This window comes from Anas platyrhynchos, chromosome 21 (assembly GCF_047663525.1).
Source record: "Anas platyrhynchos isolate ZD024472 breed Pekin duck chromosome 21, IASCAAS_PekinDuck_T2T, whole genome shotgun sequence".
In the NCBI taxonomy this organism is placed as follows: domain Eukaryota; kingdom Metazoa; phylum Chordata; class Aves; order Anseriformes; family Anatidae; genus Anas; species Anas platyrhynchos.
In genome coordinates, this window is record NC_092607.1 from 1,099,177 (window position 1) to 1,208,463 (window position 109,287).

At 38.3% G+C, this 109,287-nt stretch overlaps 4 long non-coding RNA genes and 1 pseudogene across 7 annotated transcripts in view; 2 read left to right on the top strand and 3 right to left on the bottom strand.

Annotated features, from left to right (window-relative positions):
• Window positions 1-6,125, bottom strand: part of LOC139999226 (uncharacterized) — a 7,935-nt gene extending 1,810 nt beyond the window's left edge. The window contains exons 1-3 of one of the 2 annotated variants that reach the window (XR_011804504.1): window positions 4,887-6,125; window positions 3,538-3,753; window positions 2,568-2,637 (exon numbers count right to left, since the gene is read on the bottom strand). This is a non-coding gene — a long non-coding RNA (uncharacterized lncRNA). Of the gene's footprint in view, window positions 1-2,126; window positions 2,638-3,537; window positions 3,754-4,886 lie in introns of those variants that run through there. The other variant, XR_011804503.1, reaches the window with a different exon arrangement.
• A 23,855-nt stretch (window positions 6,126-29,980) lies between these two features.
• LOC139999210 (uncharacterized) lies at window positions 29,981-77,780 on the bottom strand. Of its 2 annotated transcripts, XR_011804459.1 has the most exons (7): window positions 77,087-77,780; window positions 67,409-68,182; window positions 60,765-60,814; window positions 58,800-60,195; window positions 37,948-38,009; window positions 31,213-31,271; window positions 29,981-30,625 (listed from the first exon to the last, which is right to left on the bottom strand). It is a non-coding gene; the product is annotated as an uncharacterized lncRNA (long non-coding RNA). The 2 variants fall into 2 exon arrangements; XR_011804460.1 differs by lacking the exons at window positions 29,981-30,625; window positions 31,213-31,271; window positions 37,948-38,009; window positions 67,409-68,182 and having other exon boundaries at window positions 58,782-60,195; window positions 77,087-77,772.
• Window positions 36,550-42,106, top strand: LOC139999211 (uncharacterized). The gene is made up of 4 exons (XR_011804461.1): window positions 36,550-36,687; window positions 37,232-37,313; window positions 40,261-40,333; window positions 41,871-42,106. It is a non-coding gene; the product is annotated as an uncharacterized lncRNA (long non-coding RNA).
• Window positions 77,781-80,902: 3,122 nt separating the features above from the next.
• LOC139999224 (uncharacterized) lies at window positions 80,903-86,389 on the bottom strand. Of its 2 annotated transcripts, XR_011804500.1 has the most exons (5): window positions 86,184-86,389; window positions 85,776-85,864; window positions 82,376-82,438; window positions 81,714-81,831; window positions 80,903-81,532 (listed from the first exon to the last, which is right to left on the bottom strand). It is a non-coding gene; the product is annotated as an uncharacterized lncRNA (long non-coding RNA). The 2 variants fall into 2 exon arrangements; XR_011804499.1 differs by having other exon boundaries at window positions 85,776-86,383.
• Window positions 86,390-86,786: 397 nt separating this feature from the next.
• On the top strand, window positions 86,787-99,377 carry LOC139999206 (serine/threonine-protein kinase RIO2-like; annotated as a pseudogene).
• Window positions 99,378-109,287: the final 9,910 nt, after the last annotated feature.

Consider the following 109,287-nt stretch of genomic DNA (forward strand, 5'->3'; position numbering starts at 1 on the left):
GGCTGGACGCAAAGAAAGAAACTGCTAGCGGTGCTTTTAGCTATTTAAATGGGGAGAAAAACAGCCACTGTTTCTTTCTTTGTCCAGGGCAGCCACGAATGCTTGCGTGACGTGGGCTCCTCTCCCACGTCCTTAATTGCCAAGCCGATAGCGGCTCTGGTGACGTGTCCCATGGGTGTCTGTGCAGTGACGGGGCTGCCTCACCCCTGTGTACCCCAGGACAGACATTTGGGGGGCTCTTTGCTGCTACCACAGGGCGCAACCTGCGGGTCCTGGGGCAGGCAGGATGAGTGCTGCTGGGCCCGGAGGGTAGGCCTGGCCTGAGAGGAGACAGTAAAGGAGGCAGGTTTGGGGCTTAAAGCAGGCTTGTCCTGCCCCAGCCTTCTCCAGAACCTGTGTGCCTGGCTCTGGAAAGCTGTGACAAGACATAAAATGACTCGCAGCTTGCCAAGAGAGCTGCGGTGGTGGAGGAATGGCTGCCTCAAGGGGCTGAGGCCAGGCACCATCACGGGCAGGACTCGAGAGACGAGGCACGATCTTGGCACAGACAGAGAAGGGAAGGGGAAGCACTGCTCTGCTGGCCCTGAGCGGTGCAGCCCCAGGAGAAAAGAAAAATCTGTGTTTCCTTCCGCTGATCTCCACGCTGAAGGTGCAGAAGGGTTCCGTGCTGTTGCTTGGGTCAGCCTTGTTGCCAGGTTGGGAATGTTTAGCCTCCCGGTGCTTCGGTGCTGTTGGGCTGCACTCAGAGTGTGAGCTCTGGGCATTATTTCTCAACTACTGCATTATTGGAGCGTACAGACCCAAGATATTCTGCGGATAGGTGATTTAAGCCACGTCAGAAACACCGCTGTGGCATGTGCCAGCGTCGGACGCCCGTTCGACTGATCGGGCGGAGCAGGTGAATTGAATTTGGTGCTGGATGGCAAGGTGGTGTTGGGAGAAGAGCTAGGCTAAGGAGAGCTTCCTCTTGCTCTACCCCTTCCCATCTCAAATGGCCACTTCCTGGGGAGATGGGTTCGTTGGGAGGTTAACTACAACGTTACAGTGAGGATGAGGAATCCTCTTTAGTCCCGTAGGTATTTGCTGCCAGGCGGCAGCGTTGATTTCAGAAATTGTATTTCAAAAGGGAAAAAGAAAGGAAATCTGTATTCTTTGACATACTCTCTTTTCTCGGAGAGTAGATGTAGGAGCTTCAGCAGTGCCCTTCCTCCAGAAACGATTCCCAGTGTCTGCTCAGACACTGAGGAGGAAAATGGAGGAGAGCCACCCGTTATAAATAAAGGAAAGAAGGGGTCATGGATTAAGGGAGAACCACTACTTCAAAAATTGGTGCTCTCTACAAACTGGTTAAGGGTTTGGGACCTGCAGGTGCTGCCTACACCTGTGTGCGTTGCAGTCGTGCCTGTTGCCACTGAGCAAAACGGGGAGAGCTGCTTTGTCGAACGCGGCGTGTTAAAGCACGTGACACTGCCTGGAAGAAAAGCACGGACTTCTTCCCTCGTGTGGGACTTCTTCCCTAGCGATCTGTGGTTTACCTGATGGTTTCCCATAAGCTGTGAATGTTTAAAAGAAAAAAAAAAACCAAAACCAAAACCCAACCCCAGCGTTGAGAGTGGTGAGGCAGATCCTCACCTGGGGACTCAGAATCAGCGGTGACATCACCATGCGAAGCATTGTGTGCGCTTCGGGTCGGGGCTGCTGTGAGCCTCGCAGCGGGGAGGGAGAGCGGATCCGGGGTGCCTCTGTGTCAGGCCTGTGCCCTGGTGGCTTTGTGAGCACTGAGAGTTTGACTCCTGTGTTCCCAGCTCTCGCTTCCGCACCTGCGGTGTGGCAGAGCCAGCGAGCTGCTTCCTCAGCTGGAGGAGGAAGAGGAGGGACCTCAACATTGCCGAGGTAAAGCACAATTATTGAAAAGATTTGGCAAAGATGTGGGTTGTAGCAGCGCGGCTGCTGCAGCTGCAGCAGATCCTGGAGTATTGGAGAAGATAGAGAGGGGTTTCTTGGTGAAAAGAATGCTGTTAAAAGTGTTTTCATGCCAGAAATTAGGATAAACGCCTCTGTTGTTTGACATCCTCTATTGACCTGGCACATTGGCATTACAGTGTACCTGGCACGCTGTTTGTATGAAAAAAAAAGGTCTTTTAGTCAGGGCAGGCCAGAAACCTGCCTTGGCACTTCCACATCGCAGCAATGCTTACAGACCCTGCATCCTGGCTGCCAGGCCACGATCTAAATCCGATGGTGCTGTTGGTAAACTGAAGCTCAGGAAGCGCTTCTGGGTTTTTCTGTACTTCCATGTGAATTTTTACCCTCTGAAGATGGTGTATTAAGCTATTTTTGTAACAACAACTAGGTTTAAAAGCAGTTTCAGTTTAACATCTACATGCTTGGGTGTTATTAACAGAGCTTTGTATACTGAGCTGGTGCTTGGTAGGAGAAAAACCATAAATCTTCCCTGGGAAAGTTGGACCCCCTCAGCTACATACTGCTATGAGGAAACTCAGATGTAAGAACACACTTAAATAACACATCAGCAGAGCTGTTGTGCTCCTGACCACCAAAGGCACCTTTTTTACAACACCGTCGTACTGGAAGTTGATGCAGCTGGTTCCATCCTTAACGTGGGACTGTACAGTGCTGTAAAAGAAATATTTTTTCACAGCTTTGGAGAAAGTGAAGCAGAGAAAACCCCACCTAACCACTGATACCTGGACCCCAAACTGCCACAGACTGACAGCGATGCCCACTGGATATCTCCTGCTGCCTTCTGCCTGCTCCAGCAGAAGTCCCGTTTGAATTAGCCAGCAGGTCCCTCTGAGTGGCTTTGCTGAAACTCCTGCCGTAGGAAGTATCCTACGGGAGCCAAGTTGCTAAACTGATGTGTGGTTTTCCCTTAACCCCCACAGCCCTGACTTTGCAGCTCCTGACGACACTGCCAACGTGTGCAGTGTCACCGTGTACCAACTAGGTGCCAGCTGCCATGGTTTATAGATTGTAAAATGAGTGATTTGGGACTCGTGAGCACTGAGAACAGGTTAGCAATTGCTTAAGAGCTTTACTTGTGTCGCTCTGGGGCAGGGAGATGGGTGAAACATAGACCAAGAAGAACCAGCAAAAGTCGGGTGAAAAATGGAATGAAAAATGTTAAGGCCAGGCAGCTTGCTCACTGCAAGTGCTAATCTGAAAGCAGATGGAGTGCATCTTCATACACTCCATCCTGAGACACTCCACTCAACAGGCCAGACCAGCTGATGAAGTGCATTGCTGTCCTGAAGTTTCATGTGATGGGCTACTTTTAAGTCTCTTGTTTATGCTGTAGTACTTGAGGTCTATGGCAGGACCACAGCACACTCTTATTTGTCTACCCTTCTTTCTTGATCGTGTGTGGGAAAGAGAGAACGTGCAGAGGCCCTCAGCCACATGTTGCACCTGTCACTCTGTGCAGCTATATCCCTGAGCCAAAGTACCAAACTTCATGCTTGTGAAAGGACTTTACACAAACTACAGAAATCTAAAATGAAGCATCCAAACACTTACAGAAGGGTGGGCCCTCTCGATGCACCTCAACGTGGGATCCACAAGTCCTCACGTGGTTTCATCCAGCACACTTCTCTGTCCCTCCTCGCTAAACTTGCTCAGAGGCAGCTGTTACCAAGGTGTCACAGTGACATCATTCAATTCTGTTTCTGAAGTCATCACCGTAGGCCCCTGGCAGCGGCAACACAACACTCTCTCTTGCTAATGCGAATGTCTCTGAAACAAGTAGAGAAGTCCCACTCTCCCCAAGCTGACTTTAATTGGAGTAGTTCCAAAATTATTCTCTGCCCCCCTACATCTGGGGAAGGTGTGTGAGAAATCTTTTCCTTAAGAAAGGATTACAAGCCAAAAAAAGCTTGCTTCTGATACGTTCCCCTTCCTTTTAGAGCTGTTCACCTTTGATTTCCAAGGAAGAAAAAAGAAGGTGAAATCAACAATTCTCCTCCTCCGAGTTGGGAATATGAAATAAGCCCAATTATTTAGGAAGCGTGAAAAAGGAAACTATACATTTCCTTGTTAAACACCTTGTTGCTTCTGAAAACTTTTCCAGTACTTTGCAGCTGCAGTGCTTTTCGGTGGGTGGGCAGCCGAGCTCCATCACGGCCACTCTCTCCCTCCCCCTCCTCAAAGAGAAAGGGAGAGAAAATACGATGCAAAGGGCTCAAGGGTTGAGACAAGGACAGGGAGATCGCTCAACAAGGATCGTGATGGGCAAAGCAGATGCAGCATAGGGAGACAGTAAGATTTCCTGCCTAACTACTACTACTACCAGGCTAGACAAGTGAGAACCAAAGGAAAGAAACCAAAAACACCTTCCTTCCCCCCATCTGAGCTCTTCCAGCTCCTCCCCCCGTGCAGCGCAGGGGAACAGGGGGACTGGACTGGGGGTTGTGCTCAGTCTGTAGCACTTCATCTCCACCACTCCTTCTCGGTCCCTCTCTGCCCCTGCTCCACGTGGGCTCCTCTCCACGGGCTGCAGCTCCGGCCCGGGGCCTGCTCCTGCGGGGGCTCTCCACAGGCCGCAGCCTCCTCCAGGCCACAGCCACCTGCTCCACCGGGGGCTCCTCCACCCATGGGGGGGCTGCAGCGTGGAGATCTGCTCCATGTGGGACCCATGGGTGCAGGGGGACAGCCTGCTCCACCAGGGGCCTCTCCCTGCACAGCCCGCAGGGGAACTGCTGCTGCCTGCCTGCAGCACCTCCTGCCCTCCTGCGGTGCTCACCTGGGGGGCTGCAGGGCTGCTTCTCTCACGCTTTCACAATCCTCTCTCCCAGCTGCTGTTGCACAGCAGTATTTTCCCCCCTTCCTTAAATCTGCTCCCCTGAAGCCCACCCAGCAGCACTCCCTACCTTGGCTCTGGCCAGCAGCAGGTCCTTTTTGGAGCCATCTTCAGCTGGCTCTGCTGTGACATGGGCCAGCTGCTGGCCTCTGGTCACAGAAACCACCCCTGCAGCCTCTCCATTATCAAATCTTTTTCATGTGAACCCAATTAACCGACTTTCCACAGAACACTGAGAAGAGCTTAATATCAAAAAGTCCTTTACAGCCAAACGTTTACCACAAGCAGTTCAACCATGATCAAATATCTTTCAAGGATATTTCATTGCATGTTAGTTTCCAAGTCTCAAAAGAGTTTCAGAAACTGACAAATCAGTTTGCTATGGATAACAGGGGCAAAGAGAAGTAATGTGTCTTTATTGAACACTGAAAAAATATATATATGTTGGTACCTTTTTATAAGCAGCAGTGCACTTTTCTATTCCGTTACCTAGCATACAAAATGGATGTAGAAAATGAATGCCAGGACACAAATGAGGGTTGCCATGATGAGACTCACGCTAAGTCAGTTTCTCTCCACCTTTAAAGACACATCACAAAGCATTGCATTGCATTATCTCACTCTCTTTCTTTAAAGTGCATAAAAACTATCCCTCCTACTAGATTCAGAATATTCCATGCCATATTTTTTTCTGAATCTTTTTCTCTGAGCTGAGAGAATGACAACTTCAGCCAGTACTGCAGAGTTATAGAGATAGTCATTTACCTCTGCTGGAAATCTTCTACAAGACTTTTTATTGATGACTTTGGGCTCTTGCTACAGTTGGAGCAAGTTTGATCTGGGATTTCTGGACATTTTGTCTGAGCAGCATGGTCCATTACTTACTTACATGGTCTGTTACTTTCTTATGGGTACCAGAGAAGGAATGTTTTGATTTTGTTTTCCTTATATCTAGACTTTTGTTGCCCTCCACTGGACTCTTTCCAGGAGATCCCTGTCTTTTCTGTAGTGGGGAACCCAGACCTGGAGACTACTCCAGGTGAGGCCTGACCAGGGAAGAGTAGAGGGGGAGGATCACCTCCTTTGACCTGATGGCCACAGTCCTTGTAATGCAGACATTAAAAACTTCCTATAGTCAGCAGGTTAAAGATATTCAGAGAGTAAACACAGATCACATTGACGCATGGAAAGATCAATATCATCCAATTTTTGTAGTGGTGAAGAGTCTTAGAAAGATACTGATATTATGCAAAATGCTACCAAAGTGAGAGAAATACATGAGACATGGTTTTGAAAGCTCTAATAAAAAAGTGAAATATTGTTTATTTGTAAATGGCACACTGTCCTAGTTATCAGTGAAGCATCTCAGGCCTAGTTATCAGTGAAGCATCTCAGATCCATGCTTTAAAATGAGATTCTGCATGCTGAGTCATTAATATTTTTATTCTTCATACCTTTAATTTTTCTCATGAAGTACACATTGCATTTTGACTGTACTTTCTTCTGGATCACTAACATCAGAAATGCAGTGTACCGATAACAAAACTAAAGGGAATTTTGGGTAACACCGACAAATTCAAATTAAAAGTAGAAAGAGGAAAAAATAACAGCTTTTTATATACTAATCACCTACATATAATAGTTAAAAATATTGCAAAATCTCACAAACATTTCCCTCTGTTACTCCTTTCAGTGCAATATCAGAGAAACGGGACACTAATAATGAAGTTGACAGAGCATCATAAATTAAACTCTAATATGTTTTTTTTTGTTGTTTTTGTTTTTGTGGTGTAGTAAATTTTCATAATGAAATGGGACACCCATTCATAAGTTGTATTTCCTTCTCAAAAAGTACTTAAAGCAGCTTTTAAATATATGGTTAAAATAACTCAAATTCATAAACAAAGATCAGAAAATGAGTTTTAAAAATGAGGTATTCATACTATAAAAGCCTGGCAGCTTTCTAAGACAAAGAATGTCACCTCCCTGAATGTGGATAATGGCTGAAAGAAAATAATTTTACCTCTAATGGCTTTGATTTTGTTAGCAATATCTCATAACAGGGTGCCTGAAAAACAGCTTCCAGACACAGCCTCCATAGTAAAGCAGGAATGAATGTGATAAAGGGAGCACTCTGTCAATACCACTTTACAATAAAAGGCCAAAGCAAATTACTCTCAACAATGAATGCAGACAAAATGAAGATTCAAACAGGATTTTTTTTAAGTAGGGGACATGGAGTGAATTTCTATATAAGCAACCCATAAATTTTGCACCCTCATTTTAAATTCCAAGAGATGGGGAGAAAAAGAACATGATAGGCCTTCAATCCACAGGACAGAAAAATGCAGGGATTTCTTGTTTTCTTTCTCTTCTTTATATCCCATGTAGACAATCTAAAAGAAGCTTGGTGTTTAAACTCTAAAATAATTTTTGGCTGATTGTTTTGCCATGGCGTATATTGCTTTGTGCTTTCTCTGGGTCATTTTTTCCTTCCTGAATGTTGTGCAAATCTAATTTGCCATTCTGCTCTATTATCACTAAATGAGCTTGATCTAACAGTGTAGACGTACAGAGTTGCAAATCTAACTATAATGTAAATCTAACGAGAAAGGAAAGGAAACAAGAATACAGAATTAAATACAACCTTCACCATGTTACTTTCATGAAATAGAGTGAGATACCAGATGTATAAGTACCTTTTGCTATGCTTGCTATACTGAGAGCTGCAGTGAGTGCAATTGGTCCTCTCTGGACTTTTTCACATATTGGTCCTCTTACCTTTTGTATGCCTTATGTAGAATAAACTACAGAAGAAGTTATAGAGAATTTCAGAATTTTCAGCCAGGGTACAGAGTAATGTAAACACTAACAACCCCTCTCTCTCTTCCCTTCATGATCCAAATAATTCCCTACATTTGTAAATTTAATTGGAATCAAAGCTGGCTATAAAATTTGAAGAGTGGTAAGGGAGTATGAATGGAAGGAAAGCAAGAGAAAAGATATAAAAAACTGCATGCAGAAAAGCATGATAAAAAGTGAACTTTGTGTCACATGAGTTCTGTGTATCAATTCTCCTCTTGTTTGTAAAAATGTTCACAAAGATCAAGGGATAGTTACACAGAAATGTTTGTGTTATTCAGAGTCCTGTCTTTGCAGATGACATGAGAAAAAAATCTTAATTACTTACTTAATTAAAAGCTGTTAAGAAGAAGCTACTTAGATTTCTATGCCAAGCACAAAAAGTAGGAATAGTTAAACATATGTTTCAGTGAAGCTAATCATACCTTGTTGGTGCATACACATCATAGTACAGATTTTATGAATTAAACAGCTTGCAAGATCATTTAGTTATTTTTGCGAAGGTCTGCTGGGCAGTTTTATAGAGATACGCTCAGCCCATCTGCTGATCTTTGTAATTTGTGGGTCTGTGTGGTGATTTATTACTGAAACACTGTGAAGACGTACGAGGAACAGCTGAGGGTGCTGGGCCTGTTCAGCCTGGAGAAGAGGAGGCTGAGGGGAGACCTCATCACAGTCTACAACTTCCTCGTAAGGGGGTGTCGAGAGGCAGGAGACCTTTTCTCCATTAACACCAGTGACAGGACCCGCGGGAACGGGGTTAAGCTGAGGCAGGGGAAGTTTAGGCTTGACATCAGGAGGGGGTTCTTCACAGAGAGGGTGGTTGCACACTGGAACAGGCTCCCCAGGGAAGTGGTCACTGCACCGAGCCTGTCTGAATTTAAGAAGAGATTGGACTGTGCACTTAGTCACATGGTCTGAACTTTTGGGTAGACCTGTGCGGTGTCAAGAGTTGGACTTGATGATCCTTAAGGGTCCCTTCCAACTCAGGATATTCTATGATTCTATGATTCTAAATACAAGACAGCATGTAAGACATAGGGGATCTCTTAAAGAAATGTCCTAAACCCTGTTGGATACCAAGAAAAAATTCCTCATGATCCAGAGTCACTAGAATTAGGTATATGAACTAAGACTTCCTAACACAACAGAAAAAATACATAAGATACAGTCACACAAATTTCTTCTCAGATCTCTACAAGTTTCATTGCCTAGACATTATCAAAAAATTATCAACAAAAAACCATTAAAAAAAAACAAACAACACATTAAAAATAAAATATTAAATAACGTGTAGGTACTAATACAGCAAGAATAATTCAAATACTTTAAAATCAACAATTAAATTGTGCAAAACTTCCACCATGTGCATATAAACACATACAAACTATCAGGAATAAGCAGACTGATAGCCTGTTAATTAAGCAATTATTGCAAGCATTATAAAATGCAAAGAAGTACCTAATGTGTCTCAGCAAATGTATTAGATTTCAAATAGATTCAATCTTTTAGCTCAGCAAGTTCTCTTGGAGTTTGCATCTCTTCTATTCTTGATTATAGCCCTCCTGTAGGTAATTTTTTTTTTGTTATCTTGGGTAAAAAATGGTCTTGCATATGAAAACTCACAGGTGTCAGGCTGTATTTATAGCTTACGTACTAGCCCTTACAATGGCAATGCATATATTTAATGTGACAAATAAATTTTCCAGTTCCTTTCTCAATTTGCTTCTTTTTAATTGAGTAAGCAATCATTTTGTCTGTGTCCTGATTACATTTGGGATAATTTTCTTTCTAGTAGCTCATATGGTAGCTGTGCTTTGGATTTAGGTTGAAAATACTGGTCATAACATACCAATGATTTAGTTACTGCAGAGCAGTGCTTACACAGAGCCAAGGACTTTTCAGCTTCTGGTGCTGCCCTGCCAGTGAGGAGTGCACCAGGAGCTGAGAGGGAACAGAACCAGGACAGCCGGACAAGACTGGCGAAAGGGATGTTCCATACCCTGTGGTGTCATGTTGAACAATAAAAATAGGGGAGTTGTCTCAAGTGCAGTGGAGGGCTGTTGTTTGGGGTCTGGCTGAGCATGACCAGCAAGTAGTGAGCACTTGCATTGTGCATCACTTGCTTTTCTTATATTCTGTTGTTGTTGTTATTGTTTCCCTTCCTTTTCTGTCTTATTAAACCGACTTTATCTCAACCCACAAGTTTTTTTACTTTTTTTTTTTTTTTTTTTTTTTCATTTATTTATTCCTTCTCCCATCCCAATGGGGTCAGAGGCAAGGGGGTAGTGAACAAGCAGCTGTGTGGTGCACTCAGCTGCTTGCCAGGTTAAACCGCAGCAATCTCAAATACAGTTAAGTGAAGTTAAGACAACCAATGAAGTTATACTGGTAGAACAAGTGGAAATTCCTTGAAGTTATGCTATACATTGGACACAAGCAACTATACAAAGTCACAAGAAGTTTCAGGCATTTGGGCAAACTAACTTTTTCAACACAAGGTCCCTAACACCATATTCAGAACCTGGGAATTTCACATGTATGAATAAGAAGTTCATAGTGCTAACTACTCTGAAAATCATACCCCTTTTAACATGGATAAGTTTGGCTGTCAAGATTTAACTTGAGGGAAAGACATAGTGATATGTGAATGTCCTGTTGTGTACTATTCAACTACACAGTCCTGATATCTATAATGTATTTAACTACCAAAAGTATCAGGTGAACACTAAAAATTCATGGTACTTCTCTAAGCTAAACCTGGAAATTTATTAAGAATTGCTTTTCACTGGTAGAAAAGTCAAAATGTTAACTGTATTAAATTTAACAGTTAAATTTCAAAGCTTTTGCCATTAAAAAAGACACCAAATGCTACTCTACAATTTCTGTGAATAACAAGGTATATTTTTTCACCAATTGTCCATTTGCAATTATTTTAAGGAAAATGGCAAAAGTTGCGAAGAGAGTTTAAGGCATCACATAGCTCTGATAGAAGATTTAGTACAAGATATTAATTGGATAGTAAGCAAAATAATGAGAATATTGAAAGACAAAATAATGAGAATACTGAGAGACAAAAAAAAAAATAAAACAGCCCCAACCCCCCCCCCCCAAAAAAAAAAAAAAAAAAAAAAAATCTAAGCATTTAGAGCTCTCAGAGAAAAATGGGATGAAAAACAGCACTAACATTGCAAATCTATGCTATCTGGGAGGCATGATTTTTCGTCGGGAGCTAGGACTAATAGAAATGCTCTAAGGTATGAAATGAAATCATTAAATATTTAGACACAATATAAAGACTTTAAGTTCAGATTAATTAGCACTTATGTTATTTATTAGTTGGATTTGTTTTTACAACAGGAAGGATCTGTCAGGGCTTTGAGGGCACCAAAAGGTTTTTATGTCCCTGACCAGCCTCTCCTCAGGACCATACCCACACTTCCATAGACTTAAGTTCAGGCCTGGGCTTTCTGTCCTTGTCTGAATTATATTGTAGGTGTGCCTGTCTACAGTTCTGTCTCAACCTGGACAGTCTTTGGACCCATGCTTCAGGCAGCTTTTCTTCTTGGATGGTACACTTTGATGTATTCTATAGATTGCCTGTAGTCTCACCTTTGGCTCTGTCTCCTTTCACTCTTGACTGGATTCCTTGTGTACCACTGGATCTGGCTTATTGCTTGCTGTGTCTGAGGGTATTGATGTTACTGACGCAGTTACCAGCACCTATCTCCTGACTTACCTGGCTTTAGGGAGCAGCTAGCTTTCACTGCTTTCTGACAGGATTCTTTCTTTTATGAGATGAGCTCACTCAAAATAGAGACAGATAAGGCCTAAGAAGGAGTCCTTGCTTGGCTGCAACACTTAACAACACAAGAATGCAGATGTTATACATCTACATGTAGATAACTGATATATGAAGGCATTCAGAGGGACATTTGTTGTTGTTGTTCCCTGGCCCTAGTCTTTTAATGTTGATTTGGGGAGAAGTTTTCAATATCTTTCAGAATTTTTGTTGTTGTGGTAGTCATTATAATTTTTTTTATTATTTTTTTTTTTAATGATGAACTTTATCTTTCACCTCCCTTGCCAGGTAATTCCTTACTTGAGGTACCACTGAAGTAGGGTTGGTATATGTTCAGATAGCTAGACAGTTCAGCAATGTCAGTGTGTGGATGCCACACAGGTGTATATGGAGGCCACACACAGTTTTCAGCTAGTAGCCGTATTAGTCAATAGCCAACAGCTTCCTAAATTTACTCATTGTTAACTGTTTATAGTTTAAATGAAAATTGAAACCATGAGTTGAAGCCCCACAACAAGACACCCTGTGGGGCTTAAACAAGTAGACCTCAGGTATCTACTCACAATTCTGTCCAGTGCCTTACATACATGCTGCCAAAGTGGTGAAACATGAGATCACTGGTGAGCTTCAAATATTTGGCACTCATAGGATGTTAAGGTAGAAACTAAGGTAGAAACTCTGGAAAGTGTGAAGATTCTAACAAGCTTCCTTTTTTTTTTCTATGTGAACTCTAAAGATGTTACATATAGGGATCATAAATTTATTTCATTTTATATCTGCTGAGACAAGACATTTTATATCTGCAAGACAGCTTGTATTAATCTCATAGTCTATTATTATTATTATTATTTGTGTGTGACTATAAACTGGTGTTGATTTGCTCTCCTCACCTCCCTCATATATTTAAGAGAAAGCTTTGCAAAACAAGGGTTATTTGTGTTAATGTGTCAAGCTCATAAACACTTACCAGCTTATGAGTTCAGCCTAAATAAGAGTATTTATGTGTGGGGGGTGAACCATGAACCTAAGGCTTATTTCCTAAGAAAGAAAAATAAAAAATGTGCTAATTCATTACATCACATAACCTCCTCTAATTCTGAGCTCTTAAAAAAAAAAAAAAAAAAAAAAAAAAAGTGAACTTACTCAATACAAAATTTCCCAGAGTTTACTGTTGGATTCACACTTGCAAACTTTATGAAGCAGGCATTATTCATAGAAGCAGTAGACAATATTAAAAGTAAATACTAATTTTGAAAAATAATTATCCCATTTGGTATCTACTAATGCAAGAACTCTTTTCAGATGATACAGTCTTTATGCTTTTCCATACAGACAACCTTCTTCAGAACAAAGTCACACGGCTACCACAGCACAGATGTGAGAGGGTAGAAAAACTAGCCACCTGTGTAGATTAGAAAACATTTTGCTTTACACTTTAGATCACATGGTGTTTGAACAGTCTTTGTTGAGCTTATTAGCAGGCCATAAAATAACAAAGACTGAAAATTAAATTGATTGTACAGAAACAAATTGCAGTTGCATTGTGATACAAGCACCATCTTGTGATACAAGTTCACCATCTAGATGCCCTCCAGCAGAAGCAATATGGAGCACTACAACATACATATTTCTAGATATCAAAGAATCACAGAATTGAAGGAGTTGGAAGGGACCTCTAAAGATCATTGAGTCCAACCCCCCTGCCAAAGCAGGTTCCTCAGAGCAGGCTGCCCAGGTAGGCGTCCAGATGGGCCTTGAATATCTCCAGAGAAGGAGACTCCACAATCTCCCTGGGCAGCCTGTTCCAGTGCTCTGTCACCCTCACCGTGAAGAAGTTCTTTTGCGTGTTGGTGCAGAACTTCCTGCGCTTCATCTTGTGGCCATTACCCCTTGTCCTGTCCCCACAAACCACTGAAAAGAGGTTGGCCAAATCCCTCTGTCTCCCACACGTCAGGTATTTATTTACGTTGATGAGATCCCCTCTCAGCCATCTTTTCTCCAGGCCAAGCAAACCCAGGTCTGTCAGCCTTTCTTCATAGGGAAGATGCTCCAGGCCCCGTACTATCTTTGTGGCCCTCCACTGGACTCTTTCCAGGAGATCCCCGTCTTTTTTGTACCGGGGAACCCAGAACTGGACACAGTACTCCAGGTGAGGTCTGACCAGGGCAGAGAAGAGGGGGAGGATCACCTCCCTTGACCTGCTGGCCACGCTCCTTTTAATGCACGCCAGGATCCTACTGGCCCTCTTGGCCACAAGGGCACACTGCTGGCTCATGGTCAACCTGTCATCCACCAGGACCCCCAGGTCCTTCTCCTCAGAGCTCCTCTCCAGCAGGTCATCCCCCAGCCTGTACCGATATATGCAGTTGTTCCTTCTCAGGTGCAGGACTCTACACTTGTTCTTATTAAACCTCATTTGGTTTCTTTCTGCCCATCTCTCCAGCTGGTCCAGGTCTCACTGAATGGCAGCACAGCCTTCTGGCATGTCAGCCATTCCTCCCAGCTTTGTGTCAGCAGCATACTTTCTGAGGGCAGACACTATTCCCTCATCAAGGTCATCGATAAAGATGTTGAACAAGACCGGACCCAGCACTGACCCCTGGGGAACACTGCTAGTCACAGGTCTCCAGCCAGACTCTGTGCCACTGATCACCACCCTCTGAGCTCGGCCAGTCAGCCAGTTCTCAGCCCACCTTACTGTCCACTCATCTATCCCACACTTTCTCAGCTTTGCTATCAGGATGTCATGGGAGACAGTATCAAAAGCCTTGCTAAAGTCAATGTAGATGACATCCACTGCTCTCCCCCCATCTACCCAGCTGGTGATGCCATCATAGAAGGCAATGAGGTTGGTCGAGCACAAATTCCCTGTGGTCTTCAAAGGAAGAGCCTTCTGCCTTTAAATATTTCCCCTTTGTTGATGGTACTTCCTCTGAACAGTTTTCTGATAGTTTAAGGCCACTCCGCAGACCAGAAAACCCAGTCAATAATTTTCTTGCATAACCTACTTACTGACTATTCATGATTATAAATTAATATGGTAGGATATGGAATGTTTCAGGTGAGTAAACACTGTATAAAATAAAATGAATTTGAAGAAATCCAGGACTTGTAAGCAGATGAGTCAGATTCATTCCATCATGAAACAAATGTGTCTTATTGGCGGAATCACTAAGAAGACCTGCGGAGCTAAATATTGCCTTATAATGTTCTATCGGTCCTGACCTGTTGAGTTTGAAGGTAGAGAATATGGCACAGATAACCACCACTTGCGGTATTTGCCATAGTTGATTCCTTTGATAGGAAACTACTAGTCAAGTAAGATCAGAGAGAGCTTTCCTGGACATCCTGAATTTGGAACAGGCCATTGTCACCTGGAACAGTGATAGTAAGCTACTGTGCCCTCCATTTTGTAGACTAAGGATTTTAATGTTAGTGAGGGTGCCATAGCTGGCCCCTCTCTCGCATGAACATCTTTGTGGACTAGTAGGTGTACTGTAGTTTCTTTGATTTGGAAATTCTTCAGACACAAAGCAATCCTTTGTGTGTGAAAAAGATAGTAAAAGTCTGATAAATTTTTATTTATATTGCCCCTTTCTTCTTGCTAAGATCTACCTTAAATTATTGATTCTTGCTGTTCTTAATCAAACTTACACCAAGAGTCTAGATCTCCTCCTGTAAGGGAAGAATATTGATCTCTTCAGTTTCTGTGTTGACCCTGTAATCTTGACCTTCTTCCCCACCCTCTTTCCATTCTCGTGAGAACAACACTAATGTTCACTTTGATTGCAGTTGCTTTAAACTGTACATCTGGAATATAATCTTGAGTTACCATAGTCCCAACCCTTCTTAATACCAGATGTTGCTCGTCTGCCAAATGCTCAAGCAGCAATTGTTCAGACCATTTGCAGTTCTGTGCTTCAGCCCACATCTGAAGTCAGTCTATGCACTGCAGAAAATCAATATTTCAGGAAGGTTTGCCTGTATTAAAGTCCTCAGACCTTCTCTGTTAGCAGCTCCATGAAGCTTCTGGCCTTTCTCTGAGATGTCATTAACAGCTGTCCCGTGCCTTATGCACACATCCAGAATAAGATCAATTCCATAAAGAGATTTTAATAAGGCTACTAGAAAGCAACCAATACTTAGCCCCTTAGCTATACCGTAAAACTGCCTGCCCTGCCTTTGCTCAGACCCCCCATAGGCAGTTGCAGCTAACAGTATGGTTCACCCTGCTCTCATCTTACAGGAGAGATATGTGGCACAGATGCACCTGCCTCTGGCCTCTAGCATGGAACTTGTTTAGGGGTCTTTCTGCTCTTTTTGAACGCCATCACTATTCATGGTATCTAAGTTGGAGATAAGTTATTCCATTCTTGATTAAAAAGAATACTGACTTGCACATTAGAGCATCTTTCTTCACAATTTATTGTCTTCCACTGAATCCTCTACTTAGTCAAAATTGTACAATATGGATCAATTCAGATGGCATCAGTTCTGTATCTTAAAACTGAGGCTTACAAAGATTTTTCTCTCTCTTTGAATGTCCCATGACCTTGTCTGCCATTTTTAATGCAGCTAAACATTGTCCAGATGGTTTTAGTGCTAATGATCTTCCCAATGATACCACATAATGACCTGCTCTTTGCAATATGTGAGAAACATGCTGGCTATCTCATCTGATCAAATTACTAATTTGCTAAATTATTAGCTTCCTAAGCATCACATTTTCCTATACCTAAATAACCTTCATAAGTGTAGTCATGAAATAAATTAACTTTGAGGCCAAAATTATACAATAAATTCAGAGAAAGGGGAATAAAAAATCATTTTCTTGGCAAATTTCAAATTTCAAAATATGTACATGCAAAAAATGCCAAAAAAAAAAAAAAAAAAAAAGGAGTCAATGAATAATTTCAAAAATATTTAACATTTAACATTATACACATTTTTTACATGACTGCATTCTTTTCTTCTGAACATGAACATGCAAATAAAACTAACTCTTTACCCCCAGAGAAGTTTTGCAGAACCATAGTTACAGTTCAGACTGAATTATAACAACTAAATGGTTTTAAATGATACCCCATGTTCCAAACTAACAATAATCTCGGTGATGGCAAATTAGAGTTTCTATTGCTCAAAGCACTATTTAATTAAAGTAACTGCTCAAACTAAATCACCATAATTCAAATAGATAAATAAATAGATAAATTGGTTAGACTTTCTGGTGATTAAAAATTGGAACCACAAGTTGGAATTTTATTTTTTGCCTAAAATAATTCTATTTATCTTTTTCCAAAGCACAGGAAATTAGGAATTGGTTTAAAGCTTTACTGCTAAAATAGGACATGGTTGTGGACATTAGGAAAAAATAATAGAAAAAAAAAAAAAAAAAGAAAAAAAGAAAAATCTAGAGAAAGTATCTTGGAAAGCAAGGAACAAACACCTTATTAAATCTATCTCTCTATATATACATATAAACTGTTTGCACTTTCTCTCTTTCTCCCACCCCCACCTCCCAATATATTTTCTTAGAAATACCAGCATCGATTAATTTTTTGCTGTTATTGCATACTAGCATTATATTCAATCTTCTTATTCACATTAAGTTTTTCTCTACTTATGGGCATCTGCTTAATTCTATTATGGGGCGATTGCCTATGGCTAAGGCATCTGGATGCTGATGAGCATTTATTTCACAAGAAAGCATCAAGCAGCCCTTGCCACTCAAGATAACACTCAAAAACATATTTTCAGGATTATTAGGGTGAAATAATAAGGTGGAGCTATCAGAGGACATGTGAGGAAAAAAAAAAGTCAACAGAAGTAGCAGGTAAAACAGCAACAACAGCAAACAACAATAACAACAACAACAAAACACATTCTTTCTGTTTTGGTATATCCAAGTATAATAAAATCTAAAGTTTAAGATAAACAAACTTGCTGCAGAGAGGCGGTTCTACTTTCAAAGTTTAAGTAAGGGACCTTTAGCAAACAAAACATGATTTGAAGGTTTTCCTTTTATATATCTCCCATGTAGTTATAAGATGCTTCTTTAAGTATGCTTGTCTGTGCTCTTGAATAACCATGGAGATACTGAACCACCACTGTTGCATCTGTTATCAACATAAGCATATGAAAATTAAGTCTGTTTAAGTTAACACTTCCCACCTCCCCCCCAAATCATGTTGGGTTTTAAAGAAAATACTTTTAATATTCAACAAGTACACGATAAAGTCCTAGTTCAAGGATAGACTTACAGCATAGGGAATTTCCTTTTTTTAAAAAACAAACAAACAAACAAACAAACTATTGTGTTGTCAGCTATGAGTTGAATACACATACACACAAAAGCTACAGTTTGTTGGGTGTTTCTAAAGCAAGTAAAAATGTTAAAAAGCTCAGTTTTTGTGGAACTAGAATGACTTTCTATCTGGGAAATTTCTGAAGTCATTTATATATATATGGTATTGATGCAGAGGTACTGCTCATCTGGTATTCTGTTCTTCTACCTTGGCAGTTACAAATTGGCACCTTTTCCCCGAGTCACCCCAAGCTCTCCAAATATAATAGTGAATAAATAAAAAGTGAATAAATGTACAATGTTCTTTATTTGCAGACAAAAGGTCTCGCACATGTTACATGTATATCTATCAGATCACCTATCACATGAGAAAACATGCTTCCCTTCTGAAAACACATGTGTGGGAAAAGACTGGCTTCTGTTCCTACACAATCTTCTATGAACACCAGAGGAGCACTTCTGGACTAAGAATAAAATCCGCTCTCCCATATGGTCTTGCAAAGTAGGTGGCAGATGAGGAAGAGACAGAAAGAGCCATGTTCTCTCATGTTTAATTACCACCAAAAAGCTGGTGCCCAAATGCCCTCAGCTTCAATTCAAATGTTTTCTTTACTTCTTTTTATTGGAACAGTGACCCAGAAGCTGGGATTTGACTAAGACAAAGGGTAGAAAGCCAGAGAATGAAGAAGGTTATAGAAAAACCCTTGTTTTCTATAACCCTGTTATAGAAAAAAACTTTTACCAATCGTAGACTCTGCCAAATGTAAAATCAATAAAATTATTCTATCTGCATTCCTACAGAACTTTATTCCTAATCAAAGGTCACCACTGTGAGAGTGGTGAACAGACAATAAACTATTATAAACTAAATAAGTTTCAGGGGAACCAAAATAATGACATGTCAAAAGGGTATTGACTACACTACCCTTCTGCTGATTCTGTCTTTAATGATAGGAAGCAACAGCTAATTATGCTTTTAGCATATTGCTTTTTACTATGTAAGGTTTTCAAGGAATTTATGCATAGAAAAGGTCAAAGCATTTTCTCTAAAGACAGGACTGAAGAAGGTCACAGTCCAGTAAAGAAATCTTGCTGCAGTGAATGATGCTTCCAGGATGAAAGCAAAGCCAAGTTTTCTTTCCAATATATTAAAAACACACTTCCAAAGGAAACATCTTCCTTTTTGTCTACGTATGGGTGAATTCCTACTAATAGTGTTGTAGTGTGTTCATTCTGCAAACTGTATTAAGAGCTAGAGACAATGACAAGTGTTCATAAACACGGGAACGCGATTTAACAATCCATGCTTTTGTATTATGCTTTTGTGCATGGAAAGGTAAATGGATTTGTAGGCTCCTATTGAATCTGACCCCCTCCTCCCCCCCCCCCCCTTTTTTTTGTACCTGCAAAAAACAATGATTATGCAATAAAGGCAGTAGAAAGGCATTCTGTAAACTGAGTCACGCTCTCGCAAAAGGTCATCTTAGAAATTCCCACACTTACCAGGAACCTTCTACAAAAACAAATGTACTTGCCTAACAGCCACTGAATCCCCAAAACATCACATTATTTCTCATATCCATATTTTCCAGTGTTATGTATGCACATTCAATGAGCTTTGTTTGGGTTTTAAAACAGCCTACTGCAAATATCCCAGGGTTTCTGAGCAGTTGAATTCACTTGAAAGCGAATTCACAGATGCTTATATTCTTATTCAAAACTAAGTACATACTGATGATGCAGTATGGCCAGACAGCCACGCAGAGGTACAGAATCTTCTGGTCTGATAGAGATTTTCATATGTAATTTGTTCATGCTGGGTTTCAACATTGAAGGGCCGTGTAAAGTTGTGATGCCTTACCCCTCCTTTCCATCTCTCCCTCTTTCCCCCAGCCTCCCCTCCACTAGTACCAGGAACAGAAAGCCAGGCATTAACAAAAGTCTTTGAAAATGAAGTAGAAGATCCGGGATCGATAAGCAATTAATTGAAGGTGTAAACGGAAAGTGTTAGCTACAGGTTTAACACAAAGAACTGATGGGAGAGTTGTGATACTGTAGGATATTGGACAGTAATTGGAGAATATAAGAAAGCATGCTGGGGAGCTGAAATATTATAACAGGTTTTAAGTAGAAAATGGATAGGGCCTAATTTGTATACCATTGTTAGAAAGGCCTAAAAGTAAACCTCAGACAGGAATCAAACCCCAAACAGGAACAATAGGGAAGGGAAATGTTCCTGGGAAACAGGGGCAAATTGATTTTTTCAAACTCTCAAGAAAAGGAGGCTTTAGATGCCTATTGGTGCTAACAGACACCTTTTCCAGATGGCCAGGAGCATTCCCACATAGAACTAACAAAGCCAGAGAAGTGTCCAAAGTATTGTTGAATGAAATTATACTGAGATTTGGTGTACCCTCAGTAAGGTCTACTGACAGGGGACCACATTTCACTGCAGAACTGACCCAACAAGTCAGCAAAGTGCTGGGGATTGACTGGCAACAACACACTCCATATAGGCCGCAGGCAAGTGGCCACGGGAAAAAACATGAACCTTTTGATAAAACAACAGATTGGTAAAATCTGTCAAGAGACCAATATGTATTGGTAAAGATAAGTCTCTGTTGAGATATTGTATGGAAGGCCTTACCAAATGCCATACGAAGGAGAAGATCTAATGCAAGGAGGAAACCAATCTTTGCAACAACATCTTATAGTTTGGGGCAAGCAACTAGAACAAATCAAAAAGAATGTTTAAGCACTAGACCTTTTAGTTGCCTTCCAAGGGGAAGTATGCACTTTAATAAAGCTGAGTTGCTGTATGTATGCAAATGAGACAGGACGAATTGAGACTGATCTCTCTCTATATATATGTATTTGGAAAAGACCAAGATCCTACATAAGGTAGCTCAAGTTGACACCTCATAGGGTTTTGGAGAATAAATTTACCTGCTTTATAACCATCCCAAGGTTGTAGACAGAGTCTGATTTCCGCAAGTCATTTGCTGAACAACACAGTAGAGCTCAGAACAGGTGTCGTCAACAGACTTCAAGTGACTGATCGGCTAATTTGATGAGCTAATATGACTAATTATCTATAGCTACCAGGACTAACAGTTGGGTCCTTGCGGAGAAATGAAGGAGTGTTCAAATGATGATGTACTAGTTTTGAAGTCTACGAGGATATTCCACCAAACTTTTGAAGGATAAATTCCATGCTAGGCCAATTGTAATGAAATTTTTCTATTATTTCTACAAAGCTGTCTCAGTTTGAAAACGTGAGACAGTTCAGTGTTGGGTAGTCATCTGTCTTAAAATGCTGAGAAGATGGGGCTGCATTCATTTCCAAACTGGCTGTGATAAAGGCCTTAAACTTTGCATTACGTTGAGGCAGTGGTGATCTCAGCCTTATTATATTTCCCTGCGTAATGTAGCTCCCAAAAGAGATCCCAAGGTCCAGAAAAGACATGGAAATAACTGGTGGGTTGTAAGGAAAAATCATATTCCATTCTACAGCAACACCAGAGCTGTCTGGAGAGTTTAGGAGTCATCTGAAGTTATTTATGTTTGATTTGAACTGAGTAAGATCTTACTGAGTAAGTATTTATTAATAATTAATTATTTAATATTGCAGAACTTACTAGCACAGGTATTATGGTTGAGTTTGGGCCAGTGATCTTAATGTTGCCATGAAGATTTAAAAGGCAGTCCAGGGAAATGTCTTCCAAATATAGAATCATTAAGGTTGGGCCTTCAGAATCATCTGGTCCAACCATCTACCAACGTCACCCACTAAACCATGTCCATAAGCAACACATCCAACCTTTCCTTAAACACCCCCAGGGACGGTGACTCCACCACTTCCCTGGGCAAACTGTTCCAAAGCCTGACTACTCTTTCTGAGGAGAAATGTCTCCTAATTTTCAATTTAAACCTCCCCTGGCAAAACTTGAGGTCATTCTCTCTAGTCCTATCACCTGTGAGAAAAGGCCGACCCCCTAGATCCCCATAGATTCCTTTCAGGTAGTTGTATATGCATTACTACTATCTGTTTAAAACATCTGTTACTTTCACTCCTTATCAAGATGCAAGAGAGATTTCAGACAATGCAACTCTTCCACATCTGATTTTCTCCATAATTTTCATTTTTCATCTGAGACATCTCCAAAGAGGGCACAAGTTCATAAGAACTTCCTTCATTCTGCTATAGATAGAGTCTACTTACTGGAGATGATTATGCTATTAACATAGCAGCAATTTAAATTACCAGAAATATGTGCACCAACACTGGGGAAAAAGGCCACAGTATTAATGTAATTAATAATAATAATAATCATCATCATCATCTAGGTAGGAAATTAGTATTTGCCTAAACTGTCTGAGAGTTGTATGAGTCAGCTGAATTTCTGCTGATATTCAACTTACTGTTACACCAGCCAGGATGGACTATTTTATAAACAGACTTAAATAAACTCCATAGTGCAGTGATTACAAAAGTATAAAAGACTTATTAAAAACACAGATTAAATATATTGTTATTTAAATCTATTTCTGGAAGATGATGTTAATGTTCCCTTTTTAAGTACCAAACATAGCATTCACATTATTACAGAGCAGTCTTGGTCAGCCTTTGTAATTTTAATGAATCAACAACTGCAATAGTCTGAGTGCATGTGTATAAAAGGGGTTTGTAAGTATAAGTAAGCTCATGTTTCTTTTTCAGACTATGTTTTGCATGATTTCACACAAAACTGTGCTGCCATTGCCCATCAGACAGAATCCTGCCACAGAAAACAAAACAGGATTTAACTCTGCAAGGTATTGGATGACCAAGAAAATTATGTTTGAAATCATAAATGATTAAATTTTACTCAAAACATATTTTTTACTGATTCCACTACTAACACAGGAAGTCTCTGGAGCCAAAATGAAGAACGTGAAACACATGGATTTCACAATGGAGGAAATAATGTGGTGCCATGTTTGTATTTGGCTATCTTATTGCACTAAGGCACATATTTTCCTGACGGTGCAATGGAACGATTACAATGCAGTTATATACACTCCCAAAGTAATTACACAGCCCAGCATGACTGCATCTGTTCCCTCAAGAGACCTTTCTTGTTTTACTATGATGTTATCCTCTATAAACAGTTTGGGGTGAGACATTGAGCTAAATGAGGCTCATGAAATTGAAAAAACTTTGTACATAAGGAGAGGCTGGCCTTGTAGAAAAAAAATCTGCTTAAAAATAAATAAATAAATAAATAAATAAATTATATCACTGTGATTTCCTCATCTGGATGGGAGAATGGAAGCCAGACTTTGTTGTAGACACAATGGCTCCCACTGGGATAGATATAAAGTCATCCAGCCACAAATGTGTCTCCAAAAGAGATGAAGTGATTGCTTCTCCAAAGAAGAATCCTTCCTATTTGCCTGCAAGTAAGAAATATGTGTGTTTTGTGCCATCCCTTTGGATATCTGCAGCCTTCTGTCCAAGATGAATCCTGAGGCCCTTAGAAGAGAGAACAGAACAACATTTTGCATCCTTAGTTTTCTATAAGCCCTTAAATTATTCACATTCCCTACTAGCATTAGGAAGAACCCATTTCTGTTCCATAATTTCAGGGCTTTCCTCTACAGTTGTAGTAAGTCTTCAAAGGGCTAATTTCTTTCACTTCCTCTAACCCATTGTTTCTCAATGGACAAGACCAAACAAAGGGCAGGTAAAATAACTGGTGTGATGCTGCTCGTGTGCTGTCTATGGTAATTCCATAATAAAAGTACAAGAAGAAAAGAAAGTTCAGGTCAGTTTCCAGAGCATAAATATTTGGTGTTAACATCCCTCCTTTCACTTTTATTCTTAAACTCCTACTTTAGCCCCTACTTAAAATGGCTTTCACTTGCTTGACAAAAGTCCTGTGAATTCTCCAGTGAAATTAGTTTATTCTTTCTTCAAACTGAACTGAAGTTTCTGGAAAACCTGAAGTGATACTAAAGCCAAGAACTCCCTACAAAATGCCTTTGCATTTAGATGGAATCAGTGATTCTCTAGCATAAAGTGACACCTTCTTCTAAGAGTTAAATATTCAAAACTGAGATGTTTTGCATTTTTAACTTCCTTCCATAATAAGTATTACCATATTGATATTTATATTCATGTATTTTTTCACTCTATTTGTTCCATGTCTGATGAGTTGAAGCAAACATCAGTCTCCATTCCATACTTGCCTACACTAGCTGTTAATGTAGAAATATTCACTTGCTCCACACTTTGAAAAATCTTGAGAATGTAAGTCAGTTAATCCTCTTGATCAATTTGGTGTTTAAAATCTGTTCAAAGTCATATCTGCAAAAGCTAGCACTTGAGATCACAGAGCCACATTAATGGTTAGTGAATCTACCAGGGGAGGTGCCCCGCTGGACATGCTGTTCACAAACAGAGAAGGACTGGTGGGAGATGTGGTGGTCAGGAGCTATCCTGGGCAGAGTGACCATGAAATGGTGGAGTTTTCTGTTCTTGGCGAAGTAAGGTGGGGGACCAGTAAAACCACTGTCTTGGACTTCCAGAGGGCTGACTTTGAGCTGTTTGGGACACTGGTTGGTAGAGTCCCTTGCAAGGCAGTTCTGAGGGGCAGAGGAGTCCAGGAAGTCTGGGCACTCCTCAAGAAGGAAATCTTAATGGCTCAGGAGCGGTCTGTCCCCATGTGCCCAAAGATGAGCCAGTGTGGAAGAAGACTGGCCTGGCTGAACAGAGTTGTGGCTAGAGCTTAGGAAAAAAAAAAGAGTTTTTGAGCTTTGGAAAAGAGGGCAGGCCACTCAGAAGTATTATAAGGATGTTGTAAGGATGTGTAGGGACTGTGTAAGGATGTGTAAGGAGGACTAAGGAGAATCTTCATCCTTTACTGGATGCGGGGGGAAACTTAGTGAGGAGAGATGAGGAAAAGGCTAAGATGCTTAATGCCTTCTTCGCCTCAGTCTTCAGCGGCAAGAACAGTTGTTCTCTGGATACCCGGTACCTTGAGCTGGTGGAAAGGCATGGGGAACAGAATGTGGCCCTCATAATCCAGCAGGAAATGGTTGGCGACCTGCTACAGCACTTAGATGTACGCAAGTTGATGGGGCCAGATGGGATCCATCCGAAGGTACTGAGAGAAGTGGCAGAGGAGCTGGCCAAGCCACCTTCCATCATTTATTGGCAGTCCTGGCTATCAGGGGAGGTCCCAGTTGACTGGCAGCTAGCAAACATGACGCCCATCTACAAGAAAGGCAGGAGGGCAGACCTGGGGAACTATAGGCCTGTCAGTTTGACCTCAGTGCCAGGGAAGCTCATGGAGCAGATTATCAGAGTGTCATCACGCAGCGCTTGTAGGGCAACCAGGTGATCTGGCCCAGTCATCATGGGTTTATGGAAGGCAGGTCCTGCTTGATGAACCTGATCAAGTGACATGCTGGGTGGATGAAGGAAAGGCTGTGGATGTGGTCTACCTTGACTTCAGCAAGGCTTTTGACACAGTTCCCCACAGCATTCTCCTCAAGAAACTGGCTGCTCATAGCTTGGACTGGTGTATGCTTCGTAGCATATTCGTTTATTGTAAGACATTGCACCTTTGAAACTGATGGCTTTAGTATTGTATTGCTACAAGGTGTTTCTCTGCCAACATTGGCCAGTAATATCATATAAGCTTGATAGTTAAGATTTTATAAGGCCACTTACGAGTTTCTGTAGCATGAAGTTCTAGTCCCAGAAGTGGAACAGCTCTTACCCATATGGCAAATTCAGAGGACCACCAAGCAAGCCAGACTGCTAATGTGGATGTGCTTAGGCAATAATGAGTATCTTGTTTTATATCTTTATATCTTGTTTAATATTGATGTATCAGGCATCATAATTTTGCAGACCCCTATTATTTGACACTCTTATAGAAAGTCTCTATTTTAGTTTTGCATACTGCTAGTAACACTTATGTGACACTAACCAAGAGCATGGAAGTGCATTTTGATGTTTGCCATTGAGCAGTATACAAAACAACACTTATGTAGTAGTAATACCTTATATCACTGTATTGCAGGACAGATCACAAACAGAATCAGCTTATCTAATAGAGAGGCACAACAAATATAAATTCTTTTAGATTTAAAGATTCAGTGGCTCAGTGCCTGGATGACAAGAAGGATAAAGATCTCTTGATGTGACATGTGTGTGACATGTGACAGGCAACTTTTTACATTTTTTATGGAAAAAAAAAAAAAAGCTAATCAACCAAAGATGGAAAATTTGAAAAATTACTATACCTTTATGGAAAACAATTAGCTGCCATTAATACAAATAGCAGATGTATTGTGTGTACTTGGTGCTCAATTCAAAGACACTCTGCGATGTCACTGGGCTTTAAAAGGAAAATCAAGACCAGTTACTGTTTGCATATTTCGTATGTAATCAAAGGTTGAATACAATCCAGAGATTCACATTCGCTGATATCTCTACTCAGACGAATGCTACTTGGTGATTGGCTGCAGTTGGCCTTCAAAAATTTAGTAAAATGATGTGTTTTTGAATGTACCAAACACAAAGCAGTATAGTCAGTGATGACTATACACTAAACAATTTTGCAACTATAAGCCTGCAGTTATAAGTGTGTTATTCATTTCTTGCTTTCAATAGGCTGTTTCACAGTATGTACCTATCTGTCTCAAATATTTGTCATGTATGTTTAAGAACCTGGGTTAAATAATGCTAGTTTTCAAAACACTGAATGCACACAAAGTTATCCCGAGAAAGAGGTATGAAGAGGTAACGAGGAGTGAAGACTCCAAGCAGGGATTTTGGACTGGGCAAGGAATAGATGAAACAGAAGAAATTTATGACTGAAACAGGGCAAAAACTGTTCCTTTTAGGAGTGGCGTTATTACAGAGCAGTTTGTGTCATGTATAAGTAGTTTATATTTTTAAAACATAGTACCCTTGCACTTCTGAAACAGGCCCCAAGCCAATCTTATCTGGTTTCAGATAACCATTATTAATTATCTCCTCTACTTCCAATGCTTCAGGAAAGAATAGGGGTCCATTATAATAGGTTTTATACAAATGGCTATTACAAAAATTCTCCAACTGTAAATAGCTCACACACGGAAATGGTGGGGAAAGAAAAATAATATTCTTTGTTTACTCATAACCATCCTCAACATAATTAGTTTAGTAATTTAAAGAAAACCTTGAGCTGGAGGAATTAATAACTTCATGGTTATTCAAGTCATATGGCATGTGATATATTTCTTGATTACAGCAGGACTTGCTCCTAATATCTAAAACTTATTATGCCTCTGTGGCAATTAGGTATAAAACAGCTTCTGAGAAGTCTTTCATAAGCTACTCTACTTGTCATTAGTTCTTTAATTTTATGGTCTACACTACTCAAATACGTGCATCATGATCATTGGCAAGAAAAATTCATAGACAGCACAAAGTCAAAGAACTGCATGTGAACAGTAGAGAATGAGCAACTGTCACACTGTCTCGGAAAAGATAAAAGTTATTGGGATCCTTAAACTCAGCTTTTATGTTTTTTTGTTTGTTTGTTTTTTCTGTTATTTATTATTATTATTATTATTATTACTATTATAAAGATAGCTTGAGGCATTACTATAATTATATGAACAGCAAATGAAAATCTTTGTAATCTCTTAGGACAACTACAAATACAATTTTATAAAGAGATGAATAGAACTTGCCAAATTCAATTTGTATAGACAACAAACAAGCAGCTGCTGCAAACAGCTTGCTGTCTGTTCATTTTCCATTTGCCATTTTCATTTAAAATGTTGTATGTCAGCTACTTTCTAGACAAATAACAGGTGCTTCTACAAAACAAATGGATGGAGCACCTGAGTAATTGCATACACTATGGAATTACACACAGCACAATAAATAAATAAATAAATAAATAAATAAATAAACAAAGGCCCCCCAGTGTGATCATTTTAAATTCTACCTGAGTAAGTAGGTCCTTTTGTTCATATTTATTTACAGGAATTTGTATTTATTAAATTTGAGAAGTTACCTTATTATCCTAGATCACATTTAAAAAGACACTCTCTGTCTGTCTCTACATTACTGACTGTGACAATAAATCAAATAACAAAAGAATTAAAAATACATCTTCCAATTTAAAACTGTACATATTCACTCTCAAAGCCTAAATTTACCAGCCCAGTTTTATTGATAGCTTTACTGTAAAAAAAAAAAAAAAAAAAAAAAAAAGAAGTAGGGAGAGGAGAGAGCGAAGCAGTACTAAAATGGTCTAAAACAAATCTCTCTAAACTTCTCACATTACTGAAGAGAAACAATAAAACACTACCTATTTTCTGTTCACAGAAACTCACAACAAAACCCTGAACAGATACCTGAGGATCAGGGAATTGGCCCACAAGGCAGACATCCTGGTGGGCGTCTGTTGTAGACAGCCAAACCAGGATGAAGAGGTGGATGTGGTCTTCTATAAGCAGCTGGCAGAAGTCACTCAATCAACAGCACTTGTTCATAGAGGACTTTAAATTCCTGGAAAAATGCTAGCAATACTATACAGCTCAAAGGAAGCAGGCTAGGGGATTTCTAAAGTGCATGAAGACAGCTTCCCAACTCAGCTGGTTAGTCAGCCGGCCAGAGGGGGTGCCCTGCTAGACCTGCTGTTCACAAACAGAGAAGGACTCATAAGGTGGACTGGCAGGGAAGAAGAACAGCATGACTGAACAGGGAACTTTTGCTGAGTGTCGGTGAGAAAAAGAGAGTTTATGTCCAGTGGAAGAAGGGGCAGGCAACATGGGGAGAGTACAGGGAAGTTGCCAACATATACAGAGAAAAAAACAGGAAGGTCAAAGCCCAGCACGAGCTCAACCTGGCCACTATGGTTAAGGATAACAAAAAATGTTTTTACAAATACAATTACAGCAAGAGGAGGAACAAGGAGAATCTTCATTATTTACTGGATGCAGGGGGGAACTGAAGATAAGGAAAAGGCTGAGGTTCTTAATGCCTTCTTTGCATCTGTCTTTACAGACAGATGTCTTTACTAGCCAGACCACTTATCCTTGGCATACTCAGCCTCCCAACCTGGAAGTCTGGGATGAGGAATAGAAGAAACCCCCCACAGTTCAGGTGGGAACAGAGACCTGCTGCTCCACCTGGACCGTCACAAGTCCATGGGACCAGAAGGGATCCACCCGAGCTTGCTGAGGGATTTAGTGGGTGTGATTGTTGGGCCACTTTCCATCATCTATCAGCAGTCAAGGTCAACCTGAGAGGTGGACCATGATGACTGAGATGACTGGAGACTTGCTAATGTGATGCCCATACATAAGAAAGGTCGTAAGGAACACCCAGGGAACCACAGACCTGTCAGTCGGACCTTGGTGCCAGGAAAGGTGATGAAACCAGTGATCTTGAATGTAATCACACAGTATATGCTAGACAACCAGGGGATCAGGCCCAGTCAACGTGGGTTCATGAAAGGTAAGTCCTGCCTGACCAACCTTGTCTTCTTCTACGACCAGGTGACCCATGTGGTGGATGAGGTGTTGATGTAGTTTGCCTAGACTTCAGCAAGGCCTTTGACATGGTCTCCCATAGTATTTTCCTGGAGAAGCTGGCAGCCCATCGGTTGGACAGATACACTCTTTGCTGGGTTAAACACTGGCTGGATGGCCAAGCCCAGTGAGTGGTGGTGAATGGAGTGACACCCAGTTGACTACTGGTCACCAGTGGTGTTTTTCCACTGGGGGCTGGGGCCCATCTTCTTTAATATCTTTATTAAAGATATTAAAATAAAGATATTAAAGATATTAAAGATTATTAAAAGATTATTAAAATTAAATTAAATTAATTAAAATTAAATTAAATTAAAGATTATTAAAATTAAAGATATTAAAGTGCACAGCTACATGGCTAGTGTAGCTGTGCACTGCATCAACAAGGTTCAAGTAATTCAGGTCAGTCCCTTTCTGCTTTTACTCCCCAGGTTTGGCTTGCAGGATCTTTTATCTGTCTTACAACATGCACTAACTTGCATAAAAGAAACTTGATCTTTCTCTGAACTGTATTTTTGGAATCTTTTTATATTAAAGACTTTAAAAATGAAAATATAAATATTTTTTCATTTTTTCTGCTTCTTCCTCTTCCATACTCTATTAGTATCCATTTTATAAGAGAATAATCTCAAGAAGTCAGTCTCTGAAAACACAAAAAGCTGCAAGTTTCAGATCTATGTTTGATCTGTGAGAGTGTGTGGGTAAGTTAGTTACACTTCTCACTTGTCAAAAGGAGAAAAATTTTAACCTCTCCCTATTTTTCCTAGTACTTGAACCTATTAGAATGATTATCACAACTAGAATGATTATCACAACTTTAACCCAGATTCATGAAGCTTTGTACTCCCTTACACTTTTCAGTGGAAAAACTTTGCTGATTTAAATGAGCCTTCAGTGAGCTGAAGTCTCACTCTTTCAAACTTCAAAACTTCAAAAGCAAAGAACAATCAAGGAAAGAAGTTGGCACTCCTCTGCAATTGTGCATCTGTTGTATTGAATAGTCTTCACATTAATCTGAATAATAATCCTTTCCAATTTGCTGATAAAGTGACATTAAAGGCAGTGACACATTCAGCTTGGCCCCACAATTAATTTTTTGGCACTTTAGAGTTAATGCATCATCTCTGCAGAGCCTCTTCCAATAAAGTTTTTGCTGGCAGCAGTGTCTGTCCTTGTGAGGCATTAAGATGGTGAGAGGAGTCTCATGATGTAAAGGACAGCAGTGAAATTGCTAGACTGTCAGCCTGATGAGATCTTTCTGAAAAGAGCAAACAGTTCTGATTTAAATCCAGCTGGAATGTCATAGAGTTTAACTCACAACACATTGTTTATCTCACTCACAACACATTATGTTAATTAGATGGTGACAGCATCAGAAAAAAAATCAAAACAAACAAACAAAATCTTTTCTACAGGGGATGGTTTAGGATAGGATAAGACAGTGACACATGAAAACCTCTGAACAAAAGTACATCTGTTATTTGGCAGATTAAAATATTAAGGATTTGTCCATATATTTGTTGTTGTTGTTGCTTGTTTGTTTAGTTTGTTTTTATCTCATATACATACTGTCTGCATAACCATTTATTGCTGACAAGTTTTCACAAAACAAAAGCCAGCATAGACAGTACCGGGCAAGGAAGAGCAGAACTTTCCTGTCTCCTTCTGTGCCTAATGGCAAACAAAGAACTGTCTCACTGAGTCAACAGAGTCACACTGGTGTAAAATTAGGGAAAGCAAGGGGAAATATAGGCTTTGTGAACTATAAAATCTGGAGTCTAAAAGCTGTCCATTTGGCTCAGTGAACTAATACTGTAATCTCTCTGACTGCTAGTGAATACTCACCAAGTCAATGAAGAGCTCACATTGTCACCTGTGGATCAGCTAACAGCTCTTGATGTATGCTACAGAGAAATCATCAGATGTTACTGGAAAGAGTACTTGAGCACTTTACAATAATATTTAATTGTTTTTTAAATAATTTAAGATGTAAAGACAATAATTTAAGATGTAGAGACAACTACAGAATGCTGTAGAAGCCAGCAGGGGATGGGAAGGACTGAATTTGCTGGTGACCATGCAGAACATAAAACAAATGGAAATGTATCGTGTTAACAGGGAAGTAGGTGAAGTAGAGAATGCCTCTTAAGGATTACAAGCCACATGCCAGTAAGGGAACACAGTCAAAAGCAAGAAGGAAATGTACTGTTTTTTGAATCTGAAATGTCTCACTGCATGGTAGCCTGTTAGTTCAGCATCACCAACAGGCATCAGCTGCTTTGTCAGATTCTGTTTTCCATCTTCCTGAGCATGTGGTGTGCTCCCTATGAATATTTTCAACATGTTGATTCCAGACCAGCTGGCACAGTACTTGCTGCGTATTGAATGTGGCAGACATACAAAATTGTTTCCAACATAGTGAAAGGGCCCTCAGTAAAAAAAGTGGATGCTTTAAAAGAGGATTGTTTTGTCCTTCAATCCTTTTTGATAGTCAAGCAAGCTGTAAGTAGGAGCTCTATGGTTACCAATGGTTACTCAATGAATAGTGCACTGGCTCTAGAAAGTTTGCTGAGATTCTCCAAATGCTCTACCAGAGCATGTGCACCAATTTATTTATCACCCAGTTTCAATAAATAACTTATCTCATGAAGCAGAAAGAATAAAGTAGACTTAGGAAAATCTTATATATATATATACATGTATATATGGAATAAATAGAAAATATTAAAAACACATACAAGATCATTGTAATTTGTGCCATATACACATTAAGCACAGACTCTCTCAAGAGAGGTTTGCTGCCTGCCTGTGGCCCGTATTCTTGACATCACAAGGAGGCTACCGAGACTGGTCAAGCCAGGTGGTTACAGCTGAGGCCATGACAAAGAGACTCGGAAACATCAAAAGGGACTTTATGTCCTTTGGAATGATGCTGAAGAGATCAGGAACACAAGCAGTGTTCTCATCAATCCTTCCAGCTGGAGACTGGGATCAGAGGAGGAGGCAGTGTACGGATCAGGTGAATGATTGGCTGCATAGCTCATGCCACAATCAAGGTTTCAGGTTCTATGATCTTGGCATGCTTTTGAGAGACGGAGCATTCTGACACAGGAGGGGCACACCTGACCACATGAGGCAAGAGCAGTTCGGGTAGCATGCTGGCTGGATTCACTAGCAGGGCTTTAAACTAGATTCGGAGGGGAGCAAGTAATATTGGGGGAATTCACATCAAATTGTAATTATGAATACTGTAATTCTGGTTATGGCCATACTACTTGTTTGCAGAAGACAGGAAAGAGTCATGACAGTTTTATAGAAACATGTTCTGTTGTATTTAGGAAATTTACTGATTTTGTAAACACAAACCACTAAAAAATCTTAGTTAAATGGCTTATAAATGTGAAAGTAACTGTCAAAATTAATTGATTTTGTGTCTAAGGATAAACCATATGCCCTCCTGCACAGCAATGAAATTAGATTAGTTTCTGCAGAAGTACAGGAGTAAAATTCTCTGAAAAAAAACTGTCCTCTATGCAGAGTTGATTTAGTGGGACAGTTTCTACCTTTTCTGACTACTTTATTGTCTATTCTTCTGTACAGTAAGACAGAAACCAAATATCAGGGTGCAAAGACGATCCATACTCTAATGAACAAAAATTCCTTTCCATTTCCTCATATAGTCAAAATTTCAGTGACAGAACTGTAGAGCTGCAGAGAACATTAACCTTCCAGGAATGACCCTGTCAGACATACAATCACTAGGTCAGGTAGGACCTGATTCCCAGCACCTTTATGTGGCAGCATTAGACTGCAGTCATGAGGTCTTCATGCAGAACCAAATTCTCCATTATTTGTCTTTTCCTACACTCTAAATCCTGTCTTTCCTCATGTTTTTCCTTATAATGAATAAAGACAACAGGAATAGACAGAGAATTTGGAAATTTTCTCTTGCTCAGCCAAGACTTCAGCACTTATGTGAGAAAGAAGAGGAAATGAGAGGCAGATAGTAAACAGGCTGGGGAAGCTGCAGTGGAACACATTCAGAAGAAAGAGTGATGGATTAAGTCTTAGCATGGTACTCTACAAGTCATTCTTATAGTGTCACAAGTCTATCCGTTGATAGTTACATAGCAGATCCTAACAGGATTTATAATACGTGGAAATTCCAAATTCAAATACATCATTTGTCCAATAAATTGAATTATAGTCTATTGGTGCTGCAGAATGATAGCTAGCAGAACAACTCATATTTTTTTAAGCTTCTTAATGCAAGGGCAGAATGTTTGCCTACCCAGATTTTTAATATTTTCTGTATATGTTAAAAAAATGGAAAAAAAAAAAAGACAAATTTATGTGTACCTTGGTTCCTTTTATTTACTGCTTCAATTTTCAGCTCCTTAACTGGGCTTTTGCTGTCACTGTCGCTCTACAGGTTTAAATCAACTGTCCCAGGTATGTGTAGTGGCAAGGCTTTTGTAGTGGGGGGCATAGGGGTGGCTTCTGTGAGAAGAATCCTGAAGCTGCCCCATGTTAGATAAGGGGCCGACCGCTGGCCAGAGCCAAGACAATAAGCGATGTCATTTGCATTTCTGTGAGAACAGATTTAAGAAATCAAAAAGAAGAAGTGATGAAAAACAAAAAGAGGTGATGGGCACATCACCAGAAAAAGAGGTAATGGGCACAAACGGGAACACAGGAACACAGGGGCTTCTCTCTGAGCATCAGGAAGCACTTCTCTACTGTGAGGGTGATAAAGCACTGGCATAGGTTCTCCACAGAGGTTGGGGGGTCTCTTTCCTTCGAGACCTTCAAAAGCCTTCTGGATGTGGTCCTAAGCAACCATCTTGAGCAGGGGTTTGGACCAGATCACCTCTAGAGGTCCCTTCCAACCTCAACCATTCAGTGATTTTGTGAGATAAAAATGAGACACTTTGCCCAGTGATTTTGTGCCTTCATTGGTGAAAACATGTAATTTTGAGAGAAATATAAGTTCTGTTCCAGGCTCTGGGAATAATACAATTAGAATCTAATTAGAGACAAGAATCTAATTAGAAAAATAAAATGGAAATAAATGGAAATTTAAAATATTATTCTATATTGTTTTTCAACATTAATCTCTTTCTTGAGACGAGCCACACATGACAAAGAACTTGTCACAATTAGTGGCTTAAAACTCATCTGATTTGACTTAAGTTGTTCTGCATCACTCACACTAGCTCAGAACCTAAGAAGAAGAAATTTATGAATCTGAAGCTTTCCTGTTGTAAGACACTTTCTTACAGTTGAGATGCAACAACTAACAGTATGATGCTCTTGCCTCCTTTTTATCAGACCACAGCCCCAGTTCACACCCAGCACAGTTGGGTAATCAGTTAAAGAAGTGATTTCTGGTTCTTTATTGGACTACAATACTGTGTTACCTGATATACAGATGAATTTGAATTAACCATGTGCTATATTGTATAGGACAGTTTAAAATCTTTAGTGTCTCTAGGCAATGGAGTAAGACAAAAATGAGAAAACCCCTCACAGTTCTGATTCAGGTTTCCAGTAAAAGTTCCAGTCCCCTTTTCCGAAACTCCTCTTTGAATGTCATCACATTTCAATTCAATTCTTAATATTATCCCAGTGTCATGGGTGCACTTGGTTTCCTGCTGACCTTGTATCTGACTCCTAGTCTTACTGTAAGTTTATATTGCAGGAGTACATTTTTTTTTCTTTAGAACTTTTTTTAAATCCTTTACTATTTTCGCTGCAATACTTCAGATCTCCAAGTCAGATCTACAGCATGAAAAACTTTAGTCTAAAAAAGATAAAAGCTCCTAACTGTCACAAATAGGATTTTATTGCAGAAACTCTTGGGCAACTTAAATAGACAATACGACGAGACCAGGATGAAATACTGTAAAGTATTTATTGTAAAGTATTGTAGATGCACTTAGAAAGAGTAATCTTTTATTTTTTTAAGGTGACAGCAGTTTCTCTTCTGAGGGCTAAATGTTTCTTTGACATCTTAAAGCATTATACTTTCTAAAAATATTTTTTAATTAGTCCTCTTGCCTACTGTCTGTAGGATCTCAGAGAATAGAATGTATATATATTAGAAGGAGGAAAATAAATCATTGTCTCCTGTGATTTTGATATCACTTTTATTAACGTGTAGTCTTAATCTCTCTCTCACGAAAGCCTTTGAATCACAGTTTGTAATGATGGCCTGATGACTCTTGTGATGAATGATTCTCACTGAGTTCCTCTATTCTAACAATCATGTAGTGTGCTTCAAGACATGTTCTTTGTTTTAATATACTTCCTAAATGTACTTGATTTCATAGAGCTATCTAGAATGAGTGCTTGGTTTAAAACAAACCACCCAGTACATCATGAAGTACAGACAAAAATCAGAACAGTCGCACACATGATAGAGACCTTCAGTCATCATGAGGTTTTGGTCTGCAGTGTGTTCCATGAGTGGTAGCACATTTTCAACGAAGCATTGTGGCTTTTCTCCAGTTCCCTAAAATGTGAATATACTGACTAGTAGAGAACTTCCATGTGGAACTAAAAAATCTGGATGATATCACCAGCAGTAAAAGGTAAGGAGTTATGAGAAGATTAAAATATCTTTATGAGTTTATGGTATTTAACCTCAGTCAGTGTTTTATGGGTATCCAACCTTTTTGGTTTTTGCTTTTATCTAAGGTAGTTGGCTCAGAAATTGCAGAGTCCAAGAAATAGTTTAGCAATAAATAAATCCTGTTAAAATTCTTAGACCTCATTTACTTCATTAACTGACAACCATTCTTTATTTCCTCTTCATCCAAAGCAGCCTGAATGCAATAAAATTCCATGCATTCTACAACTAAAAACAAATTTAAAGATAACAAAAATAAAAACAAACAAACAAAAAATGAAACCAAACCAACAACAACAACAAAAAATACAAACAAAAGGCAATGAAAAAACAACCCCCATTTTTTCCATTTTTCAGAGATTTTTGAAGAGGATAAGGAACTTTCATGAAAGGACAGAAAACCCTGAAAAGACTCTCTGGGAGTCCTTTCAATTATTATCTTTTTTTCATTGATGATTTCATTAATGGAAGAATTAGCTGTGTTTGAAGGTATGCAACATTTGTTCTTTTTTTTTCCTTTTTTTTCCAGATCTGTAGAGAATGGTTTACCAAGCTCTGCTGCAAGTGACAAGTTGATCGAGCTAGGAAAAAGAACATTTCATCAAGTCTTGGCAAAATAATTTTACAGTCATTTCTACAGTACTAAATTTCTTCCAGTACGAGAGAACAACAGTTTTCCCTGCACTGAGGTAACTTATGTTTGTGTATGAGTTTCAGCATTGGTTCATTTTGATTTATACAATAATTTAATTTCCCTGTTATGAGAATAAACAAGGAGAAATATTAGATCATGGCAATGGACCTTTTGGTAGGAATGAATATAATACTTATATAGAACAAAATCACTTTTTACAAGTTCTCAAAAGAGAACTGTTTTTGTGGTTGGTTTTCTGCTTGGGTCTTTTTCCTTAGGCAAGTATCAAAAAATCAGTTAGTCTGATTATATAGAAGTCAGAATGTGTGCTTCTGAGGAATGGAAGGAATACTTATAACTACAGCACCCCTACCATCATGGTAGAAAAATCTGCTTACTTAATCAGTGTGCAAATTCTGCTGACAACTATGCTGACAGCTTTTTAAGTTGTTAACATACTTCCCAGAAGCGCATCCTGTGGTCCCAAACTGAAAGGAACTGGTCTTGAAAAAGAACATAATGAAACTGCATTATTGTTTCAAATATTACACTTAAAGTCATTTTTCCTTCTTTCCTTCATCTTTTTTCTTTCTTCTCAGATTCAACCTGTTGACCTCAGAGTCCCTCCAATCACATCTATTCTAGTCACACTGACATGGAAGAATTTGAAGAAACAGAAAGGTAAGAAAAACAGTCACTTGGGCATGTCTTTTTGCTGAAATCCTGGGGATATACCAAACTAAGTGACATCATGCACCAACATTTCTGAGAGGTGAAACTAAAGGTGAATGACCTGTTGATAAACTCAATCACAAGCAGTTGACAGATTTAATTATCTTGTCACCAGTTCAAGTGCTGCCTTATTGTACGTTTCACTGAAGCACAGGCTGACAGTAGCCAGAGGAACTGTGTCCCCACTTCTCCCATTCATCCATCATTAGTATTCATTCTGAGTTAAAAAAAAAATAAAAAAATGCTTCTGGCACATTTATCCAAGTTGTCAGCAGAATTCCTAACATCTCTGTTACCTTCCAGGTGTCATGACTGCTCATTTCAAGTCAAGAAGCACTCATCTCCCTTAGTCATTTTTAAAAGCAGAGCAGATTACATGCCCTGACTTTAATTTTTTCCCTCATGGCACACAAAGTAATTTCTCTTAGGCTCACAGTAGTTCTTCTTGTCTTCAATACTTATTACTAAGAGATCAGACTAAGAAGAGGAGAAAAAGAGTGTTTCTGACAGAGGCTTTGATACAAAGCCCTAAATTCTTAGATGTTCCCAGCTTCTCAAGATAAAGTACAATATCTGCACTTACTTGCTAAGCAGTAGTAGATGCACAAGCCCAGACATCAGAGATAACAAAAGCATCTAGAAGAGCTGTGAAAACAAACACCAATACAAAAATAAGGCATATTTGTTGTTGGTTCATAAAAACAGGTTTATGTTCTGTGTTGGCCAATAACGAAAAGTCCAATTACATTAAGTATCTAGGTGTAAGCAAGAACTGGAACTTGACAAACCTTCCCCTGAACCTGTTCTTTCCCACAGAAGGACATGCCACTGTGCACCAACTACACCTTCTTTAAGGTTCACATGGTACACGATATGCATCCATAATGATGCATCAGCAATATTCTGTTATGACTAAGTAGAGAAGAAGCTATTGTTTCAAACTAAGTTACAAAAATAGAATATAGAGCAAGAGTAGCTTGGGAACAGAGAGAAGGCTAGTTTGAAGAACTGAAATTTTTAAGTAAAACAGAGAAAAGCTGGTCAAAAAGAGAACAACTACTCCAAGTGAGGAAAAGTCTGCCACTTTCATAATTTTTATCAGTGTAATAATTGTGAAGACTTAAAATTCCATTTATTTCACATGAAATGAGCCTATTTTCTACACATACTTAATGTTAGTTTGTAGAATTTGGCTGGTGTAGCCAGAAATCCACTGAAGATTATGAAAACTATTTTTAAGATTCCAGCTGCTTATGTATGCAAGAAATTAATCCGAAGCAGAATATCCTGAGCTTCATCCTTTTGAACTAGTTTTCAGAGCCAAATGAACAGGTTTTGGAAAACACTATAGAAGCTGATTGTGCCCATTAAGTTTTTCATGGACAATGCTGCATATTCCTGAGCACAATGAACTGTTACTTTATCTATGGAGATGTTCCTCCAGAAGAGTATTCCTGTATTCTCATGTCTGAATAGAAACATGAGGACAGCATTGTGGTGCTTTCAGGGGCTGTATGACAGAAGGATAGCTGTTCTTCAACTGTACATGCTGTACCTCTGGAGCTGCAAAATCCATTCTGAATACTTTTTTTTTTTTTTAATAGAGTTTGTCCCATTCGAAATACATTTTTTAAAATAGTGTTTGCTTAGTCTTCATTCTTAAAATCTTGTGTTACCATTTTGCATATGTATACTAGCTATATCCAGTAACCTCATGAAACCCGTATGTATGTCATAGAAATTAAATTAAATCAAACAGAATACCTGGGCTTAAATTTCATTATTACCACAATGAAATAGAACATTGCCAGAGTTAACCCTCTGCTTAGAATACTTAGAGACATGACACAGCTCTAAAGAAAGGGAGACAGTGGTTAGGATACTTTGGAAGCCAGTCAGAGACAGTTGATGATAATCCAACCACAAAGCAATCTGTTGGGTCCGACATTAACTACCCCAACATCTAATAAATCCCAGTACCATTAAAGTACCCAACAGAAATCATGCAATAAGACTACATTTATGCTACATCTCCAGGGAGTGAACCAATGTCTGAGTGGTAGGGTGATATATAGGCCCAATTTCATTTCTCTGTATGGAGACTTGGCATTTTTTCTAGAGTTATTTGCTTGTGGTTTGGGTTTGATACCTACTCTGTAGTCTCTATGTGGACATTCCCATGTAGTTCTTAGTTTCACAATCTCTAAGTCCACACTGGCCTGTTCACAAGTTTATCTGATACCCAAAGTAAGCTGCAATGATCTGCTTCAGTAACTTGCCCAGTATGTTTTCTATGTAGATATCTCATCGCTCTTCTTCCATAAATACAACAACAGTAATATGTGACCATAGAGTCTTGATACAGCAAAGAAGGAAGCAAATATTTAATCATTACTGTTGCCAAAGTCTTTGGTAATGGTGGTTTTTTGTTTGTTTGTTTTAATAATAAAAAGAAAAAATTCAAGTGTTGAGGCACTTTCGAATGTAATCTCTCTCTTTTTATTAGAGACCACAGTGTTAACTAGCTCTAATGATTGAGATCACATGACAAAAAATTTTGCCATTTGACCCATTTTAGAAAAACTTTCTATTGAGATCCATTACATCATTTTATGCAAGAGTAGCATTTAATAAACAAATAAAATTACTAGAATGGTCTTTTTTTTTTCTTCTTCTAAAACAACAGTATTTAAGCTAATTCAGTATTGATAAGCTTACATCATGCCATATCACAAGTGAAAGCAGATACACACGTGTAGATTCCCTTCTCTGACACCCAATATAAAGTGGCATTACATTGAGAAAAGCAAATGCAACATTAAAACTGTAGAATCTTTTCTTTGTCAAGGATTCTGGAGAATTTCAGGGAAAGTAATATGATTTTCTTGATTCTCAGCTGACAACTGGGGTTACGAAAGAAGACAGACCTTAGTCATGCAGTAAAGATGAACAGAATTACACTAACAAAGGTGAGTTCTAATGCTGCCCACTAGTAGAAATGAATGGATTTCTATTTCACTTGACTATATTTTTATACTTCCTTGGACTGTGAAGTAGCTTATTGTCAAGAAGCATGTTCACTGAAAACTATCCAGGGAAAGCACAAATAATACTAAAAGCAAACAACAAAGCAAAAACAACCCTAACAATAAAAAGGAGCTCTGTCCTGTTACATCTCCAGCTTAGTTCTCTTGAAAAGCAAAATTCTCATTCTTTTAGTGAAAACCACACCCTGGTTTCTGAAAGGTTGATTGCAGTCTAACTGCTTTCTGGTATATATGGTCAGCATCTGCCTTAGTAAACAATGACTAAAGAACTTTTTTTCTGTTAATCTTTAAATAAGTCTGTCCTCTTAATCTCAGTTAGCCAAATGGAGAATAACCTTACCTAACCTTATGGATATGAGAACAGTTGTAGTGCCAGGTGTTACTCTGTAAACTTCAAATGTAATCACTCTTTGAACAAAACTACAAAAATTTCAACTATGGTCTTAAAAAAAAAAAAAAAAAAGATGTTATACGTGCCCTAGCATACCAAAAAGGTGGTCAGTTCTATTGAAATTAATAAAATATTGATTCCTCAATAAATTGCAGAGTTACACTGTAGGAAGCTTTTAAATAAATATATAAATAGTTTTCAATATGCCAACTCATTAAGCTTAATTTGAACAAATCTCTTTGTGTCATAGCAGTGCATCAGTGATACAGCAGCACTTATCAATTAAATTACTTCTCATTAAATTTTTAAAAAGAAATGAAAACACAAGAGTTAAAAACTTCAGTACACCTAAATAACTAAACTTAATAGATACAACTTTAAGACAGTGCATAATTTATATATATAGGGAGAAAAACAACAGGAGAATACTTCCCATTTTTAATCAAATGGTATTGAAAGAGGAGGTGAGGCTGAGTACATCCATGACAGATGAGAGGAGAGGGGGCAGATCCTCCTTTGGCATTGTATCTGAAAACAGTTTCTGCTCTAGTTTAGTTTCTAGACAGCCCTCTGTCTCCACTGACCACACAAGGATCCTGGGGAGAATTGAAGTGCTGTATAACCTTTATGGCGTTGTCCCATTATCAGACCATGGGCAATCATAGGTGAATTTCTGATTAAAGGAAAGGGAAATTCTATGTTCCCCTAAGTGGTATCAAGTGCTCAGTACTGAAGTCCAAACCCATAAAGTCCATTCTTCCTCCAGATGATAACAACATCATTTGTTTTTTATAAGCAGGTTCTTGCTGATATTTGATTTAAACAAAGAATAGAAAAGCACAGGATAAAAGTGTGTCACTTCCTTGCAAACCTAATTCTATTACTCTGCTTTGTCACTGTTGTTTTGACCAACATGTTTATTATTTCATAGAAGAGGAGTACTCATAGTAAAAATCTGAAGGAAAATGACATTTTTTCATTGTTTTTGTAATTGAAGTTATTGTTTTGCTACAAACTTGCAGTCTTCCTTATTCTTATTTTTTGTCCTTGTGTGTTTACATCCCTCAGGTTTGGGGTGGAATAAATCATCAGGTGGAATAGCAGGTGAGGAGGAGAATATTGGCAGACAGATGATAATGCTGCTTAGCTTTCTGCACAGGAGATGCTTTTCTGGGCAGCACATTGCCACCTACCAGCAGCTTGGCTGAGCAGCACATTCCCCTTTATGGCTGAAGCATTTCCAACTGCACTGAAATGCAACATGAACGGTGGAAATAACATGCAACACTGCAAGCTGCACTTAGCAAGTGCAGATGGAGATCTCCCTGGGCGCATGCAAAATAAGAAACTAAGGGCATGAGACTACCACATGAACTAGAGAAAGCCCAAATTTCAGCATCAACACTAAAAGGAAATTCAGTCTACCTTCATGGTGCTTTTGTAGCTTTACTTTTAACACCTTTCCATGCACAATCACTGAGTCCATTTGAGAGACCAGTAGCATTAGGGTTTTTAAGTAGTTGACCATGTTGCAAGGAGTAGTCTGATGCTTAGCAATTGTTTAGAAATTCAGACATAATTAGGCAGTTCCTCCAAATATACTGTTGTGCAGCAAATTGTTTAGGAGAATGCAGCTACAACAAAGAAGCTTCCAGAAAAATCTGAAAAATCTACCTGGCCATGTGATGAGAAATTCTAAACTGCGTGAGTCTTTAAAACGTGATCAACTTTTATTCCTTTCTTGCAGGGAAATAAGAAACTTTTTCAGTGTGCTCAGTGACCAAGGTGTATCTAGTTAAGCACATGGTTTCATAAATCCAAGCTCTTGAGGTGCTAGCTATTCTGAGAAAATAAGTCTTCGGAAATTTCTTTATGAAGTCTTCAATCTGAAAATATTTTATCTAAAAAATGCTACTTTTTAAAGTCTTCTGTGCATGAGCAGATTGACTATGAATCTCTTTTGTCACACCTGTAGAACTCTATTTACCATATATAAGCTAACAGTGACAAGCACTCCTTTGCTCTGCTCTGGGCTAAGAGCCAGCTGAAGTCAGCTGCAAGCAGCTGGCTTGGCTCCAGTGCACCTTACACTCTTTCCCACCATTGAATTATTACCAAATTCATCTTCTTAACAAGTCATCAATCCTTTATTCTGCTGCCCTGTGCTGCCCTGAGAAGCTGTCATCAGCCCAAGCTTTTCCTGTTGGTCTCTGCACATTCCCTAGTCTTTCCATTTTTTTTCCCAGCTGTGGATAACATATTGAAGAAGGATCCTGTAAACATCTGTGTCAGGTTTATCATTCATTTTAAATGAAGATACTGTTTTAGTATAATATCCAAGCTGGTAAACTCCTGACAGACTCTCTGAGATGCAGTTTCAGCACTAAAGCAAATAGGGAAACCAGAAGCTTCCTTATCAGTTGCATTCTATAACAAAGAGAAAGACGGGAAAAAAAAATATGTTTTAACAGAGGGGAGCTTGCAGAATGACAGGCAAGTGGAAGAGAATCTACTAGGAAATGCTACTACGGGAGTGTCTAAAAATAAGTATTTCTATTTTAAGATTGAAAGAAAGCACAAAGTACTGCACGACTACGTCCTTTTGTGCAACAAACGTGCCAAAGGTCTATTTTTTGATGTGTTTGTTTTTTAAAGCAATTATTTATACAAATAAGAAAAATTGAAATATTGAAGTGAAATCTGCAGCTTAGGGGTTGAACAAGAGCAATTCAGTCCCTTATCCATAAGGACTGATTCACTGTCCTGGAACCGCCTCAAAATCCCAGTACATCCTACGCCTTCTTCCTCTTAATCGAGTAGCAGCAATAGTTCAGACCCATGGGCCATCTAGGTCGCAGCCAGAGAAAGGGATATCCAGTGCTATCCAACAGTCATTTGCAATATTCCACAAAGGAAAGGGCAGCCAGCCAACAGACAGTAGCCTGGATTTGGTCTGTAATTCACACTGATTAAGGGTACAACAATGATGACCTCTGTCTGATATCAACTACAGAACACTGACATCACTGTTCTATGCCTTAGCTTTCAGTTTGAGATGGCTAGACAATAGCTGTTGAGAAATACTATCAGCTAAGATAGTATATCTTAACATACAAAATAACTTTAACTAAGAAGCAGAAAGATTTCTTGGATTTTGGCAGTCCTGGCTACCAACTTGAAAGGAAATTGTAAATATAACAAACACTCAGGATAAGACCTGAGTTTCGTAAGAGGACTGTAGATTCCAGCCAGATAATTTGATTGAAACAAGGAGCATCCTTCTATCACTAAGTTTCGTTAGCTAATAAATTTTCAAACTCCTATCGAGCTGATGAAAGTCACAAACAAAACACTGTTTTTGGTGGCCTTCCTTAAGCACAACGGCGGTTTCCCAGATAATATTCCTCACAGCCTCCTCATCGTCTAGCACTTATCTTCTGTTTGACTTTGACTATGCTATTATTATAAAATGCATTGCAGAGCACTTTACCATTAAGCTTTAAGTCTGTGAAGCATATTGCAATGATCTTTTTTGCTTGTGTTAAAGGACCATGCCAGATTTAAGAACATGACATCTCATGGCATACAACTTGTCATTTGGAACACAAATGCATGTTGCAGTATGTCTGGTCCAGAAGACAGAAGTTTCACATGGTGAAACTAGTAAATTAACCGATATTGCAAGATGACCTCAGATAGCTTCACTGCAAAACACTCCCTTTCAGTAGACTGATTTAAGTAGTCAGAAACAACTTTCGGAGAATGAACCACCAAAATAAATAAAAGCCTTTTGTGTCCCATATAACTTTAAAGAACCAAGAGCCATATCAAACAGGTTGCACATTTTTTATCTCAGGTGTTCCTTGGTAAAGAAAATATACCAAGTTTATATTATTTCCATAAAAGGTCAGCTTCAGTGAAATTTCATTTCTCCAAGGCTAAAGAAAAGAACAAAAAAAAAAAAAAAAGAAAAAGAAAAATTAATCCAGGCAAAGTTTAGCTACAGTTGCATATTGTACACAAAAACTACTCTCCGCCTCCCACCCCTACATCCACCTTTTAAAAATCAGCTTGCCAGTTGCTATCTCCAACACATTCCTTGAGAGTTGAGGCATATCTTCTAATTTTTGCTATTTTCTGAAGCACCGGACATGTGCCATTTGCAAGCACCTTTTAAAATAGAGTTCTCCAAGGACAGCTTATACAGCATGCATCCAAAGTTTTAATAGAAGTAAAGGCAAAGACAGCTATTTGAGAACAAGATACGGGTATTGATCCATTAATAAAGTTTTAATCTTCACATAGATTATGATTAGACATTTTTCCTGTTTTAATAATATATTACATGAAGGATGGAATAACATTATACTGAAAAAGTACATTTGCTTCCAATTTGATTAAACGTAGTCTGTCAAAAATACTTTATCTCCTCCAGTATTCTTCCCCTTAAATTTTTGTTTCTTTTGTTCTTAATAAGCACAAAGCCAAACGTTAGTGCCCTGAAATCCTTTAAGAAATGGAAATTCAATCCTCAGCACACATGCTTTTGTCACATGTTTCTGGTTTTATTTTATTACAAGCCACAGCACCAACACAAAGCTTGAGTACAAGCACAATATTTCATGACTGCTGCAAAGTAAGCAACAAAATATAAAAATCTGTTTAGTAAAAAACTCGAGCAGTGTCTGCCTAGCTATAGTGGTGCTTCAAATATCTTCGGATTAGTGCCAAAGTAGTGCAGTATATGATTTAACAAGCACTTCAAATGAAGTGTTTATTTCATTGGTTATTTTATTTCATACACCATTCCCCCTAGATCTGCTAAAACATTTGAGAAACAGTAAAATGTAGTGGCAGACACACTAAGCCATACAACAATCTACTGAGGACTTTCTCAGACAGAAAGCTACACAAGGAACAATAATGAATAGCAAAGAAAAAAAAAAAAAAGAATATTGTAGTATGTTCAAGGAGCCAAGGATGTAGGCAGAAGAGGAGTGATCTTTTGGCATAAGGAATAAATTTAAGAAGCAACAGCTTTAGCTTTTAGATCCTGCCTCATCTGAACCAAGGCTTGTTGGACACTGTAGAAAAAATTCTTTTGATGTCCACAGGTTAGCAGTACTTTGCCTGAAGCCATCCAGGGGTGAAGCCTGATTTTTTCTTTGCTCAGGCTGCCAGCACATAAACCTGAACAGAAAAGGTGAGGGCCATCAAATTAGAGCAACAAATTTGCTGATTCCCAGAACACAAAAGACAAAATACCAGGAATCTTCAGCAGAGATGTATCCCAAAGCAAAGAAGTGGGAGGAACATATACTGTGGAAGTGCTTATTTCACCCTTTCTTTTTCCTCCAAACCTTGTAGACTTACACCACACATAAAATAAGAACAATGATGCCTCTCTAAGTATGGGAATGGGAAGAGGGAAGGCTAGGCACAATGGTCAGGAATGTGATTCCAAAGCCAAACATAAACACCTATAAGTTTGTGACAGATCATCTAACCAGACTGCTTCTGAGGAGTGGAAATAATAGAGGCTATCTTATAGAGATGCTTTGTAGTATTGATGATTCTCCAGGCTCTTATTTTTTCTTCACAACAAACTGCATTTATTAATGCTTCTGCATTTGCTCTGTTCTAAATTCCCTAACTACTTGCATCTTTTCCTCATGTAGGGTTCATTTTGAGGGTTCACTTTCTTTCTTTCTTTCACATACACACATTTTTAAAAAAATGCAAACCACAATGAGCTGAATATTAGTTGGACTCTAACTACAACTCTACTAAGCTAGTAGAGTTTTCTGTGCCTACCAGCAATTGACATCCGTGCCTTACTAGAAGTACATAATCTACAAATTTCATAGGCATGAGTAAGATGTCAGCTGTCCAGTTGCCTGCCTGTATGAATAGCTCTTCCCCTTTGTATTCTTTTTCAGCAAGGTTTTTGACCCATTCTCATCAACTCTTCCTATTAAAAATGATATAGAGGAAATTTGTTTATTCATTTCTGACATTTGTGGGAGTCTTGTTCATTCGTTACTAACAAAATAGAGCATGGTTAGTCATTAGCATGTTGCCTAGCAATGGCAACAAAGAAAAAAAAAGAACCTCCAGTGCTCTGCAGCAGGCACAGTCCTTTGAAGTGTTAATATTAAAATTTCTGAGAATGCAACAGAGTTCCTGTGCCAGACAAACAAACAAACAAACAAAAAAGTGAGGAAGAGGCCTGCAAAAATGGAAACAGAAAGAGGGAAGGGAGACATTTCCTCAGTTTTCCTGAAATTTTTAATTGGTATTACTCAATCAGTTGTTAGCATCATTATTTTTAATTGCTATTACTAACTTTACAAATTAAATACATTATTTTGTAAACACACTAGTCCTTCTCTGAGAATGTGTTGGGAACAGCCCTGAGCAGGAAGCACCTCTCCTATGAAGACAGGCTGAGGGAGTTGGGGTTGTTGAGCCTAAAGAAGAGAAGGGTCTGGGGGGACCTTACAGTGGCCTTCCATTACCTAAATGGGGCCTACAGTAAAGCTGGGAAGAGACTCTTTATCAGGCAGTGTACAGTGAAGGGGACACGGGGTAATGGTTTCAAATTTAAAAAAAAGGTACATTTAGATTAGGTACTAGGAAGAAATTATTTATTCTAATGGTGGTGAGGCACTGGAACAGGTTGCTCTAAGAAGCTGTGGATGGGATGCCCCTGGAAGTGCCCAAGACCAGGTTGGATGGGGCTTTGAGCAACCTAGTCCAGCAGAGGGTATCCCAGCCCATGGTAGGGGATCAAACATGATGATCTTTAAGGTCCCTTCCAATACAAACCATTCTATGTTGATAAGACAGGTGGAAAATTTAACCCCTTAACTAATACTCTTAAGCGTTGAGTTTGGCTCCTAAATTCACTAGGAGAATATGGGAACAAACAAACAAACAGACAGCGAGACAAACAAACAAAAAAAACAAAACCAACCAAACAAAAAAACCCTTTGAACAGTCTTTCTTGCCATTTCACTTTAGCTGCAGTGACTCTGAATCTAAGCATAGTCCTGTAAGAGTTAGGAGGAGGTGGGAAGGAATAAATAAAGGAGCAATAAACAAGATAGCACTTTACCCTGAAATTAATTCAGATCCTATGAAAGAACAACCTTCACGTGACAGACTTCTGGGTGCCATAAAAAGGTGGTTGTTAGAATATTACAACAAATTTCCATAAGACTAGAAGCTTTGTGCTATCTCATTAACATGGCTAAAAAAGTAAATATCACTCCTGCAGAGGTTTTAAAAAATATTAAACAACAATAACAACGAAGCTATGTTTCAAAAGAAAAAGCCAACCTTTTTTTTTTTTTTCTGTGAAACAGATGCTAAGCTTTCCAACAAAATTTACTCAAAGAAAACAACCTTTTTGTTTTGAAAATTAATTTATTAAATGCTCTTTTAAGGTTTTAGAAAATAAATACTTAGTGATCAACAACATATTTCCAACATATGGCTTAATTAAATCAAATTGATTTGTAATCTTACAAAGATACTAAGGAATAAAACTAGCTCCTTAGCCTTTAGAAAGGTCGTTCTTTTTTCCCCTGATTAAAACTCATAATTAAATTACAGCAGCTATGTTTTTCATCAAGGAAGTGGTTAAATTACTAATGTTATATAAATACATTACATGCTAGCTCAATAAATTAGAAAGAACAAGGATAATCTGGTTAGAATCCAATTCAGAGGAAACTGTGGGCGGATCCTTGTGTGCTAAGGATCCTTGAGCTGTGTAATGGCATTATTGGATGTGCCTAAATAGTTACAAAACTGTGTCTGTAGGAAGCCTGGAAACTATCAATGCGTTCTGCCAGAGCGAACTGGCAGCAAACAGAACTGGAGGTGTGCAGAAATTAGAAACGAGTGGGAGATAAGAGGTGACAAAGTTTGTAACATGGTAGAAGGGATCATAAAAACTAACTTAATGCCTTATTCGAAAAAAAAAAAAAAAAGTCTCTTTACTAGGTGAAGCTGTGTCAGCTGTGTCCTGTTGTTTCTGTACAGTTCACAGAACAAGCTTTAGAGACTCTGACTCCTAGTATCTGAAACTTTTAGTCAGTTTTTACTGAATACAAGATTCAAAATCTCAGGTGTATTTAATGATATGCATCCATTTCCTGCAAGTGCAAACTTGCTTCTGATCAACTTCTTAGAGACACTAGAAAAAATGAGGGCTTCATGGAAACTGGGCAGGTGTTTGTGGTCATCTAGCACAACTCTATAACTTGAAAGCAATTACTTGGTGTAGCTGGGAACCACTGAAGAACTAGTGAAACTGTTTCAGCTCCGTGGTGTGCCAGGTTAGTTCCTTGCTCTGTTTAAACAAATGCAAGAATTTTTCACTACATCTTTATCTCACACTTTGCATTTTGATTTTGAGGAAATGCAATATTTTTATTTAAAAAGAAACCAAAAACAGGCATATGAGGCCTTAAAAAAAAAAAATTATATATATCATCCAAGTAAACTGTATATTGACAGATTCCAAACTTTGACACACCTCAAACGAGAACATCTGTAGGTCCTCTGCAGTATGTGAGGCAAAATGCACTCCTAAGACACAGCTTGAGGTTGCCTTAAAGTAGAAACTGTTGGTAATTTTTGTTTTTTGTTGTTTTTTTTTTTTCCCCACGTGCTGACTTTGCAAATAAGTAACTTCTTTGGAAGCCCGTAATAGAAGGCTGTGAACATTGTGTATGCAGTATTTTCTTAAACTCGTGTTCCTACAAAAAAAACACACTTCTAAGCATGTAAAAGCTTACTTTTTCAGTGGCTATGGCTGTACAAGAAAGATATATAGGGAGACCTTTTAGAAATTAAAAGAAAATCAAAAAAAAAAAAAAAAATTGTAGAGCTTAGGGATATGGTTTAGTGGGGACTGTTAGTGTTAGGTTAGAGGTTGGACTCGATGATCTTGAGGTCTCTTCCAACCTAGAAATTCTGTGATTCTGTGATTCTGGATGGCCATTTACATGAGAAAGCACAGGATAAATAAGGTTCATAAATTATTCACAGCTCACCAACAAAATTTAGGGCATCAAATCTTTTTAGAAATTAAATGAGAACTGCTGGCAGAGTGATTCAATTTATTCCCCCTGAAGGGAGAGAAAAAATAATTTCCAATCTTCTAATAATTCTGATTTCTTTATTTTGTCAAAATTACCCTAAAAAGGAACCAGTGACACATCACACTGTCACCAGTACTGGTATTAACCGTCTTGCTACAGTTCCGATGTTTCAAGGCAGATAACATAAGATTTTTTTGATTAAGTCTTTCATTTAATTAATGAATAAAAATGTCTGGTATTCCATTTTCTGTGTGAGTTACTCACATTAAATGGAATTTGGCCAATTCAAAAGCCAAATTTTTTTTGCAGCTTTAGAAAACTGCTGGTAGTGAAGTAACAGTCTGCAACCCTGTCAGAAAAGCAGTCTGTGGTGTGCATCAGAACATTCTAACAAGCTGGTTTTTAAGCTGTTCCTAAATCTTCCTCTGTTCAGGATCTGAATCTACCACTATTATACTATGTGAAAAGTTCCAAATTTAGGTGTTATCTTAAAACAGAGTAGGGCTTTTCACCTCCAGAATCTTTTTTTTTTTCTTCTTTCAAAAGAAGAAGAGCAAGACTTTGCTCTCCCTCCTTCCAGCTAAGCTAAGGTTCTTGCTTCTTGTGCCGCAATAAAAGTTATGATGTAATCCTTATTTTTCCACATATACTATCAAGGCTTTATTAAATTAAATCTTATGATTAATATGGCAGTTACAGAAAGGAAGCTGCTGTCATCATACAAGGAAGCATTTCCAGAACCATTACTCTCTTCCTCCCTGCCCTGCCTTCTTTAAGCCCTTTCCTTCTTCATGCCCACACTGTTTACAGAATCTGTCTTCAATAACTAGTTAAAGCCAAGAAATATCTAAAAGGGAACGAATTGTACCTGCTTCTTCAATGCCTGAAGAAGGTGCAAAGTTCTGCAAAATCTGTGAAGTGTGAAGTATAGGAAGGTATTTGAAGCACAAAATCTGTCATGAAAATGAAACAGGCTGAAAAGGCTTTGCTATTTTGAGGCACCTCACAGGACTAGTCAGATTAGTGAGTTAGTTCTGCACAGAAGCCGTTTGATTTGTTTAGAATGTAGTAATTTCTTACCGTATTTACAGTACCCCCAAACCATGTATCTCTTCTCTTTCTTTTAGGAGGTAAATAATGGACAGAGAAAAATGGCTTCTCCTTTCCCGTACAAACTAAGCCTGGGCCATAAAAACAAAAACAACCACAGATTTTACAAGTTTCTGAAGTTGTGTATTTTTTAATGTATTTGTTGTATCTGCACATACGGATTCAGTATTTATGTACTTGCAGACTGTTATGGTTTAATTTGACACTTCTCATCTTTCAAGTGGAAAATTTTTAATGATGTGTAAAAGTCAAACATAAAATTGTGAACAGGATGGGTTTTTTGTTGTTTGCTTTTTTGTTGTTGTTTGTTTGTTTTTGCAATCATTTTTAAGCATGTTTCTTGAAAGAATCTTCCCTTAGTCCTACCCATACTTAAAAAGGTTTTTCTATTTGTCAGTGTTTGCTTCATTTAAACAAGCTGGTACCTCGATTTTCTAGTGCACTTCAGCACACTGAAGTCATTCTGACTTCAAAAATTAATTTACCTGCCTGTCTATTTCATGAGTAATTAGTTACCAACTACTTTTATTAAGAAGCAAAACAAAACAAAACAAAATGTAATGTGTGCAATGAAGTGACCTGGATTGTTTTCTGATAGATAATCTATGCAAGTAGATTGAGGACAGTATCTACCCTAGACCTCCACTGTAGAAGAGCAAACTTGGCTAAGATACAGGCCTGTGGCACCAGGTTTCATATTGGTCTATGCAGATTATGAGGTATTTTATCCTACAGAAATAAATTACTGTTCTAAATCTTCAGAGTACAGAAGAACAGATTGGAGTGCAGTTTTGTTACATTCAACAATAAGCAGCCCCATATCATTTTAGAGCATCTAACAAGTTTTTCCACCCTCAGCCTTTGACAAAGATTTCATTTTACAGACTTTTTACCTGTTGAAATCTTTTGGATACAGAACCAATGACTTGATTGATTCTTCTACTGATTTCTTGTGTAAGTTCATCCTTTGTATAACAGGAATAAAAAAAGATGAAGCACATAAGAATTCAGCCTCACCTTCACAACCAAAGTAGATTGTTTGCTGACTCTCAATGTCCAATATGGACTGTGTGGATATTTGCCAGGCTAGACTTAAACAGCAGAATATGAAACGTCATAAACTCATATTCTGTTTCAATTTTTCCTCTTCTCAAAAGACTGACAGCAGAAGGTGGTCAAAATAATGGTATTTAACATGATCAAATGATTGCATCTGAACTTCCCAGCTAACCTTCTAAAGGGGCTAGTGCAATCTTTGGTTTGGGGCAGAATACAGAAAAAATAAATAAATTTTATTGAAAATTATCAGTGCACTTATGCTGCAGTCACTAACCTTTCAGATAACTGAAAACCCTTTCCAAATTGTGGAAACTACGTTAAAATACTTGAAGTCTTCACGGATTCTTGCCTGCTAGCTGTCTTAATCTCTGCTAATACAACTGTATACTTCTACACTACTAGCCCTGCTATGGAATGTGACAAATTAGTATTTTAATTTGGGACAGTCACAATAGCAGCTTCCACTGGCTATATGTATATTTGGTAATCATCATTTTCAACTCAGATAACAACAACTGGAAAAAGAGTCAACCGCTCTGAGCAACCATATATTCATGATATGTCCATCCCTGGAGATATTAAAACTTGACTGGACAATTCACTTAACAAGCCAATCTAAACTGATCTGGCTTTGAATATGACAGTTAACAAGATGTCTTTCAGAGACCAAATTATATACTTCTGATTTCTGTTTTGTACAAGTCCAAGCAAACATTCCCAGCAAAGACATAATTTTTTCCACTTACAGGTTTGGTACTATGGAAATGGACTGTAGGAGCACACATATTGATGTGATGGAAATATAGAAGTTCCTGTATTGTGCCTTGAATTGGTGTTACAGCAAGACCACAGGGACAGACTCTGAAGAGTTGAAGACTTCTAACAGTATTTAAAGGCAGTTCTCAGTGCTTTTGTATTCTAACATATGATGTTTGGATAGATATTATTTCCTCTCTTCATTTTCAAAATGCATCATTTTTCTCTACTCCTGCACAGAATTTGATACAACATGGATTTTAAGATATTTTATCTGCTGTATCCCAAACAAAAATTAATTTATTCTTTTCCATGGGTAGAGAAGGAAGGAGATGACACTGGCCTAAAGCACTTGACTTTGCCCCGCATCATGTAATATTTCAAAATGATGCAATAGGAATTTTCTTCAGATGGAATCATTCTGTCATCAATGGTCTTAGCCTCAGATGTATCATAGCATCTATCTTCAGTTCTCAAAAATGTCCATGTAATCTCAATGGAACAATGATCCTTGAATCACAGAATAGCAGGTGAGACTGGATACAAAAGGGCCTTTCAGCTTGTGCTCACCAAAAATGTTATGACTATATTTCACAAAGCCATCTTCATCACTTCTTTCCTATTATGTCCATCTCTAGCCTCTACCACGCCCACAACTCTTCCTCTTACTACCACAAACTCCGTTTTGAAGCCAGCCTATTCTATCTGATCACAACTGATAAGCACTGGCTGTTGATACTTGTCTCAGCTCAGCACAATGAGAAGCCAATGACAAGATAAAAACAGATCTGTTCGAGAAGCAACTCAGATGATCTTCCAGTGGTACAAACTACAACTAAATATACACTCTTCCTTCAGCTGGAAAGACAAAATATATGAGCCAACCCTTGGCAATCATAAACATGAGCTTTGAACTCGGCAACCAACACTACCCTATTAGCTTGCATATCAAACACATTTCCAGGGGTTCATAGACAGAGATCAGAAAGCCAGTCTAATAAATATAGTTCTTGCCTTTGAAGTTGGAAGTGTTGAGGCCTACTTTGATTTATTTTTGCTAACAGAAACTGCACACGTAGTTGAAAGGAAATAGTTAAAAAAAAAAAAATCAAAACAACAACAACAAAAAAAACCTGCTGAACTGCTGCTGGAAAGAAAACAGAAGATTACATGTATATGATTGATTACTAGCCAGCTACAGTACATTGCAGAGCAGCCATAACAATTGTAAAACAAAATAAAATCAAGTGCTACACATGCATAAAAAAAAAAAAAAAAGAACAGACACTGTCAGAAAATAGAAGTGATGGGCATCAAGGGTTCACTTATTCCTTGATGTTACAAGTGATACTGATGCACAGCATCTGGAGCATGCGCTGCCAAGTTCCTGCTATAGTTTGAGTAGAGAAGATGAAGGTTCCCCTCAGCTGCATTCACTTCCAAAAATGTATTTATATATCTCTCAAAACACTACGGAAAAATAGAGCCAATTATTCTGAAACAGAAAGGCCATGTCCTGGCTCAGTACCCATACAAACATAATGGATTATCCAGTTGATTTTAAAAGGGCTTTAAAATTTATGCCGCTGTTCTCCCTCTATTTTCTACAAAATTTTCTCTGCAAAGGTTTGCACTCAGCTTCAGGGTGGATATAAAATTCACACCACCTTATCTCCTTCCCTCAGCTACATCTGAAGCTGTGCTTAAAACCATAAATAACCCCATCAAGATGGCTATTTTACTGCAAGCTTTCAAACCTTCATACACATTTTAGAAAACACGGACAACCTGTGTATTGATTACTGTTTTGAGGTTCCATTTTGCATGGACCTAGCCAATTTTTTGGAAGGGTCCGCAAACCAGCTGCCCAGGTATACAGAAAAAAATCTGCATGGAAAATTCTTTGTACACTGTCCTCCCAGTTTCCTGCATTATCTGCTCCCTTGTGACACTGACATAATACCTACATGCTGTTGCTTCTTTACTTTCTGTTCAGCATCACGTGTTCTCTATCTACTGACTGTCACTGTAAATGAAGCAAGTTATATATTTTTGAATGACACACTAATTTTCAGAGCAAAACAGTCAAACTTAGGGACAAGGCTGGTGCAGACCAAAAGTAATATTCCCCCTCTGCTGTACAGGTGACAGAGCACTGGCACAGGTTGTCCTGAGAGATTGTGGGGTCTCCTTCCTTGGAGATCTTCAAAAGCTGACTGGGCATGGTCCTGGGCAGCCTGCTGTGGCCGGCACTGCTTGAACAGCAGGTTGGACAAGATGACTGCTAGAGGTCACTTCCAAACTAAAATAGTCTGCAACTCTATGAGATGTGAGATAAAGTAGAGAAGAAAAAAATAAGTCCAATTTGGCAGGAATTTTGGATAATCTTCTATTTGTCAGAGAGATCAAAGTAACTCTTTACTATAAGTGATCAACTGTGCACTAAGGCAACAGACAATAGCTTGTAGGTGTTGGCTTTGTAGGTGTTTTTGTGGCTTTCTCCTATCACTGTCTATGACCAGAATAAGCATTTGCATGACTATATGAAAGAGGATTTTTTTGGTTTTCATCTTCATCATTAAGAAAGAAACCACTAACAATTTACAGAGATCACAGACAAAGGAACTAAATGACAGATGGTTCTGATTTTTAAGCGGCACAAAGTACCCCAAAACATTGGAAAGTAGAATTTACAAAAGGCCTGGCTGCCTAAACTAATGCTGAAATTGGTAAATTTCAGTCCCACAACTGATCATTCACCTGTGATACTACACATAGCTTTACAAGCAGCACCTGCTTCAGGTACAGTTTCAAAGAAGCACATTTCAAAAGTTTAATATCCTTTACTCAGGATTCATTTTGCACTGTTATAATTAATTGTGTGTGACCTGTACATAAGCTTAAAAGGTTCTAAGACATATTATCGACAGCTATGGCAGGCACAGAAGATTTTGAATATTGAACATTAGAAACTATTTTCTCCTTACATTTACACCTAAATTTAGCAGATTTGTTTTAAAGAAAAAGTTTAAGTACATGCCTATTTGTTGAGAAGCCTAGATTACAATTTTTTTCTTTTCCAATCTTCTGTTGCAGAGGTGGAACTAAGCGGTTGGTTGCTTCCAACCTTACTGAACTGATTCCATCTGTTTACAAAGAAAACAGCTTGACTTTTTTCCTCCTGGATGAAAAACAAGATTTTGTTTATAGCAGGATGGCATAAACCATCTGCAAGGCTCCTTCAGATCAGTGAGAGTGATTTAACTTCCGTTCAGTACAGCTGTAGATCTTGTACAAACTTAAAGCTGCTTTCATTTATAATTCATAAAGGATTGACCCCAGTTTTCCAGATGGATGTATATGCTGAAAAAATGTGTCACAGTCTTCAAAGGCTGTGATTTTGCCATAGCACACACTCGTTCAAGTTATGGCCTATTTTATGCTACTACCAGTTCAAAATAATTTAAATAGCTCTGACTAATTTAAACAAAGCAACAATAACATAGGCAAAAAAAAAAGCCCTCTCAGATGCCATTAGTATTTATGTAAGGTATCCTTCAGCTAGTGTATGTATTTTGATAAATAGATTCTTCATTTAGTTAAAAGAAATATTAGGGTACCCCAGTAAAACAAACCAAAAGTGAAACCATGAATTTGCAAAGTTGCTTTAGAATTTGACATTTCTGCTATTGGATTTCAAAACATATGTGGTATTTGACAACAATAAAACAAAATTAAAAGACCTTATAGTATACTGGGAATTACGCACTTATGATTGTATATATTCTAGAAAACAGCTTTATTTGTTGTTTTCATAACTACATACATTTATAAAACAACAGCAGAGAATCAGGAGGTAAGTACTGATATAAATATTTAGGTGTATCTCTTTAAATAAAAAGCAATTAGCCTTGATAATAATTTTGTTCTTCTGTCATATGTGAAATGTTGACTAAGATAATGGATGTCATTCCCATATGAATCATTATACTTACATATTTACAGAGGAGAAAGTTTCTTTGTTTTAGAGATAAAAACACTAAATTGTGATCCTACTTGCTTAGTCTTTGCATTGAATTTAATCGGAAAATTTTGTCTGACAATTCCAGATATTTAATACACATACAGCTGAGGAGCAAAAAAGTAAATAAACAAACAAACAAAAATCTGTAAGATCACTAGAACTACTAGTATAATACACAAAACAAAAAGTTTAAATATAGTTTTAGGATGAACAAGTAGATGTTTTAAATGAGTACATTTGGATGTCGGCATTCACACTGATCAGTTTAAAATGGCTTCTGTCAGAGAGGTAGAGATAATTGAGCTTTCTTTAGCTGGCAATCTTGAATCTGAGTATTAGTCACTTTTTCATTTCCAAAGTCATTCTTAGGGAGAAAAAAAAAAATGTTTTTTTTTTTTATTTATATATTCAGCTGTTCGAGACATTTATGCATTAATATAGAAATTAATGCATTAATATGGAAAAAGCATTATGTTTCAGACTGAATATGTGTATGGAGAAAAAGCAATAGGAAGTTTTTATGATTAGAATAATCAGCTACAATGAAAATAAAATCTGTAACTAAAAGAAACCAGCAGAAATCTTTGAAAATTGCTACGTAAACTGGTCTGGATGGATAAGTCTGTATGCACAATTAGCAAGAGGGCAAAGTTCTGATATGGACATTTACTGACTTAGAATCATAGAATCATAGAATATCTTGAGTTGGAAGGGACCCACTTGCTTCATGGAAACGCTTCTTCTGAAGAAGAAGCCAGCATACTCTCTTGTGTTAGAAAGGGCCAACTGCAGTGTGCTGTTTGACACCTATAGCAGTAACACTTTGGTATAAACATAAGCCATCAAGCCAATAGCAACAAAAAAAGTTAAATAAAAATTCACAGGAGATAGTATATGCAACCAGTGCTTTGATGTGAATTTTTAGTTTTAAGGCCACAGTAGCTGATAAAATGTTAACAACAGAGCTATATGATACAGCTTGTAGAGTAACCTGGATAGGAATAATCATATTTTATGACACCTCTCCATCCCCACTACCTCTGGAATATTGGGTAATCCAGAAAGTATTAAGAGACCCATTTGAATTTCCTCTCTGTCACAGTGAAAATCACAAGGTACTAATAAATATTATATCACAGCCACCCACTATAAGTGTTACTATAACCCAAGGCACTGTATGTCCTTCTCTACTAGCACCATAAATAACTGATTATGACACTCTAGGGAAGGTGGGTGGTTATTTTCAGTTATAAGCAGGATCCATGTTCAAAGAACAGATTACAGATAATTATGTGTGCATTTATCTCTATTAATTATTCATTAATAATTATGCATGTTTATGTCTCCTGTCAGCTCAGCCAGCAAATCACTGTTTTGAAGACAGTCTCATCATAAGACAGCTGGAAGCAAAATGAAGGCTTACACTCCATCTTTCAATAAACAGACACTATGCATTTTGTAGAACCTAGATATCTTCTAAATCAAAGTGTGTTCTACCTTACTAAAGTTTCACCTTCACCTTGTAAAATGCAAAAAGCTGAAACAGGAATACGACCAAAAACTTATATGCTTTCCTGATATTTAAAAAATAAAACATCAACATACATGTATATGCAAAATAATAACTACCAAACAAACAAACAAAAACACTTATTATGAATATTTGAAAGGGTCAAGCCAAAGAATTACTAGAACTTGACAAAACAGTAACAGTCCACAGTCACTTTACTGCAGAGTACTGAATTTCTTTTTAGATATCACTAAAAAGGAATGAAAAGGAATGAAGGGTACATCTGTCTTTTTTCCTGTTGGAAAGAACAGAATTTTTTTTGAGCCATAATTACTAGAAATGAGCAACAAAAAGGGAACAGGTCCTTCATATCACTCCCGCAGTCATCTATGCCACAGAACCACAAGTTCCAAGTCTGTGCTTACCAGCAGTAGCTGTAATGATAATCAGCCTCAGAATATTGCTGTGTCAGGACAGAACTGAAAATACAATGATTCAGCAAATCATGAAAAAGTTCACTGCTCTGTCAAGAGAATGTCACAAGATTTCACTGTTACATACTTTCCCATCTACTTCAATTATAATGTACATTTTAAAAATAATCTAGTTTATATTAATTAATACTAATTAAATATAAACACTTTACCAAATCAGAGCTATTGCTAGATAAATTTATTACATAAAATAAAGTGTAGGCACTTTGTAGGTACTGAAATCTCTAAATCTTGTTAACAGTATGCACTGAGCATGTATGGTGAATGTGTAACAGGAAACTCTGTACCACAGCATGCCAGAAGATGAAGCATCTTATCTGCACAGTCCCTTCTCAGGACACTTCCCCAGCTGGCTCCAAAGGCAGAGTTGCTCATGGAACTGCCACCTAGGCTGGCCATGACAAGGTGCATGTGGAAAGATAATTGGGAAGTCCCAACATGCTAGTCTTGTGATTTCACCACTGAATTAGACAGTGAGAATCTGCTCTACAATTGTGCACTTCAAGCTTTATCTTTTAAAACTAATCTGAATGAGGTAGGCTTTTGTTTTTATATTACCCCATCAGCTGAAAAGAGTTTGATTCTATCATGCTGTCCTAACTTGGAAAACCTTACCTCTGCAGTCATTTACACAGAATAAGCAGATTCACTCTGCACAGACATCAACTGACATGATAGTTCAATCTCATTTCTCAACTTTTTTTTGCTGGAAACAGTCTCTTTGTACTGTTGAAGAAAATTCCCCTGGAATATACTACTCAATTTTATTCAAATGTACTGTTACTTTTCAAGCATTTCCAGATAAACATACCTTCATTTTAAAAACAGCAACATAGTAACACAGAACACACAAAAGAGGAAGCCGGTGCGTAAAGGACATATGCCTTCAGTTATAAACCGAAATGATAAAGTTATGGGAAAAAAAAATCCAACTTGCAATGCTCTCTTCTTTACTCCACACCAATACATGTATAACTAATTAAAAGGGAAATTTATTATTTCTGTAGCTTCATTTCTTCTACTCTGTTACCACAGAATTTTGTTTTACTTCTGTTATTAACAAAAATGCTTAAGAATAGCAGTATTTATTATACAAATACTGTTGCTTAGTGCGTTTTCTAATACATTTACGTTAATTAGGAAGAATTTATGCTTGCACAGAAAATTCAATATATCTTTCCCTGTTGCATTTTGTGTCTCTTAATATCTCTTAGTTTTCCTCCTCCTTTTTCTTCATTTCCAGGAAGTTTCTTGATCTTTGATTTAAAGTCAAAATCTTAAAAGTTTTGGCTCTCCTCATCAAATCATCATCATCATCTAGAAGAAACTGAGAACCATAGCTTGCTTTAGTTTTTTGAAAACATTTTGGGGAAGGAATGGAATAACAATCATTAAATATTTGTAGTCATCAATATAAAAATAAGCTTTGTTTCTGCTTCATTTCTCTCAGTCATTCTTCACGAATCTTCACCCATCACCACCACAACTAATACTTCATACTAACAGCATCTGCTTAGCATATTCTTTTCTATAAACTTCTTGTGGAAAGCTTTACCTGAACCTTGTTATGTAACTTAACATCAACTTTTCCTCACAAGTCCATTTAATGACATTATTACTTGCAGTCTTGGAAGCAGAAGGCAATCTAATCCTTGTCTTTCGGTTCTACTCAGTATTTTCCCCAGTGAACAACTAGTCTGAGTACAACGATTTACAAATACTGAGCTAGTGTCTTCCTACACCTCCCAATTTGTCTCAGAAACTATCCTTTCTGAAGGTCTTATTGCCTGGCATAGGACGCTGGTGCAATTGCTAGGCCATCCCTTGTGAAAGCAGTAACTAATGCTCTTCTTTTAAGAAACGCAGCATTCCTCTGAGTTAATAAATACAACTTACCTTGCCTGAAATTCCCTTCTTTTAACTATTCTTGCCATCTTCTCCCAAGTCTGTAAAGCAACAGAGGCCATAAGTGAAGGAAGAAGAGGATAAAACATGGATGGAAACACAAATGGCAGTCACACACTGTGCAAGCAGAGATGCACTTTTCACACTGTGGGAGGCCTCAGTAGCTGTTCAAACAGCAGGGTCTGAGTAAATCTCAGCTAGTCTGCCATGAAGAGAGTTATTACTCCCATTTCCAGGGAATTATAGGCTACCTGGTATAAGAGACTAAGAAGCAAAAGAGGATGATGTCTCGAACTCTCAGCAGAAAAGGTTGTAGCCACATTTTAAATTGGCTTAGAAAAGAGCATCCTGCAAAAGCAGGAGAGCACTGTTCCAGGGCCAGCCTCCTGGAAACCATCTGAGACATCTCTGCAGCTGTGGTCCTGGCAGTGGGCAGAAGGGAAGGCCTTAGCAACACCTTTCTCCAAAGACCTTTCTAAAAGGTTCTGCACATGCAAAGTAATGGCTACTGGCTTATTAATGTGGTTATAGCTTGTTTTGTGATTACCTGAAATACATGAATACGGATATGCATGAGATTTTATGCCAGACCTCCACAAATCCACAAGTGAGTTCACTGTGAACTTCTACAGAAGAATTTTTTTTCTTCTAATAGAGAAAATAGTTTACTAAAAATAAATTTAACTGGAAAATACATTACACTTCTGAAGATCTAGCATGTTGGAACTTTGGATTTCCTGTCAAATGTCATTGAAGCACGAAACAGTAAGATTTGAATCCTGTTTTAATTGAAAATATTGCTACAATTTCAACCAGGAAACTGCTAACAAAGCTTTCATAATAAAGATTTTAAAACAAAATTGTTTGTTTCTAAACTCTACACATGCACTCAGTTTTATTTTGACTGAAAATGTAATTATATTCTTAAAGGCAAGAATTATATTCTCTTAAAACTGAGACTACTGCTGAATTATGCCAGTTATACAGCCATTTCAAATTCATATTGAGCTTTTTTTTTAAGAGAAAATAAATACTTCCAAACAATCCTTTGCTTCAGAAAATATAAGCATCCTTTCATGATAAATTTGTGTGTGTGTGCATGTACAAACACGTATCTGCATGAAAAAATAATTCTTCCCACAGTACTTGTCTTCAAGAATCTCACTGATCAATCCCTTATTCTATCATCCCTTATTCTATCATGGCAGCAACTAGGAATTAGTTTTATGCCTTGCAGTAGATGGCACCTTTTGTGTTAATCATGCTACAAAGCTTAAATTTTATAGCTAATAACTAAAATTCAACAATGTGAGCGATATGCTAAGGGCCACTTCAAACTTCAGAATAGCAAATCTATTTTCTGCTCATGGTTAAGTGTATTTACATTTCTGGAGGCCTGAATAAAGAGGTCCTATTTACACAAAGGGTCAGCCATTCTTGAATTCTGCATATTGAATGGCATATTTTCTTTTGTCACTCATGGTATGGGTACAGGACAAACAACTCAAGTTCAGGATTTCTACAGATATTCTTTACTTTTTGCAATGTGGAGGTGTGTCATTTCTCTGTTGTTAATGTTTTTAATTCAACAACCTTCTTAGCAAAGAGGGAGTTGTTACATAAAATACAAGGACAGCAGTAACATGAAACTACTTAAATTTAAAACTGAATTATGTTGTGATATTATTGCACACAGACATGAATTCAAGCAAGAAAATGAAACATTTAATAAAGCAAGATGAATAAAAAATAAAAATAAAAATAAAAATAACATTTGCAACTTGTCATGACCACACTTCCTCTCAAATCACTTTTGAAACCTGTTTTCATAACTTAACCAAGACTCTAATCTTGACTTCCAAAGCTTGAAGTCATTTTAAAAAATAACCAACAAATCAAACAATGAACAAACAATTCACAAGAATCAACTCACTTAGTTTGCTACACTGTCCTGGGTTCAAATGATATGACTGAGTTTGGGGAATTACACATCCAATATTGGTATACTACAATTTGAACTTTTGAATTTTTTGAATTTTTGATTTTTTTTCGTTTATTATTATTATTATTATTATTCCTATGGCTTCACAAAGATGGAAACAATTTTGTTTCAAGGGAAAAAAAAAAGTTTTTCTAGTTAGAAAACATTCTGGTTTAGGCCACTTACTTATTCACATTACACTAAAAGAGACCTCAGCATTTCACATGCTTCATTTCTCAGCACTATGACAGGAAAAGCTGTATCTCTAGATAGTCCTGACAATGATATTTCTAGAATTCTGGTAGGAAAAACTCTAAAAACTCATGGACACATGTAGCCCATTCCTGTATGATTCCATTACTTTTATATATATATATTTTTTTCTCCTGAAGTGTTGTCTGAAGTTCTTTCTTTCAGTTTATATCTGTTACATATCTTAAAATACATTGCCCAAATCTGAAATGGACACCTTTCTCTGTGTAGCAGACTTTTTTATGGTCAAATATCTATGTTTCTAAATATTCAGAGTTTTTCTAAACTTCTTGGACTAAGCAGCTGCAATTCATTCACTTGTACCTAGCAGATAAAGATTTCTAGATCTCTGATCATGTTCATTTGTAGCTTTTGAGACACTGGGGATCAACTATCTGGGGGCTTGGCCAGAGTAATTCAGTTAAAATTCAAAGCTGAACTTTGAAAAAAAGCAATGCTGAGCACTTCCATTACCAGGGCTATAGCCCTGTTCATTCATCAGAGAAACAAATTTGCTAAACATTCCTTCTCTCAGTTAGTTTTTTTCTCTAGTTAGTTTGTTATTAAGCAGATAAATAAACAAATCTAATTCTTGTATATTATTCTAGCACTGGCAATTAAATAATTTCTTTCACATTTTTGTGTTTTGTGTTTTTTTTTTTTTGGTTGTTGTTGTTGCTGTTCTCAAAATCATGTTATTTTAAGTACATTCCATTTGTTCTATTTTTCCTGTTTTTGTCACTTTGTTGACTTCTTGATTAGACAAGTCTGTCGCTAAAAATGAAGTTCTCAAGCCATCCACCTTTCTTGTTCTTGCTGTACAAAAGTTGACCTACAGTCTGCAGTATCTAATGTTTTATTTTCTACTTTCTAGTTAGGGATTAAATTCTAGACCTCCTGCTCTTAAATTTTCTCTGAACAGAATGATCCCTCTGGCGTTATTCTCATACAGCACATTTCTGAGTTCCTTGAAATCACCTGTAACCCCTGATGACTCTCATGGAAAAGCATGTTTATGTGTTAAAATATGTATGCTCAGAGACAGCTAGATAAAGAAGCCCACTTTATCGTGCAACCTTAAATCTGTGTGTGTGTGTGGTGGTTCTACTGTGCTAGGCAGCCAAACACCACAACCACTCTCTCACCCCACCCCCCCAATACAGTGTGCAACAGTGTTATCCACCTTTTCTACGATGCATAACTTACGAGCATCACCTGCTATTAACAAGTAAGCAAACACTTTCAAGCTTGACATTTCTTACAAATTGCTATAATTGTCTCATACGCAGAAACAGAGCAAAACCTGCCTCAGTTGTTCTGTTCATGCTAATACAACAAAACAAACTAACCAAGCATTTAATTTTACCATTTAACAAATACACTACTTACAAACACAGAGACCACAATACTGGCTTGTGAAATCAAACCCGATCTCCTGCTTGATTATTTACGTTTCAAAATCTGTCTTCCCTACTGAGACTCTACAGAGAGGTTCAAGTCATTGCAAGTTCTAGTGGAGACAATTGCCTATTCATTTGAAACCACATAAGCATATTTCATCTATACAGCTAAAAAAAACCCACCCATGAGATGGTAAGGTCTTGCTGTTTTATTACAGGGCTGCCTATAAATCAGTCGCTATACAGACAAAAAAGTTTCAAAAGTCTTTTATTATCTCTGAATCAGAAGTGATCCAAGAATCAGCATTTTCTCATTTATCTTCCTTCACTGAACATAATCAGGAATCCTCACTGATCAACAGAATTATTTTGCATAGGTTGGCACATCTGGAAAAAATGGATTGCATCACTCTTCATGCTGATAAATATTTTAAATTACAAACAAACTTTGATTATCATACTTATCCACTTATCCAAAGCATAGAGAAGCATAACTAGAAACATGGGAAAATGATATGCATAAAAGCAACAGACAAATGCAGCAAGCATAATTTAGGTGATTTAAAATGTAAGGATTTGGACCTAAGAAATATTCTGCCAAAAGTCTGTAAAATTTGGTTTTATTATTTACTGAACTATAAAATACAAAGTTTAGAAATGTAAATTTTGCACAGTGCAGATGACACACGATGTGAAAGTAAGCAAGTCACTATCACATTCCTTCAGAGACTGATGACGTCTAGTTGCATGATAAATGTGCCTTAGGGAGGCTGTGGTAAGCTCTCATAGGACTAACATGAAGATCAGTGTTTGCCTTGTGGCAAGCAGGTGTTGGAATAATTCGTTAAGTTTTCCTTTAAGAGCACTGTGTAAAAACAATAAGGCTATGCAAAGGAATAGTAAATGTTGTGAAATAAAAGGAAGCTGATTATGCTAGGTGAAAGGCCACAATCTCCTTTAAGCACCTGCAAGAACAACTGCAAAAATGCTGATGTTTATAAAGTAGCCTGCTGGGACTATAATGAAGATGTCAAAACCTCAGGCGGGCAGCCTTTCTTTAGTCCCCTTAAACCATCTGTGGATAATGTGTGGAGGGGGGGATGATCTCACAAACCATGTAATCACAAATTTCGTGTCTTTTAGTCTCTTAAAACAAATATAAAAACAAAGATCAAAGCCACCATCTAGACTGTGCTGATTGACTTTTTGAAGAACAGCCCAAAGCTAGCATAAGCAAGCACTCAGAGTTCTAAACAATCAGTATCAAAAAAGACTAAACAAGAACATGTTTATCTACCAAATATCTTCTTGTATCCTTTTTCTGTTTAAATCTTCAGCCAGCTGGACATTCAATTTATTGAAAGCATGCCTTCATTTACTAAGAACATGAGTATATTCTTATGGATATGAAAATATATATTTATAGACAAAGTAGAGAGAAAATACATATTAAGCTGTACATAAAATGAGGCAAATGGCTGAGAAAATATGTACTCAGGCAATGCATCAGCTGGTTATCTTTATTTTTTCTTTTTTTTCTTTCTTTTTTTTTTTTTTAAATGGGAAGTTTTTATTACAACTTATTACATAGCTTGTAAAGTAATGTAAAATCTCTGATGTAAAGTCTTATATTTCATATTGAAATGCAAAGAACCTGGAATTAAAACTACCACTTAAAGATGATATTTTTATGGAAACTTGAATCCTATCACTGTTTTTGATTCGAAGTGTTCTGAATCATTATTTCTCATAATTACATGCAAATTAACATCTCATATGAACACATGGATTTCTATTTTATTTCATTAAGAGACAGAAAATAGCAATCACAAACAAAAAGTAACTGAACTCTTTCCAAAGTCTGAAAGTCTACAGACAAAATTTGCTTTGGTCTTTCAATAACCCAAGCACTTGCCCAAATTTTTAATCTTTCTGGATCCTGCTTCTCTGCAAGTCTTCCAATGTTTTTGCTAGACATAGCCTGATTTCATATGGCAATAAATATTTAAAACAAGAACAGACCCAAAAGCACAGATTTCCTGCAACAGACACCGAGATTTAACTCTTAGTTTATCACTAATCCAGGAGCTCCAATCGTCAAAAATAATTTACAGCTTTTTTTGTCTTGGTCCCTCATTAGCTATGCTAAATGTCCTTGGCATCAAGAAATGAAGTAGCCATTTGCTCACTGTAGTATCCTTTGAATGGCTGTAAACCAGTAACATCAGGAAAGGTACTGCTTTGCCTCATTAGATTTATTGAACTAGCAGGGAACCATTCTGTTGCATGACTGAAGTCACTATTTGACTAAGTAAACATTTAATGTATTTTAACTAATGTTTCATGCCTACTCACAGCTTACAACTATTGCAACTATATATTTCAGCCATTTTCCTTTTTTTTCCATAACTGCCTCTGATTTTCTTCAGTCTAAACAAGACAAAATATAAAAAGGTCTTGCTCTGCCAAACTGCCAACCTGCATTGGTAATTTACATATTAATAATTACATACATAAAAGAGTAAAGCATTACTTAGCACAATTCATTAACAAAAAGCAGTTTGCATGTTGCCAGAGTTGAACATCACACAAGAATTGCAAGACCTGTCGCCTTTACATTAATATGCAATGCAGGACTTCAGCAGGTGCTCTACCTCCTGAAATCATTTTCATGAACAATTCGTCATGAAAAGTACTCTGATGGAAATATAATTTGCAATAGAGACCAGTGAAAAAATCAGATGTTGTCTCTGGCAACTGTACCAAAATTTCCAGTCACTTGTATGGGTCAAAAAAAAACTTAAATCCAGTTCCATACCCTCACGTCAAATAAAAAGATAAACTTATTAAGTACTGTCCATAAGGATATGAGTGTTTTTATCTGCTTTTCATGAAAAACAAAGAAAGAAAAACACACGCACCCTATCCCAAAGTATCACCTCTCCTAAGGCTTGAAATTTGCTTTTAATTGAAGTTTTAACACATCTGTGCTCCATTCCTACCTCATCTCTGTGTGCCAATGGTGTCCATACAGAAATACATACTTCATAAGAGAAAAAGAAAGATGATGACAGTTCCCTTGATCAATTTTTAGCAGGCTCCTCTAGGCAGCTGTAGCTTTAATCCCAGAGTCAGAAATTAAGACTAAATCTGTGAAGAAGTGCATTAAACAAATTTCACCCACTATGAGGGTGGTGAGGCAGTGGCACAGGCTGCCCAGAGGAGCTGTGGGTGCCCCATCCCTGGCAGTGCCCAAGGCCAGGCTGGATGGGACTTTGAGCAACCTGGTCTGGTGGGAGGTGTCCCTGCCCATGGCAGAAGGGGTGGAACCAGGTGGTTTTAAGGGCCCTTCCAATCCAAACCATTCTGTGATTCTATGAATTGTTGGAACTGTACTGTAGCATTCCAGCCAAGCTTTGTGTACTGGGTACACATGGTAAAGGTTTGGCTGCAGGGGTGAGCAGAGCCCAGCAGCTGCCTCATGTCAGAGCAGAGCTAGCTCCGGCCGGCTCCAAAAGGTTCTGGCTGCTGGCCAGAGCTGAGCCAGAAAGTTTAAATCACGAATTTAAACTTTCCACTTACCACAGCAAACTTCTATGTATGTCACCTCTTGGTTGCTTAGATCTCTTCCTGATGCACAGTAGTGCAAGGCTCAATTTTAAAAAGTCCCTTATTAGGAAACCAGGATGAATGTGACAAGGAGGGAACAGTTTATCACTTCATTCTTTCTCTAACTATCTCCCATTCTTCACTTCTAGGGCGGGACGCTCAATTCACTATAAGCAGTAAAAAAAAAAAAAAAAAGGCAACAGGCTGTAGCCACCAGGAAAAAAACAGCTATGATGGAAAGCCTTCAAGGTAAATCATTAGCTCCTAGACCTTTTTAAGTCCAGTCAACTGATCTCGTCATAAAATGAAGATGAAAGACATGGTCAATACAAATTCAGAGAATGGTAGAACAATCTGTTTCTTCAGACACAGAACGTCTGCATCCAGCTAGTTTGCAAGTAATCCGATGTGCACAGGAGGATCAGGTGGAGCAGTCAGTTTACTGCAATACCACTTTTCTCAACTTATAACTTTGTAAGTGCCTTGTTTTATCTCTGCTTGTCAAGCCTTTTGTACCAGGTATGTTTTTGTACCGTGCCTTCTGCCTATTCAGGAGAAAGCAGAATGATAAGGACAATATGCTTGCTTGCCTACTGCATGCTACAGTAGACAAATCATGGAAACCTTAAACATGGAAGTTAAAATTTTCATGAACGTCTTAAAAACAATAATAGGAAACTTCTTTAATAGTTGCTATGATCAATCTAAGCACAACTTTTAATTTCCAGACCACTTGTTTTCAATTTTTCATTTCTAGACTATGTCTTTCTAACTGTGGGATGGGAAGTGGACAATAAAATTAAAAAGAATCATGGATGGATTGAAGATAAATTAATACTGATATTACTGATATATTTTTATTAACAGGCTGTGAGCTGTGTCTATTTTCAGATTAAAGTTTGCTATAAAAATACGAAGCCAGCATAAGTTTAAAGCCTTCAAATATATTTTGGGTATTTGCATAATTACACTTGCAAATTAAAATTCCACTATTAATTACATATATATACAAGCACACCTTTTTATTACTTTTTTTTTTTTTTAATGGATTGGCACTGGACATTTTCTGTAACAAATCTTTAAATGACGTTTAGATGTAGAGCTTAGTGATATGGTTTAGTGGAGGACTTGTTAGTGTTAGGTCAGAGGTTGGAATAGGTGATACTGGAGTCCTCTTCCAACCTAGATGATTCTGTGATTTTGTAAAATATGAATGACCGTGATTTTACCACACTTATTACAAACAATTAAATATCATGCCAAGTTTATTACATCAAGGCACATATCTTTGTTGAAGAAGATAACCACAATGCAATTTTAACATTTAAATGATAGTACCCAGCACCTCAATTAACCTAGTGCTCATGGCACTGAAAGGAAAAAAAAAAGACAAAGAACTCCATATGCATCTGCACATTTCTTAGCAAACAGCAAATTAATTCTGAGTGAGCAGTTTTGAAGTTAGATACATCATGCATTTGTGTCTCTTGGTAAGAAGTCAGTTTCTCTCGTATGCACGGTTGAGCTACAAAATAAGGAATTACCAAGCACCTGACCTGTTGTATGTCCACACAGATATGGAAATCAAGCTGAATTGTTTGCAGTTTCTATCTTTTCTAGAAACCCTAACAGAACGCAATGAGGATAACACAGGTTTAATTCCTATTTTCCAGACAAATGGCAGTCCTCCCTCTAACATAGTCTATACTTACGGGTTTAGCTTTAGACAAGTGTACTTCAGAGAACTGAAAGGATTGACCATCTTAATAGTAACAAAGGAATTTCTCAGAATTACTGACCACAGAGATTCATAGGAGCAAAGAGTAAGAAAAGATTTTGTAAAGGTTTGTGTACTCTAGGAGACCACAATCTCTTTGTCCCCTCGCCCCCCCCACCGCTATAGCCAGAATTGCAAATGGCTCTGTAAATGTTATGGAGAGCTTTTCTGAAATCAATTCTAATAGCTTTGAATATAACTATAATCAGATTTTGTTTAAAGCTCTTGATATGTTCTTTGCACAGGATGGCTATCAGGCACATATAATTGAACATTATATAATAAAGAAAAAATACATTGGCTTTTTGTTCTAGGCACTAGTTTCCATGGACTACTTCTCATTGTATATTACCATTTTCATAAAAGCAGCTCCAAACAGTTGCAAAGACTTATATATGTAGTCATTTTTTTGCAACGCCCACAAGCTTTAACATTTCAGTTGTTCAGAATCTTACTGGCCTATGCCCCTTTCCCCAACAAAGGAAATAAGGGCACAAAAATAATTTCTCTTCTTGTTTTCTAATGTCTTAGAACAACACATATTCTACCTACACCTGAAGAGGCAACAAGTCACCAAATTTCAGGAAGCATAAAGCATTTAAGCAGGGAAGTCATGCATACACTATTTGGCATGTGTGAAAACCATTCAATTTCAAACATTCTTATCTGTATGGAGAATTTAGGCACTTCAGCAATTCCATGCAAATGGTCCAATACTGCTTTCACCATGTTCTCTCTTAAATAATGTTAACCTCATTCATCTCCAGAATCACAAAATTGGTGCAGTTTACTAAAATTTTGAATGAATTCTCCACCTATTTCCAACACTTGCTTGGAAACAGAGCTGAGAGTGACACCTTACCAAATATGTTTCATTTAGAAAAGATTAGAAGACAAAACGTAAGTTTACTGCAAGGAAGTACATAAATTTTAAATTATTTAGAAATATTAGTACACACAAAAAGCAATATACTATTTTGAATAAATTCCTGGTGCATTACTAAGTAACTTTAGGTAAAATAATGTTTATCTAAGAGAAACACGGAATTGCTTTACAGGCAAGGAGTAACCTAAAGAGGGGAGGCTTAGTTTAGATATAAAGAAGAAATTATTTGCTCTGAGGGTGGAGAGGTACAGCAACAGGTTGCCCAGAGAAGCTGTGGATGCACTTACCCACAGAGAAGATGTGGAACACTTCCCCACCCCTGGAAGTATTCAAGGCCAGGCTGGATGGGTCCTTGGGCAACCTGGTCCTTGGGCACCAGGGAGGTGTCCCTGCCCTTGTCAGGGGGCTTGGAACTCAATTATCTTTAAGGTACCTTCCAAACCAAACCATTCTATGATTCTGGGATTCTCACATCCTCTTTCCTTACTACCCTTTTGGAAGTCAGTACTCTTCAGACAGCTGCAGGCCCTCTTTCAACCTACATTTCTGGGAACAAAAACAAATTTTCATGTTGAATTTATGTCTCACTTTTGAGTATTTGGGCTCCTCAGTGTTGTATTTGTAAATATTTAATTTCTCTGAGTTTGCCCTTTAAAAACCAAGGGCATTAAAGATCTCTTCCTGTTTACCCATTTAAGTTAAAGCAAATCAATGAAGAATCATAGGATCTAAAGTTCTTTTGTTTTTTCCTAAAATTTTTCTTAATCCTCAATATCAGATTTGTCATGGCAAAGAAATCAATGAAGATACTGGTTGAATGTCAGTACCTAGGCTCTTGGATTATTACTACCATTTTTTTCCCCATAATCCATATTTAGAAAGCTAAAATGTCATATATGACTAGAGTGAACACTCCTATCTACTTTTTTCCCTTTAATACTGTTAGAGAGATCTACAGTTTCCAAAAACTACCTCATCAGAAATTCCTTAGTATCTCTTCCAGACTTCACTGACTCAAGAAACAATGTTATTGACCACACATCTTAGCTTCCTTTCTATTTTCTCTGAACATCATCTTAATTTTTGTAATTACTTTCGTTAGTTAACCTATAGAGCTGGGGTTCAAGCAGATCAAGTTCCTATGTCTAGACATATGTTCCTATGTCTATGAGACTTCCCCCATTCCACACGAACACCTCTATAGTGGCATGCTAACCACAACTAATTAATAATCAAATCCATTCTTCAATGGAGTTACATATCTGGTTATCCCTATTATCAGTATTTATATCTTCCTTTTTCCCTTGCCACTTCTCCTATTACTCTTTTGCTATTTTTACTACATTTGCCATTTTCTTTTTTTAATTCTTCTTAAGTACTAAGTTAGTTTAAAAGAATTCATTACTTCTTCCGAAGTCTCATTTTTGACACTTTCTTTTACTATTTTTCCACTCTCAATTTGAAGATTACACTATTGCAGTGGAATCTATCCATCATGAAGAGCTTGATTTCGTTGAATGTTACCTTGTAGTCAGGTATTCTAAATGAATCTTGAAGTGATTTTTGTTTCTTTTTTAACTTTTATTTATTTATTTATTTATTAAGGGGATTAAAATAATTTCACCCATATAGCCCCAGCACCTTTCCTAATCTTGGGCAATTACTCGTTACAGCAAATAATTGTCATTTGTTCCAAGTACCAGTCTTTGCTAGTAGTGACATTGTTACCAGCTTACCGTCCCCCTCCATACTAGACACCCAAAATTTTCTTTTTAAGTGAAAGAATGTCCTTCTAGAGAATGGAAGTTTTTACCCTGACATCTTTTAAGGCACTGATCCTTTATTTCCGTCTTACTATTCTAATCTTACTAATTACTATTTAACCCCCAAACTACTCTTTCCCATTATGTTTTTGTTTGTTTGTTTGTTTGTTTTAACATAATTTGCAAATTGCTTTCAGGAAAGCATTAAAGATAATGTTATTTCATTAATTTAAAATTAGTCAAGGTGATTCTCATGATATTTTCTGTTGTTCTTATGCACAAATTGCAAAACACAACTTTTATTAGCCTCACACTGAATTACTTAATTACAGGATGAAATCATATTCAGTAATAACAACTAAAGCACTTAGCCGTGTTCAAGAATGAAGTGAAAATCATTTAGATTCTTGCAAGTGGGTTCTCAGAGTTCCAATACATTTTTAAAGATACTTTTATATCACATAAAACGCATTCTTTTATATGATAGGACAATCCATAACAGAAGAAAATGAAGATCTTCATCCACTACAGCACTCTTTACTCTGAAAGAGAATGTCATGCTATAACCATTACAAAGAATTTCATTATTCTCTCAACCACAGCAGCCACCCAGTGGCTACTCTTTTTAATACTCAGACACGCATAAAACCAGGAATTTAGGAGATGGTCAGAACCTGCAATTTTCAGTGATAGCCTCTTGCATTAAATATTCCTTTTATGTGAAAGAGGAAATAAAGCCATCAACATTTTTTCTTTGGAAGCAGACTCTACACAAACATTCAGAAGAAGAGGAAGAAGAAAAAAACAAAGATATGGATGTAAATGTTGTGAGGCTCTTTTGTCATTACTGTTTATATATATATATATATATATATAAACATATATATATATAGTGTCTGCTTGCTTTTCTTTAAATAAGAGTGTTAATAAGAAGATATATTGTTAATAAAGTTTTAATAGGAAACTATTTCTGTGTGATAGGCTATTTTTTTCCTTTAAACTATAAATCTAGAGAGAAAAAAAAAAGTTATTAAATGGAAAAAAAGTTATTAATGGATGTTAAAAGTATCAAGAAATTTAGACCAACAGCACTGACAGATGTTTCTGAACTACATTATAACTCGTTATGAAAGTTTTGCAACAGTTCTCAATCTTGCAGGAACATAAGAGAATTTATTTCATGCCTTATTTAAGTGTCTTTTTGCGTAGGTGCCAGAAAATGGCTTCATATCCAAAAGTTTGCCTGTTTTTTTTTTTAACTGTATTGGTCTAGCTAAAAATGTTACTCTCCCTGCCATTTTTGCCTTGAAGATATCTGTAAACCTTCACAGTTTCAATATTAGTGATTATTAGACACTTTAATATTTATAAAGCAATTATATACAGCCAAAGAGGAACTTAAATAATAAAATTCATTTAAGATGACAAGAAGCATGAAGTTCTTCATCCACATTCTTATGATCTTCCAAATACTCTACTTGAAACCACTTCTTTCCATTTTCTAAGTTCCAAGTTTAACAAAATCTGTGTACATAATGTTTCAATAATGAGGAAAACCTCTATAAAATTCAAAAACTATAACAAATATAAATTATTATCAATGAATAATGCATGTTACTACCAGACAAGAAGTGACAGACGATTACAAAGAAAAGAACCAATACACTTTGTTGTAAATGGCATCGGTTTCTGCTGTGCATACCTAAGTATGTTGGAAGATATATACTTATTGTTACAGGAGTTCCCTCCAGCAATCTTAATATTTGGAAACTGCTATAGTGCACTCTCATTTCAATTGAATGAATGCCATTCTTTGATATTCCTGTATAAGAAACAGAATCAGGAATGATTCTTTGAAATATAAACTTGTGTAATAATTTTGCATTCTTTCACGTTATTACTAGCCTCTACAACTGTATTACTTGTGCTTTCAGTAAACTGATAAAAATTTTTGCCATTTCATCTATAATGATAATGATCTCTAGGAAACAAAATACATAATTAAAAAATCATAAGCTGACCTTCAATGTATGTTTGACCAAAGTCTGGAATTTCTCTTTGAACTGAATCTGATAATTGTGTTCTGTGCTAGAGACGATCACGTACAGTCAGGACTATGCTGCAGCTTCCTTGACACAAAGCTACACAGTCAGTGTCACCAGTCTTCCATACATGTGTAGGACAAGCCCACTTTCTGCATCAAGCTGAGTGAAGGTCTACATGAAGTCTTTTAGCAGCACCTACAGATTCCTGTTTTTTTTTTGTTTGTTTTGTTTTGTTTTTCTCTCAGAGATAGCCACTTCTTTTTGTCACATTTTCTGCTTACTTAAATTTCTTTTTCTTCTCCATCATTATTAGTCCCCAACTTCAAGATGACCCATTTATTTCTGCCCATTTTTCTTTGTAGAGGGTTCAGAACCTCTAACTGAGAACCCAGGAATCAAACATTTTGACACATCTACTTGTTGGTTTGACACCTGGAATTTGATATATAAGTTCAGGTTGAGGAACTGGTATGTTCTCCAAAGCAGACTGCAGGCAACACACAAAAAGTTAATGGAAATATTTAATTTCTTCATACATCATCCCTTCTCATGGAGGAAAGTAGTTACTAGCTTATCTTTGTTCAACTCCTTAACCTGAAACTATTTGCTCTCAATAATTTATATTTGACTTTAATTACGTTTCAGTTCTAAGTTCCAATGAATTCTGATAGACCATATTACTGAAAACATTTGCTTAGTGTTTGCATCATTTAACCAAGGCTAGGGTCGATAAATATTAGCTAGCAGTAGGCCTACAGTCCTAATTTTTATTTTTTTTTAAATTCCTTCTGCTGGACTACAGTACTACCTGAAGCTATGACTTCAGTTTTTCCACTGCAACATGCTTAGCCACTGACAGACTAGGCTGTTGTATGGATAATACCCTTGCCAGAATTTTAAACCCTGCCCAGTGAGATTCAATTTTTATTGGACATTGGAATTAATAATGAAATCAGTTCTTAACTGAATTTAGCAAATCCCAAAGACCTTAAATTCTCTAATACTTGATTTTTTATTTTCCACTTGGAGTTTCTAAAACAAAATGAGAATAATATTAATAAAGTAGTGGAAGTAAACAAAACCAAGCATTAATATTGGATTAGTATTAATGATCCAATTAATGGAGCAGTTTGTCATTCACTGATGGATCATCAGATTAGCCATAAAACATGCAACATGTTACAAAGAAGGGTTCAACATATCCACTATTTAGAATAAACAACTGATGTAGTGTATGCCTCCGTACCTGATGTACGTAGTGTATAAGTGAATGAGAAATTTGGAAGAAGCAATAAAGTAGAGTGAGCCAGAGCACAAGACGGTATGAGAGATGAAGAGGGACAATGTGACTGTGTAAGAAAAAGACTTGGGCAAGCACACAAGACTAAGCATGAAGAAGCACGTGTGAGAAAGACAGAGCAAGAGAGCACGTGCCCATGACTGAACACAAAGGAGCATACAGAAGACTGACGAACAGCAAGTGAAAAGGCAAGAGCCAAGACAATGAGAGACAGCACGTGAGCAAGAGGTAAAATGAAGAGAGTGCGTAACAGAGGGCACACGGGGGAAGGGGTGCACACCCAATGATGGCATGAGAGCACAACAGAGATACAGAGCACAAGGTCTCTTCTCTGGTATCTCTTTTAAAAATCAGCACATTATAGCATCCAGATATTTTCTCATATTAGGAAAAATCAGGCAATGTTACCCACATGAGTGATCACCACTCAAACACTGTAACTTCACATAGCATTTGGCATGAAAGGCAAATTACTGGTTTGGAAGGTGGGGGGGTTAAATCTGACAGGGAGCTAACACACACACAAGTGAAAGAGGAACTCTTCACACGCTACTTTCGTGTACAAACAAGAATTTCATCACAGTGGAGCAAAAATATATAGTAGCAATAGCACAGGTGTCCTATGATCAGCAATATCAACAATAAAACCACAATCTTACCAAAGACAGGAGAGAATATTTAAGGTTTTAAAAACAGAGTCAAAAGTTAGTAATTATTTAAAAAAAAATGACTCACCCACTCACCTAGTGCATTTTAAATTGGAGAGCAAAGTTAGGAGAAAGACAGCAGCTGTCTCTTTCACCAATTACCTGCCAGTGCTAAAGTACTACATTTGCATCCACAAAATGCAATGCAAAACTAAATTTTACTGCATTAAGAGAACTGCTTAGTCTATCGCTTCACAGTTCAGAGAAAACATAGAAGACCCAGAACAGAATCTTGATGCACTTCTGTTTTAAAATGCAAGTCCTGACAACCTGACAATGTTTCATGTAGCCCCTTTATCTCAAAAAATATATAATAATAATAAAAATTAAAATTAAAAATCTCTCTCTCATATGAAACTTGAGCTATCCCAGAATGTATTGTTTCATTTCCAGCACACATGAAATGTAACAAGATATTGCACTTTGGTTGCCTTTTAAAAACAGAAGCACAGCAGAACTCAACATTATCCATAATCCTTTCATTCACATATTTCCTCTCACCTCTTTCATTTTTTAATCAGAGAATTGAATTATTATTGGCCTTAAAAGGCTGATACTTTACCACATCTTGCAAAGTACAAAAGCAACTTTACCTTTTCCCTGCTGCAGCCTGCCTTTTGTTCTTCTTAGATTAGTCATTTTTAAAATCTTCTCCACTGTGAAATCAAACAGGTCGCGCAGGCAGGGCGAGCAGGAAGGGAGGAGAGCAACCCCCGCCCACACGAACGCCTCTTAACGACGGTCTTTAGCTAGGCGATAATGGTCTCCACAAGGCACGGAGCGCTCTGCAGGAGGTCGGTACACACCCAGACCGACTGCCCGTTAAAGAATGCAGCGGTTCAGGTCACCGGATGCAGGGAGTGTCAGAGCCTGCTGCTGCCGTCGGCGGGAGGCAGAGACACTGCGTGCGTGAGATGTGAGCAAGTGGATGACCTGATCCGCATGGTGGCGGAGCTCAAGGAGGAGGTGGAGAGGCTGAGGGCCATCAGGGAATGTGAGCGGGAGATAGACTCCTGGAGCAACTCCCTGCAGGGCCTCAAGGAGAGGTACCGGGGTGAGACACCCCAAACGGGGGTGGACCCCCTGCCCTGTCGCCGTCGGACAGAGGGAGGGGATCTGGGAGTTGAGGAGGAGTGGAGACAGGTCCCTGCGCGACATGGCAGGCGATGCCCTCCCCTTCCGGCCCCACCTTCCCAGGTGCCCTTACAAAACAGGTTTGAGGCCCTGGAGATTGAGAGACCAGCAACTGAGGAAGAGATAGAAAGTGTTCCCAGGAGGATGCCTAGGGCGAGGAGGTCGACTCTATGCATCAGGACTGCCTCCACCAAGAAAGAAAGAAGGGTGATTGTCATGGGAGACTCTATCCTTAGGGGGACAGAGGGCCCTATTTGTCGGCCTGACCCTACCCGTAGGGAAGTCTGCTGCCTCCCTGGGGCCGGGGTCAGGGACGTTGCCAGGAAGCTCCCCAACCTGGTACGCCCCTCTGATTGTTATCCTCTCCTGATAGTCCAGGCGGGCAGTGATGACATTGATGACAGAAGCCTGAAGGCTATCAAAAGAGACTTTAGGGGGCTGGGACGGTTAGTGGACGGAGCAGGAGTGCAGGTAGTATTTTCGTCCATCCCTACGTTGACAGGGAGGGGTACGGAGAGGACAAGGAAAGCCCACCTGTTAAACACATGGCTCCGGGGCTGGTGCCTACGCAGAAATCTTGGGTTTTTTGACCATGGGGCAGTTTACTCAGCACCTGGTCTGATGGCCGTAGACGGGTCCCTATCCTTTAGGGGAAAAAGGATCCTGGGCCAGGAGCTGGCGGGGCTCATTGATAGGGCTTTAAACTAGGTAAGAAGGGGGATGGGGCTGAAGCAAGGACTGTTGGGGCTGTGCCAGGGGGAGCAATGGCAAGGCCGGAGGATAAGGTAAAGGCCCAGCTGAAGTGCATCTACACCAATGCACGCAGCATGGGTAACAAACAGGAGGAGCTGGAAGCCATCGTGCAGCGGGCAGGCTACGACTTGGTTGCCATCACGGAAACGTGGTGGGACCAGTCTCATGACTGGAGTGCTGTGATGCCTGGCTATAGGCTCTTCAGAAGGGACAGGCAGCACAGAAGGGGTGGTGGTGTGGCTCTCTATATTAGAGAGTCTTTCGATGTTGTAGAACTCGAGGCTAGGAATGACAAGATCGAGTCCCTTTGGGTTAGGATCGGCAGGGACAACAAGGCTAGTGTCCTGGTCGGGGTCTGCTATAGACCGCCGAACCAGGATGAGGAGACGGATGAGGAGTTCTACAGGCAGCTGACAGAAGTTGCGAAATCGTCAGCGCTTGTACTCGTGGGGGACTTCAACTTCCCTGACATATCCTGGAAGCACAACACAGCCCAGAGGAAGCAGTCTAGGAGGTTTCTGGAGAAAGTGGAAGATAGCTTCCTGACGCAGCTGATTAGTGAACCTACCAGGGGTGGTGCCCTGCTAGACCTTCTCTTCACAAACAGAGAAGGACTGGTGGAGGATGTGATTGTCGGGAACAGTCTTGGGCAGAGTGACCACGAAATGGTGGAGTTCACTATTCTTGGCGGGGCCAGGAAGGGAACCAGTAAAACCGCTGTATTGGACTTTCGGAGGGCTGACTTTGGGCTGCTCAGGACACTAGTTGGTGGAGTCCCATGGGAGGCGGTTCTGAAGGGCAGAGGGGTCCAGAAAGGCTGGGCGCTCTTTAAGAGGCAAATCCTAATGGCGCAGGAGCGGTCTATTCCCATGCGCCCAAAGATGAGCCAGCGGGGAAGAAGACCAGCCTGGCTCAACAGAGAATTGTGGCTTGAGCTTAGGAAAAAAAAGAGGGTTTATAATCTTTGGAAAATTGGGCAGGCCACTAAGGAGGACTATAAGGATGTAGCGAGGCTGTGCAGGGACAAGATTAGGAAGGCCAAAGCTCATCTGGAGCTCAATCTGGCTACTGCTGTTAAAGATAACAAAAAACGCTTTTATAAATACATCAACACCAAAAGGAGGACTAGGAAGAATCTCCATCCTTTACTGGATGCAGGGGGAAACTTAGTTACAAGAGATGAGGAAAAGGCGGAGGTGCTCAATGCCTTCTTTGCCTCAGTCTTTAGTGGCAAAACTGGTTGCTCTCTGGATACCCAGTACCCAGAACTGGTGGAAGGGGACGGGGAGCAGGATGTGGCCCTCACCATCCACGAAGAACTGGTTGGTGACCTGCTACGGCACTTGGATGTCCCCAGTCAAGGGTTTTTTGGCCATGATGGTAATTGGTGATTTCCATGTTCTTATCACAGGTTAGGAGCTTTTCCACCCTGCCCTGTCAAGGACAGGGTGTGGGAGGCTGGAGGAGGCTAGGTGGGCACCTGGCAGTTGCCACGGTCAAGCTGTTTTACTGGTAAATAATATTCATGGTGTATTTGGGTGACCCCTGAAGAGACACTCCAGAATACAGACCCAAGTCTGTATTTCCATGAAAAATACATGCCAAAACAAGCTCATTTTAAAAATCTTACCCCCTTTGCAGAAACATACCTGTCTCTAAAGGGAAAGAGGAAAAAAAGAAAGAATTAAATGAAGCATTTGCCCTGCCAATAACCATTATTTATTAATGGCAACACCTCACACATAGTCTGAATTAATCATATTGCTTACAGAGTTTGCATTTACTGCAAGGTAAGTTTTAAATTTTTATAGATGGTTAAAATACAAATGTATCCTAAATTCTCAGAAAGTTGCAAGCATAGAGGAGTAATGACTCTAAATTTCTTTACGAGCATTACGTGGGCAAAAATATATGCTGGGTTTTGACTGCGGATTGGATTCTCGTTAGAGAGAATACTTTTCTTCTTTTTTTTTTTTTTTTTTTTGAGCAGAATAATAAGGGTGTATTCTTATAGCTCCCTTTCTACCTCTACAATTACTTTAAAATGTTGTGAAGACTCAGCTTCTCAGCACAAGCTAAATAGGCAGTTCTTTGCCAAGATCCCTGTCCATTGTGCATTCATGAAAGCAAACATGAATGCCATTGATCCCAGCAGGAAGGCTTGCAGGCTTGACACACTCTGTGCCAAAGCAAGGGCTCTAATTAGTGATCCTTCCAGCTGGACAGTAAAGGCCTTACCCTTCCTTAGGGAATAATAAGACAGGCCATGTCTGAAGTCCCCAAGTAAGCTTTATAGAATAGGGAGCATGCAGAGAACTGCATTAAAGGCACTAAACCAGCCGACACAGGTGACCGAACAGTGAACTGTGCACTTGGCAATGAACAGAAAAATGCCTGCTACACAAGCATCATCTGGTCTTTGGTTCCTCCTGTTTGCCTGAATTACTGTCAGAATTCAAAGGACTGTAATGGATGGCGCAACTATTTAAAAGAAAGCAATAGATTTGTTGCAACAGTGATAGTTTTGAATATCTTCAAACCTTTTCTTCAAAAACAATGCTTGTTGACAATATAACATACCAATTCATAACATCACCATTCTTTGCAGAATAATGATAAAAAACTCATTAGCAGTAACAGGCTTTGAAAAATAGGCAGCATGTGTAATTTCAGCACTTCAAAACTGTTCGCAATAAAGTCACTTTTAATTATATTTCTTTATAAAGAAAAATTATCTAAAGGATTAAAAATAGAAAGTCCTTTCATAGTAAAGATTACTAGCACTAGACTGCAAACACTGTAACCAGAGAAAAGCACTTATACATATATGCAAAGTGTACATCTAGGTTTCTGTATATAAAAGATCTTATACAACTTCTTTTATTGCATTGCTGCTTCAGAATTCTGACAACCACAATATTCAAAACGCGAGTTTCACTGAAAAAGCAGGATCTACTGAAAACAGTGGCTTATTTAAACATACTTTACATATAAGCGCATGAAATGTATAAAGAAGCATTGACATCTTGAAAGATTACAATGCCAAAAATTGCGTGAAGCTACAGTAGAAAAAAAATCCAAATGGTATATGCATATCCATTGTATACATCAATTATCTATTAACAAATTCCCAACGTAGATAAATTCCTCCTCTGTTCAAAAATAAAAATAAAAAAATCCTAAGTTAACACTTTTAAAAATAAACGAGAACGTACAAGTTTACACCCTTCTAATCCAACCACATTTGCTTTTTGAAAGCAAATGCAAATTCTAAAAGTGAAATATTAAAAGTATTTAAAAATGAAAATTTTTCACTTAGAATTATTATCCTACCTTGAGAACTGCAGTTTCTTTAGCCAAGCAAAATGCTTGGTCCTTCTGATGTTTGTTCCATTTTCACATCAAGTGGATATTAATTTTAACTACTAGCTTTCACTGAGAATCTTTCATTCTTGAAGAGAAATAAGAAAATTACTTATTGAAAACAAACAAGTCTCATTTCAAGATAGCAGCTTTTAGCCAATAGTTTTCTGATTTTCTACCTTTTGTTTAATACTGGTTATTCTTACTTGCCTGAAAGACTGCTACATTTCTCTTATCAGCAACATTATTATATTTTTTCTAAAAATAAGATTGAAAAAAGAGAGGAAGAAAGGCTGTAAACAAAAAGCTGTAGAATACAAAGGCAGTTAAAAGTTGGCTTCACAGCTCCTCAAAATAAATACTGAAGGATTATGATTCTGTAACCACAATCAGGATCTTTTTTACATCAAAGCTAGAGAAAAAGTAATGATATTAGTGCTTTGGACTCTAAATGGAACATACTGTTATTGCTGGGCAATAACTGTCCTTGTGCTGAGTGACAAAAAAAAAAAGGGGAAAAGGCGCACTTCCCCTCCCACATTCCCTGTATATCTCTAAAAATAAAGGACAGGTGAATATTCAAGGTGAAAATCAATATAATTTTTAAGATAGCCAGGAAGCCTTTAAATTACCTGAAGCACATTCTGTGCTCATTTAAAGAACATTCTGTATGCAGGCTGTAGTAAGAAAAGTATCTGTAGAATTAAGCAAAAGATCAATGAACAAATTTTCAGTGTACCACAAACACAAAGAATTCATAATGTAATAGTTATAAAACAATTGACTTTATGATTGTTTAATATTATCACAGGCTCATAGAGATGTATATTCAAGGTATTATAAGGTTGCATTAAAGAAGGTCACATTAAAGTGAGGACAATAGCTCTGAATCTCAAAGGATTTGGTCTAAGAATGTATTGGAAAACGAGAGATTCATAATAGTTTTTTCAGCCTGTTTTAGCATGTTTTCTAATACCATGAAGTCTTATGACATATTTAAAGTCAGTTTAAAGCTTATTTTTCTTCATTAAGACAATGAAGTGTGTTTTTCCTACATTCATGCTATCTATAGCACTTTGGTTTGCACTTCCGGATGCAGCCCAGCTAGTATGCATTTTCTTCTACATTCACTAATGAGGTGGTACAAAAATAAAAATAAAAATCAGGGAATAAATTAGGAGACTAAAATGCAACCTACAGTGAGATGCAATCTACAGGTGGAAAAACATAAAAATTGAGAAGTATGTCAGCGTAAATTCATAGAATCATAGAATATCCTGAGTTGGAAGGGACCCTTAAGGATCATCAAGTCCAACTCTTGACACCGCACAGGTCTACCCAAAAGTTCAGACCATGTGACTAAGTGCACAGTCCAATCTCTTCTTAAATTCAATCAGGCTCGGTGCAGTGACCACTTCCCTGGGGAGCCTGTTCCAGTGTGCAACCACCCTCTCTGTGAAGAACCCCCTCCTGATGTCAAGCCTAAACTTCCCCTGCCTCAGCTTAACCCCGTTCCCGCGGGTCCTGTTGCTGGTGTTAATGGAGAAAAGGTCTCCTTCCTCTCGACACCCCCTTACTAGGAAGTTGTAGACTGCGATGAGGTCGATTGTTAATTGATTGTTAATTGATTGTTATGCTCTGGTAAAAGACGTATTCAAGTGGAGAGAATATCTGTCCAGGCTTGGAGTCAATCATATGCAGTCAGTAGAACCTGGCTCAAATAACAAAACCAGTTTCTGACACTAGGTCCTTACTACTTCAAAAATGAGCAGCTAGGTTCATTTGATGCTAGACACTGCCCCTCTGGTAGTCTACCCAGGGCCTAGAAGGGACATACCTCCAATCTCTAATGACCTAATAGGTGGGCTGGCAGGAAACTGGCCATCCAGAAAATGACAGGTCCAAGTTTGAGGTTTGATAGGAAGGTTTTGAGAGCTCTCGCTTTGTCACAGCCTGCCAGTTTTCTATGCCCAGGAGAGAGCTCTACTCTTTTTCTTCTCATGGTTTTATTCTCCATCTGAACACATAGAAACTGGCTTCAAAGTCTCAATTCTCCCCACACTGTGATCAAATAAATGAAGTAGTATCGAGGCTCATTCTGATCTCTCCACTCTAATTTATGTACCAGAGCTCTCTAAATGGCATCTGACAGACAAACTCCCTCTGCACCCATGTCTCTGGCTGGACAGCAATTCAAATTCAAATAATAATAATAATAATAATAATAATAATAATAATAATAATAATAATAATAATAAAGCTCTCTGTCTTTCCTTCCTTTTTTGAAAACTAAGCAGTTATCACAATGACAAAGAAAAATGACTGCCCTCCTTAAGACATTTGCAAACAACAGATGATTGATGATTATAGAATTTGGCTTACAGAACCTTAGTAACCAGTCAGAAGAACTGCCAATGGCATATACATGTATACAATTTTACCACATGGCATCAACTTGTACCCACCTCTGACTGCCACACACCTTAAGTTAGCACCACTCAGTCTGCAGGAAGGGGCTGTTACCTGCCTTTAATGTTAAATGTTTAATGTCTAAAAAACACACTACCGTGTATAGAACTTGTTGGAAGTCTCTCACCAAACATAAGAAACTTAACTAGCTTAGCAAACGAGCCAACCTTTCAGACTTTATGTTTATCCCTACTAATGAGAGCAGTACCACCACGATGAGGCAGAGCTGAGAAGCCTGCATGTGTGGAAAGAAACCTCACTAATGTACTGCACGAGCACTAAGCTTTACATACTGCTCAACATGAGCATTAAAATAATGGTGTGCTTTGCAAGCCCTATAGTTTTTAACAAATAAAAGAATCTGAAAAGCTGAATTAGTAAGTATTTTAGGAAAGACTTAAGTGTTAAATATTCTGTATCACTGAATTAAAGCTGAAAGGTTCCCATGTTATCCACTCTAAAAATATCCACTACCCTGCTTTACAGCCTTTTGGAGGCTGTTTTCAGCTACGATGGGGGAATAGACCCCAGCTAGACCTCACACGTATCAGACAAGCCTCAACTCCAATGCAAATGGAGCTGTCTGACCACCAACTAAGGCTCATGAAGTGACTAAACACTTCCTTGACAAGTGCCAAATGCTGATCTAAAATTCCAGATATAAACATGTAGGTAACATAGAGCCACCACTGTGGGCTCTTTATACATACAGCAATTACTTTTTTTTTTTTTTTTTTTTTTTTTTTTTTACTAATTCACACACCTTAGCAATTACCTAAACTATAAACTTTAACGCTCCCACAATCTATTCCCTTTAGGTTTATTACTAATTTTCATTTGAAACGGAACACCTGAAGCAATAAAACTGCTAAGCATTCATATCTATCTTGAGAACAGTAGTTTCCTAAAACTACTATGAAAGAGCCCACTATATGAACTGCACTGTTCAAACCTTACACTAACCTACAGCTTTTGGGGATTTATAAAACTCCTTGCAGAAGAGAATGTGCAGCATTTGTACACTTGGCATGGATTCTGCTATTCATTAGAAAAACTTTATAAACACTGAGTTTTTTCTGACACCACAATGATCATTCATGTACATACACATATACATGCATGCATATAAAATGGGTGAAACCTATAATGCTTAAAAATACAAAAATTTGAATGTACTTATGTGTATTCTTCATGATGTCAGCCAGGTCCTTAGAAGTATACTGACCAGTCAAAAATAACAGTATTTTTTACAGTGCTTATTAACAGTTACATCAGTACAGACTTCTAGAGAAGTTTCATGGTTAAACTTCTGACTTTAAGATCACATTTTGTTTTTTGCTTTTTTGTTTGTTTGAACTGTTCGTCTGTTCATGCTGAAATTTAAGATCTGATTTCACAAATTCAACTTTCCAGATGCCTTAAGAGCCAAGAATTAAATTCTGGATAGCCTTACTGTCCACTATATTATGCATATATTGAAACAGCCAGCCTCTTAATTAGCTGATTATACAGGGAGTTAACATCCCCTTTTTTTGCATGGAGTTACCTCATTTGGATACTCACGTTGCAGTCACATATTCCTCATGTTTCTAGCAGAAATACTTTATAGACTAGTCCATATAGGCAGCTTATAAGAAGGACTACACGAGGACCTACATGAGAAACCAGAAAATAATTTCTCTGCCATGCCATCTTGCAGGACGGAGGGGGAAGGAACCACCACCAAAAAACACTTCAGTTTCATCTCTAAAACACTGCCGCCCCCCAGAGGCAGCGGTTCGCGAGCTGCAGCTCTGTCAGCTAAAATTTGCAAAATTCGAGCAAAATTTGAGCGCCTGAGAAACACTGCTGGGCGTTTTCGCGTTAACCGGTGCAGACAGAGGTAACCGTGATAACATATAATGGAAAACCAGCCTCCGTGAGCAACATCACACCGCAGGTTAGACATGATTTGTTCCCAGGTATTGCTACCTAACCACACACGGATGGGATGGCTGCAGCTGTATTTCTGCCTCTTTGGGCCCCGGTATTAGTTATGGCAATAACGGGGTGTCACGGCGAAGAAACGTGTCCGCCCCGGGACTCGAACCCGCAACCCCCGGGTCTGGAACCGCCCCGCCCCGCCCCACTGCCCTCTGCGTGCGCACCGAGCGGGGCTGCCAGGCGCATGCGCACTGGGAGCCTCCACCCCCCCCACACACACACCCTCATGGCCGTGGGCGGTGGCCGCGCATGCGCAGTTGCAGCCGGGGGGGCAGCGCTCTGGGTGTCTGGTGCCGTGGGTGGTGTTCCCACTGGATCGGTCTGGGCAGATACACATGCAACCCCATTAACTCTTTTAGAGTAGAGCGAGGGGTTAAGCCATCACCTTAAGGCTTATTCTGTCTCGATTCGTAGAGGCTTGTTTTGTCTCTATTTTGAGTTGTAAGTGACTTTGCTACCGGCTCGGTATGCGAAGATACATCGGAGGACACGCGTCTCTATGTAGCTGCCAGGACCCAAAACAAGCTCCGCCGGTAGGGCGAGGTAGGGGAGAGGGGGGCGTGCGCATGCGCGGTGCGTCCGCGTGAGGCCGGCCAGCCCTGTGAGGGGGGTGCGGGCGCGGCCGCCATGGGGAAGCTGAACGTGGCCATGCTGCGGTACCTCAGCGGGCAGCACTTCAGGGTGCTCACCGCGGTGAGACGGGACGGGACGGGGACAGGGGAAGGGAAGGGAAGGGAAGGGAAGGGAAGGGAAGGGAAGGGAAGGGAAGGGAAGGGAAGGGAAGGCGCAGCTCCCCCCCCTCCCCTCCCGTCCCCTCCCCGCTGATGCCGCCGACCGTTCCCTCTCGCCCCCCGGCAGGTGGAGATGGGCATGAAGAACCACGAGATCGTGCCTGGCAGCCTGGTGGCGCCCATCGCCAGCCTGAAGCACGGCGGCTGCAACAAGGTGCTGCGGGAGCTGGCCAAGCACAAGCTCCTGGCCTACGAGCGGACCAAAAGTGAGTGTGGGGCCTGCGCTGGGAGCCTCCTTCCGGCCCTCCCGGTTCTTCAGCGCCGCAGAAGTGCGGTAGCTTGGTCATTCGGGTATCCGGGGCGTTTGTGAGCCCCGTCTCGCCTTGGGGCTAGCTGGGGAATGTGAACTCCTTCAGCAACAAATGGTGTTGGTGATTTCTGAAATTCATGGATTCGTTCGTCCAAATTCGTGGATAAAATAAATAATTGTTAGCTAAGGTAGTATTTAAGTTCACATAGGGATCAGCCCAAATGTGTTACAGTCTTACAGCAGACAAACTGGAGCGGACTGCAAAAGCCTTATACCTTCAGCCGGTCAGGAACGATCACTAAAGTAGTATTTATTCTGTCCCATTCTGTTAGTAGCGTTGGATTTCCTTTAGTCTTGCACTTGCATCTGGCTTTGCAAGCACAATGTGGGAGTCTTCATGAAATTCATCTCCTTTTTGTCTCCGTTTTTCAGACCATTAAGGTTTGGTTTAGGTCTTTGAAACAATCCTGAATCCTTGCCGTGTCTCCTAAGTAATCATCTTTCAAAGTAATCCTATGCAACTTGAACCATTGTCACTGCCTGCGTTACCAAGGGGCTAACAAAATGTCTACTTTTTATCCAGTTAGTTTTCAAAAGGCTTGCACGAATTTAAACTTACTGTCAAGTTGGGTTGATACTAGCCAACAGTGAAAATACTATTTGAGTGTTGTGTACCATAAGCAGGAAAAAAAAAAAAGAGAGACCAAAATGAAACTTCTTTTAAAAGAAACACATGCATAATATGGAATGAAATGTTGTGTAATTTATTTTTTCCTAGCTGTCCAGGGCTATCGGTTAACTAAGGCAGGATATGATTACCTTGCCTTGAGAACTCTGTCTTCCCGGCAAGTCATCAGTTCTGTTGGAAACCAGATGGGTGTTGGCAAAGAATCAGGTAATTTAAAAAAGTGTTTTCAGTATATAATTTTTTTTTTTTAGAAGAAATGGGTCTGTATTTTTGTTAATTTGTTGGAAACTTGGTGAATTTACCTTTGGATAGTCACATCAGTTAATCTGTCAAACACCAAAATTTATGGTCACTTCAAGTTCTGTGTGAGTCTTGACTACATCTGATTTTTTTCACAAGTGTTGTTCCACTTTGACCATTTTGTACAATTCTTGGATGGTTCCTTAAAAGGTATTTTGCAAACAGGTGACAGTTGTCTTGTGACTTGCAAAGAATTTTGAAGCCTTCTGTCAAAAAGATTAACATCAAATGTTTCATCCCACCTAAAAAAAAAAAAAAGTAATATACAGTCCAAACTATTGGAGTGCTATCTTGGTTTCTCATGCTCATATGTTAATTGTAATTTGGCACAGCATGTCTTTTGTCATTAAAAAATGACGAAAAAAAAAAAAGAGGATTATTGGGGACAAATGGTAAAAATGAAACATAGCCAATTGCTAACACTGTTTTAAAGTAAGAGGTACCTTGAGTTTTCTGTCCAGTCAGGAGAAGTCTTTTCTAGTGTGCCATTAAGTTACTTCTTATCCCCTAGTCTGAAATATGTTTCAGATCAGATGGATGGTTCAACCAGATGATCTTGGAGGTCTTTTCCAACCGTAATGATTCTATGATATTCTACTAGTGGAGCAGCATAATCTCTTCACCAATGACTTCTTCTTGTTCAGATTTGTAATACATAATATACAAATTTGGTTGTCTTTTCTGTTAAAAGAAGTGTAGTAGACTTTGCTATTCCAGAAATAGCAGTTACAAGAAGTCAAGTAACCGATTTCTCACTGCACTGTTGCATTATATACCTGTCAGATACCATTTATTTCTCAGATCTGTGCTGCTGTTTTTTCTCCTAGATATTTATATTGTTGCAAATGAAGACGAGCAGCAGTTTGCAATGAAATTGCACAGGCTTGGAAGAACTTCCTTTCGCAGCCTGAAAAATAAGCGTGACTACCATAAGCACAGGCACAAAATGTCATGGCTGTATTTATCCCGGCTAGCAGCAATGAAAGAGTTTGCCTACATGAAGGTAGGTGGTTGTTTGCACCATATTAACAACGATGTAATAGTCTGGAATGTACTTCTCAGATTATCTTCTCATCACTTCATATTTGCAGTATATGTTAGGATGTATGCTTTTTATTTGTTTTTTTTAGTGGACTTAAAGTATACATTTCAGAGAATGACAGTGCTGATGCATTTTGTATACTTTCAAGTGACAAAATCAAACTTTGCCATGGAAGTCGTATGGAACTGAAGCAATTTCCATAAAATTTCAGGTGAAGCTGTCCAGTCATCTGAGTCTTAATAAAGGCAGTGAATAAACTATCGCCATTTCACTTAACCTTGTCTTAGGAAAGACTATATGCTAGGGAAAATTCGTGAAGTATCTACTAGTATTTTAGTCTTGTCAATTTGGATCACTTCCACAAACATAATTACAGAGTATTTGTTAGGTCTGTAAGCGATGAGTTTCAAACTGGGAGGAGAGCACACTGAGAGCAGCCCTGCAGAGAAGGACTTGGATGTTCTGGTGGATGAAAAGCTTGACATAAGCCAGAAGTATTTGTTTGCATACCTGAAGGCCAGCAGCCTCCTGAGCTGCATCAACAGAGGAGTGGCCAGCAGGTGGAGAGAGGTGATTGTCTCCCTCTGCTCTGCCCTTGTGAGGCCCCACTTGGAGTGCTGCATCCAGGTTTGGGGCCCCCAGCACAAGAAGTATGTGGAGCTGTTAGAGTGGGCCCAGAGGAGGACCACAAAGGTGATCAGAGGGGTGAAGCACCTCTCCTGTGAAGAAAAGCTGAGAGTCAGGGTTATTTAGCTTGGAGAAGAGAAGGCTTAAGGGAATGCTAATAGCAGCCTGCAGTACTTAAGGGGGCCTACTGGTAAGCTGGGGAGGGACTCTTTCAGGGAGTGTTGTGATAGGACAAGGAGTAACAGTTTTAAATTAAAATAATGGTAGATTGAGATTAGATACTAGGAGGAAATTCTGTGCTCAAGATGGTGAGGCACTGGCATAGGCTGCCCAGAGAAGCTGTGGATGCCCCATCCCTGGAGGTGTTCAAGGCCAGGATGGATAGGGCTTTCAGCAGCCTGGTCTAGTGGAGGTGTCCCTGCCCATGGCAGAAGGGGTGGAACCAGGTGGTCTTTAAGGTTCCTTCCAACCTGAGCCATTCTGTGAATCAAGTGAATGATTTGGTAAATATGGTTAGAGCAAGCTAACAGAGCTACAAAATACTATGGCCTACCTTTAGTTAATCTTTAATGTAGTGTAATACTGGATATTAATATTTAAGAAGAAACTTTTGCCTTACTGAGACTGAGTGTGGATTACCTGACCAGGCCAAACTGTATTTACAAGAACTGTTGAACCTTTTTCTAACACCCTATTCCCAATTATCTGCTGGTGGTTTCTTAAGCTAACAGACCAGATACGATTCTGCTGTTTTTCTATCCTGTTGTGTTTTCCTGCCACCTGCAGGATAACTAAACTCTGGAAAATACAGAAGCATAGTTAGTAGTGAAAGTTCAGATTGCTCTTCCTCCTTAAGCACATGATTTGACTTTTACAGTTAGCAGTTGAATAATGTGTAGGATGCTGCTTCCGCAATGGTGCTTAACTGCTTATCTTATATTTGTAGTTTGTCAGGTATGTAATGTTTTCTTAATGGTTATCTTTTATTTTTTCAATATGTTGTCTCTTTCCAGGCTTTGTATGACAGAGGATTTCCTGTTCCAAAACCTGTAGACTACAACAGGCATGCAGTTATTATGGAACTCCTTGATGGCTACCCTTAGTAAGTTTGGAAGCTTGAAGTCTGTTTTACAGAAACCCTAACAACGATAGGTTCAGTAAGACAGCAGGGATGACGTTTTTCCTTATCGTGTGAGTCAGTTCTGATCATGCTGAATAAAGCATGAATAAAGTCAGGCCCAGAACAGCTAGGGTTCTGCTTCATTATATTTGGAGAAATTGGTGAGAGAAGGAAAACTAAAAACATACTCTCTTTGTCCAAAAAGACTGGTGGAAATAGACTTTTTTTTTTTTTAAGTACGGAATACATCAGAGGAGCAATGTGATACAGAGGTTAGTGCTACAACCATTTTCTACACAGAAATTTTATGTTCTATATGTTATCTATTCAATGATATTCAATATTGATATATTCAGTATATCAAATATTCAGTATTGAGTTGTGTATCCTCCACGTTCTGAGCTCCAGTTCATGATCCATGTTGTGGTAAAGATTCAGGTAGGATTACAACTTGTACAGTTGCCATTGTAGAACTTCTGTGTTGATTTTTTTGGGGGGTGTTTGTTTTTTGTTTGTTTTATTTTTTATTTTATGTATTTGTGTGCATTGAACGCTGTTTTTTGCTCAAGGAAGATTACTTTTCTTCAGTTTTTCAACATCCAGAAACATGAAAAAATGTTGAATTTTGTATGTGAATGAATGGCTTGTTTTGTTTCCATAGCAGAATGCAAAATAGCTATTTGATACTCTGTATAATGTACAGTAACAAAGGTTCAGTGTAATTAATCCCAAAGTATACAGTTGAAGAGTTACATTGAAGAAGTGCCTTTTAAGACTTTATTCTATCCCATTTCCCCGCCTTTGTTAAATAGTTCCACATCTGTCCTGTAGACAGAAAGCTTTAAAGTTACATGTGGGCATTGCAGGTGAGGCTTACCATGCTATCCCAGTTCTGCAATTTTAACTAAGCATTTCCTGAAGGAGATGCTGTACTAGATGAGAAATTATTTCAGGTGATCAGCATCTCAGAAGATACCAGTTTAGATGACTTCCAAATTCAAAGAACAAATGATATATTTTATGATACAGACCTCTGGCTATAAGAAATGTCACCAATTAATTTTGCTGTTAATATGAAAATATTCAACAGCAGCCTATTACAGAGCTGCTTGAATTCCATTGTGTTTTGTTTGTATGTGCAACTGATATGTTCTCATAACACTACAGTGTTGCATTCAGGCCAAAATATATCACAAATTAGCTGTAAATGACGGCTTCTTGACAGCTCCTGGTATAATAAGACAGCTGCCTATTTATTCTGCTTGTAAAAATAAGGTGATGTCTATTCTGCGCACTTTTGGGGCAAAACATATACTTTGCTTTTATTCTGGAGTTTATGCTGGAGTATATTCTGGAGTGCTTTAAGCTTTTTTTTTTTTTTTTTTTGGCTTTGCCTTATCCCCAGCTTAGTCTTGAAAACACTTTTTTGTGAGACATTTGAATGGCATTTGAATACAAGAAGACCTAAGTTACCTAAAACAATCCAGACATAAAAATTCGCTGATCCATTGTTTAAATTAGGCAGCATAACCATCGTGTTTGATAGGAGTACAAGAGACAAAGGGCTTTAGTTAAAACGAGGGATTTAACCTGGAGATAGGAGAAGCTTTCTCCCCATGAGGGCAGTGTGGTGGAGATTGCACAGTATGTTTCCATCCCTGGAAACTTTCAAGCCCGCATTGGTAGAGCTCTGATTAGTCTCATCTAATCTCAGAATTGACATAGCTATGAGCAGAGTATTGGACTAGTAACCTCTGGAGATCCCTTACGACTCAAATTGTGACCCTGTCATTCTCTCAGATGTAACTCATATGCCTTGTCTATATTTTTAAATTAATTCCTTCAGGGTTCAGGATATTTTCTTTTTTATTTAACTTTCCAGATGCCAAGTACACCACATCGAAGACCCTGCCGCTGTCTACAGTGAATTAATGGATCTAATTGTAAAACTTGGCAATCATGGTTTGATTCATGGGGATTTCAATGAATTTAATCTCATACTGGATAATGATGATCATGTCACTATGATTGATTTCCCTCAGATGATATCAACATCACATCCAAATGCTGAATGGTACGTACAAATGATGTATGCAAAATAAACCAGTTAAGTGCTGATAACAACAAATAGTCAACCATGATTTGTTTTCATAAGCCTGCTTCAAATTCTTTTTCTACTGTTTTCACCATACATTACAAATGCAATTTGTTTCATGAATGAGTAGAAATCTCCTTAGGATAAATGTGTAATTAATTGCTTCTCAGTTAATATTATTTCTTTCAATTAAGAAATGAATAGAAATAATCTGCATTTATGTATGTATACCTACACGTGTACTTTCTCACTTCGAGTCACTGATGGTTATTAATATTCAAATAAAAGGCAAGAAAGTAGAGTAAAAGTTTGTCATACCAGTAGACTTAATTTCCTTGATTATTGCATTTTTACAATTCTGTATTTTTTAAACAGGTATTTTGACAGGGATGTTAACTGCATTAAGGAGTTTTTTAAGAAATGCTTCAACTATGAGAGTGAGCTCTTCCCATCATTCCAAGATATCAGGTAAAAAATGCCAGCTGACTCGTAATTCCCCCATGTTATGGTAGTTACGTTGGTTTTCTGAGAAAAATGGATGCCTCTGAGAGATGATTTTAGAAGTGAACAGGGGGAAAAAGAGCCAATTTGAAATATTTTTGTCATTCTTACAGTAAAAAGGATACATACTTTCTTCACTGGCAGTTACTAAAAGTGGTTTCCAAAAACTGAAGCACGTCTTAAAATCTGCTGTCTCCTTTGTCTTACCTCTTGCAGCTAGGGGAAGGAGATACATCCAAATGCCGTAAATGTTACGGTGACGCAGAATTAGTTTCTCTGACTCTTAAAACCATATTTAACAGTCCTGGGGGATCAAGTATTAACTTAGTTTTTAATTTTAAATTTAATTTTCAAAATGCTAGTACATGTGGTGACCGCCTCTTCAAATATTATCTTCAAAATTTTCCTACTGTAGCTTGTCCCTTTTGAAAAGCAAACAATTTTCTCACATATTTTAAGAGCAAAGCTGATTCAGTTAAAAGGGTTTTATATCACTCTGAGCCCTTTCTCAAAGGGGAATTGTCTGTGTGTGTGTCAACATGTCCTTCATCGTTCTGTTTGCACAAGCATAATTTAAGTATTATATTTGTTAAAATCAAATTGTTTGCTTTCAGTAAGTGCTGATTATGAAGATGGAATCATCTTGTATGAAAGTCTGGTTCTGTCAGGCTACATTCTGCTAACTACCCAAAGCCCTGCACTGTAATATGTTACCTATGTTCCAATGGAGTATACTCTTTTTGTTAATAGCATGGTAATTATAGTCTAACTGGATAGTATTTTTAATCCAAAATACAGCATAATGATTTGATATATTAAAAGAAAGCTCACTTCTATTTCTTTCAGGAGAGAGAGTTCTCTTGACATAGAGATTGCTGCCAGTGGTTATACAAAGGAAATGCAGGAAGATGATGAGCTGCTTTTCCCAGAGTGCTCTGATGAGGATGATCATACAACAGAGGAGAGGGAATTTGTAGAAGATGCTGAAAGTAACGCCAACTTCCTCAGCCAAGATAAAGAAAACAATGCAGACTTCATATATGAAGTGGTTTCTGAAAGCAGAACCTCTGAAGACTTGTTATCACAGTGAAGATGCTGAAGCCACAGAAAGTAGTGAAAATTCACAAGGACTGAGTATGTCAGAGTTGAGTTCAGCCTTAGAAAAGGTTGAAGGGCAGCCTGTGCTTTCGAAGTCCAGTGAAGATGCAGAGAGTTGTGCACTTGGTTTTTCTGAGCACAAAAGAATACCTGACAATGCTGCTGAAAATCAGACAGAGGGCAGCAGTGATAAGGACAACGATGAATGCCCTGATCTGGTTGACTTGTCAACTTTAAATAAGGAATTGAGACCTTACAGGTAAATACTTATATTTACTGTCTAGTGGTGTGGTGAAATTTTCTTCTTTTTTCTTTATTTCTAGTAATAATGTGAGTAAAAGGTTTTTTTTATATTAAAACGCTGCTGCTGCTAAGTAGCTTTGACAAGTGAGTTTATAATTAGAGTGCTCTTTCTCAGCCTCTGCCCCTCATTCGGCTGAAATTAGCAAGAACAAGCTCTTTGGAATATATTATTCAAATATATTTTACTGAACGTCATACCATGTGGCTTTTAATGCCTTTACTGACACACTTGGAAATTCCTTCTTACCTTTAAGCTAACCCCTTCTTATATAAAATTCAAACTATTAGTTTGCAAGCTCCCCATGTACCTGAATGCATATATAAAGTTCATATACCCCGTTTTCTTTTTGAATTTTTCCTTTTTCGTGAAATTCTACGCCTAGGCAATGTACAGAATCTGAATTAATCTTTTTAGTGTTCTGAAGCTTCTTTTTCTTACACTACTTTGTGTAGTATGTATGTGGCTATTGCACTATAATCCTTCCTGTCATAAAATGTGTTTTTTGAACTAGTGTTAATATTTCAAATGTAAATGTTCTTTCTGTAGTACTCAAATGTTCTGCTAGCACTTTTGATTGTATATCAAAAAAATGACTGAAACATGATGCTCACTGAATGGAATAAAACATTAATTTACATATTTTAGAAATGAAGACAGTATGGTTCATATTGCGGAGCACAGAACAAGAACTAAAAGTACGTCAACCAGCAGTGTTGGGAGCTGTTCAACCATTCCACCGGTAATTATTACTGCTACTGTCTAGTTTACTCTGATACCATCTTAGGACGTAGCTGTTGAAGATATTTTTACAAATACGTAGTTAGCAGTAACTGTCTTTAATTGATTACTACTATGTACATCTTTGGTTTGTAGTTCCATGTTCACAGAAAATAGGTCTGATGCTTTCTACATGTTTACAAGTGAATTATATCCAGTGCTGTACTTCATGTGTTGTTCTTTGCTCTTTCACAAAAGCTCTACTCCGGCATTAGCAACTTTAATTTCATTTCTGTTGCTAGAAATCAATTCTGTTGCCCATAATTAATGTTTTTGTATTTTAAATTTGCATGCGTGAGTAAAGATTTAACTTGGCCTTTTTTCATCTGTCTTTTTAACACATCTCTTACCACATTTCTGAAACATAGATATGAATTCATTGTAGTCATGGTGTCTTTGGCAATATGAATTTGACTTTCAGCATTACATAAATCAATACTTTGTGGCAGAATTTTACATCTTTCTTCATCCCTACTCAGTATACTATCCAGTATGGCTACCTCTATCACATTTTAAAGAGTGTGTCTAAATTTTAAATGGAAGAAAGGCCAGTTTTATGCATAAATAAATGTGTTAGGGAACAGCATGTTTGCAAGTTGTGTAAGACTTTTACAGGACTTCGTGTGAAGGAAAGAGAGACTTTTGTTAGTCATCCCTGTTCTTACTGTAGGACATGGCCTTGTGCCTTATTAAGGAGAAAAAGAATTAGCCTTGAATTATGAAATGAAGTAAAGAAGAGCTAGGATAAATGCTAGGATAAATGCTAGGAATCGCCTGGCTTCTGATCCATGCGATACATATTTTTTCCCTTTCAGTTTGCTAACCTAAATGTGTAGGATTTCTTTTGGAATCGCCTATAGATCCCTATTTGAAATTATATTTCTGTACACCAGTAGGTGGTAGCAGTGGTCACTCACTGTAGAAACCTTCCTGATTGTTTAGCAAACACATGTTTTTTCTGTAGGCAGACACATCAAACTTGTTAAAATATTCAAATGGCATTTAAGTACCTAATATTCTGTTCTAAAAGAAAGATAAAAGCAGAAGCAGCTTTCAAGAGATTCAGCCACATAAACATCCTGTGTCAATTTACTTTGTGTAATCTTTCCATTTATATGCTCTTACGCTAAGTAAAATGTTTCTGCCCATTGTTAAATCTTATTTGAACTTTTGAATACTAGAACTAAAGAAAGGATATGCATGATGAGCTATTTGTAACATTAGAACGTGATTGCAAAACGAAAAACACAAAAGGCACTGCAGTAAGACCCACTGAGCTGCTTAGAGCCAATGCCTGTTACTGCTTCTAGCACTTCTCTGTTGTTTATATAGCTTTCTCAATGAAGAAACACATTAAAACATAAGCAGGTTTCCAGATTAAACACACAGAAGGAATTCATATGGGCATGTATAAACAATAGCAGTAATAGCAGTAGGTGCAGTCATAGCTGGGTGACTGTGCCAAAAAGAAAGCCTTATGAGTTACAGACAATAAGCTATTCCAGACAAAATAAAATGTCTTGTTGTGCTTGTACAAATCTTTGTAGGGACTGCTGCAATTTAATTATAGGAAATAATGCAAACTATGCAAAAATTTAAATAATAAATGATAGATTTGTTTATTCATTTTGCTTACAGTCAGGCTTAGGATGATGGAGAGACTAGTGAGACTTGCATGCTGTGGTTGAGCAGTAGTATTTTGTGAATTTACATTTTTGCATAGTGAAAATATCTGGTATTTGTATTGCAAAGTTTCTTCTAGCGAGCCTTGTATGAACTGTGAAGGAAGTCATCTGTCCACTGAAGTGGGAGAAGTAGAGAAGCCTTCTTTCAGAGCTCTGCCTATAAAAAGCAGAGGATGACAATTGTCTTACTGACAGAAGAAAAACATCAGTGGCCCAGTTTAAACTAGTTCTTACCAGCTTTCCTCAGGAATTTCTTCTGGAATATTTTTAAAGAGCATTCACAGATTTAATTTCCAAAATGCTCTTGTTTAAATACTGAGTTCTGCTAAGCTTCCGAGGAAAGAAAGACAGATCTTATACTACTCTTTTTATTCACATTTTTGATAGTCAACCTGCATGTGGTAAAGCTTAGGAAACTACTATTCAGGTGAATACTATGTAATTACTACAGCATTCTTACTGAAATCAGCATTGGGTACCTGGATTTATTTACTACCTTGTATTTGCATAATTTAGTTGTATTAGTCACAGCAGTTTTTAAACAGTGCCAAAAGAATTCTTTCTGGTTCCTGACTTAACTACCAACTTACTACTTAATGTGCTGACAGTATCATAAACAAAAAACAAGGCAAGAGAAATTGGGGTAAATGCAAAAGAAATGTTACTAGATTGTGGGGTAATTTTGCACCAGCAGGTACCTCAGCTCCTCCATGCTTCTCTTAGCCCTGTCCTCAGGTGGAAAAAGGGGGAGAAAACATGATGATGTAAAAAATATTCATGGGTTGTGATAAGGACAAGGAGATCTCTCCTTGTGCTGGAGCAAACTCTCTTGGTCCTTTTTCTACTTACAAGATGTTTGTCAAATCTCCAAGCACAGGACATTATCATTTTTGCTGAAGGCATATGTTTTGCACTGAAAAGTACTGGTTCATTATGATTCCTGAATGAAAGGCACCTAAACTCTGCAAGATATCACCTAAGATGCTTTTTATTAGAGCTAACGCTAAAAGAAAAAAAAAATAGCACAGGTGATCGTACACCCCTTCAAATGCTAGAGCCCTGACCCTGACTCCAAACCACATAGCTATACTGTAGACCTTGTCTGTAGCAGAGGTTCTCCCCTTTCACTCAGTTGAGATAATTACATGATTTTCTTACAAAGAAACAACTCTGCTTGCTCAATTTCTGCTGTTGAGAAGAGGTGAAGTTCTTATTATAACTTCTTTCTGCTCTGTTAGATAAAGGCAAGACCACAGAGCAGTGGTAATCACTGGAACCAGGCGGAAGCTGCCTGCAGGCTCCTCTGTCCCAAGAAGCTGGCTGAGTTTGCCCCAGGCCAAGGGATTTGTGCAGCCCCACAGGGGGTTCTGGGGCCACACAGTATGGGCAGCACAGCACAGGGCAGGCCTGGGCAAACTCGAGTTAACCCTGGTGTGGATCACCAGCTGCTCAGCGCATGGTGGTCTTCTCGACAGGTTCACTACCACATGTTCATGTTAGTACTGAGAATACAGTATCATTATGGTAATGTTAGTACTAAATGATGTTCAAAAACTTCTGATACTGAATTGTTTATTTATTTGTAGGAACTGGTGAAAAGGAAGATAAAACGTCAGCTGACAAAACAGCAGAAGTCTGCTCTGAGGCGACGACTACAGAAAGGAGAGGCAAACGTTTATACCAAACAACGTCGAGAAAATATGCACAACATTAAGTCAAGCTTGGATGCAGCTAGTTTCTGGGGATAATTTATCATAGCTGCCACCGAACATGAGAAAACTCACAGTACATACAGCTAAAACAGTTACCTAATAACCAAGCATCCTTTTATACAGTGGAGGAAAAAGTTCTTAACGATACCGTGTATTTTTGGAAACTAATAAACATCACGCTGGTTCCTCTGGTTTTGTTTGCATGATTTTATTTTGTGTTCCTAGTTAAAAATATCGACTGTGATTTAAAATAAATTAGTAGTACTAGGTACGATCATTTAAGTACAGTATTTCCAACAGTATCTTGTTTTAGGTCAATTTTACTGTTTTTGTATAGATTAAGAATCTTCTGATGTGCAGAGGATTCCTCTTTAAAAATTTTCCTTTGTTCCTACAACATAAAATTTAAATGTGAAATTCTGCCCTCAGGTTACAAACAGATATTTGTTTGATTTAATTAAAAATCAAAAGGAAATAAAAACTGATAGCTTTTAACACTCTAAAATTTCTTTTGAACCTGTACAAGGATCATCAAACAACATGATAATGTACATTCTTTGAACCAAGCAATTCTTACTTGTTTTTCCTTTCACTCCAGGATCTTGTATAGATCTTGAAAAGATCTATAGATAAGAGAAAAGGAATAAGTCAGTGCTGTAGAGATCTGGCAGTCACTCAGGTTTTGAATTTGGCTGTGCAGTTACCAATAAATCTAATTCATTTAACAATTTACATAAAGTGGTGAGCATTCTGAACTTCTCTTTTTAAAAAATATTACCATGTTTTTTTTATGTTATTTTGGGTCTCTGAAGACCTAGAAAAACAAGTATCTTGATGTATCTGTGATTTAGGTGAAGAGCCTTCCTAGAGACGTATGACATGGTAAAGTTTGTCATCAACCCATAGTTTGCAACGTTTTAAATCTTTTACTTGGCTGGGGAAATGAGGAAGTTTGGATTTGAGGTTGATTTTTTACTCACACCTGATACTATCTATATTCTACTTTACCCTAACTGAAAATCAGCTTTTAGTCTATTGAGAATTACAGCCTCTGTCCTGTCTTGCAGCATGCTCTGCTTTGAAAGTTTTCAACTTCTGTCTTTTTGCTTTTACAATAAAAAAACTAGTCTTAGCTAGCAGCGGTATACATTCTTAAAAGCATGGCAGGCCGGAGCAGAGATGTAATAGATAAGTGTTTCTTTTAGCATCAAAGCTGCAGGAAGGTCTGGTGACAGAAGTAAGGAAGTCCAATTAAATCTTAAATGTGATTGTTATCAAGGTATGTAGGGCTGTTTCCTGATGCAAATAGCTCTTTTTAGCACGGGCAGAAAAGCAGCCTAATTGAATTTAATTTTATTTCCATTTTAAATGTAAAGGGAAAAAACATACTTTTATGTTTCTACACTCTTATCTGTTAAGGGGTTGTTTCAGTGACTGCTTAATGAGATTTCAGTTGAAGCTCTTTGCATAAGATGTGCACACACTTTTTGGCTTCTAATTTAGAGCTTTTCACAGTGGGTGAGTTCTTTCTGGTGCATGACCTGAAGTCTGTCTTGGTAATGGGTTCCAAAAATATACAAAGCCTGTCCCGTTTTATTGTGCTCCATGAGAATAGAAAGGATGGAATGATGGAAATCCATGCTGTTTATTTTCAAAACGTTCCTTTAAAGCATCCATTAACTCTTTTAAAGGTATTCTAATGGATGGCTGTAAGTTATCATTTTCATTTACTCTGCCAGATGAGACTTTTCAGAGAGTAGAGTAAGTGAGGGAGTTACAGCTTAATATATCTTTATTAAGCCTTTTTTTTTTTTTTTTTTTTCAAAGCAGCAGAATTCCTGAAATATCTGAAGTCATCAAAGGTCGCCACAAAGTTTACACATGGGATGAAGTTTAGAGTTCTCTTAGAGTGAACTTGGGAAAATGCAGAGGTTAAGACAATAGCATTATTGATTATCTTAGCGAATTCACCTAGCAAGGAATGTGCGGGTAATAACAAAATGGGTTTTAAATGTTTTAGTAAACAAACACAATGTTAGTTCATTAATTTGTAAACAAAACATGAAGATAAAGAGTAGATACACCTTGTGCAACGCACACTCTATAAATGAAACAGTATGTACTGAAACTTGCAAGTGATGGAGATAAAAGGTTGCCCAGCAGTTTTCCACTGCTGCATCTTTAAAAAGAAAAAAAGAAAAAAATAATTTTTCTTTGGGAAAGACTGTACAGTAATTAAAGAACACACATCCTTACTTTGGGATTTTTTCCAAATCAAAAAGAAGACTTTACTGGAATTGAAATAAAAGTAAGCTGAGCAAAGCAACTATTTTGTACAGTTTATGACTCTTACACAAATGTGTGTGACAGCAATGTATTTACATTCGTGCTTCAAGCTTTTGCCACTGCATCTGTGTTTGCCTTGATTGGAGTGCCTCTTCAGACCTCTGCATATCCCACAGGTCCTTTTAGATGTAAAAAGTTTAATTCACTGGTATTTTAATACATTTATTGTATAGGGAGTAAGGAAACTGCTTTTCAGGAAACCAGATTCAAATTGGGTTAACCTAATATATCACAAGTTTAATTTTGCTAATCAGATTAATTTTCTATTTGCCATTAATATCCTTCTTCTCCAGTTACATAGTTACAGGAAGAAAAAAAAAAAACACCATACTTTTTATCGAATTTGTTGTTTTCAAACAAGAGCCTGCATGCTGCTTTCAGGCTATCACGTTTAGTATAGCTTTACATAAGTATTTCCTTATATTTGCAATCTTTTCCATAATTTGAGGGTTTGGGTGAGCAAGAGAGTCTCTTTATTCATTTGGTATGAACCAGAGAGGTCTTTGCCTCAGCACATCGCCAATAAACCGATGAAACAAACTTCTTTCTGGTGATTAGCTTCTCTCCCTGGCCTGTAGGTGGGTGTGTTTAACAGAAGGAAGGAGTAGGAATGCGCCTGTCAGCCTGCCTTTGCAGCTAATTAGCTCAGCATACAGCAAAGATAAGCAGTCCGGGGAGGTGGACCCTGCGGAGGGTCGTGGGGTTTGAGGCAATGCCTGATTGGGAGACGTGGGGAGATTCCTCAGGAATCCAGAGTTGGTACAGGACTTGCCTGACTCAGGCATGAGGGCAGCTTGTGGCTGCTTTCTGGAAAAGCAGAGCAGAGATGGATAGAACCTTGGAGTCTCTGCAACTTGTAATTGCCCAAGTTCTGCCTCATCGAGACCCTGCCCTGGTTTTTAAAGACTGTAAGTACCAAAGATAATGATTTTATTTCCCTGATAGTGAGTGTATTTAATTCAAATGTCTGTTGTACCCAACAAATTAAGAGAGAGAAGTAATTAACATGCTTGTACATGTATTCGTGTGCATACCACAAACTATCATTATTTTATCTTGCCTATTTGAAGGCAGTGTTGCTGCTTATTTTTTAAGTTTGCATTTCAGAAAACTGATTCACAACTTTTACCTAGGATATTTAATTACATTCTAATAACATGGTAAAAACTTTACTGCTTGACAATTTTGGAAAACTTTATGCCAACTCTCTTTCTGTGGTTAGTTTGTCCTATAAATTACCTTTCTTGACTGTAGTACTGCAAAATATCAAATATTGCAATCTTAAAACATAAGATGTTTTCCTGCAAGTATATGGAATGTGATTTCCCTCCCCCCCCCCCCCCCCATATCAGACTTGACTATGGATGCACTTTTTAAACCTGGCCAAAACACTTTATTCTCTCTTTCTCTCTCATTTTACAAACTATCCCTTGTGAAATGTTCTGAAGTACCTTTCAGTAGATGGCACATAATAAACTGGCCTGATGCATCCCTTGAAACAGAGTTCAATGCAACTCACATCACGGAAATAAGAGTATTTAAATTTGAATTTATGATTTGAGTGGGGCTATGCATGGAACAAAGTGCTATTTAATTAGTAATTTCTTAGAAAATACATCCACAGATTTCATACAATGGAAAAAACCCTCTTCAACAGATCAAATGAAACAATAGTTAAATTCCATTGTTATCAGTTTTCTTCACAGGTGAATGAGATCTCTTGATGTCATGCCCCCAAATCTGGTCCTACATAAACAATTTGATTGTAAAATTAGTATTTTGCTGGGTGTCATTTCAGTCTGAATCACCTAGTCAATCATTTAACATGCAAACAATGCTGGAACAATGTTAGATTTTTAGAAGGGAGTTTTATTTATTTATTTATTTAACATTCACTTCTAATTGTAATCTCCCGTGTGACCTGAGGCACACTGCAGAGACATTTATTTAATCTCCACTTCATTCTTTTGTCAACAGCTCTGTTAGAGTTAATAAAATCAGTCTCATACTGATGACCTCAACTGTTGCCTTCTAAACTTGCTGTAAAAGGAATAAAGACTTAAAGACATGGCTAGTGATGGACCTAGGGGAAAAACCCATGTACATCTGCATTAAACAACTCCACTTGCCAGATTCTTATGCTCATAGCCACACTGAAAAGTCAGAGGCTGACCCAGTAGTTCCCTGGGACTAAGTTGGATTTACTCTTGTAGAAGGATGCTACTCTTGTGTGAATGTAGCATAAGGATCTGTCCCAGAGCTTAGGAGTCTGACATCTGTTTCTCAGGCCACCCTGCAGGAGGTTTGTATGCTGCTGGGTAGGTTTGTATTACTGTTACAGTCTTGGGACCTCGTGGAGCAGTCTGTGAATGTACACACATCACAGGAACAAAGAATTTGATCGGGGTGCAGTGTGGGGGGTGGGCTCGAGGAGAGGGGCATTCCCTTTCATAAGTTTCCACTGGTAACCAGTTCCTGCAGGTCTACTGACAAGGCTTTTATTGAAAGTGTATGTACAAGCTGCTTGGACAATGCATTTGTAACCACCCACAGATCTAAGGGAGGGAGAGATGATTAAATAGAAACAAAAGTGCGAGTGGATTCGTGTAGTTTTGTTTTTTTTTTTTCTACTTTAGATTTTCTGAGGTATGAAAAGAATTTTGAAGGCATTCTAATATAAATTTAACCTATACAGGCTTGAAGTTGCTGTGAGTGTGTGCCACTAATTCTGACTGGTGACAGACATTCATAGTGCTTTGTCTGTAAGTCAGATGAGAATTTACATGCATTCTTTTTATCTTCAGCAAAAAGTCATCTTTAGATCTAGGTGGTGTCCATCTCTGACTTTTAATCAGATTTAAATACAGCAAGCAAGTATTAGACTAGAAAGAACATAGTGTCTCATGTTTCCCCATGGGACCACGTCCACATCTCTTACAAACGCATTACTTTCAGACCTTATTGGAAAGAACAAAGTAAGAATGAAGTCCATTCAGGATCTACTTTGTTGCAGCAGCATCTACCCTTTTCACAATGTGGTGTGACTCAGTATGTCAACAGGACTGAGTTTTGCTAGGGCAAGATGTCAGAGCAAGTCTGCTCATCACTGCTCAGCACCACATACACTTTTTGTTCCCATTCCAACCTAGAGGTCTTGGCTTGCACTGTCCCAACACTTTGTTCTGTTGGGAATGTCTCACAGAGGGCTTTCTTCAACAGCAGCAGGGAGAGACAAGATGTTCAAAAGTCCCTGCCCTCCTGGGTGCAGCTTGCAGGAGCAAATACAGTGAGTGGTGCTGTGCCTGCTGCAGCAGTGCTCCTTCTGGGCTAGCATCTGCCCAGCAGAGGCAGAGATGATGGGATTTGGGAAAGATGCAAGATCATGGCTGGGTGCCCTGGCAACAAGACAGCAGGGATAATTTGTTTCTCACAAGTTCCTCCCTGCCATGAGAATGCTTTATCCTTATAGTGGTAAACAATCTTTGGCAGAGAGCAGGGGTCTGAGCAAGGCCCCGTGGTGCAGGCCTGTCACCAGCCCACCGATGGGGGACGGGGAACAGTGGGCTGCAGAGGGGCTGGCAGCTCCAGCAAGAATGGGACAGGCAAAGACATGGAGGAGGAAGGCAAGAAGAAGGAGCCCAGTGCTCAACCCATGCTACTGCAAGAGTTGTGTTTGCTTTTTGGTGTGTGTGTTTCCCTGAACTGTGCGCTGTATGTAGCTTCCATCCCAGATAACATGATAAAAAGATAATGCTTTCTACCATGCAGACCTAATTAACCCCAGCACTGGTCTAATCCATATGCTGACCTTATTACAACTTCGTTTTCATATCAAAAAATATTATGGTATCAGGTAGGAGTTACGATAAAGCTTGGAAAAAAGCTAAGTACTTCCAGAAAGTCTTTTTAAGCCCTGACTTGAATTCATGGTTCCTAGATGGATTGCTACTTGGTTGGTTTGTGAACATTTAGCAAAGTGATTTTACATCAGCTGAACAGCACTGTGTCTCCATTTCTTTTTACTGGTAGCAACAAATCGCACATTTTCCTTTGCACGTTTTGCCAGCAAAGATTTCAGGTCAGCGATAGATGGACAGGTTAGACTGTAGAGTTTTTAATAAGAAAGTATGTTAACTTATGGGGATCTGCCCATAATTTTTGGTAGAATCAGCCCAGCTCACTTTTCTTCATTTAACATTGAAATAGATTTGTCAGTGGGTACCATACTAGCTCTCTGATACAAGCTTTTAAATTGAAGTGCACTATAGCCAGAGTAAGTCAGTTGCCTTGGAGAAATATTACAAGATTAAAAGTTTTATCAAACAAACAGTCTTTTCCTTTCTAGATTAATGTTATTATTACTATACTATTCCTGTGCGAATCAGTTATACTTCTGATTATCACAGGAGATTGACCAATTTATAATTCTTTATTGCTATATTCAGATGCTGAAATTATACCAAGGTTCTTATCATTTTCCCATGTAATGCTACATAAGAATGTAGACCAAGCCAAGCTCTTCGGCAATGATTAACAGTTGTCTTCAGACTATCAGCTTAAAAACACCTGACTTTAGTATGTCTACTCATTCTGTTCCAAGTGATAACCTGCTTACTCAATTCATAATGCTGCAGGGATTGACTTTTTGCCTCAGTCCAACGGTGGTGTCAGTGAAACCCTCCCAGTCTCTACCCTTCCTTTCCCTAGCTGCATCTAAATCTGCTGTGACTACAAACATACCAATGGTTCACAAAGCCTACACCATTCTCTGAGCTGCTTGCCTCCAACATCTTCTTCTTTCTTCCTTTACTTGGTAACATGTTCAGAATGGCTCTTGAGGAGGCCATCCAGTTCATTTATTTAATTTTATTTTGTTCTTTTTCCAAATCCTTGAAGTCTAGGAACTGTCAGTCAGTGCTGGATTTAAGGTAGCCATTGCCAATTAAAGATGTTGCTTCTCACAAGTGGAATCTCACCCCACAATCAGATCTTCTTTTCCTGAAACAACATCTTGCTACTTTTTGTGCTTTTTAAGGGTTTTAGACAGAATCACCTAGTAGTCCACTGCTAGATCAGCTCACTCATATAGCATCCAAATCCATCATGGAGAAGGAAAAATGCCCCTGAAGTCCTCTCAGCATATTGTTGGTGTCCCAGTACATGATACTTGATAATGTTTTTATATATATTTAACAATATACCTAATTTCATTAGGTTTAGTAAGGATATGGGGCTTTTTATTTTTGTACATATACATGGAGAACAGAATAGTATAGCATATGGACCAGAATATCCTAACAAAATCACTGCTAACATGCTAATACATAACATAATATATATGATAAATGCATAGTAAGATCATGGGAAAATTAATTGATATTGCCTACTCACATTTGTACCTTTTTTTTCCTAAAGCTATTATTTATATGTTTAAAAATATGCAAAATAAATCAAAAGAGAAGCAATAAAACCTTCCCTCAAAACAGCTGGATCCCACTCCAGTTGCTGCCTTTTTTTTTTTTTTTTCTAGAGATTTAAACAGTATCTCTTTGCTAGCCTGAGCCCAATTTAACAGCTTCCCTAAGATGTATGCATTAAGTTACAAGCCTTAATAGGCTGCAGCTGGGGAAGGGTGCACTTGTAACTTATGAACTTTGTTTAAACGATATAGTTTTACTGATTATGTGCCATGGCTTGATTTAAGACATGTAAGGGAACTTTACTAGCCTCTCACTGAAGAATCTTCTTTAATAGATTTCATATTACATATTTCTTTCATTCAAAAAGCTTGTATTTTTCTTCTGCATTCACGTATTAAATTAAATCCACGAAGGCAGTTAAAAGGACTTTTAGAAACAGCTGTTTTAAGTTTTAAAATGACAAAGTAGGTGGTTATCTTGTGTGTGTGTTCTTTATACTCCACTCTCTCGGCAGTGAGACGTTGTCAAGTATATGACTCCATTCCACTTCAGTGGCAGAGTCACTTGGCTCCCACTCCGATTTGCCCTTCCAGTCTTGGCCAAAACACCCCCCTCCCAGTTGGCCAGCCTCCTGTTTATGGCATTGTTTGTTTGCCTTGGTTGAGGTGAATGCCTAGCCAGTATTTTTAGCAGTAATTCACAGAAACCTGGAGCTATTTTTTTTCTGGCATCAATGCAGTGCAAACTTACTGACATAATCCAAGTTGGAGAGTTCTGTTTCCCACTTAGAATGATATTTAATTTGACTCACAGACTTCCTTGAGCAGAGGCAAGACAGTTGCTACTGAAAGGTGAGAAATTGTCTGGAAAACAATGTTGTGTTATAATAAATGTGTTATCATTTAATCCTCTTTCAAACACAGTTCACATCAAACTGTATTTCTGAACTCTCAAAAGAGCTCAGGGTTCATTTAGGGTAAATGCAGCTGTATAACCCACATATTTGTTGTTCCACAGAACTCGCAGCCTGTCCTAAATTCAAATATATATATATATATAAATAAATAAATAATAAAAAGTCCTTAGAGTCTAGGAAAACTTCAAGAACTCTACCAGGATTTGCACTTGGGGACAGCTTCATTTGGTACAATGCTCAGCCCCTGGGCAAGAGGCTTTTCCAGCTGAGTAAAAAGCAAAGTAGAGAAGAAAAATCATCTTCTCACCTCGTAACTAGGCATTACAGCCAGCTTCAAATAGACTGTTGTGGAACCATTAATATTCACAGATGGGAGAGTACTAAAGGAGGGTATATGGAATTCTTGCTCTTGAACTTGGTGATGCACGTACTACTATGAAACTCTGAGAAAGATCTGAGGTATAAAGTGGATAAAATATTGTCTGAATGGGGTCTTGGCATTGCCTACAACAAAATCAATACTGTTAACTAATTCAGCAACTGACAGTGTACAAAATAAATTGTTTTAAAGCATGGATGATTTAATCCTGAAGAAAATTGTTTGTCATTGCATACAAATACTATAAGCATTATCTTAAAAACTCAACCACATCATAGGCATCTTTCAAAATACGAAAGTCAATTACAATGAGAATGTCCTTTCAAAATGAGACGTAAATTACAGTATTTTGCTGCATTAAACCATGAATCTTGTTGTTTCATTTATGTACTTCTGAAAATTCTCATTGTTTTCCATACTGCATTTTTAGACTTAAGCCAGTTGGATTCCAAATACCGATATACAGCATAGAGACTGAACAACATTCTGCCTGGAATGTTTAGAAATGAAGGCAAACAATGCATGTGATTGCAGGAAAAATGAATATTGAGAGATCTTAATACAACATTAGTAATCATCATATTAGTAATCATTAGTTACTATCTTAGAATAGTAACTTAGTATATTTGATTGTGCATCTGATCATATGTATACATTTTTCACATCTTCCTAAACTACTACAAATCCATGTGATACATAATGAAGGAAAAAAAAATAATAGTGGCTGTAGTGGCTGTTAGGCATAAATAAAATCTTTTTTTTTTTTTTTTTAGTAGAGAACTGTTTTCACACACACCGAATTTTTACAAGTTTAGCTGAAATTGTTTTAATTATATATTTGAAATTGATATGCTGTTTTAATTTAATGATGATAAACATACTGATTCAAGCTAAACAGTTGAGTAAAATAAAATTAATTAAATCAAAACATAAAGAATTCTTGGGGAAAAAAAAGTTTGAGGCTTTGATATCATGGCTGCATTCTGTAGTTTAACCTGATGCATCTTCATGTTCATCACTGTTTTGAGGTGCTAGTTTTGG